Genomic DNA, 144,179 nt, shown 5'->3' on the forward strand with positions numbered 1-144,179 from the left:
GCCTCTTGCTTCTGGCTCGCTCCTCCGGCCAGCATCTCTTCCGTAGAAGCAAACCACACTGTAAGACCAGATTCCTGTACAGGGGTTAAAGGGTGAAGACCGGGGCTCCTCTGGGACCTGCCAGACGAAGTCTGTCCAAGGGAGCCATGTTGAGCCTGCAGCTCATACGTGACACTATTTGGTTAAAAAAATGTCTCTAACCGTGACCTTTTAGGTCTGTTTGAACACACAGCAATGTGCAATATTTTCTGTGGACTTTTTTGGAATTTGATTCTGTTTGGGATAAAACACTTTGGCTAGATCATCACTTTCCTTATTTACTCTACCCAAAGAAAAAGGCAGAAAAATAAGAATATAAAACAATTAATATGGTTTATTGATAGTGTAGGTTTTTGAAAACATTTGCCAATATATCACAATAAAGACATATAAGGGGTTGTCCGGTGATCACATATTGATCGGTGGGATCAGACCACTAGGATCTGCACCGATAGGCAGAAGGGTAAACGGAGCGGCGGTGAACGTGCTCAGCCGCCACTGAATTAGTTCTCTATGGGGCTACCGAAAAAAGCTATTCTGTAAATCATTAAAGGGACTAAAGTCAGCGCAGAATGACTGTTCTTACCAAGCACAGGCGCTCGATGCACCATAGCGGAGTTAATCATTTATATACACCTTCCCACCTGCTTGTTTTCTCTCTATCTCTCCTCCTCCCTCTTTTGATTGAAAGCTCTGGCTTCATAGAACCAGAGAAGGATGGGATAGATGGAAACCGAGTAGGTGGGAAAGGGGCACTGAAACGTTTGGTCACACCAAGGGTGCTCCGAGCACCTGTGCTTGGACAGTCATTCTGTGCTGTCAGTGTCCCTTAAAGTGCACCTTACCACCTACTTGTTTTCCCTCTCTCTTCTTTGATTGACAGCTCTGGCTTTATAGAGCCAAAGAAGGGTAGAGATAGTGGATGTAGTGGAAAGCTGCACTTAAATGTTTGGCCACACCTTGAACAGTCATTCTGTGCTGGCAGAGTCCTTTTAAGCTTTTACCATTTTAAGTTTTTGCTGCCTTGTCAATGGAAGGACCATTTTTAACAATGTTATGTAAAGGAACAATGTATCCAAGCGTTAATCTGTTGTTTTGTTTTTTTTGCACTCTAGTACTTTGTTTGGAAGTTTGAATATCCCAGATCTTGTATCTGCCTTTCATTTGAGAAAATAGTCTTGTCAATCCGAGACATTGGACTGCCAACATTGCTTAGCCAATTTTTCCTGAAATAAAAAAACAAAAAAGATAGTTTGGAAAGTGCTAAAATACATATTGACGGTGGTGCCTGTATTCTTTGTTACTGGAATTTTTACACTTTTCCATTCATGAGTTCATGCACCAAGAATACAAACCTCACTTTGCTTTTTTTTTTTTTTTGCATAAAAATGTTTCTAATGGTGACTATCACGATCCCACTGGGGGTCGATCAGAGGACAACACAACACACACTCAATGGGATGGTAAAGGGGAGAGGAAGGCCCTAACAATAGAGAATAAGGGATGGGACATCTCCTGAGCTCCAACCTGAGCCTTTCCCTGCACTCCCCTAACGTCCTAAGTGGGTCCTTCCCCCCCACCGCCATCACGAACCTCATCCCTCACTGTCACCTCACACTGCCCTGGCTAGAGCACTGGCCGGCAAGGGCGCTAGCATCGCCATTGCAGATGGTACAACACAGGGAGTGCTGACAAACACAAGACAGACAAGGTAAAAACACAAACTTAGCTCCAGGCACTGCTGCCAAGCTACACACCACAGAGGACACAGAAACAGGACCCCGAACTCCAGAAGTAGCTGATACGGCGCTGACACCAGAGAGCTGCACACTCCAGGGCTGGTCTCCATAGAATAACTCTATCACCAACAGTCAGCTGACGCAACAGGTGACTATTTAAAGGATGGTGGGAGTGGTTACCACCCACATCAGCTGACCTAGTAACTCTGCAGCTGCAGTACGTTGCCAGCAAGGGAAACTGACATTTAACCCCTACTGGTCTGAAAGGAAAAAAGCTACATTTAAATTATAGTAAGAAAATAGGGGGGGAAGCCAGCACTGCTTAAGGTTAGAACGCATAAATTGAAGTGCATATGCACATAATATCCAGCTGTATTCAAAAATGAGATATTTGGCAAAAAAATTGATCAATTCAGTTGAGCCACCCCGCCGCGCCAAGGCAATCTCATGTGGGGGGTCCTACTCTACATTTATAATAAATACTGTGCCATTACGGCCTCCTAAGAGCATGACCACATCAAGTGCAATCTGTACCTGAACATTGCTGAATCGCTCCCATGAAGCCAGATGAAACAAGTGCAGATGAAGGTCAACCAGGTCTGAACACAGACATGTCAGGATTGACCTCCACACATTGCCCAACCAGCGAACATAGATGAAGGGCGATATTGGCCCGGACACAGATGCACAATTAAATAAAGCTTGGGGCAGGGCGGGGCTGCCGTGTGTGTGCACAGCAGCTTAGATCCATCATATTGAACACAGAAAAATTCACAGCGGACATAGCCAAGCGTGCACGGCAGCAGTGGTGGTGAGCCACAAACCAACAAGAAAATAGGGGGGGAAGCCAGCACTGCTTAAGGTTAGAACGCATAAATTGAAGTGCATATGCACATAATATCCAGCTGTATTCAAAAATGAGATATTTGGCAAAAAAATTGATCAATTCAATTGAGCCACCCCGCCGCGCCAAGGCAATCTCATGTGGGGGGTCCTACTCTACATTTATAATAAATACTGTGCCATTACGGCCTCCTAAGAGCATAACCACATCAAGTGCAATCTGTACCTGAACATTGCTGAATCGCTCCCATGAAGCCAGATGAAACAAGTGCAGATGAAGGCCAACCAGGTCTGAACACAGACATGTCAGGATTGACCTCCACACATTGCCCAACCAGCGAACATAGATGAAGGGCGATATTGGCCCGGACACAGATGCACAATTAAATAAAGCTTGGGGCAGGGCGGGGCTGCCGTGTGTATGCACAGCAGCCTAGATCCATCATATTGAACACAGAAAAATTCACAGCGGACATAGCCAAGCGTGCACGGCAGCAGTGGTGGTGAGCCACAAACCAACAACAAGAAAATAGGGGGGGAAGCCAGCACTGCTTAAGGTTAGAACGCATAAATTGAAGTGCATATGCACATAATATCCAGCTGTATTCAAAAATGAGATATTTGGCAAAAAAATTGATCAATTCAATTGAGCCACCCCGCCGCGCCAAGGCAATCTCATGTTGGTTTGTGGCTCACCACCACTGCTGCCGTGCACGCTTGGCTATGTCCGCTATAAAATTTTTCTGTGTTCATTATGATGGATCTAGGCTGCTGTGCATACACACGGCAGCCCCGCCCTGCCCCAAGCTTTATTTAATTGTGCACCTGTGTCCGGGCCAATATCGCCCTTCATCTATGTTTCCTGGTTGGGCAATGTGTGGAGGTCAATCTTGATATGTCTGTGTTCAGACCTGGTTGGCCTTCATCTGCACTTGCTTCATCTGGCTTCATGGGAGCGATTCAGCAATGTTCAGGTACAGATTGCACTTGATGTGGTCATGCTCTTAGGAGGCCGTAATGGCACAGTATTTATTATAAATGTAGAGTAGGACCCCCCACATGAGATTGCCTTGGCGCGGCGGGGTGGCTCAATTGAATTGATCAATTTTTTTGCCAAATATCTCATTTTTGAATACAGCTGGATATTATGTGCATATGCACTTCAATTTATGTGTTCTAACCTTAAGCAGTGCTGGCTTCCCCCCCTATTTTCTCCATTTAAATTATAGTGCCACGCATCCAAAAATGGATCATCACAGTAACTTTTTATTTGCGCCTTATTCAGTTTTTAATTTGAACCTCTTTTAACTTTGTTCTTAGCCACTTTTTTTTTTTTTTTTTTTTCTCTGGGTTAGGCTTTATCGGATCAGTTTTGATTATAAAGTTGTTTTCATCATTTTGCTTTTTTTTTTTTTTTAAATGTCAGAAAATGTTTTGCAATTGTAAGGCAGCATGGTGGCTCAGTGGTTAGCACTGTATATGGTGGCTAAGTGGTTAGTACTGTATGGTGACTCAGTGGTTAGCACTGCAACCTTGCAGTGTTGGGGTCCTGGGTTCAAATCCCACCAAGGACAACATTTGCAAGGAGTTTGTATGGTTTTTGTGGGTTTCCTTTGTGTTCTCCGGTTTCCTCCCACACTCCAGAGACATACTGATAGGGGATGTAAATTGAGAGCCCCAGTGGGGACAGTGATGATGATGTCTGTAAAGCGATGCAGAAAAAGATAGCGCTATATAAGCAAAGCTTAATAATAATTTTAAAAATTTGATGTGCAAAATCTGTCTCATTTTTTTCTTTGGTGTAGTTTAAGACTAACGTGCGACTTTGTAATCTAAAAAGGGGCTAGAAAGCTGAAAAGTCCCCAAAATAAGCATCTTCGAAGTTGCATCAATTCTTCAAACATTTTGGTCACATTTTTGTGAATTTGGTGCAATAATCACAAGACAAAATAAAAGATTTACTCATCCTTCTCCTCCACCCATGCAAATGATGACTTGGGGCCTAAAAGTCTGATAGTGACATAATAACAAAGAAAACACGATATTCTGTATTTACTATTAATTGGTTATTATTAACTGGTTGCATACAAATGGCTACAATGGGATCCCATAAACCGTGTACAAGGCTGCACAATATGGGAGGGCAATTAAACCAACAAGAAATGGACAAATTAGTAAAGGGTTCACGTTGTTGTAGCCGTGCAATAATTTATAAAATGTGGCACATAATAATGAAATTAACTGTACTCACATTATATCTACATTTTCCTTTGATCCCTGGACTTGCCCGGTGACTGTTCCATACGGGGTATTTTTCACCCATCCAACTACAGAAACCCGTTTGGCCTGTTCTTCTGTATACTGCAAGTACAAACAGACAGAATAAAGCGGGCTGTGTTCTCATGGAATCTTTCCTATGTTTGCAAATTGATGTGATCCATTAGGATCTGCAATTAAAAGGAGTAAAAAAACCCCATAAAATCAGTGTGAATAGCGTGCTACTCAGAAAACATTAGCATTATGGTACTAATCCTTATAGTCATATGATGATAGTGGAGGACAACACGCAATGCAATCCACACGTGAAAAATGCTGAAGCTCAAGCCTTTTACACAGTGCAATTGTGCTGTTTTGCAAGTTTTATCCCCAAAAAGCATAAGTTTAAGACAGTCCTTCATACTTTTTCTCTCTTTATAATCCACTCTTGCTTGCTCCATGCATCACACCACCAGCATACTTGCACAGAAGCCAGTCCTTCATACTTTTTTCTCTCTTTCTGATCCACTTTTGCTTGCTGCAAGCATCACGCCACCAGCATACTTGTGCAGAAGCCTGTCCTTCATACTTTTTCTCTCTTTATAATCCACTCTTGCTTGCTCCATGCATCACACCACCAGCATACTTGCACAGAAGCCAGTCCTTCATACTTTTTTCTCTCTTTCTGATCCACTTTTGCTTGCTGCAAGCATCACACCACCAGCATACTTGTGCAGAAGCCATTCCTTCATGCTTTTTCTCTTTCTGATCCACTTTTGTTTGCTGCAAGCATCGCACCACTAGCATACTTGTGCAGAAGCCATTCCTTCATGCTTTTTCTCTCTTTCTGATCCACTCTTGCTTGCTCCATGCATCACACCACCAGCATACTTGCACAGAAGCCAGTCCTTCATAATTTTTTCTCTCTTTCTGATCCACTTTTGCTTGCTGCAAGCATCACGCCACCAGCATATTTGTGCAGAAGCCATTCCTTCATGCTTTTTCTCTCTTTCTGATCCACTTTTGTTTGCTGCATGCATCACACCACCAGCATAATTGCTCAGAAGCCTGTCCTTCATACTTTTTCTCTCTTTCTGATCCACTTTTGTTTGGCGCATGCATCATGCCACCAGAATACTTTTGCAGAAACCAATCCTGTATCAGTGAATCTGGCACAGGTGAATTTTGTAAGGGTTAGCAGGGAAAAGGGTGCTCTGTGGTTATTATAATATCGTTAGTGTATTATTTATTCTAGGGGTGCAATGTTTTTATTCTAGGGACACAATGTTTTCTATTATGGGGAGCACAGCAGTAACATTTATTCTAGCGGCACTTTGCATTATAGTATTATAATTATAGGGGCAACTGTATTATTTTTTATTCTTGGGCGCAGTATATTACATTTTTTGTGCATGCACAGAGCATTAGAGGGTATAAGTGTAGATTATTTATTTCAGTGGCGATTTCAGTGTGTAGCAGTGTTATTTTTTAGAAAGCACAGTGGGTGGCAGTATTATTTTTAGGAGGCAAAGCATGTGGCCCTTTTAAGAATTTGGGCTTTTTATATAGGATCAGAGACTGATGCATTTAAGAACTTAAGGTTTCTGGGCAGTAAATCTTGCAGAGGCGAGACATAGCAGGAAGATGTCATCAAGGTCTGAGCCAGATGGAGAAGAAAGGAAGGAAAAAGACTGACGTGAATAGTAAGTCACTGAATGTCATTGTGACTTCTACCTCAGATTGTGTTTCATTAGTACTTTGTTCACCCAGGAAATAACTCTCATCATGTTTTAACATTCTGTAGGTCATAGCTGGAGCTGTAGTTTCACATGGTAGAATGCATTACCCTGACTCTGGGATGAAAATCTGCAGTTAGTCTATGTGACTACAAACTTCTAAATCCTCATGCATCGCATACCGTCAGGATTGTAGAGTGCCAGTGGTGAGAGCCGTTTGCATACTTCCTACTAGACGTGCAGAGACATTAGTGAATTGCGCGTGGTCGTGCACGACTAATTGCTACATTACAGCATATATGCAAATCCCATGCTTATGGTCATCGTGGAGTCCTGATAGCGTGCAGTGTATGCTGTGAGGATTCAGAAGTCTGCAGTCACATAGAGCGACTACAGACTGTTATGTCAAACCTGGAATACCCCTTTAATTGGACAAATATATGATATGCATATAAACTGCAGCTGCTATAGTAAGAACTAATCCCAAGTTTTACTATGCTTCTTGTTGTTCTTGTTATTTCTTCCAGTTCTCTTTGTATTGATTCCAGCAGAGAATTAAAATGTTTCTTTTTCACGTAGTTTCTTTTATCTGCTGAATCCTTACATAAAACGCTTTTGTTTTTGGCTCGGTGGGACGCAGCTTAATGTCGGAATTATGTCGGCATCTCTTGAGCTATTTACTAGGTAACCAGTAATTCTCAGCTGTTTAAAAATAAAGCTGTTTGGTTCTGAAATAAAAGTCACTTTTGTAGCGTAAACTTTCGGGCTCTTTTGTGGTGGATTTTCTTATCCTCTTTATCCAGGCAGCAATGTAAACCATGGAAATTTTCATTCCGGTTGCTGTAGCTGCTATTAACATGTTACACCCCACTACACCCTAGCAACACCCGATTGAAAGACAATCCAAAACACAATCTTAGTCATGATGATTGGCATCAAAAACGTCAGCCTTTAACAGGGTGATACTGGACCAGTACATTTATTTAAGACCTCAGACCAGAACTATTATATTCAGACACCCCCAACTTATCTATTTCACTATGGGGTCCCTGCAGCTGACACTCTCAATAATGGGGGTCCCTTAAACTAAACCGCACTCTTTTAGTCTTAGGGGTGGCACCCGCACAATTTAAGTCACCGATCAGTGTAAAGAAAAGGGCAGTTGTGACCACGCAACCAGCACTGACTGACAGCAGCCCATCACTAGACCTGGCAGTCAGTCAGTGCCAGGGCGCAATTACAGCTGCCACTTTGTTTATACTGATTGGTGACTGAACCTGTGCCCACCCCTATGACTGAAAGCTGCTGGGGGGAATAAAGTTAATTTACTCCTAGCAGTGGGGCTCTCATTTCTGGTGCCACTCTTATGACTGAAAACTGCTGGGGAGGAATAACATTGATTTCCACGTGGCAGTGGGGCTCTCAGTGCCAGCGCCACCCATTTGACTGAAAGCTGCTGAGGAGGAATAAAGTTAATTTCCTCCTGGCAGTAGGGCTCTCAGTGCAGGTGCCAGCCCTATGCCTGAAAGCTTCTAGGGAGGAATAAAGTTCATTTGCTCCTGGCAGTAGGGCTTTTGGTGCCGGTGCCACCCATATGACCGAACGCTGCTGGGGAGAAATAAAGTTAGTTTCCTCCTGGCAGTGGGGATCTCAGTGCCGGCACCACGCCTATGACTGAAAGCTGCTGGGGAGAAATAAAGTTAATTTCCTCCTGGCAGTAGGGCTCTCAGTGCAGGTGCCAGCCCTATGCCTGAAAGCTTCTAGGGAGGAATAAAGTTCATTTGCTCCTGGCAGTAGGGCTTTTGGTGCCGATGCCGGCGCCACCCCTATGACTGAAAGCTGCTGGGGAGAAATAAAGTTAGTTTCCTCCTGGCAGTGGGGATCTCAGTGCCGGCACCAGGCCTATGACTGAAAGCTGCTGGGGAGAAATAAAGCTCATTTCCTCCTGGCTGTGGGGCTTTCAGTGCCAGTACCACCCCTATGACTAAAAGCTGTGCTGGAGAGGAATAAAGTTCATTTCCTCCTGGCTGTGGCTCTCAGTCCTGACACATGGGGTTAATAACATTTTACTGAAATTTGTCATGATGACAGACCCTTTTGGTCAGATATAAAATATGATAGAACAATATCCTCTGAGGAGTGGTAACAATATTATCAGTGAATACGAAATATTGTGCGCTAAATTTAGCACTGGGTGCTCTACAGCTTATTGGCACCAGAAATTGATTGATTGTACAGGGAATCATTATCCCACACCTTTAAAAATGGTTTCAAATGAGAGAAGCATGTTCATATGAAATAACAATGAGCTTTGCACCTATGTGTTTACGCCAATGCAGCTTCTGCAGAGTGATCACTGGTATTAATTAACACAGGAAAGAACTTGTTGTGGTTACTCGCTGGGTGTGAACCATCTCTAGATTATTACACTTTTATTCCTGAGATTTGGGGAACTCCCATGACATTCCCATTCATTTGTTCTATTGTGTAATGACTTGTATATGGACTCCTGTACTGTATTAAGGTGAGATTTTGTGACATTTCATAGTCTTGTGTATGGTCACATCACTAATGTGTTAATTTCTCACTTAGAAACATGAATGCAATAGTCTACTTGGTATATAAATGTGTGGGTATCCAAAACCAGAATTGCTTCATTACCTGACTGCAGGCTTGTGAATGATCACAGCGCGCAGTGTGCACACTGTCAGGATTCTCTGCAAGCGGGTATGTGACCACGATTTGCATATACATACAGTATGCAGTTACGTGCCAACTAGTCGTGCATGGTCTCACTCAATTTAAGTGAATTGAGGCCACACACATCTAGTCGAAATATCACTGTCAGGATTCTCCGATGCAGGGAGCAGGCGGGCAAGTGACCACGATTTGCATATATGAGGTTATGTGCCGACTAGACATGCATGGCCTCGCTCAGTGTAAGTGAACCGAGAGAGGCTGCACACATCTAGTCGGAGTGTCACTGTCAGGATTCCCTGATGCAGGGAACAGGCAGGTGACCACGATTTGCATATATGAGGTTATGTGCCGACTAGATATGCATTGCCTCGCTCAGTGTAAGTGAACCGAGAGAGGCTGCACACATCTAGTCGGAGTGTCACTGTCAGGATTCCCTGATGCAGGGAACAGGCAGGTGACCACGATTTGCATATATGAGGTTATGTGCCGACTAGACGTGCATGGCCTCACTCAATGTAAGTGAATTGAGTTATTAATCATGTGATGTCATAGACCTGATGAAAAAGAGAATAATTATCTGGGTAGAAAAGGAAATGAGCAATTGTAAGTACACAGTGCTATATAATATGATGACTGCAATATATTAACCCCTTTCTGACATGTGACGTACTATCCCGTCCACAGTACCCGGGCCCCTATGACCGGGGACGGGATAGTACGTCATTGCGATCAGCTGTGCCCCCGTGGGGGGGCGCCGCTGATCGCGACCGGTTGTCAGCTGATTATCACAGCTGACACCTGGCACTATGTGTCGGGGCGGTCACGAACCCTCCTCGGCACGTTAACCCCTGATCTGACACAGCGCTGTGTGAAGTGTCAGATCAGCGATCTGACACTTCACAGTAATGTCCCCCCCGAGACAAAGTAATAAAGTTAAAAAAAGTGTAAAAATAATTTTAAAAAAATCACTAAATAAATTTAAAAAAAAATCCCTAATAAATTCATTTTTTGGAAATAAAAAAACAAAAAAAACAATAAAAGTAAACATATTTAGTCCTATAGCCCTATAAAAGTGTCCCACTAGTTAACCCCTTTAGTGACCCCCTTAAAAAATAACAAACAAAGCCAAAAACAATGCTTTATCATCTTTATGCCGAACAAAAAGTGCAATAATGCGCAATCAAAAAGATACATATAAATATCCATGGTACCGCTGAAAACGTCATCTTGTCCCACAAAAAGACGAGCCTTCATACAGCGTCATCAGCGAAAAAATTAAAAAAAGTTATAGCTCGCAGAATAAAGCGATGCAAAAATAATTATTTTTTATATAAAATAGTTTTTATTGCATAAAAGCGCCAAAACATAAAAAAAACATAAATGAGGTATCGCTGTAATCGTACTGACCCAAAGAATAAAAGCGCTTTATCAATTTTACTACATGCAGAACTGTGTAAATGCACCCCCCAAAAGAAATTCATGAAATGCTGGTTTATGTTCATTCTGCGTCACAAAAATCGGAATAAAAAGCGATCAAAAAATGTCACGTGCCCGAAAATGGTACCAATAAAAACGTCAACTCGTCCCGCAAAAAATAAGACCTAACATGACTCAGTGGGTCAAAATATGGAAAAATTATAGCTCTCAAAATGTGGTGATGCAAAAACTATTTTTACAATAAAAAGCGTCTTTTAGCGTAATGACAGCCGCCAAACATAAAAACCGCCATAAATAGTAAATCAAACCCCCCGTTATCACCCCCTTAGTTAGTGAAAAATAATAAAAAATTTTAAAAAAATGAATTTATTTCCATTTTCCCATTAGGGTTAGGGCTGAGATTAGGGTTAGGGGTGTGTTGGGGTTAGGGTTGGAGTTAGAATTGGGGAGTTTCCACTGTTTGGGCACATCAGGTGCTCTCCAAACGCAACATGGCGTCTGATCTCAATTCCAGCCAATTCTGTGTTGAAAAAGTCAAACAGTGGTAATCCCCTCCAAGCTCTGCCATGTACCCAAACAGTGGTTTATCCCCACATAAGGGGTATCAGCCTACTCAGGACAAATTGCACAACAACTTTTGGGGTCCAATTTCTCCTGTTACCCTTGGGAAAATAAAAAATTGGGGGCAAAAATATCTTTTTTGTGGAAGAAAAATATGATTTTTTTTTATTTTTATGGCTCTACGTTATAAACTTCTGTGAAACACTTGGAGGTTCAAAGTGCTCACCACACTTCTAGATAAGTTCCTTGGGGGGGGGTCAAGGCAACATGACACCCGCAGACCATTCCATCAAAGTCTGCATTCCAAAACGTCACTACTTCCCTTCCGAGCCCCGACGTGTGCCCATACAGTAGTTTTCTCCCACATATGGGATATCAGCGTACTCAGGACAAATTGAACAACTTTTTGGGTCCAATTTCTCCTTTTACCCTTGGGAAAATAAAAAAATTGGGGACTAAAAGATCATGTTTGTGGAAAAAATGATTTTTTTATTTTCACGCCCGGGCGTTATAAACTTCTGTGAAGCGCTTGAGGGTTCAAAGTGCTCACCACACATCTAGATAAGTTCCTTCGGGGGTCTAATTTCCCAAATCGTCTCATTTGTTGGTGGTTTCCACTGTTTAGGCACATCAGGGGCTTTCCAAACGCGGCATGGCGTCTAATCTCAATTCCAGCCAAAAAAGTCAAATGGCGCTGCTTCCCTTCTGAGCTCTGCCATGCGCCCAAATAGTGGTTTACCCCCACATGTGGGGTATGAGTGTACTCAGGACAAATTGCACAATAACTTTTGGGGTCCTGTTACCCTTGCGAAAATAAAAATTGGGGGTGAAAAGATCATTTTTTGGAAAAATATGATTTTTTAATTTTACGGCTGTACGTTATAAACTTCTGTGAAGCCCTTGGGGGTTCAAAGTTCTCACCACACATCTAGATGAGTTCCTTGGGGGGGGGGGTCTAGTTTCCAAGATGGTGTAATTTGTGGGGGTTTTCCACTGTTTTGGCATATCAGGGGCTTTCCAAATGCGACATGGTGTCCAATCTCAATTCCAGCCAAAAAAGTCAAATGGCGCTGCTTCCCTCCCGAGCTCTGCCATGCGCCCAAATAGTGATTTACCAACACATGTGGGGTATCAACGTACTCAGGACAAATTGCACAATAACTTTTGGGGTCCTGTTACCCTTGGAAAAATAAAAATTGGGGGTAAAAAGATCATTTTTGTGGAAAAAAATTGTCATGATCCAGGACGGGGTTTCGCTGTGGCCTGTCCTGGTCAGACTGGGGGTTAATTGTTCTTCCCTCTCTCTGGTAGAGGGTGGCTATTTAATGTTCACTGGACCTAGGTCCGGTGTCAGTTATACTCCTGCCCTCGGCTGAGTTAGTTGACCTCTTGTATATGTGTTCCTTGTGCCTGATAACTTGTTGCTTGTTTGGTTGTGATCCGGTTCTGTCCCTGTTACGAGTTCTGCCTGTCCCTCTTGTACCGCACCGCTCTCGTGTATGACCTTTGGCTTTGTCTGATCTCCCGTCTGTTTACCCCTCCTGTACCTCGTTGGCCCGTACTGTGTATGACCTCCGTTTTGCCCGACTCTGAGTTTTCTACCTTCTCTGAAAGCAGGACGCTAAGCCCCGCCCCCTTGCAGTCACATGACCGTAGGTCCTGTGCCGGCTTGCTAAACTTCAGCGTTCAGGTTCTGTGCATCTGTACTTTCTGGCTGTTCTTGTCCCCAGGGGTCCCTACAGTGCGGGTGAGTCCCTGCTCAGCGGAGGCTGTACGCCGGCGCTGTCAGGATCCTGATAAAAATATGATTTTTTTAATTGTACCGCTGTACGTTATAAACTTTTGTGAAGCCCTTGGGGGTTCAAAGTTCTCACCACACATCGAGATAAGTTCCTTGGGGGGCCTAGTTTCCAAACTGGTGTCATTTGTGGGGAGTTTCCACTGTTTTGGCACATCGGGGGGCTCTCCAAACGTGACATGGCGTCCGATCTGAATTCCAGCCAATTTTGCAGTGAAAAAGTCAAACGGCGCTCCTTCCCTTCTGAGCTCTGCCATACACCGAAACAGTGGTTCCCCCCCACATATCAGGTATCAGCGTACTCAGGACAAACTGCACAATAACTTTTGCAGTCCAATTTCTCCTGTTACCCTTGGTAAAATAAAAAAAATTGGACCTGAAGTAATTTTTTTTGTGAAAAAAAGTTAAACGTTCATTTTTTTTAAATATTCAAAAAATTCCTGTGAAGAACCTGAAGGGTTAATAAACTTCTTGAATGCGGTTTTGAGCACCTTGAGGGGTGCAGTTTTTAGAATGGTGTCACTTTTGGGTATTTTCTATCATATAGACCCCTCAAAGTGACTTCAAATGTGATGTGATCCCTAAAAATAAAATGGTGTTGTAAAAATGAGAAATCGCTGGTCAAATTTTAACCCTTATAACTTCCTAACAAAAAAAATGTTGGTTCCCAAATTGTGCTGATGTAAAGTAGACATGTGGGAAATGTTACTTATTAATTTTTTTGTGTGCCACATCTCTGTGATTTAAGGGCATAAAAAGTTGGAAAATTGCGAAATTTTCAAAATTGTCGCCAAATTTCCGTTTTTTTTACACAAATAAACGCAAGTTATATCAATGAAATTTTACCACTAACATGAAGTACAATATGTCACGAGAAAACAATGTCAGAATCACCGGGATCCATGGAAGTGTTCCAGAGTTAATACCTCATAAAGGGACAGTGGTCAGAATTGTAAAAATTGGCCCGGTCATGAACGTGCAAGCCACCCTTGTGGGTAAAGGGGTTAAGAGGATAAAAAGTTTGATTGGAGGAGAGGTTCTTTAAGTGGAATCCTTTGCCAAACATAAAAGATAGAAAAATTGTAAAAATGTAAAAGCCCATGATGATTCAATACTGTCTTCATCCATAAGCTGTTCATGTTTTGTCATCTTGGTGACTTTTTATGCAGAGCGCAGTAGTCGAGATGAGTTTGTCATCAGCTGCTATGCTCTGCATAGGCAGCGATAGAGAAGACAAAGCTCCCTTGGTTATACTGAGCTATGTCATTTCGGTTGTTGCCTATTCAGAGTGCAACAGTTGATGACAAACTAATCTTGTCTGCTGCGCCTGGATGACATCCGAGTGCGGTCCGATTTTCACAAACTGACTGTATGGAGAAGGTGGAGAAACTATTTTTCTCACAAACTCGGAAAAACGGATCCTACCCTGATCAGAGTCCGATTAGCAAAATCAGACCGTTTTTCTTTAATGGAGAGAAAACGTTTGTGTGACCCCAGCCTAACTCCCAGCTGCAGCTTGTAATGTGCAATGTGAGATTTGAGCGGCAGCAATGGAAGGTCACCAAAGATCTGTCAATTAGGTTCGATGGGAGGAGACAGTCAAACTTTTACAAGGGTCACTACAGTCATTTTCACCTGGATTTTCATAGTAAGTACACTAGCTTCATCATCCCAATAATGTATGCTGTTTGTGAAATTTGGAGATCCCCTTTAAGAACACTACAAATCTTTAGAATCAATCTGCTATCATAAAATTTGTAAGTGGCCCTATATAAACTTTCGCCATTTACAGTAAGTCCTAGCTTTTCAGTGTAGCCTCCTGTCTTCACTCATGATTTCCTCAGCATTGTCTCGTTATCTATATAGCGATGTCCTTTTATTATTTGAAACCTAGCAGAGAGCGGTTTTACTCTTCTGCGCTGTTTTTTTTTGGCTAGAATTAGCTTAGTCTTTCTTTCGAAAACTATAGTGAAAAATTTGCACTATGCCATCAAATCTGTAACATGGAAATGGAGTTTGGAAAACCATATTAATACTGGACATACAGACATGGCTGAAAGTGTTGGCACCCTTGAAATTGTTCCAGAAAATTAAGTATTTCTCCCAGAAAATTATTGCAATTACATGTTTTGTTTGGCTTGTGTAAGCTGAAAAATGTGCCAAATTCATTAGGAGGCACACGCTGTTTTACAGACTGTATTGTGCTTCACGTACATGAGGCTGAAGCATGAACCGGTAACATGTCTATGTAGAGTAGCTGTAGGGTGGGTCCTGTACAATCAATTCCTCCTGTGGGCCCTAAGCACTTCAGTCCAACCAAGAATGGAAACAAAGCGCTGGAAAATGCTAAAGTGGCCAGCAAGGAGTCTGGATCTAAATCCCATTGATCACCCGTGGAGAGATCTTAAAATTGCTGTTGGGAGAAGGAGCCTTCAAATATCAGGGACCTGGAGCAGAAGAAAAAGAAGAGTGCTCCAAAATTACAAGCGAGAGGTCTAAGAAGGTTGTTGATTGTTATAGGAGGCGATTGATTGCAGTTATTTATTCCAAAGGGTGTGCGACCAAATATTAAGTTGAGGGTGCCAACAATTTTGTCCGGACCATTTTGGGTTTTGTAAGATATCAAGTACAATTTGCCTTTTTTCCTCTATTTTTCTGTGTTGTTCCAATACACACAAAGGAAATAAAGGTGTGTATAACAAGACATGTGTATTTGTAATATTTTTCTGGGAGAAATATTTCATTTTCTGGAATTATTTCAAGATTGCCCACACTTTCGTCGATGACTGCATAGTGCCGTAATAACCTGTTGTGGAGTTTTGGTGCAAAGCCCAAGCGCAAAATTTGAAACTTTTGAAAGTTTAAAAAGTTGTACAAAAATTCTGTGCATAGTTACATAGGTTGAAAAAAAGACCTAGGTCCATCAAGTTCAACCTTTTTCTATCAATTGTGCCTTGAAAAATTATTCATACCCGCTAATGTGAAAAAATGTAGAAAGGTTAACGAGGTATTAATACTTTTTCAAGGAACTGTACATGATTGTCGGCAGCAGCTATGGACATTAGATCGCTGAGAGATTTGTCATTATGTTCTTGTTCTTCTTGTCTTTTCTTCTGGTTTCCTTTGTACGGATTCCAGGAGAACTAACACAAACCCCATACGTCTGCTCTTGTCTGCACAGTAAAGCATTGTGGAATATGTTTTCTTAACTTAAGAAAAAAAATCTAATAATATTTACGTCTGTGAATATTTCTATGAAATCAGAAAATGATGGTGCTAGATCATGATATTTCCTTCACCTTCCCAAACAAAAGGAAGCACACTGCAAACACAACAATGCGGGAACATGTTCAATCAATATCAAAGCATTTGCACTGTACCTTTCTGAAGAAGACCCCTGGAAGAAATAATAAAACACATGACACATTATGCCTATATTTTACGATTAATGCAACATTTGTGTCTTCTATTGAACAAACGCTAGAAATGAATCACACAACAGAGGTTATCATTTCCTGCTGAACTGTTCCATTTGTTTCAGTTGCGGAATGTGGGCTTAGCCAAGGGGGAAAGATTCAGTTTGTCCTATTGCATATGGGGCAGGGAGACTGCAGCTAGTTGTCTTACAGCCAGACACAAGGCACTGAAGAAGAGAGGAGAAGTTGGCTAGGCTACTGGGACACAGATAACATTTTTTTAATATATATTCCTCAACTATAGCTTGTGATATCAGACAAAATAACATTAAAGATAAAAGTAATAAATAAAAGGGGTTATTTTTTTTTCTTTTACAATGTGCTTAAAAACTAACAGGCAGGGAATTGCTAACAGAGGCAGCTACCTGCCCGATCTACTCGGCGCCGACTCAGATCAGTCATTGATAGTGTTGAGCGATACCATTCAATACCCAAAAATATCGTATCGGATGGTATCGCCCGATACGAAAAAAATATCGGGTATCGCTGATTCCGATACCGGAAGTCCCATTCAAGTCAATGGGACTTCCGGTATCGGAATTTAAAAAAGCCCTTTATTTCCTTGTTGGCTAATTCTACATAATTGAAAACAAATAAGAATCATGTAGAATGTATTGTGGGAGGTGGAGGAGACATTAAAGGCATAGTGGTTTATTCAAATCACATGGCATAGCATTAATTCCATTTTTTTTTCAAGACGTTCGGAGTTAAAAAGATATTGACTATGTTAACCTTTTTTATATTTTGTCAGATATGTATGTTTCACAACTTCCATGCTCTTCATGTTCTTTTGTACTTCTCCCACACTTTCTCCTTCGTGATCCGCAGCAGTAGCATTTTTTTCATCAACTTTTTCTTCACCTTATTCATCTTCTTCTTCTCATTAATTTTTTTTTTCCATTCTTCATATTCTTCTTATTCAGCTATTATTAATTTTCATATGCTATTTCTTCATCTTCTTCCTATTCTTCTTTGTCTTCATTTTCTTATGGTGACAGGCATTCCTGTAGTACTTATCTATAAAAGTTATAAGATTACACCTTATGTTCTGCCTGTCACTAAAGATTTACAACAGGATTTGTCCGCGTTCAGTTTGGCCTGCAGCAGCAGGCATTTTCCAGGGGCACCACGAGGAGGAACGGACTCACCCCATTTACTGCTTAGTCTTCTTCTGCTTATAATTTTGATTTCTTCTATGCTGATTTTTAGTCTTATGCTTAATGTTCTTCTGCTTTCTGTTCTTCTGCTTTTGCTTCTTCTGCTTCTTGTTCTTCTGTCTTTTGTTCTGTATCTTGGTGGTTGTCTTCATGTTCTTTGTCCTCTTGGTCTTATTATTTAGGGTCATATTTCTGGTCTTCTTTGGTGTGGTCTTCAGGGTCGTCGTCATCAGGGTCGTCGTCATGGAGATCAATAAGGATTACCAAAGACAATTTCAAAAAGCTTGATCTTGGAAATGTAGCAGAAGGTACAAGAAGGCTCAGAAACTGGCGAGAACCAGCAGACAGTGCTGGCACCCGGATGGGTAGCAGAAGGAACAAGAGCCAATGGCACTACCGAGGACCAACTGACGGTGCTGGACCACGGTTACTAAGCAGAAGGTACCTGTGCTAAAAAGCACTACCAAGGACCAGCTGACGATGCTGGACCTCGGATACCGAGATGGAGGCACCTAGGCCAAAGGCTGTGGTGAGAACCAGCAGACAGTGCTGGCACCCGGATGGGTAGCAGAAGGAACAAGAGCCAATGGCACTACCGAGGACCAACTGACGGTGCTAGACCATGGTTACTAAGCAGAAGGTACCTGTGCTAAAAAGCACTACCAAGGACCAGCTGACGGTGCTGGACCTCGGATACCGAGATGGAGGCACCTAGGCCAAAGGCTGTGGCGAGAACCAGCAGACAGTGCTGGCACCCGGATGGGTAGCAGAAGGAACAAGAGCCAATGGCACTACCGAGGACCAACTGACGGTGCTGGACCACTGTTACTAAGCAGAAGGTACCTGTGCTAAAAAGCACTACCAAGGACCAGCTGACGGTGCTGGACCTCGGATACCGAGATGGAGGCACCTAGGCCAAAGGCTGTGGCGAGAACCAGCAGACAGTGCTGGCACCCGGATGGGTAGCAGAAGGAACAAGAGCCAATGGCACTACCGAGGACCAACTGACGGTTCTGGACCACGGTTACTAAGCAGAAGGTTCCCGCAGCCCACATAGGAGTCACCTAAACTGCAGGCACCGTAGAGTCGGCTAACCTGGCCGCAAGACGACAGGACAACGGATTGGTGGCATAGTGACCTTGACACTACCCGGAAACAGCAGGCGTGCTGAAAACAGGCTGGGCAACAGGGAGTACCCGTGCCAAAGACACTGCCGAGAACCAGCTGACGGTGCTGGAACCCAGATGGGTAGCAAAAGCTACAAGAGCCAATGGCACTACCGAGGAACAGCTGACGGTGCTGGACCACGGTTACTAGGCAGGAGGTACCTGTGCTAGAAAGCACTACCAAGGACCAGCTGACAGTGCTGGACTTCGGATACCGAGATGGAGGCACCTAGGCCAAAGGCTCTGGCGAGAACCAGCAGACAGTGCTGGAACCCGGGTGGGTAGCAGAAGGTACCCATTCAAAGCAAAGTAGCCATGCCGCAAGCCGGCCGCAGTTACCGAAACCCACAGTCCTACAGGGGGTCCATGTCCCATTGGCACTACGGATCCAGCCTTCAGTGCCAGTTCCCGCAGTCCACATAGGAGTCACCTAAACTGCAGGCACCGTAGAGTCGGCTAACCCGGCCGCAAGACGACAGGACAACGGATTGGTGGCATAGTAACCTTGACACTACCCGGAAACAGCTGGCGTGCTGGAACCAGGCTGGGCAACAGGGAGTACCCGTGCCAAAGACACTGCCGAGCACCAACTGGCGTTGTTGGAGCCCAGAGACAATCATGGTGCAGGCCGAGGCCTACTTGGTGGCAGTTTTTGATTGTTTGTAGGCTACAACAGACTGTCAACGTGCTCCAATTAGGCATCTGTCTCCACTCTGTTTCCAGGATTTCACGTGACCACCAACACCGCCAGTTTATGCGTACAGCAGCCGTCTGCCCAATCCTGGGTTACTGGGGTTCTGTAATGTCGGCAGAGCCCCTGATGTGTGTCTGCCACTGTCTCCTGCTCTGTCCACATTCCCACCGCTTGCAGTGGGAAGGTGGACAGCGCAGGAGACAGTGGCGAACACACATTGGGGGATCTGCTGACGTTACAGAACCCCAGTAACACAGGAACACGTGTGGAATGCGTGGATGGCAACTGTGAGCAGGAACTGGCGGTGTTGGAGGCCAGGGGAAATACTAGAGACAGAGTGGAGACAGAGGCCAAATCAGAGAATGTTTAAATCTGAAATAGTTACAATTTGGAGGCAGCAGCAGTTTGCCCTCCACACAGCAGGGGATCAGCTGACGTTACTGACCCCAACTTTCACATGAACAAGTGTTCTTTTCTGTGTGGACAGCACTTCCGAGCAACAACTGACGATGTTGGAGCCCAGGGATAGTCATTTTGTAGGCTGAGGCCTACTTGGAGGCAGTTTAAGATAAGACGTTGTTTGAATTTGGAGGAAGCAGCAGTTTGCCCTCCACACAGCAGGGGATCAGCTGACGTTACCGAACCCCACTTTCACATGAACGAGTGTGTTTTTCTGTGTGGACAGCACTTCCGAGCACCAACTGGTGTTGTTGGAGCCCAGGGACAATCAGGGTGCAGGCCGAGGCCTACTTGGTGGCAGTTTTTGATTGTTTGTAGGCTACAACAGACTGTCAACGTGCTCCAATTAGGCATCTGTCTCCACTCTGTTTCCAGGATTTCACGTGACCACCAACACCGCCAGTTTATGCGTACAGCAGCCATCTGCCCAATACACACGTGTTCCTGTGTTACTGGGGTTCTGTAATGTCAGCAGATCCCCTGATGTGTGTCTGCCACTGTCTCCTGCTCTGTCCACATTCCCACCGCTTGCAGTGGGAAGGTGGACAGCGCAGGAGACAGTGGCGGACACACATTGGGGGATCTGCTGACGTTACAGAACCCCAGTAATACAGGAACACATGTGGAATGCGCGGACGGCAACTGTGAGCAGGAACTGGCGGTGCTGGAGGTCAGGGGAAATACTAGAGACAGAGTGGAGACAGAGGCCAAATTAGAGAATGTTTAAATCTGAAGTAGTTACAATTTGGAGGCAGCAGCACTTTGCCCTCCACACAGCAGGGGATCAGCTGTCGTTACTGACCCCCACTTTCACATGAACAAGTGTTTTGTCTGTGCGGACAGCACTTCCGAGCACCAACTGGCGTTGTTGGAGCCCAGGGACAATCATGGTGTAGGCTGAAGCCTACTAGGAGCCAGGTCACTTTGCCATACACACAGCAGGGGATCAGCTGACGTTACCGAACCCCACTTACACATGAGCGAGTGTTTTGTCTGTGCGGACAGCACTTCTGAGCACCAACTGGCGGTGTCGGAGCCCAGGGAAAATCAGGTAGTAGGCCGAGGCCTACTTGGTGGCAGTTTGCGATTGTTTCTAGACTACTACTAACTGTCAACGTACTCCAATTAGGCCTCTGTCTTCACTCTGTTTCGAGTATTTCCTCTGGCTTCCAACCATGCCAGTTGCTGCTCTGAAATGCCGTCTGCACAACCCACACTTGTTCCTGTGTTACTGGGGTTCTGTAACAGCAGCTTCTCCCTAGAGGTGAGTCAGGCAATGTCTCCTGCTCTGTCCACATTTCCACTACAAGTAGTGGGAATGTAGACAAAGCAGGAGACATTGCCGTGCTCACCTCTGGAGATGAGCAGATGTTACAGGATCCAGGTAACACAGGAACAAGTGTGGATTGTGCAGACGGCACTTGAGAGCAGAAACAGGCGGTGTTGTAGGCCGGAGGAAATACTCAAAACAGAGTGGAGACAGAGGGCAAATCAGAGAATATATTAAATCAGAGGTAGTCAGAAGTTGTAGGCAGCAGAAGAGTTTGCCGTACACACAGCAGGGGATCAGCTGACGTTAACGAACCCCACTTACACATGAGCGAGTGTTTTGTCTGTGCGGACAGCACTTCTGAGCACCAACTGGCGGTGTCGGAGCCCAGGGAAAATCAGGTAGTAGGCCGAGGCCTACTTGGAGCCAGGTGTAAATCTGAGGTTGTTTGACTGTGGAGGGAGCAGGACACTTTGCCATACACACAGCAGGGGATCAGCTGACGTTACCGAACCCCACTAACACATGAGCGAGTGTTTTGTCTGTGTGGACAGCACTTCTGAGCAACAACGGGCGTTGCTGTAGCCCAGGAAATAAAGTTCAGGTCATAGAAACATGAACACAACAGGAGACCTGGATCCTGTTGCCAGCCAATTATTTATTCTGGAATAGGACTGGCAAATTCAGGTGAGATCCAGGCCTTGTTCATTTTCAGAAAAGTAAGCCGGTCAACATTATCGGCCGATAGTCACGTGCGACGGTCTGTTACCACACCACCTGCAGCACTAAAGACACGTTCCGATAATACACTGGCAGCAGGGCAAGCCAGCACCTCCAATGCATACTGGCTAAGCTCTGGCCATGTATCCAGCTTAGAGACCCAATACTTGAACGGGGAAGAGCCGTCTGGGAGAACACTAACAGGGCAAGACAAGTAGTCTGTCACCATCTGACGGAAACGTTGCCTCCTGCTGACTGGAGCCGTCTGTGATGGTGTAGCCATTTGTGGCGGTCCCACAAAACTTTTCCACATTTGGGCCATACTGGCCTTGCCTTGTCCTGCGGCACTGCCTCTGCTACCTCTTTGTGCAGAGCTTCCTCCACTGCCTCTACCCACATGGCTGCTTTGAAAAGCACTACCAGCAACACTTGCAGGGGGAATGGAGAACATGATGGCCTGCACAAGTGTTTCTTGGTACTCCCGCATTTTTCGCTCCCGGTTCAACTGTGGTATGAGGCTTTGTAAGTTGTCCCGGTAGCGAGGATCTAGGAGGGTGTACACCCAATAATCAGCCGTGTGGAGAATGTTGGCGATGCGGCGGTCATTTAACAAGCACTGCAGCATGAAATCAACCATGTGCTGCAGACTGCCAACTGGACTGGAAACGCTGTCCCCAGCTAGAGGCAGCATCTCTGCCTGCTCAGCATCACCCCACCCTCGCTGTACACACTGACTACTAGAGCCTTGTGTACCTCCCTCCTCTGGAGAGATGTGTTCCTCCTCCTCCATTGACTCCTCGTCATCCTCCTCACTAAGTGTCCCCTGCCTGGGCCTTTGTGTGGAAGCACGTTGCGCAGACTTGCCAGAAGCAGATGGCATTTCTGACTGCTCATCCTCGACCTCTTCAAAAACCTCCTCACTTAGTGCTTGTAAGGTTTTTTGAAGCAGACAGATGAGGGGGACAGTCATGCTGATTAGTGCATCATCTGCACTGGCCATCCGCGTGGAGTCATCGAAGGCACGCAAAACTTGGCAGATGTCCCTCATAGTGGCCCACTCAGTGGTGGTGAAGTGTGTCCGGCGCACAGTGCGACTTGTTTGCGCCTGATGCAGCTGGTACTCCATTACTGCTGCCTGCTGCTCACACAACCGCTCCAACATATGTAACGTTGAATTCCACCTGGTGGGGAGGTCACATATGATGCGATGTTCTGGCAGGCGGAATCGGCGTTGCAGAGATGCAATGCGCGATCTTGCCATGCTGGAACGCCGCAAGTGAGCACACTCTAGGCGAACCTTGTGCAGCAGTGCATCAAGATCCGGATAGTCCCTCAGAAAGCTCTGCATGACCAAATTGAGCACGTGTGCCAGACATGGTATGTGAGTGAGGATGCCTAGGCCCAGAGCTGCCACTAGATTTCGGCCATTGTCACTACCAAACCTGGCTGGAGATTCGCTGGCACAAACCACACATCGCTCTCCTGCTTGATGGCATTCTAGAGCTCCTGTGCTGTGTGGCTCCGATTCCCCAAAGAAATTAATTTAAGGACGGCCTGTTGACGTTTGGCCACACTTGTGCTCATATCTGGCCTAACAGGCTCATGCAGCGCTGATTCCGAGGAACTAGAGTAGGAGGAGGACTCAATATGTACAGACTGCATTCCTGCAATCCTTGGAGTTGGCAGAATACGTACAGAGCCACTCTCCAGATCTGTACCCGGCTCCACAACATTGACCCAATGGGCAGTGAGGGAAAGGTATCGTCCCTGTCCATGGCTACTGGTCCACGCATCGGTGGTCAGGTGGACCTTGCTACTGACGGCGTTTAGTAGCACATTAATTTTTCCCTCCACATGCTTTTGCAGGGCAGGGACGGCTTGCCTGCTGAAATAAAAGCGGCTGGGCACATTGTATTGTGGAACTGCCAATGACATAAAGTTCCGGAAGGTGTCAGTCTCCACCAGCCTGAATGACAGCATCTCAAGGGCCAGTAGTTTGGCAATGCCGGCATTCAGAGCCAGGGATGGTTTGCCGAGTATGGCCGCTTTTTCTCCCATGCCTGTGCTACCGATTGCTGGTGAGTGGCCTGGGAGTGTGCTGATGACTGCGAACGTGGTTCAGTGGGTGGAATTTCACTGGGTCTCTGGACAACAGTGGCAGTGGTTCTTCCATGGCGTTCCAGTGAGGAAGCCGAACCAGCTGTGTGTGAGCTGGAGGAAGAGGCCCCAACACGAGCTGAAGAGGTGGTAGGTGCTGCCGAAGGTTGGCCTACATCTTCAGTGTGTCTGTGTAACTCCACCTTGTGCTTGGTACGCACATGTTTCCACATATTTGTGGTATTGAGGTTGCTCACATTTTTCCCTCGTTTCACTTTCTGATGACACAGCTTGCATTTGACAAAGCAAATGTCATCTGCAACTGTGTCAAAAATAGACCACGCACTGCAAGTCCTGGGAGCGCCCGTTTTGTGTTTTGGAAGAGGATTGCTCCTCACGGGTGCCAAAGTGGAGGCTACAGGCAACCAAGTCTGCCCCCGCCCTCTCCCTCCTCTTTTGGCCGTTTGGGGAATCTCTTCCTCAGAGCTGCTCCCACCACCTTCCTGTGGCTGACGCCATGATGGGTCAAGGACCTCATCATCTCCACTCCCCTCTTCAAGCACCGGCTGGTCCTGGGTTGTCTCGCCAGCACCGTACGCACCAGAAATTGGCAAATGAGTCTCATCATCATCAGATGAGCACTGAGGTGTGCTGACAATAGGCACTGGCCCACCCGCCTCTTCAGATTCAGAGGGACAAAGCAGTTGCGCATCACTGCATACTCCCTCTTCTTCACGCTATAGAATGCTGCTTGGCTGGCCACCTCTTTCCAAGCCAATAGATTCTGAGAACAGAAGTAAAGATTGAGATGGCTCCTGTCCAGGGCTCTCAGACTGCCTGGGCAATTTGGCAGGTGGTGAAGAGACAGATGGTTGCTCTTCAGTGCTCTGGCCTTGGGAGGATGCGGAAGTCATTGAAGTGGATGCGTTAGCTGCCATCCCTCCGACAACGGCTTCAATTTGTTCGTCACGCAGCAGTGGGGTACGGCGAGGTCCTACAAAGCTGCGCATGAAGGACTGTTGCCTGGTAAAAGTGGGGGATGCCGGGTCACTGGTGGCCGCAGCAGACACCGAATCCCCACGTCCTCTCCCTGCTGAATCCCCCCGTCCTCTCCCTGCTGAAACTCCACGGCCACGACCACGTGCCTTACTCCCTGCCTTCTTCATCTTGGTAGACTGATAAAGATAGGCAGAAAAGTAAAAAAAGGGGTGGCTTAGTGTTCTTATTCCTGAACACCTGCTAACCAGTATAAGAAACACTAATTTGGCTAAGAGTGTGTGTACTACACTTTAATGTGATCTAATGTGGCCTAGACAACTGTAAAGTGGAGTGTTTGGTGAACTTTATTTCCTTTTTTTTGGGGGGGGGGGGGGGGGAAGAAAAGGATGTGACCAAAGTTTGAAAGCTATACTATCACAAACTTTTTGGAGCGATTACAATGCAGGAAGCTAACCTACAATGCAATTGATGAGGCTCCAAAAAATAGGGTGATACTAGTCTGGCTGGCCCTGAAGGGCACAAGCCAGCAAAAAGGCTCCTCTATCTAATCCTATATAGTGTTTGCAACCAACCAATGACAATGGATGCGGTTGGAAGCACACTAATATAGGAGCAAAAATCTGGCTAAATTAGCTGCAAAAAAAGGACTATGTATGAGGCAGTGACGCACGCTGAGCGGACTACAGCTAGCGGTGGCTGTAGAACACACTGCACCGTGAGCTGCACTCACACAAAGAGAGACCTATCAGACAGCCAAAAACAGTGCAGAGAAATGGGCTATAGCACTGAAAGGCTGCTGAAAGGCTCCGCTGTCCACTCCTTTATGTTTGCAACCAACGTATATGGATACGTATGGAAGCACACTATAGAGGAGAAAAAAAAAGCAGCAATAAAAGAAAAATGTGTATGAGGCTGAGACACACGCTGGGCGGCCTACAAGCAGACGTGCCTGCAGGACACACTACACAGCGTGGGTCTGCACTCACACAGCCCTTGCAGATAGCTATTAAAACAGCGCTGCTGGGCTACAAAAATGCTACAGGGGTGGATTATGTAGCCTGGGTAGAGCAATAGATATTTTTGATGATCGCTATTTCTATCTGTCCCTCACAGTCTTCAACAGCAGCCTGTCCCTAACTGAATTCACAGCAGAGTGACCAGAAATGGCGGCTGCAGCGGTTTTTATAGTGCATCATGACATCATTTCAGCAGCCAATCACAGCCATGCCAGTAGTTAACATGCCTACATGCCTAACAGGATGTGCCCACACTTCTGAGGATCCCCATTGGCTGAATCAAATCGAGCGGGCTCCTAGCATTATGGGAACTTCCGATTCCGGTATTCGATATGAAAAAAGTATCGGAACTAAGTATCGGGATTCCGATACAGCGAATATCGGCCGATACCCGATACTTGCGGTATCGGAATGCTCAACACTAGTCATTGACCGATCCTGCCGGCGATTCATCTGATCCATGTCAATAGCAGCTCTTCCTCTTCTGATCTCCTCAGCGGTATCATTCTAAAAGATTTCCCACAGTTAGGCAGCCGGCATGATACTGGCAGTCAGTCACGCCCCGGAGCAGAAGAAAAGTCGTCGTCGTGATCTCTGCGCAAGCGGTTGAATAGCCGGCAGGAGCGGTCTGTGACTGCTGTGCGCAAGCAGAGATCGGTGCTAGGCACAACAGTTATTCACCTGTTGGTTTTTAGACCCATAGTAAAAAAAAATTAAATAGAATAATACTGGATAACCTCTTTGAATAATACTGTATAACCTCTTTAATAATGGTGTTCTTATAATTTCTTGTGTATGTTCCTTTAAGTAAAAAAAAGTTTTTTCAATAGTCTTGTAAAACATACCATTTGATCCTCAGCCTCTGTGACAAATTACAGAGCTATTCTTTATATATTTTGTTTATGCAAAGCAGCTTTTTCTATAGGCACTGATAGAACTATATCAATTTGGACTGCACTTAAAGCTCTCAGGTTAAAAGTTTGGACACCCATAGACCATGATAAACGAAGTGACACATTGTAATTATATCTGAGTTCCAAATAAAGCCAATATCAATCTATTTTACAGATGAATTTACATCAATCAGCCCTTCTATTGGGATGTTAGGAGCGCACATTTTATCATGTTTTATTCATTTGTGCGGGCAAAATCAGAGCTTGTATAAAAAGAATGGCAGACAACTGGTCCAAATCTCTATATATAAAACTGAATGTATGTATGTACAGTTGTGGCCAAAAGTATTGACACCCCTGCAATTCTGTCAGATAATACTCAGTTTCTTCCTGAAAATGATTGCAATCACAAATTCTTTGGTGTTATTATCTTCATTTAATTTGTCTTAAATGAAAAAACACAAAAGAGAATGAAGCAAAAAAGCAAAAAGCAAAACATTGATCATTTCACACAAAGCTCCAAAAATGGGCCAGGTCCCTGATATTTGAAGGGTGCCTTCTCCAAACTGACATTTTTAGATCTCTCCACAGGTGTTCTATGGGATTCAGGTCTGGACTCATTGCTGGCCACCTTAGAATTCTCCAGTGCTTTCTCTCAAACCATTTTCTAGTGCTTTTTGAAGTGTGTTTTGGGTCATTGTCCTGCTGGAAGACCCATGACCTCTGAGGGAGACCCAGCTTTCTCACACTGGGCCCTACATTATGCTGCAAAATTTGTTGGTAGTCTTCAGACTTCATAATGCCATGCACACGGTCAAGCAGTCCAGTGCCAGAGGCAGCAAAGCAACCCCAAAACATCAGGGAACCTCCGCCATGTTTGACTGTAGGGACTGTGTTCTGTTCTTTGAGTGCCTCTTTTTTTTCTCCTGTAAACTCTATGTTGATGCCTTTGCCCAAAAAGCTCTACTTTTGTCTCATCTGACCAGAGAACATTCTTCCAAAATGTTTTAGGCTTTTTCAGGTAAGTTTTGGCAAACTCCAGCCTGGCTTTTTTATGTCTCGAGGTAAGAATTGGGGTCTTCCTGGGTCTCCTACCATACAAGTCCCTTTTCATTCAGACGCTGACGGATAGTACGGGTTGACACTGTTGTACCCTCGGACTGCAGGGCAGCTTGAACTTGTTTGGATGTTAGTCGAGGTTCTTTATCCAACATCCGCACAATTTTGCGTTGAAATCTCTTGTCAATTTTTCTTTTCCGTCCACATCTAGGGAGGTTAGCCACAGTGCCATGGGCTTTATGACACTGCGCACGGTAGACACAGGAACATTCAGGTCTTTGGAGATGGACTTGTAGCCTTGAGATTGCTCATGCTTCCTCACAATTTGGTTTCTCAAGTCCTCAGACAGTTCTTTGGTCTTCTTTCTTTTCTCCATGCTCAATGTGGTACACACAAGGACAAAAGACAGAGGTTGAATCAACTTTAACCCCTTCACCCCCAAGGGTGGTTTGCACGTTCATGACCGGGCCAATTTTGACAATTCTGACCACTGTACCTTTATGAGGTCATAACTCTGGAACGCTTCTATGGATCCCGGTGATTCTGACATTGTTTTCTCGTGACATATTGTACTTCATGTTAGTGGTAAAATTTCATTCAAATAACTTGCGTTTATTTGTGAAAAAAATGGAAATTTGGCAAAAATTTTGAAAATTTCGCAATTTTCCAACTTTGAATTTTTATGCCCTTAAATCACAGAGATACGGCACACAAAAAACTTGATAACTAACATTTCCCACATGTTTACTTTACATCAGCACAATTTTGGAACCAAAATTTTTTTTGTTAGGAAGTTAAGGGTTAAAAGTTGACCAGCGATTTCTCATTTTTACAACACCATTTTATTTTTAGGACCACATCACATTTGAAGCCACTTTGAGGGGTCTATATGATAGAAAATACCCAAAAGTGACACCATTCTAAAAACTGCACCCCTTAAGGTGCTCAAAACCACATTCAAGAAGTTTATTAACCCTTTAGGTGCGTCACAGGAATTTTTTTGAATATTTAAAAAAAAAAATGAACATCTAACTTTTTTTCACAAAAAAAATACTTCAGGTTCAATTTTTTTTATTTTACCAAGGGTAACAGGAGAAATTGGACTGCAAAAGTTATTGTGCAATTTGTCCTGAGTACGCTGATACCTGATTTGTGGGGGAGAACGACTGTTTCCGCGCATGGCAGAGCTCAGAATGGAAGGAGCGCAGTTTGACTTTTTCAATGCAAAATTGGCTGGAATTCAGATCGGACGCCATGTCACGTTTGGAGAGTCCCTGATGTACCTAAACAGTGGAAACCCCCTACAAGTGACCCCATTTTGGAAACTAGACCCCTCAAGGAACTTATCTAGATATGTGGTGAGAACTTTGAACCCACAAGGGCTTTACAGAAGTTTATAACGTACAGCGGTACAATTAAAAAAATCATATTTTTTCCACAAAAATGATCTTTTCACCCCAATTTTTAGTTTCCCAAGGGTAACAGGACCCTAAAAGTTATTGTGCAATTTGTCCTGAGTATGCTGATACCCCACATGTGGGGGTAAACCACTATTTGGGCGCATGGCAGAGCTCGGAAGGGAAGCAGCGCCATTTGACGTTTTTGGCTGGAATTGAGATCGGACACCATGTCGCGATTGGAAAACCCCTGATGTACCTAAACAGTGGAAACCCCCCACAAATGACACCATTTTGTAAACTAGACCCCCCAAGGAACTTATCTAGATGTGTGGTGAGCACTTTGAACCCCCCAGTGCTTCACAGAAGTTTATAACGCCCGGGCGTGAAAATAAAAAATTTGTATTTTTTCCACAAACATGATCTTTTAGTCACCATTTTTTTTATTTTCCCAAGGGTAACAGGAGAAATTGGACCCCAAAAGTTGTTGTCCAATTTGTCCTGAGTATGCTGATACCCCATATGTGGGAGAAAACTACTGTATGGGCACACGTCGGGGATCGGAAGGGAAATAGTGACGTTTTGGAATGCAGACATTGATGGAATGGTCTGCGGGTGTCATGTTGCCTTTGGAGAGCCCCTAATGTACCTAAACAGTGGAAACCCCCCACAAATGACCCCATTTTGAAAACTAGACCCCCTAAGGAACTTATCTAGATGTGAGGTGAGCACTTTGAACCCCCAAGGGCTTCACAGAAGTTTATAATGCCAGGGCATGAAAATAAAAAAATCGTATTTTTTCCACAAACATGATCAATTAGTCCCCAATTTTTTCATTTTCCCAAGGGTAACAGGAGAAATTGGACCGCAAAAGTTGTTGTCCAATTTGTCATGAGTACACTGACACCCCATATGTGGGAGAAAACTACTGTATGGACACACGTCGGGGCACGGAAGGGAAGCAGTGCCATTTTGGAATGCAGACATTGATGGAATGGTCTGCGGGTGTCATGTGCGTTTGGAGAGCTCCTGATGTACCTAAACTATTGAAACTCCCAACAAGTGACCCCATTTTGGACACTAGACCCCCCCACGGAACTTATCTAGATGTGTGGTGAGCACTTTGAACCCCCAAGTGCTTCACAGAATTTTATAACGCTCGGACGTGAAAATAAAAAAATCATTTTTTTCCACAAAAATGATATTTTTGCCCCCAATTTTTTATTTTCCTAAGGGTAACAGGAGAAATTGGACCCCAAAAATTGTTTTGCAATTTGTCCTGAGTAGGCTGATACCCTACATGTGGGGGTAAAACACTGTTTGGGCGCATGGCAGAGCTTGGAAGGGAAGGAGCACCATATGACTTTTTCAACTCAGAATTGGCTGGAATTGAGATCAGACGCAATGTTGCATTTGGAGAGCCCCTGATGTGCCCAAACAGTGGAAACCCCCAATTCTAACTCCAACCCGAACCCCAACACACCCCTAACCCTAATCTCAGCCCTAACCCTAGCCCTAACCCAAGCCCTAACCCTAGCCCTAGCCCTAACCCTAGCCCTAATCCTAGCCCTAATGGAAAAATGGAAATAAATACATTTTTTTAATTTTATTATTTTTCCCTAACTAAGGGGGTGATAACGGGGGGTTTGATTTACTATTTATGGCGGTTTTTATTTTTGGCAGCTGTTGCACGCTAAAAGACGCTTTTTATTGTAAAAATAGTTTTTGCATCACCACATATTGAGAGCTATAATTTTTCCGTATTTTGACCCACCGAGTCATGTGAGGTCTTATTTTTTGCGGGACGAGTTGTCGTTTTTATTGGTACCATTTTTGGGCACGTGACATTTTTTGATCACTTTTTATTCCGATTTTTGGGACGCAGAATGAACAAAAACCAGCGTTTCATGAATTTCTTTTGGGGGAGTGCGTTTACACCGTTCCGCGTGCGGTAAAATTGATAAAGCGGTTTTATTCTTCGGGTCAGTACGGTTACAGCGATACCTCATTTAGGTTTTTTTTATGTTTTGTCGGTTTTATGCAATGAAAACTATTTTATATAAAAAATAATTATTTTTGCATCGCTTTATTCTGCGAGCTATAACTTTTTTATTTTTTCGCTGATGATGCTGTGTTGCGGCTCGTTTTTTGCGGGACAAGATGACGTTTTCAGCGGTACCATGGATATTTATATGTGTCTTTTTGATCGCGCGTTATTACACTTTTTGTTTGGCGGTATGATAATAAATCATTATTTTTTGCTTCGTTTTTATTTTTATTTTTTAAGGGGTTCGCTAAAGGGGTTAACTAATGGGACAGTTTTATAGGGCGGGTCGTTACGGACGCGGCGATACCTAATATGTGTACTTTTATTGTTTTGTTTTTTTTTTATTTTCAAAAAATGAATTTATTGGGGAATATTTTTTTTTTTTTTTTTACTAATTTATTTGGCGATTTTTTTAAAATTATTTTTACACTTTTTTTAATTTTTTTTTACTTTATTACATAGTCCCAGGTGGGACATCACTGTCCTGTGACAGATCGCTGATCTGTCACATCACAGATCACTGTGACAGATCAGCAATCTGTCACAGGCATTGAAGAAGACTTCCTCTTGCCTGCGCTTTGCAGGCACTGAGGAAGCCAGCTTCCTCCAGGACCCCGAAGGCCCCCATCGCCATCTTGGATTCGGGGGCCTGGAGGAAAGGAGCCCCCCGCAGCAGCGCTGCACATTGCGCTGCCGTGGGGGGCTCAGGGAAGCACGGAGGGAGCCCCCTCCCTGCCGATGCTTCCCTTTAACTCCCGGTACACCGCGATCATGTTTGATTGCGGTGTGCAAGGGGTTAACGTGTCGGGGGCGGTCCGTGACCACCCCTGACACATAGTGCCGGGTGTCAGCTGTGATAATCAGCTGACACCCGGCCGCGATCAGCGGCGCTCACCACGTGGGCGCCGCTGATCGCGGTAGACGTACTATCCCGTCCATGGGCATAGGGGCCCGGGTCCCATGGACGGGATAGTACGTCGGATGTCAGGAAGGGGTTAATCCATGTCAACTGGCTGCAAGTGTGATTTACTTATTGCCAACACCTGTTAGGTGCCACAGGTAAGTTACAGGTGCTGTTAATTACACAAATTAGAGAAGCATCACATGATTTTTCGAACAGTGCCAATACTTTTGTCCACCCTCTTTTTTATGTTCGGTGTGGAATTATATCCAATTTGGCTTTAGGACAATTCTTTTTGTGTTTTTTCATTTAAGACAAATTAAATGAAGATAATAATACCAAAAGAATTTGTGTTTGCAATCATTTTCAGGAAGAAACTGAGTATTATCTGACAGAATTGCAGGGGTGTCAATACTTTTGGCCACAACTGTATGTGTGTATCACCAACCAATCACGAAGCATCTTTCATTTCACCAGAGCTGTTCAAAGGAAGCTGAGCTGTGATTGGTTGCTATGATCAACAGTTTTCCTTGCAACCAATCACTAAACATCTCTCATTTCACCAGAGCTGGTTAAAAGAAGCTGAGGTGTGTTCGGTTGCTATGAGCAAGTTTTCCCACTTGACAACACCTCAGCAGACACTGACATGGTGGGAGAAATCTAGCATCCCTGGGAACATAAGTTCCCAGCCATTGTCTGCCCCCCAGAAAGGAGCACAGAGCACATCACAGAAATGAATCCTGTTATGAATGGGTCACCGAGGAGGAACAACAAAAAGCTAAGTCCCAGAAAACCAGAGAGGTTGGTCACTATGCAGAATGCAGATCCCTGATCTTAACCACACAACTAATAGTAGCAGTGGAGCGTTTCTACGTTGTTCCTAGACGCCTCGTCACCGCCAGAGGACTACATAAACCTAAAGAAAGAAAAGGGAAAACTAACTGCCCCAGAGCAGACCCCAAAGGATAAGACAGCCCCCACACATGTATTGACGGTGAAGCAAGATGAAAACACATACACAGGCAGGAAAATAGGCTGAGCAAACGATGGGGCCTGACTAACTAGAAAGGACAGGAAAGGAAAGCCACTGTCTGCAATCTGCCAAAAAACCCTACCAAAAATAATGTCCAACACGTCTGATAGCAAAATTAACCCTGAAGTCACTAGACTTCTCCCACTATATCAGCACTCTGAAATATTCTGAAACAGAGCAAAAAGAGGCCAATCTAATAAGGGACAAAAAGGCAAATTAGCAAATACAGATAAATAGGAGTGGCCGTTCAGCATAGCCCCAGCAGGGGCAAGCCGACCACACAAGAAACTGAATTGACCAACAAGCGCAAGTGTGAACATTAGCAAAAAAACAAACTTAACTTTAAGAAGACTGGAAGAAAGCAGAAGTCCAAGACCTGAGAAGCAGACTGAATCACCAGCAGCAGGATAGGGCGTCGGCTGTCTTATATCCAGTCTGATACTCTAGAGATCCTATCGTTATCCTTCTTATCAGGTGGCAGATCACTACCACTTAAACCAACCTCACTACCTCCTGTCACCACCAGAGGGAGAATGGAAGGAGAACTCTCAACTGGAGGAGCAGAAAATGAGCTCATAACAGAATCCCCCTCTCCCGTGGATCATTGGTATGCAAGTTAGGGCAAATCCACTCAGCGTTTTGGTACTGACCCCAGGCCTTTTTTAAAGGGATCCCCGGTATGGAAGTCAGGGCAATTGCCTTCAAATGCTATGGTACTGACCCCAGGCTCTCTTAAAGGGATCTCCTGTACGGAAGTTAGGGCAAATCCCTCAGCGCTCTGATTCTGATCCCAGGCTTTCTTAAAGGGATCCCCGGTATGGAAGTTAGGGCAAATCCACTCAGCGCTCTGGTTCTGACCCAAGGCTCCTCTTAAAGGGTTCCCCGGTATGCAAGTCAGGGCAAATCCACTCAGCACTCTGGTTCTGATTCCAGGCTTTCTTAAAGGGATCTCCGGTATGGAAGTTAGGGTAAATCCCTCAGCGCTGATTCTCACCCCAGGCTTCCTTAAAAGGGATCATTGGTATGGAAGTCAGGGCAAATCCACTCAGCGCTCTGGTTCTGATGCCATGCCTCTCTTAAAGGGATCCCCGGTATGGAAGTTAGGACCGTTCCACTCAGCGCTCTGGTTCTGACCCCAGGCTGACTGGATGATGTGGGATATTAGGGGTAGTAGTCCGATGGCTCTGGCTGACGGGATGATGCGGGATATTAAGGGGAGTAATCTGGTGGCTCTGGCTGACTGGATGATGCGGGATATAAGGGGTAGTTGTCCGGTGGCTCTGGCTGACGGGATGATGTGGGATATTAGGGGTAGTAGTCCGGCGGCTGCGACAGGATGATGTGGGATATTAGTGGTAGTTGTCCGGTGGCTCTGGCTGATGGGATGATGTGGGATATTAGGGGTAGTAGTCCGGTGACGCTGACGGGATGATGTGGGATATTCGGGGTAGTAGTCCGGCGGCTGTGACGGGATGATGTGGGATATTAGTGGTAGTAGTCCAGTGGCTCTGGCTGACGGGATGATGTGGGATATTAGGGGTAGTAGTCAGGTGGCTTTGACGGGATGATGTGGGATATTAGGGGTAGTAGTCCAGTGGCTCTGGGTGACGGGACGATGTGGGATATTAGGGGTAGTAGTCCGGTAGCTCTGGCTGAACGAACGATGAGGGATATTATAGTGAATGTGGCTATGCGGAGTGGGCGGGGCTATACACTCAGCTTTATATATATAGAAATAATCATTATAATTTGTTATACCTAATCGTAGTTAGTTACTATACCCAGGCAGCGCCGGGCTCTTCAGCTAGTATGAAAATAAAGTTTGGTGTGCATTGCTAAGTTAAAAGATATCACTGGAAGTACAATTTAAAGGGATTGTCTCTCTGATTTTTAAAAATACTTCAGCCATTAACGATTTTATGTCTGGGAGATGCCCTTTATTGCGCACTTCTTAATACCATATGCAGCTGCTGTTTTTTTTTTCCCCAGACATAAGACACATACGACAACTGTGCTGTATGTCTGGATTCTTTTCCTACCCCCTACAACAGATGAAAAAGTTAAACTTGAAAAGTCATAGTTACTCACCGGTTAACGGTATTTTTCGGAGTCCATGACAGCACCATCTGAGAGGGGATCCACCCTCCAGGAACAGGAAATCCTACAGATACATAAGGGCGGCACCTCTCCCACGCATCAATTGGTTTACAGAGCACAAGAGGACCACAATGGTTAATAGCATAATTTATATACAATACTCTACATGACTATTAATTACCCGTGTACATATAAGAGGAAGAAGTGCACACCCAAATTAAACTAAAGGGAGGGAATATACAGGTGCTGTCATGGACTCCGAAAAATACCGTTAACCGGTGAGTAACTACGACTTTATTCGGTCGTCCATGACAGCACCACCTGAGAGAATTACAGAGAGTAATAATTACTTTAGGGAGGGACTACAGCCTGCAGAACCCTGACACCAAAGGAGAGGTCTGAGGAAGCACCCAGGTCTAGTCTATAATGGTTGTAGAAGGTGCTCGGAGAGGACCAAGTAGCTGCTTTATATATCTGGTCGATCGAGACCTCCGATGTATCTGCCGAAGAGGTTGCCATGGCCCTGGTGGAATGCACCCTCAGCTTGTCAGGGGCCGGTTTGCCTTTTGAGGTGTATGCTAAAGAAATGGCCTCCCTAATCCATCTCGCTAGCTAACTTTTTGAAGCCCTAAGGCCCTTTCTAGTGCCCTGATAGGAAATAAATAAGGCATTATCTTTTTTCCAGGGGTCGGTAACTGTCAGGTACTCTAGGAGACATCTCCTAACATCTAGAGTGTGTAATTTCCTTACCTTATCGTTTATGGGATTAGGGAGGAAGGATGGAAGAACTATCTCCTGAGTTCTATGGAAACTGGAGGCTACTTTAGGCAGGTATGCTGGATCGGGTGTAAGAATTACCCTGTCATCCCTGAATTGTATGTAAGAAGGAAGTCTAGTTAGCACCTGGATGTCACTCACTCAACGGGCTGATGTCAACGCTACCAGGAGAGCCACTTTAAGGGACAGGTTTTTCGTGGAAGCTGATGAGATAGGTTCAAACGGGGCCTCTGTCATGGCCGTAAGAACTAGGTTTAGATCCCATGGCATAAATTTATTCCTCACTATCGGTCTGGACCTGCCTGTTGCTTTAATAAACCTATTGATCCAATGGTTACTGGCGATGTTGCAGTTGAACAGTGCCCCTAGAGCCGACACCTGTACCTTAAGGGTGCTGGTGGAGAGTCACATGTCCAGACCTTTTTGCAAGAACTCTAAGATCTGTGCTATGGGAGTGGACTGTCCAGCTACTACCCCTGAGCTCTGAAGGAATCTCTTCCAGATCGTCACGTAGATTTTGGTTGTAACCGGCTTTCTGCTTTTAAGCAGGGTGTTAATTAGGGCCGGGGAAAACCTCTCTCTTTTAGCAGTGCCCACTCAAAATCCACGCCGTCAGATGTAGGCCAGCTACCTGAGGATGGTAATCTGGGCCCTCGGACAGGAGGTCTGGGATGTTTGGTAGGACCCAAGGGTTGGATACCGACATGGTCCTGAGGCATGAGAACCATGCCCTCCTGGGCCAAAACGGGGAGATCACTATAATCCTCGCTTTGTCCTTCCTGACTTTCCTCATAACCAGGGGTAGTAGAGCCAGGGGAGGGAAGGCGTATGCTAGGCCAAAGTCCCATTTGATTAGAAGAGCATCTACTGCCAGAGGGTTCTCCCTGGGATTCAGAGAGCAGAACTGAGGCACCTTCCTGTTCTCTCTTGTGGCGAAGAGGTCCACTTCTGGCTGCCCCCATTTTTGTACTATCTGGTTGAAGATGGACGCTTCTAAGGACCATTCCCCTTGCTTTAGAAGGTTGCGGCTTAAGAAGTCTGCTGTGGTGTTTTCCCTTCCTTTTATGTGCAGAGCTGTTAAAGATAGGAGATGTTGCTCTGCCCACTGGAACAGCCGTTCTGCTACCTCCATCAGGGGCCAGGACCGAGTGCCGCCTTGGTAGTTGATGTAAGCCACGGTGACCTGATTGTTGGAGAATATTCAAACATGGCGACCCTGTAGCTACACAAGAAGGTTTTTAACTGCCTGCTCTATGGCTGTTAGCTCTTTCAGGTTGGAGGACATTCCCAACTGATGGCCCTCCCACAGGTCCTGGATCAAGATTTCCCCCATGTGGGCTCCCCAATGTGATCTCAAAGTGTGTTGGGATAGAGTCAACTGGCCTTCTAGATAACCGCCCAGGATCTTTTGATGGCGTAAAACCTCGCCCTGTAGCCCCCTTGTGTGGAACTGGGCCCACCGGACCGTAGGGATGCAGGATGAGAGAGAACCCAGGAGGGACATTGCCTTACTGAGAGACATGGTAGGGTTATTGGAGGTGTTCAAGACCTGCTGATGTAGGCAAACTAATTTTTGGGGTGGAAGACAACATTCCTGATTCTGCGAATCTAGGATTAAGCCCAAGATTTGCTGGACCTTCATGGGCTGTAGACGGGACTTCTTAATGTTTAATAGCCACCCTAACCGTTCCAAAGCCGATTTTAGTTTTTGCAAATGATCCAGACAATGGACTGCTGTTTTGCCTACAATAAGGAAGTCATCCAGGTAGGGGATTACTAGGATGTCTGCCTTCCGTAGATGGGCCATAACTTCCGCTATAACTTTAGTGAACACCTGGGGGGCAACTGCTATACCAAAGGGAAGGGCGACATATTGAAAATGCTGTAACGACCCCTCCAAATGAACTGCCACTCTAAGGAAACGCTGATGGGAAGCATAGATGGGTATATGGTATTAAGCGTCTTTTAAATCCAACACCACCATAAAGCAATTTTCGAACAGCAATTTTATTGTGGAACTGATCATTTCCATTTTGAAAGGCCGAATGACCAGGTACCTGTTGAGTGCTTTCAGATTAATTATGGTCCTGTAGGAATTATCTGGTTTACGGACCAAAAATAGGGGGGAGTAGAAGCCTTCGCCCTTCTCCGCCTCTGGTACCTTTATCAATACTCCCTTCTGACATAGGTCAACAACGTCGGTTTCTAGGGCAGTCTGTTCCGCCAAGGAAGACCTTAGCGGGGTGACCCTAAAACTGTTCTGGGGGACACAGGCAAATTTGAGCTTTAGGCCTGAGCCTACCAACCCCAGGATCCAGTTACTGTTCGAGATCCGCGGCCAGGCTTGGAAGAAGGCCGATAGTCTACCTCCCACCGGGGCCTCTAGTCATTGGGGAGGTTTCTAGGTCTCACGGGATGCTTCTTGGCGTCCCCCTCCAAACATAAAACCGGTACCTTTCCTCTTCTTATCTTCCCATCTGCCCCGGTCCCTGGATGACCTCCTCCGAAAAAATCTCTTCCTAGCAAAGGGACATCTATAGGAAGGGGTGGGCAGGGAAGGGAATTTCTTTTTATCGTCGCCAGCCTTCTCCAGGAGTTCATCTAGGACTGGTTCGAATAGATATTCCCCCTCACATGGAATGGAGCACAGCTGGGATCTGGCCTGGATATCCCCGGGCCAACATTTTAGCCATATAGCCCGTCGGGCTGCATCTGATAGCCCTGCGGCCTTGGCCGCCATTCTTGCGGAATCTGCCGAAGCGTCGGCTAAAAAGGCTGCCGCATCCTGGATAGTGGTATATATTCAGGAGAACAGGAGTGATTGAATCCAAGAGGATTTATTTAATATCAAGCAAATTGCCAATTTATTAGTACAAAAACACATAAAAATATGTAACAATCATAGCACAGTTGCACATAGTATATGACGTCAAAAGCCAGGAGGAATATGTGGGGATAATCAACAAGGCACCATCATGCTGAAGCTCACTGTGAGGGTATGGCCCCTGAATATAAACCCGCTATCTCTATAGAGTATTATCAAGATCTATGATGGTCTGGCTGGACCAGCTAGAAACGCAGTTAGAGGGCAGAGCCTCGAGGGAATCTATCTTGAAAATCCTACCCACTATCCAGGATTAGTACAACAGAATAGCCCAATACCTTACAGAGAATAAATGGCAGTATCTTATATTGATAATCTGCCATAATATATGGTTCCACTCCATACATACATATATATTCAGGAGAACAGGAGTGATTGAATTCAAGAGGATTAATTTAATATCAAGCAAATTGCCAATTTATTAGTACAAAAACACATAAAAATATGTAACAATCATAGCACAGTTGCACATAGTATATGACGTCAAAAGCCAGGAGGAATATGTGGGGATGATCAACAAGGCACCATCATGCTGAAGCTCACTGTGAGGGTATGGCCCCTGAATATAAACCCGCTATCTCTATAGAGTATTATCAAGATCATAGTAAGTCAGTAGTAGCGGTAGGGCCTCACACAAAAGCTCAGTACGCATAGAAGATGGTAACAGTGTAACACGTTCCACAGTACGTCATTATACCCAAATGGAGAGGTAGCCAAAAGACAGGAACGTTTACCTAATGGTGCACAAGTCCCCCAGGTGGTGACACGAATGCTCCGACGCACGTTTCGCGCTTCCCAATAGCGCTTTATCAAGGAGCTGTCCCTTGATAAAGCGCTATTGGGAAGCGCGAAACGCGCGTCGGAGCGTCATATACTATGTGCAACTGTGCTATGATTGTTACATATTTTTATGTGTTTTTGTACTAATAAATTGGCAATTTGCTTGATATTAAATAAATCCTCTTGGATTCAATCACAACTGTTCTCCTGAATATATATGTATGTATGGAGTGGAACCATATATTATGGCAGATTATCAATATAAGATACTGCCATTTATTCTCTGTAAGGTATTGGGCTATTCTGTTGTACTAATCCTGGATAGTGGGTAGGATTTTCAAGATAGATTCCCTCGAGGCTCTGCCCTCTAACTGCATTTCTAGCTGGTCCAGCCAGACCATCATAGATCTGGCCGTGCAGGTACCTGCGACCGCCGGTCTCAGGGCGCCAGCCGACATCTCCCATGTGCCTTTCAAGTAGGAGTCCGCCTTTTTATCCAGCGGATTCTTTAACGAGACCATGTCATCAAAGGGGATAGCGGATTTTTTGGATGCCTTAGCCACTGCTGCATCCAATTTCCGGGCTTTATCCCATTTATTCACCACAGAGTCCTCAAAGGGATATCGCCGTTTAAAGGCTGGTGGTAGGGAGCCTTTTCTTTCAGGTTTCCTCCATTCCCTGTTAATCAAATTTTGGACCTTGTCGTTTAACGGGAACGACTTACGTTTCCTGGGGTCTAAACCCCCGAACATTAGGTCCTGTGCAGACCGTTCAGGTTTGGTGTCTGTTACCCCCATGGTAGCCCTCACTGCCTTGACTACTTGTCCACTTGTTCCAGACCTAGGCAGAAACGACTGGCGTCTTCCTCTGAAGAGGACGCAGACGTAGAGGTGGAGGGCTCTGAGGAGTCTTCATTCCCTCTAGGGTCAGCTGAAGAGCCTGACCCTGAGAAACTCGCCCTCTTTCTCTTCCTAGACAACTTCCCCTGGGTTACGGATTTTAGGGCTTTAACCTCCGTCTTGATTATTTCCCTTAGACTTGTAGCGAAGTCAGGGGTTTCTTCCGCCACCTACAGGAGGGGGACACAGTAAGGAAGTATGCCTGTAATTTTTTTTTGGGACTACGCCCCTTCTTTTTTTTTTTACCGCCTGCCGTATGCATGACTGGCACAGCCTCTTAGGGTAGGCATCTGGCAAGGGGCATTTGCAAAGGGCGCATTCCCTGTTTTTTGCCTTGTCAGTGCATTTCTTTCCCTATAGGAGGAAAACATAAGGGTAACACTGCGTCAGGGTACATTCACGAAAATCTCTTACCCTGAGCAGAAGGCGTAGGTACCGGATCACAGGGGGGAGCGAGCTGGATCCTTCGGCCTGGAGGATCTTCTATGTCCGGATTGTCCAGTTCGTTTCTTCTTTTGCTGGGAGCTGGTTTGGGACCTCTCTGAGGTACGCTCCTGCTCTTTGTCCAGCTGGGGCATGGGAGCTTCCTGCTCGTCCATCCTGCATCTGAGCTGAAGCAGCTCGTCAGTGCCTCTGTGCCCTTTTTCCCCCCGGTAATCCGGGTTCACAGGTGACGTGGCCAGGGGATGATTTTTGCCCCCCTCCCCCATTTTCCCCGACGTCCCTCCCTCTGTGTGCCGCGACCCCGCCCCCACCGCTCTGCCGGCGCCCGCACCGCCGCGACCGGCGACGCACGAGGAGAAAACCGCCGGCACCCGACTTCCGGTCCAGTGCCGCTGGCCCCGCCCCCACCGCGTCACTACCGGTCCGGGCGCGCGCGAGGACGCGCAGGCCACCAGCGTCACCGGCCCCGCCCCCTGCCGCATCACTTCTGGTACGGGCGCGCGCAAGGACGCGCACACCACCAGCGCTACCGGCCCCGCGCCGCATCCTTTCCGGTACAGGCACGCGTGAGGACGCGCAGGCCACCAGCGCCATGGCGGCGCCCGACACACAGCGCCCCCCCGGACGCCACCGAGGCGCAGCCGCATGCCCCTGACCGCGATTCAGGCTGAGGGGGACTGCACCGGCCAGAACAAGGACCAGGATCAGGGGAGGAGAGGCCATACTTACCTGCCGGTGCCGGCCCAGGAGACGGGCATCCGCCGGACCCTGCTCCCACCTGCCCCGCACACTGACGTGGAACCCTGCGCGGGCCACCGTGGCGCTTCCAGGGGACTCCGCACTGCCGGAGGTAGGAGACCCCCCCCGCTACCTGAGTCGGACAGCCGGCCTGGGGATTCTTCATCCATGATTGCATGATCTGTAGGGAATCCTGTCCTGCAGGAACAGGAAACCAACTGATGCGTGGGAGAGGTGCCGCCCTTATGTATCTGTAGGATTTCCTGTTCCTGGAGGACAGATCCCCTCTCAGGTGGTGCTGTCATGGACGACCGAATAAATAATGGACACGCACTTTTATTATTAAAGACTACAAATTTTTAGCAAATTTCCACTTGAGCAGGTTCTAACTTTGTTTATTTTTTTATGCTATGAAGGTGATAATTTCCAAGTGGTTATTTAATCCTACCAATAGTGCCTAATACTATAAAACAACAAAAGTATTAATACTTACCAGTCCGCTGTCACTACATTACCAGTGCTTCCCTGTTGTTCTGTCCATCTGTTTTCACAGGTCTATTGATTTCTATCAAAAAAACTTGACCGCTGCAGCAAATCACTGTTATGAGTGAGTCACCGTAGGAGGCAAAAACAGAAATAATAGCTATGTCCAGAAAACCAGAGAAGTTGGCAGCTATCAGATTGCAGACCCCTGAACCTATCAACAACAACTAGCAGTAGCCGTGGGGGGTTCCTATGGTGCCCTAGAGCCCTCGATCACAGCTGGGGCGCTAAATAGGCTAAAGACAGAAAGGGAAATCTAAACTGCCCCAGAGCAGACCCCAAAGTAATAGGCAGCCCCCAACATATAATGACAGTGAAGCAAGATGAAAAAACACTCACACAGACAGAAAGATAGGTTGAGCAAATGATGGGGCCCAAGCTAACTAAATAGGACAGGATAGAACAGTGGCTGTCTGCAATCTGCCAAAACCCTATCAAAAACAGAGCCAACAGACTGATATGGAAAAAGGACCTGAAGACGCTAGGCTTCAAAAAGACTATATCAGTACTCAGGTATTTTCTGAAGACAGAGCAAAAAGGAATTCAGTTCACCCCAGCAGGGAATGGCAGAAATCCAGAAAAACAAAGCAAAACAAAACAAAACACAAATGCAAAAAACAGAGAAGAAAACAGCTTTTGAGGAGCAGGAATCAGACTGGTCTCCAAGAATCCCTCAGAGAAATCACCCGCAAGGCAGAAGGGCGTAGGCAGCCTTATATCCAGTCCGTAACTCCAGACACCCAGTCATCATCATTCAGCTCAGGTGTTTGGTAATCAGCCTCACTACCTTCCTTAACCAGAAGAGGGAGTTCATCAGACCTCAATGGCGAAGGGGAAAATGAACTCACAACAATCACCTTATGCAGTGGTGACCTTAGTGTTGTTGTTGACTGCAATGGTCAAATGTCATCACTGGAGAAGGGTAATCAACAGGTGGGGGATGGACTTGGGACCACTGCATCCAAGCACTGGCTTTAGCGGAGATGTTACCCTTGAACTGCAGCCAGTAATGGGCCTTAAAGGTCAGACACTGCCTTGACACTTCAATGGTGGTCCTAGGTGAACTGGGACTGGGGAGGTTCTCCAGTGTGAACTGTTTGTTAAAAAAAAACCTAACACCTGTCCTAGCACTCACTGAGCAAACAGACATGAAAAGAAAACTTTGTCTTCTTTACTGTACGTCATCCATTTTGAAAGATCAGATCAGCGCTCATGCAAGAATATACCAACGATGGTTAAAAGAGAATGCCAGATGATGTGGTGCTCAACTGTGCAGCAATACAATCTTGAAAAATTATGAGACAAGAAGAAAAATAAGTGACACTCACCATCAGCGCATTATTTTGTGCTTTTTTATTCCAAGATCACATGGGAATACAGAGAAGAGACACTCAGACTGGGCTATGGCTGTTTCACATCTAATTACGCTTCATCTGGTCCTGAAAATGAAGAGCCAGATGAAGCACAATTAGACGCGAAACATCTGTAGTCAATTCTCTGTTTCTTCACTCTATATTCCCATGTGATCTTGGCATACAAAAGCACAAATAATGAGCTAGTGGTGTCATTTATTTTTCTTTTCTTCTTATAACTTCTTTACTGTGCCACTGTAAAAAATTGTATGCAGGAGCTAATAATTAAGATCGCCTTCACTTGATTAAATACAGAGTATTTATCACAAGATGTAAACCGTCAGTGAGGTCCATTTTGCATATTCGACTTTCACATTCCAAGAATAAACCACGATGTTCTGACTGACTGTGGGTCTCTTGACCCAAACTCAACAGCCGTCATATACCGTATGTGCTTACAATCAATCATATATGAGGCTGGTGAGTTCAGGTCAGGAGATCTAGGACCGGTCTCAACATCAGTGTGAAACCGGTATAAGCCTCAAAAAGATTATTCACAGATAAAAAAGAATCAACTTGCATCAGAAAGAAGTTAAAAAGTATGAAGATGGGAAGGGTCTGCTTATGATTTCAAGCACATCACATCATCTGTCAAGCTAAGTGAATGTAGGACTATGCAGTAAGCATATATGGCCGCCAATGGAACGGGTTCACTTCTATATTGTATTTATTGGTGATGAAATTGCTATTAAAGGAGGTAGAATTAACATTCATTTTTTAACAAAAGAAGAAGATGGATAGGGGATAACTCACTGACTGCCGAGGGTCAAACCCCCATCAATCCTGAGAACAGGGCTCTGGATCCCAGAGAATGTGGCTTTGCAGCCAGATATTGACTGGAGCGGAGCCTCTGCTCCATTCCTTGTCAATGAGACTGCCGGAGAAAGCGAAGTACAACTCTCAGCTTTCTCCCGAAGTCCCACAAACAATGAGTAGAGGTCAAGCATCCATACTTCTATACCACGTAGCCCTGTTTTCAGAATTGGCGTAGGTCCCAGAGATAAGACCCTCAGTGATCACCATATATCCACCATTTTATGGCAAGGGAATAACCTTTTTGTTGGAGGGGATTATACCTTTAACTCTGGTAATGGAACTATATTATTTGCTCAAATCCTTTGAAACCTTTTGAACAGTGCAAACAGACAACAATTCAAAACGGAGCGTGAAACCAAGCAACCCAAGACTTGTCCAAGACAAAAAGTCATTTGTTCTGGAAAACAGAAGATCCTGGCAAAGAATGACTAGAGGGGAAAACCAGCAATAAGTGCATGTGTACACGAGGGATATATATATATATATTGTATATATATAGAGATATATATAGATATATATATACACATACAGTATATATACAAACACACAGGATGGGCCATTTATATGGATACACCTAAATAAAATGGGAATGGTTGGTGATATCAGCTTCCTGTTTGTGGCACATTAATATATGGGAGGGGGGAACTTTTTAAGATTGGTGGTGATGAGATGTGCAGAATCTGAAACAACGGATACTGGAAGCCTGTGCAGGCATTTCTTCAGCGGTGTTTCTATCAGTGTGTCAAGAGTGGGAGAAGAAGGTTGCATTGACAATCCAACACAATGGGCAGCACTTTGAACACATTTTATAAGTGGTCATAAACTTGTAAATAACTCATGAAATCATAAATTTACATTAAAACCAAGCACACCACTGTTTTTCTTGTGGAATTCTCAATAAGTTTGATGTGTCACATGACCCTCTTCTCATTGGAAAAATAGGGATTTTTGTGTACTCACCGTAAAATCCTTTTCTCCGAGCCAATCATTGGGGGACACAGAGACAATGGGTGTTATGCTGCTGCCACTAGGAGGACACTAAGTAAACCAGAAAAAAAAGTTAGCTCCTCCCCTGCAGTATACACCCTCTCGCTGGCTGGGATTTCTCCAGTTCGGTGAAAAAAGCAGTAGGAGCATAAACAGTCAACAATAACCATAACTAAGTCAAAGCCTAAGAATGCTACAGTGAGCAAATAGGCTAAACAGGGTGGGTGCTGTGTCCCCCAATGATTGGCTCGGAGAAAAGGAATTTACGGTGAGTACACAAAAATCCCTATTTCTCCTATGCCTCATTGGGGGACACAGAGACAGTGGGACGTCCTAAAGCAGTTCCTGGGTGGGGAGCATACATCTGCTAATACTCCATGTACCACTGAGGTACTGCCTCCGCAGAGGCCTGAGAATGAATTAGGCATTGTTTGTAAAGGTATGCAGGCTGGACCAAGTCGCAGCCTTGTGGACAGGCCTGAGAATGAATTTGGTAATGTTTTGGTAATGTTTTGTAAAAAGTATGCAGACTGGACCAAGTCGCAGCCTTGCAGACCTGTTCTGTCGAGGCCTGGTGCCGAATGGCCGAAGAGGCGCCCACTGACCGGGTAGAGTGCGCCTTAATCCCTGCTGGGACAGGCGCGTTCCTGACACAGTAGGATTCATGAATCGCTAAGCAAATCCACTTGGCTAGTGTGCTTTTGACGCGGCTAGACCCTTCCTATGCCCCCCTGGAAGCATGAACAGGGCATCTGACTTATGGAAGGGAGCTGTCCGCGAGATATACCGTCTCAGCGCCCTAACCACATCCAGGGTGTGGAGGGCCTTCTGAATGAGATGGACTGGCGCCGGACAAAAAAGAAGGCAAAACAATTTCCTCGTTGAGATGGAAAGAGGAGATGACCTTGGGCAGGAAGGACGGGGACGTCCTGAGAACTACCTTTTCCTGATGAAAATTCAGGAATGGAGAACGGCAGGACAGGGCTGCCAATTCCGAAACTCGTCTGATTGACGTAATTGCCAGTAGAAGACCACCTTCCAAGAGAGGACGGACAGTGACACGTCCAGCAGCGGTTCGAAAGGAGCCTCCTGTAATGCCCCAAGAACCAGGTTAAGGTCCCATGATCCCAATGGCCTTCTATAAGGAGGCGCCACATGGGAAATTCCCAGAATGAACGTCTTGACCTGAAGTTTGGTGCAATTATGCTTTGGAAAAGTACTGACAAGGCCGAAATTTGGCCCTTGAGCGAGCTAAGCGCGAGGCTTGATTTTAATTCAGATTTAAGGAATTCCAATATGGCCGGAATGAAAAAAACACCAGAGGAGATCGACCATGATCCTTGCACCGTGAAAAGAAGGTTTTGCCAGGTCCGGTGATAGATGCGCATGGACACAGGCTTCCTAGCACTAATCATGGTGGAAATCACGTCGTGAGAGAACTGAGCCTGTGGTAAAAAACAGGATTCAACGGCCACGCCGTCAAAGACAGGACCTCGGAGTTCTGGTGGAAACTCGGGCCTGCGAAAGTAGATCCATGCGATCTGGAAGTCGCCAGGAGACGTCGGCGACCAGTTGTATTAGTTCTGCATACTATGCTCGGCACGGCCAATCTGGCGCGACTAGGATCACTGGTACTCCCTCCGCTCTGATCTTCTTGATGACCCTCGGAAGCAAGGAAAGAGGGGGGAAGATGTACGGGAACCGGAACCAGTGCCATGGCAGAACTAGGACGTCTGCTCCGATGGCGCATGGATCGTGCGATCGGGCAATGAACCGAGGAACCTTGTTGTTTAGTCTTGAGGCCATGAGATCCACATCCGGAGTCCCCCAACAATGACAAATCTGCTGAAAGACTTCCGGATGAAGAGACCACACTCCCGAGGCGATGCCTTGGCGAATGAGAAAATCTGCCATCCAATTTTCTACTCGGCCCAATGGAGGATGTGACTCACTTCATGCATGGCCATCCTGCTACGGATACCTCTCTGGCGGTTGATATACGCTACAGCTGTGGCGTTGTTGGTTTGGATCCTTATGGGGTGATCTGTGAGGAGATGGTGGAAACTCCATAGAGCTAATCTCATCGCTCGTATTTCCAAAATGTTGATGGGGAGACGTGACTCTCGGGTCAACCAGCGACCCTCGTGCCATGTGGTGACAAGAGACCGCACCCCAATCGAGAAGATTTGCGTCGGTGGTTACTACCATTTTACTGGGAGAAAAGACTTCCCCTGATTCAGGGAGGACCTCAGTGTCCACCACCTGAGGGCTTGCCTGACCCGCAGGGACAGAAGGATCCGACGATCCAGGGAGAACGGGTTCTTGTTCCAAGCTAAGAGCAACGCATGTTGTAAGGAATGGAGGTGAAACTGTGCCAGTGGAACTGCTTCCATCGCTGCCACCATTTTTCCGAGAACACCCATGCTGAAATGAAAAGAGTGAGAAACCGGTGGTTAAAGAGTCCGCTCTGCCTTTAGTAAGGCTTGGGGCCTTTCTGGAGGGAGAATGACCAACTCGCAGGAAGTGTCCAAGATCATTCCTAAAAAGGACATCTGCTGAGCCGGTTTTGGGAAAGACTTTTCGAAATTTATGTTCCAGCCCAGGTGAGAAAGTGTATTACTGTTATGTCCACGCATTCCTCGCAGGCTGGAAGGGAAGGGCCCTTGATGAGCAGGTCGTCCAGATACGGTAACACCGCCACTCCCCGCGAGTGGAGAATGGCCATGACAGCCGCCATGACCTTAGTAAAGACCCTGGGGGCGTTGGCGAGTCCGACAGGCAAGGCAACGAACTGGAAGTGTTGCTCGTGAATTGCAAAAAACGCAGGAACTGCTGGTGAGATGGGCAGATCCGGAATGTGAAAGTAAGCGTCCTTGATTTCGATGGATGCTAGGAACTTTTCCTTTTTCCATGGAAGTGACAACTGACCGGAGGGATTCCATTCGGAGTCGCCGTACTTTGACAAACTGATTTAACAGTTTGGGATTCAGAATGAGTCGGATCGTCCCGTCCTTTTTGGGAACCACAAAAAAAGGTTTGAATAAAACCCCCTGAACCACTCGTGATGAGGGCCTGGAATGATGACTCCGTCCCTTATCAGAGCCTGTACACAGCCTGAAGGAAGGCTCTTGTCTTTTCCTTGTGGGATAGGAAAGGAAAAACCGAGTTGGAGGAGAGAAAATTCTATCTTGTATCCGGAGGACACCAGCTACCTGACCTACTTGTCGTGGGCAACTGTGAGGCAAGTGTGGCTAAAGGAAAGTAGGCAGCCGCCAACTTTGTCGGTGCCTGCCGGAAACCGCAACAAGTCATTGGGTAGATCTATGAGATCTGGCTCCCCTAGATCCAGAAGCCCTAGACCTGGGTTTCCAAGAGCGGTTAGGTCTGAATGAGACCTGGGAGCCTCTGTCTCCTCGCGGGGACCGACCTGATCTGGAAGAGAAGGTAGAGGAGGACCAACTAGAATTGCTGCGAGAAGATTGAAGACGCGTTGGTTGCAAAACGGCCGAACAGCCCTTGTGTTGAGGAAGGCATTTACTTTTCCCTCCGATAGTATCAGAAAAGAGCTAGTCCAGTTTCTCCCCAAAAGGACAACCCGTTTGAAAGGGGAGAGAAGACAATGGTCTTTTAGATGTGGCATCCGCCAGCCAGCCGCTGAGCCATAGGGCTCTTGTAACGGAGGTCGCATTAGCGGCAGTTTGAGCCGCGCAGTTGGTTGCATCACCAGAAGCGTCTACTACAAAGTCCGCTGCGTGAATTATCTGCCTGGCGACAGTGGTTGCCTCCGGAGGAAGAATGGTGCCCTGGAGGGAAGTAATTAAGGCTTCTGACCAAGCGGCCATTGCCTTAGAGACCCAAATTGCCGCGAAAGAAGGCAAGATAGTCAATTTGACGATCGGAGGAGTTTCTGACTGAGGAACCCTCAGAAACAGATAGGAGCGTTTTAAAAGCAAGACGCGATACCTAAGAGTTCACCGGAGGGGACTGTAACCAATCCTTCATTAGGTCTGTATCAATAGGGTATTTAGCCTGAGTAGACTGTTGCCCTGAGAACCATTTATGTGGCCGGTCCCTATGTTTCTGGACGGCTGGTAAACAACCTACGCACACGCTTGGTTTTCTTAAATGAGATAGCGTGTGCTGGAGCAGGAATATCTTCCTCATCCAACTTCAGAATCCTGTTGACTGATTTTATAAGAGAATCAAGCGACTCCTGATCAGATGGGGGATTCTGAGGGGCTGACGAGTCAGATTCGAACTCAGAGTCGTGCTCGCTGTGAATCTTAGAAAAAGGCGAGTGAGACACCAGGCGCCGATGCTGAGGCGCGAACGTGACTGGGGGACGCGTCATGGGTCAGCTTTCCAGAGACCTGACCATCCCTTGAACGAGGATGGCCCCTGCTGGTGGTTCTGACTTAAAGAGTCCTCCCAGAGGGAGAATATAGCCTGGGTCAGAGACTTCACCGACCGTGAGAGGGACGCGGCCCCCTCAGGGGTACTAAATGCAGGAGGCCCATCAGCAGCGCAGCGAGGGGCGTTGGAGCGCAGGTTGGGGCGCAGGCTGGGTCACAGTCCATGTAGAACGGATTAGTCTGTCCACTGGGTAATGCAGACTTGCAAATAGTACACACGGTATAAAAACGCAGTGTGCTTATTAACCGCCTGTTTAGCCTCCTTAGATTGAGGCATAGTGCTCCTGAAAGGGTTAACGGCAGTCTGTCTGCAGCTGCAGAGAATGTGCCGGGAAGGGGTTAAGCTTTAATCTGAGGGCAGATGCAGCTTACCCATGGTCCTGTGCTGTGTCCCCCGGGAGGAATAGCGGTGGTCCTGTGGCGGTATCCGGCTGTCCAGAGCAGGCCTAGCGCTCCTGAAGGGGTTAACGGCCGCTGATTGAAAAGGACATGGCTCCCGAGATTAGAATTGCGCGTCTCCTAAGAGGTGAGAGGGGCCAAGAGGAGGCGGCAGCGACATTAGCGCGGGCGGCGCTAGTCAAATTGCGGCCTAGTAGGCCAGAAAAGCCGGGGACTAAATTTTTGGCCTACCCATGGTAGGCGTCGGGGGCGGGGAGAGGGCGGCGCTACTGGACGGCGCCATTCAAATTGCGGCCTAGTAGGCCGGAAAAGCCGGGGGCTAAATTTCTGGCCTACCCGAGCGCTGAGAGCGGGGGGGGCCGCGATGGGGCGCCGGTGCACCGCCGCTGACGCCAAGTCAGCGCTTCTCCCGGGGGTAAGGACCCGACCCCATACCTCCACTCCTGAGCTCAGGCAGGTCGCGCTCCGCGTTCTTCCAGCTGCAGGGTCTCATCCGATGCAGCAGAGCTGGAGGAGGTCTTAAAGGGGTACTGCTCAATCAATCCACCCTGTGGTAGGGGGATGGAGAGCTGTGGGGCTGATTCATAGCATCGGAAAGCGCTGCTCAAGTCTCCATGCACTCCTGTGCCTCGTTCCTTTTGCGCTAGCCCTCGTATCCGTGGAGTACCGACCGTAAGGGAACCATCGTCAGAGGAATGAGCCCCATTCGTCACAGGAAAGTGTACGTGAAGGGTTACTCCACGTGCTTGCCTGTTGTTGGTTCAGGGGAGAGCGGGCCGTAGAAAGGAACCATCGCCCCCCTTCACTCCGTTAATTAAAAAATAAAAATTTACAGAAAATTCAAAAATAAAATAAAAATGGTGGGGTCTGAAACCAGACCCAAGTGCCTCCTACAGACACTAAGCAAAGAACTGGAGAAATCCCAGCCAGCGAGAGGGTGTATACTGCAGGGGAGGAGCTAACTTTGTTTCTGGTTTACTTAGTGTCCTCCTAGTGGCAGCAGCATAACACCCACGGTCTCTGTGTCCCCCAATGTGGCGTAGGAGAAAATAAAGTTGGATCCAAAATGGCCGACTTCAAAATGGCAACCATGGTCACCACACATCTTGAAAAGTTTCTCCGCTCCCATATACTAATGTGCCACAAACAGGAAGCTGATATCACCAACCATTCCCATTTTATTTAGGTGTATCCATATAAATGGCCCACCCTGTATATATAGTCGGAGCAGATTTACTGTCTGGATGGAATATCCACTGCTTATTAGTAGAAATTTTGTGAATGGGATTTTAAGAAATGGGTTCCAGTCTCCAGGCAGAAAAATATTAAGATTTGAGAGTCCTCAGTGGTTGATGCCTTTTAATGGCGAACTAAAAAGATGGTAAAGAATCGAAAGCTTTTGAGATTACTCAGGTCTCTTCATCAGGTGTGTAGTCTCAAAAGCTTGCAATGTGTTACCGTCTTTTCAGTTAGCCATTAAAAGGTATCAACCACTGAGGACTCTCAAATATTAATATTATTCTATCTACTGGCTACCACGGTACAAATATATATATTTTTCCAGACTCCAGGCAGTCATTAACTTAGGATTTGCAACCCAATATGAAAAGTTACAATTTAATTTATGATTGTTAGTTTCTACACTTAATCTCTACAATTGAGTGGGAGGGAATGTGTGAAGGGATCTAATTCCTACAGCTGCAGTGATGGAGAGCTAAAGTAACCACAATGTGGTCTATGTCCAAATATTTATGGACCTGCCTGGGATCGCTGATGGTTATTGCTCATAAAACACATTTTATAGTCCAGCTTTAGTGGCCCTTTATTAAATGCAACTGTGTTTAAATGTCGAGTCTGCAACAGATGGAATCCGTCATCTGCACACAGAATACAAATACAGCGCGTTCAGGCCGTGTTCAGACTTCCAGATATATTTTACAATTTAAACATTTGCTTTTATTTTGGAATTAAAAGAAAAACAAAAAAAAATTATTTCAAATGTCAATCTATGTTCTTACCCTGCACATCTCCATAAACTTCATAGTCGACAGACCACGGCCCTGTAGAAGTCATAGTGCAGATCATCTACAGCTGCAACCATTAGGAGTTTATTGCTCAGTTGTGTCCCCGGCCAAAAATGAGTTGCCTGTTACTAAATTCAGTACAGAGCACTTGCCACACAGAAATAGCACCCAGCAGCGCTGCCCTATTACAGAGCAGGTGCAAGGACAGAATTTAAAGGAACACTAAATTCTCATTTTAAGGGTTCGTGCACATGGCCGTATTTTCGGTCCGAGTGCGATCTGACAAAATGTTGGATCACACTCGGATCAATGTTATTCAATGGGGCAAGGCACATCTCCAATTTGTTCCTCGGACTTGCTGCACGCCCGAGTTTGGTCTGAGATTTGGATCGCAAATGGCCACGCAAGTCAATGAGTCCGTGGAAATGAACAGACTGCACGTGACATATGCGGACGAGCACATAGAGCCAGTCATGTTCCCAATTTATGGTCATGATTTTATATGAACCCCACAAATATGATCCCCACTTGCCACAGCTACAGGGCAAGTGTGGCAGATCTAATAGATGTGTAAGGGAACGCACGCCTTTTTTTAAATTTTTTTATTTATAACACAGCTCTTACTGTTAACAGTTGTAACATAGTAACACAGTTGAACATATCTCTGTGTGTCATCCATGTGTCATCAGTGTGCACGACGTTCTGTGGCCCCGTGCTTCTGTTAAAAAACAAAAACAAACATGTTAGTGTATTTTGCCCACAGATAAACAGTCTGAGGAAACACACTCACATTCGAACAGACCCATTCACTTAAATTGGTCTATGTGTGTAAGTGTCTCCGGTATGTGTGAAAACTGTCACCACACACTGACCTCTGAAAGAGCCCTAATGTAGAGACAAAGATCCTGATTTCAGTGAGGTGTCACTTACTGGGTTGTTGCTGTAGTTTTGATAAAATCACATTTTTATCAACACATTATCTGCCTCCATATTCATGAGATCTGTATAATCATCACTATTGCCCCCCCCCCCACTGATTGGCATCTTTCTACATATCCCATATATACAGATGTATATTACATTCCCTGTGCTTTATTGGGGAGCAATAGTGATGGGCGAGCACTAAAATGCTCGGCTGATCGTTGCTCGGGTCGAGCAAATTGGAATACTTGAGTACTTGGGACAGAACAGCTAGCCCAATGTAAGTCTATTGGAGACCCGAGCATTTTTACTACAATCCCCATTTAAAGGTCTAAAAACGTCTGAAAATTGTGGAAACACTGCTCAAATGACACGGGGGCATCATGGGGATCGCCCCTGGAAGCATTCCTGACTCCTAGTTCACAGCTTTAAACAATTTTTTCAGAGTTTCATGCCATTTTTACCGGCGCACCAAAAAACATACCAAAACGAAACCAAAACGGATTTTGCTGGGAAATATGTTAAGGTACATCCTTTCCAGGTTAATGACTTGTATATAAGGCAAAATAAATAACCCCAGACCAAAATGTTCCTCCACCACTTGGGCTATGTTCAGACGCAGAGTTTTTGAAGCGTTTTTCAACTTTAACATTGCTTTCAACCAATACAAATGCATTCACTGGGAAATGTCATTGTAACATTTAACAACCCTAGCTGGCCATGTGGTGTGTGACACATAAGCAGACATATCTTGTTTCATTTATGAGGGAGGGACTCTTAAAATCACAGAGCCTATTTTTACAGGGGCATCAGGCCGCATTAATCTGCTTAAAGGGCCACTATTAAACAGTGGGTCTCCTAAACTGTTATAGCCTATGCAGTGAGTGGATGGGCTGCCAAGAATTACGACGCACCTCAATACCCCTTTCACGAGATGTCCAGGATGGCTTCCATAAAAAATGTTGCATTGAATGCAAGGCCTTCCCTGCTACCAAGTCTTATGCATCCCAATAAGCCTTTCAACCCACATACTCGATGGGCCCAGGAAAATCCACTTCACATTATTCATTTTGTACTCCCATTCTGTTTTCATATGCATTGACTGCAAGGCCTGCCCTGCTACCAAGTCATATACACCCCAATAACCCCCTTGGAAGAAACATGGAGGAGGGCCTCTTAACAAAAAATGTCCCATTAAAAAGGAGCGTGTCTCCTAGACTTGTAATGCCCATACATTATGGGGTACACCTCACCTTTTCCATAACAAGTATTTTACGCCGAGCAAAACCACCCAACCTTGTTCGTGTGACGACTCCTGGAATGGACCCTCTGGGCCCTGATACCAACCCACCCCGGGTGAGCTGACCTAGTGAGGACCACCCAGGGAATAAAGTACCACGACTGCTGGAACCAGGTGGCCGGCTCGAAGGAGGCACGAGAGACCATGTTTAGCAGGGTGAAGACGGGGGCACGCAGGGTACAGGAATATGTAAAGCATGTACTCGGGGCACACTGGGTACGGAAGTGCGTACAGTGTGTACTCGGGGGCACGCAGGGTACAGGATGGTGCAGGACGTGTACTGGGAACACGCCTGGGTACAAGACAGAGCAGAGCGCATGCTGGGAAGCACGCCAGAGAACAAGATAGTGGACCTGAGTACATAGAGCCACCATGCAGACACCAAGAAGGCCTAGCAAGGAAGCAAAAGTGACAATCAGGCGCCGCCTACAGGAAGAGGCGTCCTGATATAGGGAATGTGTGCCCGGACTTCCGGGTCAGGTCCTCCAGGACCATAGAGATGTCAGAGTCAGTGCGGGCACAGTCAGAGCTGCGGGTTGTGCACAAGCGCACCGGATGGGACCTGGTACTGGTTGCGCAGCCGCAGAGTCAATAGCGCGCGGCATGCGCGTGCACCCTACGGTACCTCAGCGCCGGACGCGAGACCGGAAGTGAAGAAGTCAGGCGGCGTGCAGCAGCTGCGGAGGTACGTGGTGATAGCGGCGTAACAGTTCGGAATTCGACAGCAGCACGGAACTCGTTAACCCTGTTCAACTTGTGGGGGTGGATGATGATACATGGAGGAAGGCCTGATTTAAAACTATGCCCAATTTAAAGGAGCCGGTCTCCTAGACTTGGAATGCCCATATATACAAGTGTATGGACTGGCAAACATTTCCCCCTGAGGGTAGATATCAACATAGTGTGGCCTTTTTTTGGGGGGGAATCATAAACACCTTGCAAAACTGTAGCATGGTTTCAAACACAGTTAATATCAAAAAATATCAACAAACATGAACCTAGCACTCAACTTAAAGGTATTTGTAAGGCGGTTTATTGTAGTACACGAAAAAAGACGTTTCGGTCAATGTCCGTATATAGGAGAGGGGCAAACGTGCCTCCAGATGCGGTGGACACCGCATCTGGAGGCACGTTTGCCCCTCTCCTATATACTAACAAGCTCATTACCTTAGAGAGATCATTCTCCTCAATGCCTAAAGCACCATCGTCCTTTCTGATAGATGCCTATAAGCCCTACACAATCTATATACCACGCGTAACTGAAGAAGGTCACATTGACCGAAACGTCTTTTTTCGTGTACTACAATAAACCGCCTTACAAATACCTTTAAGTTGAGTGCTAGGTTCATATTTGTTGCTTTAATGGTTTGGGAACCTAACCTTAGCACCATCTTGAGTTGTGCTCACGGTGTTCTTTCTTTATTGAAAATATGGCGGACGAATCGTTGGATGAAGTACCGGTAATCTGGAAAAGGGGCATGGTGATGACAGGAATATGAAAGTACATGATTAATAACAGCAGTGGCTATGGGAGGTATGACATCCAGGATACAGCCAACAATGATTCGTCTTTTAGCCACCATCAATTACCAGAATCGGTTTCATGCCCGTCAGAAGATCGGTGTACCAGATGCGCGTGTGAGACTCGCCCTAAGAAATGCCCGTCCCAAGAATGTTGCCAAACACGCACATGTCTGTATAAAGGGCAAAGTGTAACATGTTCGTGAGATGCTGAATTATATAAAGCAGATCAGTGTCGGAGGAAAACAAAAACTGATGGATGCTCGTGAAAAACTAAGTTTAAAGCATAGAGCACCGTCCGTAACTATAAACACACCCATGGCAGAAGCTTCTTCATTTTCACCAATACATATTACCAATAATATCCAAATGTCACAGTTTAAAATTAATTGTCCGAGTGTAACCAACATTGTTAAAGGAATGCCACAAAACATACATAACCCTGACCCTTTGAAAAACCTGATTTCCTCTTTACAACATATGGACAATGAGGGTATTAATGACAACCTAGAAAATCTCCACATCCACACCAATAAGATGAAGATCACAGCTGCAAAAAATGTTAAAAAAAGGCAGTGAATGTCTGGAAAATCATTTTCTATAAGGCAAAGTTTACCTCTTACAAAAGTGGTACCGAAAGAGGCATACACAGCTCTCAGGTGTACTCAGCGTGAGATGCTTGAAAGATGATGCATTCTGATTTGTTCATGTCCACTTTTTGAAAGCGAGCAGAAAAGAAGGATAATTAGGCGGGAAGACATGTGATTTTGGTCAGTAAGGAGGTGATATTAGGTACAGATAGGTAGTTCTGAGTGTCATCGGCGTAGTGATGATATTGCAAACCGTGCCATTACATCATCTGGCCCAGGCCGAAGGTGTAGATGGAGAAGTGCAGGAGTCTTAGAACAGAGCCTTGGGGAACAATGAAAGACAAGTGTCGAGGTGAGGAGGTGGTGTGGTAGAGGGAGACAATGAATGTCCCCTTACCAGTCTTCTTGTTTTTTAAAGACTCTGCCGATAACCCCAAAAAGGACATTTGCTCCACCGGCCATGGCCGCATCAGCAGGGATAGTAAAACTACCATCCTTACCACCACCAGCATGATCAGGCACAAGGTAGCAAAGCAACAGACTTTGCTGGTTGAACACCAGGCTCCATGAACAGTGTTTGCGGGTGATACCACTGCTTCTTCCGCTGTTGTGCGTGCAAGCCAATCCCCTGTCCAGAGTGCATGCAAAGATGCCTCCTTCCCTGCACCTGCCGTTGACCACAGTCAAATAGCACCACCACCAAGCACATCCACGTCCTTGTCCCAGCGCAGCCTTCAGTTGTCCATACCCCAGTCATTGGACCATAAGCGGAAAGACACAGCCAATGCCCCAGAGGCATTGAATTAACAAATTTCTCGTCTGCTTGCGCTTGAAATGTTGCATTTTAGGCTCGTTGGAAATGTACTCTTTCCGCAACCTGATGGCGGTGACCGTAACAAGGTACTCGGTCCCCACCCGACACTATTTCTCCCGGTCTGCCATCACGACATTAGACAAGCAAGCACGTGGCCCACAACATTACCTGGGCCATCAACAATGCTGGTGCAGGGAAAGTGCACCTAACCAAGGACCCGTGGACAAGTGCTTGTGGGCACGGACTGTACATCTCGCTGATGGCACACTGAGTTTGCGTAGAAGAAGTCATGAGCCAGTCAGACATTGGGAGACCATGTCACAGATGTATGGAGGAGACAGGTTGTGGAAGGCTTTGTATGTCATATTTAGGGTTTTGAACTGTAGCATATGGGCAATAGGAAGGCAGTGAAGTGCATGGCAGAGAGAGGCTGGGGAATAACGGAGGGACAGTTGGATTACTCTGGCAGCAGAGTTTTGGATAGATTTGAGTGGGGCAAGAGTGCTAGAGTGGAGGCTAGAGAGTATAAGGTTGCAATAGTCGAGGAGGGAGATCATGAGGGCGCGCACAAACATTTTAGAATTTTCTTGTAATGTACGGATCCAAGAAATGTTTTTGAGTTGTAATGGCAGGAGGAGGCAAGGGCTTGGATCTTAGCTTGAAAGAGAGGGCAGAGTCGAGTATTACCCCGAGGGCACGAACATGCGGGAATATTTGTCCCGGTGTGCCATCCCGGCATTACACAGGCATGTGTACCACAACATTACCCGTGCCCTCCATAAAGCTGTTACTTGGAAAGTCCACCTAACCACAAACACGTGGACAAGTGCTTGTGGTCAGGGACGGTACATCTCACTGAGGGCACAATGGGTTAACATAGTGGAAGCCGGGACCCACTCCAACCTTGGTATGATACACGTCCTCCAAAACCCGAGTATTGCGGGCCCTATATCAATCTTGGTTGCTCCCACAGTCTACAGCTCCTGCACCTCCTCCTCCTCCTTCGCCTCCCCTTCAGACTCCAGCTAGAGAAGGTAGCACATCAGTCACAAGCTGGAAGCACTGCAGCACTGCCAAATGAAAGCGGGAACAGGCTGGGCTGAAGCTAATATGCTTCTGTGACCAACCCCAAAATGCTGAAGAGTTTTGGACAGCGCTGAAAGAGCAGACAGATTGGTGGCAGAGACGGATGTACCCACAGCCAGGCATGGTTGTGTGTGACAATGGCTGGAACCTGGTGGCTGCTCTGTGGCGAGGCGAGCTCACACACATGCCATGCCTGGCTTATGTGCTTAACCAAATTGGTCAACGGTTTTGGAAAAGCGACATGGAGCTGGAAGATCTGCTTGGAAAAGTGCAACGCTCGAAATACCCATTTTAGAAAGTCAGCTACAGCTTCATCCGCCTTTGCTGTGATTCAGCAGCGCTTCCAGCTTATGGCTTAACGACTGGTGTGTGATGCCCCCAGCCCTTGGAACGCTACACTGCAGACGTTGGAAAGGATGTGTGAGCAGAAGAGGGCAGTTGGTAAATAGTCTACCATTATCAACAAGTTTGCAAGTATTCAGTTCTGTCTTCTCACATAACATGTGAGGAGTGGACATGGATGTCTGACATATATCTAACATCCTCCAAAACTTTCACGAATCCACAAAGAGGGTGAGCGTCAATGACACCATAATTATTGTCTCCATCCTGCTTATCTGTGTTCTAATCTGAAGATTGAGAGTTATTATAGAGCAACACATATTTACAGTTTAACAGTTTCAAACACAACAGTCCTAAGTAATAACGATAACAATAATCCAAAAATTAAACCAAAACTACCCTGCTCGTGACAGCTTACAATCTACACTAAGTAACAACAATAATTAAAACAAAACAAAACAATCCTGCTCGTGACAACTTACAATCTAAAATGAGGTGGGTGAGATAAAAAATGCAGGGGTGTATTTACAATAAGGTATTTACAATGATGTTTGTACAATGATATTACTGAGGGTAGTTCTAAGTGTTGGAGTCCTGAGGACAAGGAGGAGAGCATGGTCAGTTGTCCTCTTGGTTAGGACATGGAATTACTGACTGTTAGCAGTTTTGTGCGCATGGTTGAGTTTGTTACGCTGCCTTTCCATTCACCCTCGCGTTATCAAAATTTGGGGTGACGGGCAATACTGATTGGTGACACTTCTAGACCCACGCTACAAGAAGAACTTTATATTTCTTAATCCAGAGGCAGACAGGTGTACTAAAATGTTGGAGGAACCAGAGGGCCCTTCTTACGGAATGATTAAAAAAATTCACATCTGAAAACGTTGGCAGCAGAGGTCAAAGTTTGTTGGCCAAGCAAGGAGTATAGGTGAGAGAGACACAACTCCAAGCCAGCAAAGGCAGTGGAACACTAGCAAACTTTGGGAAGAGTTTTCTCAGACTCTCCCATCGCCCTGTCCCTGAGGCGCAGGAGACTCTCACATGGAGTGCAAGTTTTTGAAAATGCTGAGGGAGTACCTTGCTGACCGTACCAACATCCTCTGTCATTCCTCTGTGCCTTCAAATTATTGGTTATCCATGCTGAACATGTGGCATCAACTGGCTCTCTCTACTGCGCACATGCGCTGTACCCACGGTCAAGGAGCGCACGGCGCCTCACTCTCTGGCGGTTACTGGCCAAACGGCGCCTTGTTAAATGGCAGTACCGCTTTTAGTGGCGGGAGACAATGGGAACTGTCCTTTGCAGTGCCACTGCTCTAAGGAACGGAGCACGCTACTCAGTCTCCTATGCGCTGGTTGTCCACAACAAAAATATTTGATGTCTTACCCGATTTCTCTTAAGCTGGACCCATGAGACAGGTGAACCCACAGCCAGGCATGTTTGTATATGACAATGGGTCGAACCTGGTGGCTGCTCTTTGGCGACGCAGGCTCACACAGGTGCCAAGCCTGGCTCATGCGCTTAACCAAATTGGAAAATGTTTTGTGACAAGTGACACGGAGCTGGCAGATCTGCTGGTAAAAATACAACGCTCTAAATACCTATTTTAGAAAGTCAGCTACAGCTTCATCTGCCCTTGCCATGATTCAGCAGCGCTTGCTGCTTCTGGCTCACCGACTGGTGTGTGATGTCCCCAGGCCTTGGAACTCTACACTGCAGATGTAGGAAAGGATTTGTGAGCAGAAGAGGGCAATTGGTGACTAATCTACCAGCATCAACAAGGTTGTCGGTATTGGGTTTCGGTTCTGTCTTCACACATAACATCTGAGGTGTGGAAATGGATGTCTAACATGTGTACCATCCTCCAAAACTTTGAGGAATCCACCAAGCGGTTGAGCGTCAATGACACCATAATTATCGTCTCCATCCTGCTTATCTGAGTTCTAATTTTAATATTCAAATTTATTATAGTGCGAAAACATATTTACAGTTTAACAGTTTCAAACACAACAGTCCTAAATAACAATGATAACAATTATCCAATAATGAAACCCAAATGAAACTACCCTGCTCGTGACAGCTTACAATGTACACAACGATAACAATAATTTAACCCAAACAAAACAATCCTGCTCGTGACAACTTACAATCTAAAATGAGGTGGGGGAGCTTAAAATACAGGGGTGTATTTAAAAGAAGGTATTTACAATGATGTTTGTACTATGATCTTACTGAGGTTCGTTGTAAGTGTTGTAGGCCTAAGGACAAAGAGGAAGAGGACAGCATGGTCAGTCGTCCCCTTGTTGACGACACGGAAGTGTTGCCTGTTAGCAGTCTGGGACGCATTGGGCTGACTTTATGTTGCGCTGTGTTTCCCGTGACCCTTGCATTATCAAAATTTTCGGTGACACTCATTTTTGGTTGGTGACACTTCTAGACCCACGCTACAAGGAGAACTTTCAATCTCTTCTTCCAGAGGGAGAGAGGTGTACAAAAATGTTGCTGCACCAGAGGGCCCTTGGAGCGGAATTACTGAAAAAATTCCCATGTGAGAATGCTGGCAGCAGACGTCAGAGTTTGTTGTACAACCAAGGAGTCCAAGCGAGAGAGACAGAAGTACAATCCAGCTCAGGCAGGGGAACAATGGACAATTACTGGGACAGTTTTCTCAGACCCTCATATTGTGCCGGCACAAGAAGTGCGATGTTTGGAAACATGCTGACGGAGTACCTTGCAGATCGTACAAACGTCCTCCGGGATTCCTCTGTGCCTTTTAAATGTTGGGTATCCAAGCTGGACACGTGGCATGAACGGTCTCTCTACGCCTTGGAGGTCCTGGCCTGCCCTGCTGATAGCGTTCTGTCAGAGCGGGTTTTTAGTGCCGCTGGTGGAATTATAACAGATAAGCGCATCCGCCTGTCAACTGACAATGTTGACAGGCTGACTCTTATAAAAATGAATAAGGGCTGGATTGGGCAAGACTTCTGTGCACCACCGAATGAAAACAGCGAAACATAACCTCAAATACATTGTCTTTTTTTGTGGAGGTATATTCTCATGCACTTTTTCACAACCACACATGGGTATCTGCTTCCTGATTTGGTCAGTTTGGTGTTATCCTCCTCCTTATCCTCATCCTCCACAACCAGTAGAACACCAGGGTGAACGTATTCCGTGATGCAAAAGTCACTCAATATTTGTGCAAGGTTGTTTTTATGATGCCCATTACTAATTTGAAACAAAAAAAAAGTTCCTTCCCCCAGTGGGAACTGTCATAAAAATGAGATGTACGTATATTCTTCCCATTTATTGCTATATTTTCCAGTTGTACTATCTCTGGACCATCCTCTTAGGACCTAGTGTATACCTCTACAATAGAAAAATATTGAAATACTATTATATTATACAGTATTTGTATTTATATCCCTGTCTCTGAGCTGTTGCTATGGAAAAACATATTTCGTTGGACACATTCTGGCTTCATATCTATGAACCTGTGTTCGCCCCTTCCTTTTGTTATTTTCTTCATAGGTGGATTCCCCTTCTTTTTATTTATTTGTTTCATTCCAGTATGATTTATCATTATGTCTCCTCATTCTCCGACAATAAATCAACAGGGTTAACGTGTTCTGCGCTGCTACAGGCAGTCCAATTTTGGCAAGGGTGTCTATGATGCCCATAGTATATTTTTTAAAAATTTACACCCCCCACGGGGAAATGTTTGTCAGCCCATGCACTGCGTGTATGGGCATTACAAGTCTAGGAGACCCGCTCCTTTACATTGGGCCTAGTTTTTAATGAGGCCTTCATCAATGTCTCCTCATTCTCTGCCACTAGATCACCAGGGTTAGCATGTTCTGTGCTGCTACAGGCAGTCCAATTTTTGGCAAGGGCGACTATGATGCCCATAGTATATTTTAAAAAAATTTACCCCCCCATGGGGAAATGTTTGTCAGCTCAGGCACTGCGTGTATATAACGTGAGTGACAGACTGCCCAAAAGAGGGAATTTTGGCCTAAGATGCCTCAATTTTTGGCACACGGATGTATGAGGCGTGTCAGAGATAGACCCCACTGTAAAATGTGGCCTTTTTTTAAAAATAATGCAACATAGTGCTGTATATAACTTGAGTACCAGACAGGCAAACAATGGAGTACCGGCCTAAAATCCACAAATTTTTATCACACGGACGTATGAGGCGTGTCACAGTAAAATCTTGGAGGTTTTTCTAAGAGATACTATACTGGAGTATCTTAGGAAGAATAACCTCATGACCCAATATCAACATGGATTTACAAGGGACCGTTCCTGTCAGACTAATCTGATAAGCTTCTATGAAGAGGTAAGTTCCGGACTGGACCAAGGAAATGCAGTTGGACGTGGTGTACATGGACTTTTCAAAAGATTTTGATACGGTGCCACACAAAAGGTTGATACATAAAATGAGAACAATTGGGATAGGGGAAAATATGTGTAAGTGGGTTAAGAGCTGGCTCAGGGTTAGGAAACAAAGGGTGGTTCTTAATTGAGCACACTCGGACTGGGTCATGGTTAGCATTGGTGTACCACAGGGGTCAGTATTGGGCTCGCTTCTTTTTAACATTTATTAATGACCTTGTAGGGGGCATAGAGAGTAGAATTTTAATATTCTAAGATGACACTAAACTATGCAAGGTTATTAATGGAGCACACTCGGACTGGGTCACGGTTAGCATTGGTGTACCACAGGGGTCAGTATTGGGCTCGCTTCTTTTTAACATTTATTAATGACCTTGTAGGGGGCATATAGAGTAGAATTTTAATATTCTCAGATGACACTAAACTCTGCAGGGTAATCAATACAGAGGAGGACAATTTTATATTACAGGAGGATTTATGTAAACTAGAAGCTTGGGCTGATAAATGGCAAATGAGCTTTAATGGGGATAAATGTAAGGTCATGCACTTGGGTAGGACAAACAAGATGTATAATTATGTGTGTAATTGTAAAACACTGGGCAAAACTGTCACTGAAAAGACCTGGGTGTATGGGTGGACGACAAACTTACATTTAGTGGCCAGTGTCAGGCAGCTGCTGCAAAGGCAATTAAAATAATGGGATGCATTAAAAGATGCATAGATGCTCATGAAGAGAATTTTACCTCTATATAAGTCACTAGTGCGACCACACTTAGAATACTGTGTACAGTTCTGGTCTCCGGTGTATACGAAAGACATAGCTGACCTAGAGTGGGTGCAGAGAAGAGTGACCAAGTTTATTAGGGAACTTTATTAGACAAGCCTACAACTTGCAGTAACCACTGATCCACCAAACCGCTGCACGACCAGCTCTACCCTCGCCTACTGTATCCTCACCCATCCCGTTGTAGATTGTGAGCCCTCACGTGCAGGGTCCTCTCTCATCCTGTACCAGTCGTGACTTGTATTGTTTAAGATTACTGTACTTGTATGTACTATGTATACCCCTCCTCACATGTAAAGCGCCATGGAATAAATGGCGCTATAATAATAATAAATAATAATAATAATAATAAAACTGGGGGGTCTGCATTACCAAGACAGGTTATTACACTTGGGGTTATTTAGTTTGGAGAATCGAAGGCTTAGAGGTGATCTTATTACAATGTATAAATATATGAGGGGACAGTCAAAGACCTTTCTAATGATCTTTTTACTTTTAGACCTGTGACGGGGACAAGGGGGCACCCTCTACGTCTGGAGGAAAGAAGGTTTAAGCATACTCACAGACGCAGATTATTTATGTAAGAGCAGTGAGACTATGGAACTCTCTGCCATATGATGATGCAATGAGTGACTCCCTACTAAAATTTAAGAAGGGACTGGAAGCCTTTCTTGAAAAGTATAATATTACAGGGTATATACACTAGTTTCCTTAATATTGCGTTGATCCAGGGAGCTAGTCTGTTTGCCGTATGTGGAGTCGGGAAGAATTTTTTTCCCCAATGTGAAGCTTACTGTTTGCCACATAGGTTTTTTTTTGCCTTCCTCTGGATCAACATGTTAGGGCAGGTTAGGATAGGATATGGGTTGAACTATATGGACTTAAAGTCTTCCTTCAACCTTAATAACTATGTTACTATGTTACAGATATGCCACATTGTAAAATATGTTTCTTTGTTTTTTGGTGGATGAAAAAGATTGTGTCACGGCCCCCGGTCTTGCCATCATGGCCCACGATCCCCCTGTCACGCTCCCAGGCCGGCGTCCCCGTGCGCGCAGCTATACTTACCTCGCCCGGCAGCCGCGCTCCCTCCAGCCCCGCCGTCGGCGTCTCTCTCCGTCCGGCCCGCGGCTGGTGACGTCACAGCGGGCCTCGCGCATGCGCTGTAGGCCGCGGCCGGCTCTTCACAGCTGAGCTGGTCTCCGGCGGTGCCCTGCCCCGATTGCGCCGCCGGACCAATGAGAGCACAGCGGCAGCCATATCAGGCCGCCCTCCCCTAGTGGAGGCGCCTGACCGTGGTTGTTTCTTGCAGCACCTTAGGCCTTGTGTTCTCGCCTGGTATCAGGCTCCCTGCCTAATCTCTGTGTTTGCTTCCAGCCCTGTTCCCAATCCTGTGTCCGTGCCTGCTCCAAGTCCGGTGTCTGTACCTGCTCCAAGTCCGGTGTCTGTACCTGCTCCAAGTCCGGTGTCCGTACCTGCTCCAAGTCCTGTGTCCGTACCTGCTCCCAATCCTGTGTCCGTGCCTGCTCCAAGTCCTGTGTCCGTAACTGCTCCAAGTCTTGTGTCCGTACCTGCTCCAAGTCCTGTGTCCGTACCTGCTCCAAGTCCTGTGTCCGTACCTGCTCCAGTCCTGTGTCCGTACCTGCTCCAGTCCCGTATCCGTGCCAGTTCCAGTCCTGTCTCCGTACCTGTTCCAGCTCTGCCTACCCGAGTCCGTACCTGCCGTCAGCCTCAAGCCCTGCCTGCACGGGCCTCAACCTGCTGTCCTGTTCTATTCTAGGCTACCGGTGTCTGTTCCAGCTGTCCTTACGCAGTCCTTCTTCCCGTCTACCGCTCTGTGATCCATTCCGAGCCGCCCCTCTTGGTTCCGGCTGCCGTGGCATTCGAGTCTCTGGACTTGCGCCAAACAGTCCCTGTATAGGGGTCGGTCACACCTGGTTGCTCGTCCAGGGCCCCTCGGTGCCACGGCCCAGAGGGTCCACTCCAGGGAATTCCGCCTTGCCGTGTGCTGTGCTAACAGATTGCTGGATATAACGAGAGTGACAGACTGCCCATAAAAGGGAATTTAGGCCTAAAATGCCTCAGTTTTTGGCACACGGATGTATGAGGTGTGTCAAAGATAGACCCCAATGTAAAATGTGGCCCTGTTTTTATTTTAAAAATGCAACATAGTGCTGTATATAAGTACAGTTTCACCAAGGAAAAAAAAAAGAAAACCGCCGTAAACTGGCAAGACTTTGAGCACACACAGATATGAGCTGGCATGGAGATACCACTACGACAAATGTGTGCCCTGTTTTTTTAATTTTTGGGCTAACTAGTGCTGTATTTAACCAAAAGTGACAGCCAGGCAAAAAAAAGAAAACAGACGTAAACTGGCCAAACTTTGAGCATGCACAGATATGAGCTACCACGGAGATACCACACCAAAACATGTGTGGCCTGTATTCCAATTACACCTGGGGCTACCTATATACGGCTAATATATCCCACAAGTATCAGCAGCACCAGAACACAGGAAGGGAATGGACCCTCTTGATGTATGCAATGATCTATATACACACATACAGTGCCTGCTGGCCTTGCACTGACGCTGGGGGGGCAGTTGAACCTCAAAAAAATACAAACTGGAACCGAAAAAAAGGGCCAAAAATGGCTCTGTGAAGGACCATGTCGGTATTGGAGTCTATTGTACTCTAATAAAAATTTTATTTTTTACGAGAATATTGGCCTTCTGATCATCTTTTTTTCTTGATGTGTCTATCCTAGTGGAGGCCAATGGTGGAACCTTAATACCAGACCTGACCCAAAATTTGTCAGATCGAGGTGCTGGATGAGATCCGCTCCCAAGCTGGGAGGAAGTGCACCTGAGAAGGCCTGTCACTGGAAGGGTTTTTTGGTGTCTTTGGAGGGCTTGCTAAAGTAGAAGTCTCTCCCACCTTTGGATCGCTAGTCAGAGTTGTTTCTGTCTTGATCCTTATATTGCCATCTCTTGGATTTCCGGCCCTTTCAACAGGAGCGCCGAAAAAAGCCTGACATGGCTGCTTTCTGGGAAAATTCTTTTTTGTTGTCGGTTTTTCCTAATACGTCATCCAATGTCTGACCAAAACAGGAAATTTTTGTCACACAGTAAAGCGCAGTTATATCTTTGTCTGTATGTCCCCCGGCCAGCATTTAAGCCATCCTGCACGGCGTCCTATATTAGCCAAAGCTGCGAATTTGCTGTATAGCCTTGCTGAATCCTGCTGAAGTCTCAACTAGGAATACTGCCGCTGCTCTTATGGCCGGTATTGCCTCTAGAATAGTCTCCCTGGGGGCTCTTTGCTCTAGCTGATCCTCCCGGTTATTAACCCATATCTTAAGGAATCTAACCACACCAGTGGCAGCGATGGCCGGCCTAAAGGTACTGTCACACTTAGCGATGCACCAGCGATCCCGACCAGCGATATGACGCGGTCAGGATTGCTGGTGCATCGCTAAGTGGTCGCTAGTGAGCTGCCACACAGGCAGATCTCACCAGCGACATAGCAGCGGTCGGGGTCGTTACTTAGCTGTCAGACGAGGCGATCCTGACGTCCTCCCGCCCGCGTCCACGCATCGCTCGTCGGCGCCACAGGAAGCCCAGCAGGAAGCTGACCATGAGAAACAGTCCAGGACGTTCTCGCACGATCAGCGATAACCAGCGGGGGAGCGGTCGGAGGTAAGTATCACACATAGCGATATCGCTAGCAATATCGCTGCTACGTCACAAAAACCAGTGACCCAGGATGAGGATGTTTCTTCCTCAAGCGGATATTTCCTTTTCAGGGAATTGATTCTCTGGGACTACCTCTCTGGTTTTTCCCATTCCCTTTTAATGAGTCCTTGCCACTGTTAGTAAAGAGGGAAGGCTCTACATTTTCCTTATAACAAGCTGTCGAACATAAGTTATGTGATTTTCGTATCTACCAGCCCCATGGTAGGCCGGACTGCTTTAATAAGCTTGTCCGTACTGTATCTTCTACTAGGAACGCTACTTTCTCAGTAACAAGATTTAGCTGAGTCCTCCTCTGATCCCTATGAAGTCCTGACTGGAACAGGGATCTCTGGCTCTCAGCAAAAAGGGTGTCTTCTCCGCTACTGTATTATCAATACAGGCCTGACACCACCTCTTATTTCTAAGGGACTTTTTTGTATAAGGAATATTCCTAGCTTTAGATTTACCCCTTTTTTAGGGACCTTCAATGCTCTACCACACCAATGTATGTAAAAAGAGGGGAGAGAGGAGACAAGAGAGAGAGAAAGAAAACAGACATTATCGTACTGGACTTTCTCGAAGCTCACTCACCAGTCGGACGCTTCACAGGACGGGTACCGGATCTGGAGGCTGACTGGTCTGTACACATGTCTCCCATTGGAACTGTAGACCCTCCTTTTTAACATCATGCTGATCCTCCCGTACGCTGTCCGAGCGGTTTCCACTATATGGCGTGTCTGGCTCCTCTCATCTGAGCGAGACTGCCACTCCTGCACCTCCTGGCGCGCCTGTAAGTGCTCTGGCGAAAAAGCTCTCAATCTTAACAAGTTAGCTGCTGCCGCTTTCAGATGAGAACAGTCACATTCAACCTAGAATGGTTGGTGACCCCTGTCAGCACTTTTTTTTTTTGAATGCATGACCCGTGACCTGCGATTGCGGGCTGGTCTCCCATTTGGGTGCCGGCCTAGGCTCAAGCTGCTTAGCGTCCGCCACCTGATGAATGCACTAACACTCTGGCTAGAATGGCCGGAGGCCTGCTTGCGCTTCCTGGATGTACCCCTATGCATGTGCACTGGTCTATGCGTGCACCCGGCAACCACATCCGGTGCGTGCTGTATTATCTAGCGCCAGTAGTGCCATGTATTCGAACACTTTAGCATGTGCTTTAAGGTTAGCCTCTCATTCCGCTAAGCCACAGTAGACACCCCATAATATTACCCGGCCTGGGGATATTTGCGCGCACCCCCGGCACTTGCTGCCGACATACTGTCCTGAGGCTGCTGCACTTCTGCTTCTGGAGCACCTTCAGTGCGCGTTCCTTATGCCAGCTTGAAAATTGTGCCTGCGTGCACCCGGACTGTGTCCGATGCGCGCTCACTGTCATGTGGCCGTACCGCGCTTGTTCATGTGCGCGCTCCCAGCTGCTGCTTCCCGGGTGTCGCAAACTCTACTTCCAGGTTGCGCCTCACCTCCGGTGCGCGCTCCCGGCCTCTCCGTAGGTTCCCCGGGAGAACGCGCCGCTGCGTGTTCAATTCTCTACTCCGTCCCACAGCACCTCCTCCCCCTCCTCTCATTTCTGCTGAAGACTTTGCCTCCTTCTTTAAGCAGAAGATTGACACGATCAGACAAAACTTTGGCCCGCAGCCCCCAATGCCCCTCTTAGCCGCTCAGCCCTGTTCTGCAAAAGCCAGCTTCTCTACCATGACAGAAGATCAGCTCTCCACCCTTCTGTCAAGATCACACCTCACCACTTGTGCCCTCGACCCACTCCCGTCTCACCTCATCCCCAACTTGGCCACAGTCCTCATCCCATCTCTAACACACCTTTTCAACCTTTCACTTACAAATGGTGTCTTTCCCTCATCCTTCAAACATGCCTCAATCACACCCATCCTCAAAAAGCCCTCCCTTGACCCATCCTCTGTGTCTAACTATCGCCCGATATCTCTTCTTCCTTACGCCTCAAAACTACTGGAACAGCATGTACAGTGGGGCAAAAAAGTATTTAGTCAGTCAGCAATAGTGCAAGTTCCACCACTTAAAAAGATGAGAGGCGTCTGTAATTTACATCATAGGTAGACCTCAACTATGGGAGACAAACTGAGAAAAAAAAATCCAGAAAATCACATTGTCTGGTTTTTTTTCATTTTATTTGCATATTATGGTGGAAAATAAGTATTTGGTCAGAAACAAGCAAACAAGATTTCTGGCTCTCACAGACCTGTAACTTCTTCTTTAAGAGTCTCCTCTTTCCTCCACTCATTACCTGTAGTAATGGCACCTGTTTAAACTTGTTATCAGTATAAAAAGACACCTGTGCACACCCTCAAACAGTCTGACTCCAAACTCCACTATGGTGAAGACCAAAGAGCTGTCAAAGGACACCAGAAACAAAATTGTAGTCCTGCACCAGGCTGGGAAGACTGAATCTGCAATAGCCAACCAGCTTGGAGTGAAGAAATCAACTGTGGGAGCAATAATTAGAAAATGGAAGACATACAAGACCACTGATAATCTCCCTCGATCTGGTGCTCCACGCAAAATCCCACCCCGTGGGGTCAGAATGATCACAAGAACGGTGAGCAAAAATCCCAGAACCACGCGGGGGGACCAAGTGAATGAACTGCAGAGAGCTGGGACCAATGTAACAAGGCCTACCATAAGTAACACACTACGCCACCATGGACTCAGATCCTGCAGTGCCAGACGTGTCCCACTGCTTAAGCCTGTACATGTCCGGGCCCGTCTGAAGTTTGCTAGAGAGCATTTGGATGATCCAGAGGAGTTTTGGGAGAATGTCCTATGGTCTGATGAAACCAAACTGGAACTGTTTGGTAGAAACACAACTTGTCGTGTTTGGAGGAAAAAGAATACTGAGTTGCATCCATCAAACACCATACCTACTGTAAAGCATGGTGGTGGAAACATCATGCTTTGGGGCTGTTTCTCTGCAAAGGGGCCAGGACGACTGATCCGGGTACATGAAAGAATGAATGGGGCCATGTATCGTGAGATTTTGAGTGCAAACCTCCTTCCATCAGCAAGGGCATTGCAGATGAAACGTGGCTGGGTCTTTCAACATGACAATGATCCAAAGCACACCGCCAGGGCAACGACGGAGTGGCTTCGTAAGAAGCATTTCAAGGTCCTGGAGTGGCCTAGCCAGTCCCCAGATCTCAACCCTATAGAAAACCTTTGGAGGGAGTTGAAAGTCCGTGTTGCCAAGCGAAAAGCCAAAAACATCACTGCTCTAGAGGAGATCTGCATGTAGGAATGGGCCAACATACCAACAACAGTGTGTGGCAACCTTGTGAAGACTTACAGAAAACGTTTGACCTCTGTCATTGCCAACAAAGGATATATCACAAAGTATTGAGATGAAATTTTGTTTCTGACCAAATACTTATTTTCCACCATAATATGCAAATAAAATGAAAAAAAACAGACAATGTGATTTTCTGGATTTTTTTTTCTCAGTTTGTCTCCCATAGTTGAGGTCTACCTATGATGTAAATTACAGACGCCTCTCATCTTTTTAAGTGGTGGAACTTGCACTATTGCTGACTGACTAAATACTTTTTTGCCCCACTGTATATCTTGAACTGTCCTCCCACCTCTTCTCCTGTTCCCTCTTTGACCGGTTACATTCTGGCTTCCGACCACGTCACTCAACTGAAACTGCCCTAACTAAAGTCACTAACGACTTACTAACCGCCAAGAGCAAGCGACACTACTCTGTCCTCCTTCTCCTGGACCTGTCCTCTGCCTTCGACACCGTAGACCATTCCCTCCTGCTACAGACTCTCTCATCTCTTGGCATCACAGACCTGGCCCTATCCTGGATCTCATCATACCTAACAGACCGAACATTTAGTGTCTCCCTCTCACACACCACCTCCTCACCTCACCCCCTGTCTGTCGGTGTTCCCCAAGGCTCTGTCCTAGGACCCCTACTATTCTCCATCTATACCTTCGGCTTGGGACAGCTATAGAATCCCACGGTTTGCAGTATCACCTCTATGCCGATGACACGCAGATCTACCTATCTGGACCTGACCTCGCCTCCTTACTGACTGAAATGCCACAATGTCTGTCTGCTATCTCAGCCTTCTTCTCTGCTCGCTTTCTCAAACTGAACATGGACAAAACAGAATTCATCATCTTTCCCCCATCTCACTCTACCCCTCCACCAGACCTATCCATCAATGTCAACGGCTGCTCTCTTTCCCCAGTCCCGCACGCTCGGTGCCTCGGGGTTATCCTCGACTCTGCGCTCTCTTTCAAACCACATATCCAAGCCCTCGTCTCCTCCTGCCGCCTCAAACTCAAAAATATTTCCCAGATCCGCTCATTCCTCAACCACGAAACCACAAAAACACTAGTGCATGCTCTTATCTCCTGCCTCGACTACTGCAACCTCCTACTCTCTGGCCTTCCCTCTAGCACACTGGCTGCGCTCCAGTCCATCCTACACTCTGCTGCCCAACTAATCCACCTGTCTCCCTGCTATTTCCCAGCCTCCCCCCTACGCCAGGCCCTTCACTGATTTCATATTGCCCAGAGGCTCCAATTCAAAACCCTAACCATGACATACAAAGCCATCCACAACCTGTCTCCTCCATACATCTGTGACATGGTCTCTAGGTACCTACCCGCACGCAACCTTCGATCATTTCAAGATCTCCTTCTCTACTCCCCCCTTATCTCTTCTTCCCACAACCGCATACAAGACTTCTCCCATGCTTCCCCCATACTCTGGAACTCCCTGCCGCAACACATCAGACTCTCACAATCAACGAAAACCTTCAAGAAGAACCTGAAGACCCACCTGTTCCGACAAGCCTACAGCCTGCAATGATCCTCGGTCTGCTGAACCATCGCACGACCTGCTCTACCCTCTCCTACTGTATCCTCACCCATCCCTGAAGACTGTGAGCCCTCGCGAGCAGGGTCCCCTCTCCTTATGTACTAGTGTGTCCCTTGTCTTACACAAGTTTATACTTGTCTATATTTCCCCTTTTCACATGTAAAGCGCCATGGAATAAATGGCGCTATATAAATGCATAATAATAATAATAATAATAATAAACACAGATCCCATATAAACAGGTGTATATTGTATTCCCTGAGCTTGAAAGGTGGGGAATGAACATAATATACAGTGGGGCAAAAAAGTATTTAGTCAGTCAGCAATAGTGCAAGTTCCACCACTTAAAAAGATGAGAGGCGTCTGTAATTTACATCATAGGTAGACCTCAACTATGGGAGACAAACTGAGAAAAAAAAATCCAGAAAATCACATTGTCTGTTTTTTTTTTCATTTTATTTGCATATTATGGTGGAAAATAAGTATTTGGTCAGAAACAAAATTTCATCTCAATACTTTGTGATATATCCTTTGTTGGCAATGACAGAGGTCAAACGTTTTCTGTAAGTCTTCACAAGGTTGCCACACACTGTTGTTGGTATGTTGGCCCATTCCTCCATGCAGATCTCCTCTAGAGCAGTGATGTTTTTGGCTTTTCGCTTGGCAACACGGACTTTCAACTTCCTCCAAAGGTTTTCTATAGGGTTGAGATCTGGAGACTGGCTAGGCCACTCCAGGACCTTGAAATGCTTCTTACGAAGCCACTCCTTCATTGCCTCACGATACATGGCCCCATTCATTCTTTCATGTACCCGGATCAGTCGTCCTGGCCCCTTTGCAGAGAAACAGCCCCAAAGCATGATGTTTCCACCACCATGCTTTACAGTAGGTATGGTGTTTGATGGATGCAACTCAGTATTCTTTTTCCTCCAAACACGACAAGTTGTGTTTCTACCAAACAGTTCCAGTTTGGTTTCATCAGACCATAGGACATTCTCCCAAAACTCCTCTGGATCATCCAAATGCTCTCTAGCAAACTTCAGACGGGCCCGGACATGTACAGGCTTAAGCAGTGGGACACATCTGGCACTGCAGGATCTGAGTCCATGGTGGCGTAGTGTGTTACTTATGGTAGGCCTTGTTACATTGGTCCCAGCTCTCTGCAGTTCATTCACTAGGTCCCCCCGCGTGGTTTTGGGATTTTTGCTCACCGTTCTTGTGATCATTCTGACCCCACGGGGTGGGATTTTGCGTGGAGCACCAGATCGAGGGAGATTATCAGTGGTCTTGTATGTCTTCCATTTTCTAATTATTGCTCCCACAGTTGATTTCTTCACTCCAAGCTGGTTGGCTATTGCAGATTCAGTCTTCCCAGCCTGGTGCAGGGCTACAATTTTGTTTCTGGTGTCCTTTGACAGCTCTTTGGTCTTCACCATAGTGGAGTTTGGAGTCAGACTGTTTAAGGGTGTGCACAGGTGTCTTTTTATACTGATAACAAGTTTAAACAGGTGCCATTACTACAGGTAATGAGTGGAGGAAAGAGGAGACTCTTAAAGAAGAAGTTACAGGTCTGTGAGAGCCAGAAATCTTGATTGCTTGTTTCTGACCAAATAGTTATTTTCCACCATAATATGCAAATAAAATGAAAAAAAAAACAGACAATGTGATTTTCTGGATTTTTTTTCTCAGTTTGTCTCCCATAGTTGAGGTCTACCTATGATGTAAATTACAGACGCCTCTCATCTTTTTAAGTGGTGGAACTTGCACTATTGCTGACTGACTAAATACTTTTTTGCCCCACTGTATATAGATAATAGAGCAGGGGCGGGACTACCCTTGTCGTGGACCGTGGAGCTGCAGATGCTCATTGGCTGTGCAGCTCCATTCTTTGATTGGCTGCTCTGTGCGCACAGGATCTGTGATGAGGTCACAGAAGGGGAGGAGTCAGGGGTCACATGATCAGGGGCCTCTGTCTCTGTCGCAAACGCTATGCGGGCTTTCATATGTCTTGCACTGAGGAGAGGCTTCTGTCGGGCCACTCTGATATAAAGGCCTGACTGGAGGACGGCTGCAGTGATAGTTCACTTTGTGGAAGTTTCTCCCATCTCCCTACTGCATCTGTGGTGCTCAGCCACAGTAATCTTGGGGTTCTTCTTTACCTCTCTCCCCAAGGCTCTTCTCCCACGATTGCTCAGTTTGGCTTGGCGGCCAGGTCTAGGAAGACTTCTGCTGGTCCCAAACTTCTTCCATTTAAGGATTATGGAGGCCACGGTGCTCTTAGGAACCTTGAGTACTGCAGAAATTCTTTTGTAACCTTGGCCAGATCTGTGCCTTGCCACAATTCTGTCTCTGAGCTCATTGGCCCATTCCTTTGACCTCATGATTCTCATTTGGTCTGACATGCACTGTGAGCTCTTATATAGACAGGTGTGTCCCTTTATAAATCAAGTCACATCAGTTTAATTAAACACAGCTGGACTCCAATGAAGGCGTAGAACCATCTCAAGGAGGATCACAAGGAAATGGACCGCATGTGACTTAAACATGAGTGTCTGAGCAAAGGGTCTGAATACTTATGACATTGACCACCTATTTTTTGCAAAAGTATCTCATTATCAAGATCAAAAAAAAAATAATTTGAAGTGACACTTATATCTAATATATAAAGCTCAATGTGGGTGTGTATGTATGTACAGTATGTGTGTATGTATGTATGTGTGTGTGTATGTCCGGGATTGGCATCCGCACCGTCGCAGCTACAGCCACAAAATTTGGCACAGTCACACGTCTGGACCCCGAGAGTGTCCTAGGCCACATTGTGAGGCGAAATTTTAACCCCGCGCGTTCCAATTCATCAAACAATTTTGCCCCTATCTACATAATGGGGAAAAAGTGTGTATCAAGCCCCGCCCCTCATTATGATGTCATAATGGTTGCCATGGCGACGCTGATGTCATCATAGGTTGCAAGCCCCGCCGCTCATTATGATGTCATAATGGTTGACTATGGGATGGAGGATGTGTGATGGGTATATGGGCACTGGACTATGGGATGGAGGATATGTATGACGGGTATATGGGCACGGGACTATGGGATGGAGGATATGTGATGGGTATATGGGCACTGGACTATGGGATGGTGGATATGTATGACGGGTATATGGGCACGGGACTATGGGATGGCGGATATGTATGATGGGTATATGGGCACGGAAGTATGGGATGAAGGATATGTATGATGGGTATATGGGCATGGGACTATGAGATGAAGGATGTGTGATGGGTATATGGGCACGGGACGGCGAATATGTATGATGGGTATATGGGCATGGGACTATGGGATGGAGGATGTGTGATGGGTATATGGGCATGGGACTATGGGATGGAGGATGTATGATGGGTATATGGGCACTCGACTATGGGATGGAGGATATGTATGATGGGTATATGGGCACGGGCCTATGGGATCGTGGATATGTATGATGGGTATATGGGCACGGGACTATGGGATGGAGGATGATTATAATTTGCTATAACTAACCACAGTTAGTTACTATGCCCGGGCAGCGCCGGGCTCTTCAGCTAGTATTAGATATATATATATATATATATATATATATATATATATATATATATACTAGCTGAAGAGCCCAGAGCTGCCTGGGCATAGTAACTAACTGTGGTTAGTTATAGCAAATTATAATTATCCTCCATCCCATAGTCCCGTGCCCATATACCCATCATACATATCCACGATCCCATAGTCGAGTGCCCATATACCCATCACACATCCTCCATCCCATAGTCCCGTGCCCATATACCCATCATACATATCCGCCATCCCATAGTCCCGTGCCCGTATACCCGTCATACATATCCTCCATCCCATAGTCCAGTGCCCATACACCCATCACACATCCTCCATCCCATAGTCATAGGCGGGGCTTGCAACATATGACGACATCAGCGTCGCCATGGCAACCATTGTGACATCATAATGAGGGGCGGGGCTTGATACACACACTTTTTCCCCATTATGTAGTTAGGGGCAAAATTGTTTGGTGAATTGGAACGCGCGGGGTTAGAATTTCGCCTCACAACATAGCCTAGGACACTCTCGGGGTCCAGACGTGTGACTGTGCCAAATTTTGTGGCTGTAGCTGCAACCGTGTGGATGCCAATCCCGGACATACACACATACATACATACATACACACACTTGAGCTTTATATATTAGATATATATTAATTACTGTACTTGTTAAAATAAAATATTTTTCTAAGAAATCTTTTTTACAGGAAAAGGTACTGAAAACAGAAGTTTTTATGGGTTCTCAAATGATCATGGGATTAACACAATAACTAAATTTGTATAATCACATAGTGGAATAGCCAAATATAGATTACAAAGTGCAAATATGATATAATTATTATCAGAAACATTCTCATAACAAAATTAAGTGCCAAGTGCTATATAGATTTCATCAGAGAAAAGATTTCCAAATGAAATTATTAACTGTACTTTGCTGTAAATCCATAAGGTGGCAATATTACTCCACATATACAGTAAAACATCTAAAGGAAATGTGAAATCCACTTTTAAGCAGCTCAGCAAAGGGAATTTTAGCATCTCACTTTATATACGTGTTAACCACAACACTTTTTCTCTATTGAATACACCCAATGTCAATCAATTATACAATAGCCATTATTTCCTGAGGTGTTGGGCATAAAATACATAGATTTATCTAAAGAAACACGAGTGTGCCATATAGATTTTTTACCTTTGGCCTGATATTGGGAATATGAGGTGCCGCTGTCAAGAGACCCGCTCACTTCCTTTCCCTGACGCGCGCGTTTCGCCCAGGTTCTTCCGGGGGAGTGTCCTGCATTGATTTGAGTGTATGTATAAATACTAAACTCAACCAATAAGAAAATTTCCTGCCATGACGTTAATATTTGCTAAGTATAGTTGCGCACGCGTAAAAAGAAGAAATATTCCTCATCCAATAGGATAATTCAGGACCACTGACGTCAGCCGTCACTAAGTGATATGACGCTGGCACAGACAGCACTGTGTGTTCTCCGCGTCCATAGCTGTAATTGCACATGCGTCAGAAAAAAGGAAAATAAATTGTCTAATCGGAGGTTTTTTAGGCCAATGACGTCTGCTATCTCAAAATTCCATCACGCATGCTCAAACCGCAATGTGCATTTTCTATAATATAGCCCAGCGTCCATATTCTAGTCCACCTGTGTTACTCTACTATTTGCCAAACCCAAATTTATTCAGTGACATATTGCAAGTGCTAAGCAGAAGTGCTAAGTATAAGGGTACTGTCACACTTAGCGATGTACCAGCGATCCCGACCAGCGATATGACGCGGTCAGGATCGCTGGTACATCGCTAAGTGGTCGCTAGTGAGCTGCCACATAGGCAGCTGGGGACGGGGGTCGCTACTTACCTGTCACACCAGGCGATCCTGCGTCCTCCCGCCCGGCTCCACGCGTCGCTCGTCGTCACAGCAGGAAGCGCCGCAGGAAGCTGACGAGGAGAAACAGTCCTGGACGTTCTCGCGCGATCAGCGATAACCAGCGGGGGAGCGGTCGGAGGTAAGTATCAGACACAGCGATATCGCTAGCAATATTGCTATAACGTCACAAGTTATAGCGATATTGCTAGCGATATCTCTTAGTGTGACAGGCCCTTCAGTGTAATTGCACAAATTTAATAGAATTAACATAATTAACGAATTCTCTGAGTGAATTACCTCGGCCATCTCCAGACATAACGGCGCATGCCCGAACTGAGGAAGCCATCTCTTGTAATACAGCCTGGCGCCCGCGATCCCACACAGCAGCATCACACCGCCATTCTCCCTATTGGCAGGGAAGAATACCGAGTGCATTTTGATCAGCGGTTGTCAGTGCTGTGTGTCCCACAGTCTGGAGGCGCGCACTAACTGGATGGCTTTTTCCATACACTCAGAGAATTAACAAAAATATAAATAAGTGTAAACTTAATAATGCCCGTGGAGAGCTATACCATCTCTGCTGCCGTACCACCATTCCAGAGGACGTGCCTTGCGGCGTCGGCTACCCTAGCCGAGTACCACGGGTGGCGTCATGAGTCCCCTTTCCCTATCATTTTATCCTACCATCTTCCCCCTCATTGAACTTCCATCTTCACTGGACACCCAGGGCCACGGACCGGGTCATTACCTCCACCGTGACACATCCCCCTTTAAAGAGCCTGAGCGGCCCGATACCGAGTATCCCTGGCCCTGCGGGGCGCTCCAGAAGCAGTGAAGTGTTTTGTTTTTCTGTAATAACGTGTGTAGATTCAAGGCAGCCAATCAGGACACAGAAACCATCCACAACGCCATGAGACAAGGTCTTCTGTGATTGGCTGCCAATGTCACATGTCCCTGTTCAAATATAAACGGACATCTTGTGTTCCTGGCTCCATGTTCCCAGTGTAACAGCGCAGAGAGGCCGCTCCTGCTGCTGAAAGAGAACTTGTCATTTCCCAGATAGGATCCTGTCCTGTGTGAAATCTCTCAGCCTGAACTAGAAAACAATTATGACCCACAGCAGGGGAGATTCCCCTCAGCTCCATTTTGTATATGAGCAGACTCCGCTCTGTCACAGGCTGAGACCTGCACTGCCTGTGTAGATATCACTCCTGACAGCTCCCCCTCCTTCCTGACTCATCTACCTGAGAGGAAGCCCCCTCACCTGACACAGCCCCTCCAGCTCATCCTACAGGCTGCTGGACTCCTGGCTGCATTTTCTGCATCTTATAACATTTTACTGATATTGCTTAAAAGGCCAAAGACCTTTTCCTCAACCCCTTAACGTCCAGTAATGGAGATAGGTCCTTCATGGCTGGGTGTCAGTTCTGACTGACCGATCACAGCATGAAATATCAACACCTCCTGCCCGATCAGTGCAGCAGCTCAGCGCTGCCAGTGGCCGCCCCTGGCTCTAAACCCCCTAAATGCTGCTATCAAGTGTGTTCGCAACATTCAGGAGGAAAGCAAAGTGATGGGAGCTCCCTCTCCTTCAGATTGGTGCCCCTGCGACCCCATCACGGGGCCTTGATCGTTGTCATGGTGATTAGGGGTGATAATGACGACCCCCGGGACACCAAGCTACGGAATGCTTCTAAAGGTACTGTCACACTAAGCGATATCGCTAGCAATATCACTATAACTTGTGACGTTATAGCGATATTGCTAGCGATATCGCTGTGTCTGATACTTACCTCCGACCGCTCCCCCGCTGGTTATCGCTGATCGCGCGAGAACGTCCAGGACTGCTTCTCGTCGTCAGCTTCCTGCGGCACTTCCTGTGGAGAGACGAGCGTGGAGCCGGGCGGGAGGACGCAGGATCGCCTGGTGTGACAGGTAAGTAGCGACCCCGGTCCCCAGCGCTGTCGCTGGTGAGATCTGCCTGTGTGGCAGCTCACTAGCGACCACTTAGCGATGTACCAGCGATCCTGACTGCGTCATATCACTGGTCGGGATCGCTGGTACATCGCTAAGTGTGACCGTACCTTAAGACCACGCTCACAGCTTGGTGTCAGAAGCTTTCAGTATAGGTGTAATGCACTGCAATGCTGGTGTACTGCCATGTGTTATCCCTGCAATCAAAGTAAAAAAGTGAAAGTCCCATAAAGGGACTAAGTAAAAAAGTAAGAAAACAGTTAAAAAAAGGAAAAATAAGCAAAAAAAAAATTACAAAATAATAATAATAATATTACACAAATACACATTTTTACGTAGAAAAAAATTAAATAATAAAGTTTATGTTTGGTATCGCCGTGTCCAGAAGAACCCAATCTATAAAAGTGTCACACTAGTTAATCCCTTCAATGAACGCCATAAAAAAAACAAACAAAAAAAAATTAGAAAACTATGCATTATCATCATACTGCTTGGAAAAAGTGGAATAAACATCAATGAAAAAAAAACAAATATAAATAAAATTGGTACCAATGAAAACGTGATCTTATCCCACAAAAAACAAGCTGTCATACGGCTACATCAGCAGAAAATAAAAAAGTTATAGCTCTCAGAATAAAAAACATTTTTCTTTTCTATAAAAGTTTTTGTGTAACATCGCCAAAACATAAAAAATTATATAAATGGGGTATTGCTGTAATTGTACTAACCTGAAGAATATAGCTGTCTTATCAATTTTACCACACCCAGAATGGGGGGGTGGACAATTCCTGAATTGATGGTTTTTGTTCATTCTGTCGCTACAAAAATCGGAATAGAAAGCGATCAAAAAAGTCATGTGATTAAAAATGGTACCAATAAAAACGTCAACTAGTCCGCAAAAAAACAAGCTGTCACATAACTCTGTGGGCTGAAATATGGAAAAATGATAGCTCTCAAAATATGGGGATTATTATTATTATTTAAACTGTTGCATTAAACCCTTCTCTCGTCCTCATCACTTTTTGCATTTTTGGTAACTATAATAATTTGAAGGCGGCCATCGTATGAATGCTACGAAAGTGAAGTCTTATAATGTCACGAGATTCCAGCCTGGAATAATTGTCATTCTCACAAGTGACCCATAGAATAGGATTTTATGTTGAACTTTTACCTAAGTTTATAAGGCCAGATCTACGGTCATCCATTTTAAAGGCAGCTTGCACATAAGAAACCTCCTGGAAAAAGGTCAATAAAGCAAACATTTTGCCGGGGTATGTAAACTTTTGAGCACAACTGTAGTATAATAAGCAAACACACACTGTATATTTTTGCCTAGCGGCATTAGATCAATGTATAATCTTTGGAGGTGCTGTCCATTCTCTTTTTCAGCACAATTATACAACTAAAACTCGGATCAAGCTCTGATCCGAGTGTCGGCAAAGTGTGGTCCGATACTCTAGGATGAGAGAATCCGAGAACACTGAGGAAAAAATGGATAACAAGATCTTCCCCACTGTCATCAGAGTGCAGTCTGATGTTTTCCACGCACTCATTGAATTGCCTGACCGAATGTGATCGGAATAATAGATCAAACTTGGACATGCAGCAATGGTTTCCTCAGACTGGCCTCATCTGTCTGAGGAAAATATTTAACATATGCAGGGCTCCATACATTAACATTGGTCCGAGTGAAATCCAATGGTTTTTTCTTACGGATCGAACTCGGACCGATAATACAGCATCAGCACAAGCCCTAAGGGTGCGTGCACACGTTGCGGATTCTGCTGCGGAATTATCAGCGCGGATTTTGCAAAATCCGCAGGTCAAAAGACCTGCGGTTTATTTGCGGATTAGCCTGCGGTTTTCCCCTGCGGTTTGACCATACCTCACAACTTTTGAAGAAGGGAAAGAGGGACAGAGGTTGAGGCGCGCCGTGGCAAATTTTAGGCCACGCCCCGATCACACTCATTTCACTAGTCACACCCATGTCCATGCCCCAACCACTCCCAGATAAAGAAAGAGGGGAAAGAGAGAAAGAAAGAAAGAAAGAACAGAAAGAGAAAAAGAAAGAACAGAGAGAAAAAGAAAGAACAGAGAGAACAAGAAAGAACAGAGAGAACAAGAAAGAACAGAGAGAACAAGAAAGAACAGAGAATAAGAGGGGAAAGAAAGAACAGAGCGAAAGAAAGAACAGAGAGAGAGAAAAAGAAGAAAAAGAAAGAAAGAACAGAGAGAGAGAGAAAGATTCTATAAAGATACTATAGCAGCCCGGCTCCCATTGTAATGCCCAACTGAGCCTCCCGGTTCAGGACATATCATGATCCGCTCACATGGCCGGCATCTCCGATTCCAAGGCGATCCCACTGTCCGCGCTGTCGGAGGAGGACACGGTGATGGATCTGAATCATTCCCTGAAGTGCCTCCATGGTTCCGTCACAATCTCCTCTCGAAATTACCTAATTTCCGTTCAGCTTCTAGCACGTCACTTCTGGTGGAACGTCACGTGCGAATTTTAAAGTGCTCCTCGGGGCTCCGCCATGTACTCCTGTGTCTGCAGGAAAAGTAAGCTCCTGGCCGGGAAAGACTCTCTCTCAAAATCGGGACTGTCCAGCTGGATCCGGGACGGTTGAGAGGTATGAATGCTCCCCACCATACACCTTGTACACGCATGGCTCCGCTTTGTATGTCTCGTACACACACGTCTCCGCTCCGTACACCTCGCACACACACAGTTCCACTCAGTTCACACATCACATGGCTCCACTCCGTAAACCTCGTACACATGCGGCCACGCTCTGTACACCTTGTACACACATGGCTCCACTCCGTAAACCTTGTACACATGCGGCTTTGCTCCATACACCTCGTACACACGTGGCTCCACCCCGTACACACATGGCTCTGCTCCGTAAACACACGGCTCAGCTCCATACACCTTGTACACACAGCGCTTCGTTCCATACACCTTGGACACAAACAGCTCCGCTCACACACGGCTCCGCTCTGTACACCTCATACACACGCGGCTCCGCTCCGTACACCTCGTACACACACGCGGCTCCGCTCCGTACACCTCGTACACACACGCGGCTCTGCTCCGTACACCTCGTACACACACACGGCTCCGCTCCGTACACCTCGTACACACACGCGGCTCCGCTCCGTACACCTCGTACACACACGCGGCTCCGCTCCGTACACCTCGTACACACACGCGGCTCCGCTCCGTACACCTCGTACACACACGCGGCTCCGCTCCGTACACCTCGTACACACACGTGGCTCCGCTCCGTACACCTCGTACACACATGTGGCTCCGCACACCTCGTACACACACGCGGCTCCGCTCCGTACACCTCGTACACACACGTGGCTCCGCTCCGTATACCTCTACACACACGTGGCTCCGCTCCGTACACCTCGTACACACACACGGCTCAGCTCCGTACACCTCGTACACACACGCGGCTCAGCTCCGTACACGTCATACACACGTGACTCCGCTCCGTATACCTCATACACACACATGGCTCCGCTCCGTATACTACACACATGTGGCTACACTCCGTATACCTCTACACACGTGGCTCTGCTCCGTACACACGTGGCTCCGCTCCGTATACCTCGAACACACACGTGGCTCCGCTCCGTATACCTGGTACACATTCGTGGCTCCGCTCCGTCTACCTCTACACACACTTGACTCTGCTCCGTACACCTCGAACACACACGGCTCAGCTCCGTACACACGTGGCTCCACTCCGTATACCTCGTACACACACGTGGCTCCGCTCTGTATACCTCTATACACATGGCTTCGCTCCGTATAGCTCTATACACACGTGGCTCCGCTCCATACACACGTGGCTCTGCTCCGCACACCTCGTACACACACAGCTCTGCTCTATACACCTCGTACACACACGGCTCTGCTCCATACACATCGTACACACACACGGCTCCGCTCCGTATACCTCGTACACACACGTGACTCCGCTCTGTATACCTCTATACACACGTGACTCCGCTCTGTATACCTCTACACACACACATGGCTCCACTCCATACACATGTGGCTCCGCTCCGTACACCTCGTACACATACACGGCTCCGCTCTATACACCTCGTACACACACACGGCTACTCTCCGTACACCTCATACACACGTGGCTCTGCTCCGTATACCTCGTACACACACGGCTCTGTTCCATACACACGTGGCTCCGCTCCGTACACCTCGTACATACATACGGCTCTGCTCCATACACCTCGTACACACACACGTGGCTCCGTTCCATAACCTCATACACATGTGGCTCCGCTCCGTATACCTTGCACACACACGTGGCTCCACTCCGTATACCTCGTACACACACGTGGCTCCGCTCTGTATACCTCTACACACACACATGGCCCCGCTCTGTATACCTCTACACACACACGTGGCTCCGCTCCGTACACACATGTGGCTCAGCTCCGTATACCTCGTACACACACGTGGCTCCACTCCATATACCTCTACACACGTGGCTCTGCTCCGTATACCTCGTACACACACGTGGCTCCACTCCATATACCTCTACACACGTGGCTCTGCTCCGTACACCTCATACACACACGGCTCCGCTCTATACACCTCGTACACACACACGGCTCCGCACACCTCATACACACGTAGCTCCGCTCCATATACCTCGCACACACAGGTGGCTCTGCTCCGTATACCTCGTACACACATGTGGCTCCGCTCCATGTACCTCTACACGTATGTGGCTCCGCTCTGTATACCTCTACACACACGTGGCTCCGCTCTGTATACCTCTACACACACGTGGCTCTGCTCTGTATACCGCTACACACACGTGGCTCTGCTCTGTATACCGCTACACACACGTGCCTCCGCTCTGTAAACCTCGTACACACACGTGGCTCCGCTCTGTATACCTCGTACACACACGTGGCTCCGCTCTGTATACCTCGTACACACGTGGCTTCGCCCCGTATAGCTCTATACACACGTGGCTCCACTCCATACACACGTGGCTCTGCTCTGTACACCTCGTACACACATGGCTCTGCTCCATACACCTCGTACACACGGCTCCGCTCCGTATACCTCGTACACACACGTGGCACAGCTCAGTATACCTCCACACACACGTGGCTCCGCTCTGTATACCTCGTACACACACGTGGCTCTGCTCTGTATACCTCATACACACACGTGGCTGCGCTCTGTATACCTCTACACACACATGGCTCCGCTCCGTACACCTCGTACACACACATGGCTCCTCTCTGTACACCTCATACACATGTGGCTCCGCTCCGTATACCTCGTACACACACAAGGCTCCGCTCCGTACACACACATGGCTCCTCTCTGTACACCTCATACACACGTGCTTCAGCTCCGTGTACCTCGTACACACACGTGGCTCCGCTCCGTACACATTCTATACACAAGGCTCCGCTCTGTACACTCGTGGCTCACACACACGTGGCTCCGCTCCATACACCTCGTACACACGTGGCTCCGCTTCGTATACCTCTACACACATGGCTCCACTCCATACACATGTGGCTCCGCTCCGTACACCTTGTGCACACACGTGGCTCCACTCCGCACACCTCGTACAAACGTGGCTCAGCTCCGTACACCTCGTACACACGTGGCTCAGCTCAGTACACCTCGTACACACACGTGGCTCAGCTTCGTACACACACGTGGCTCAGCTCCGTACACCTCGTACACACATGTGGCTCAGCTCCGTACACTTCGTACACACACGTGGCTCAGCTCTGTACACCTTGTACACATGTGGCTCCGTTCCGTATACCTCTACACACACATGGCTCAGCTCCATTCACATGTGGCTCCGCTCCGTACACCTTGTACACACACGGCTCCTCTCTGTACCTCGTACACACACATGGCTCCTCTCTGTACACCTCATACACACGTGGCTCCACTCTGTATACCTCTACACACACATGGCTCCGCTCCATACACACGTGGCTCCGCTCTGTATACCTCATACACACGTGGCTCCGCTCTGTATACCTCTACACACACATGGCCTTGCTCCATAAACCTCGTACACACACATGGCTCCGCTCCGTACACCTCATACACACATGGCTCCGCTCCGTACACATTCTACACACAAGGCTCCGCTCCGTACACCTCGTACACACACATGGCTCCTCTCTGTACACCTCATACACACGTGGCTACGCTCCGTGTACCTCGTACACACACGTGGCTCCGCTCCGTACACATTCTACACACAAGGCTCCGCTCCGTACACCTTTTACACACACACGTGGCTCCGCATCATACACCTGTGGCTCCGCTCCATACACCTCGTACGTGGCTCCGCTTCGTATACCTCTACACACATGGCTCCACTCCATACACCTCGTACACACACACGTGGCTCCGCTCCATACACGTGGCTCCGCTCCGTACACATCGTACACACACGTGGCTGCGCTCCGTATACCTTGTACACACGTGGCTGCGCTCCGTATACCTCGTACACACACGTGGCTCCGCTCCGTACACATTCTACACACAAGGCTCTGCTCCGTACACCTCGTACACACACACAGCTCCGCTCCATACACGTGGCTCTGCTCCGTACACACGTGGTTCCGCTCCGTACACATTATACACATGGCTCCGCTCCGTACACATCGTACACACACGTGGCTCCGCTCCGTACACATCGTACACACACGTGGCTCCGCTCCGTACACATCGTACACACACGTGGCTCCGCTCCGTATACCTCGTACACACGTGGCTTCGCCCCGTATACCTCGTACACACGTGGCTTCGCCCCGTATAGCTCTATACACACGTGGCTCTACTCCATACACACGTGGCTCTGCTCTGTACACCTCGTACACACATGGCTCTGCTCCGTACACCTCGTACACACACACAGCTCCGCTCCATACACGTGGCTCTGCTCCGTACACACGTGGTTCCGCTCCGTACACATTATACACATGGCTCCGCTCCGTACACATCGTACACACACGTGGCTCCGCTCCGTACACATCGTACACACACGTGGCTCCGCTCCGTATACCTCGTACACACGTGGCTTCGCCCCGTATACCTCGTACACACGTGGCTTCGCCCCGTATAGCTCTATACACACGTGGCTCTACTCCATACACACGTGGCTCTGCTCTGTACACCTCGTACACACATGGCTCTGCTCCATACACCTCGTACACGGCTCCGCTCCGTATACCTCGTACACACACGTGGCTCCGCTCAGTATACCTCTACACACATGGCTCCACTCCATACACACGTGGCTCAGCTCCGTATACCTCTACACACGTGGCTCCGCTCCGTATACTTCGTACACACACGTGGCTCCGCTCCGTATAACTCTACACACACGTGGCTCCGCTCAGTATACCTCGTACACGCACGTGGCACAGCTCAGTATACCTCTACATACATGTGGCTCCGCTCTGTATACCTCGTACACACACGTGGCTCCGCTCTGTATACCTCTACACACACATGGCTCCGCTCCGTACACCTCGTACACACACATGGCTCCTCTCTGTACACTTCATACACACGTGGCTCCGCTCCGTATACCTCGTACACACACAAGGCTCTGCTCTGTACACCTCGTACACACACATGGCTCCTCTCCATACACCTCATACACACGTGGTTCAGCTCCGTGTACCTCGTACACACACGTGGCTCCGCTCCGTACACATTCTATACACAAGGCTCCGCTCCGTACACCTTTTACACACACACGTGGCTCCGCTCCATACACCTCGTACACATGTGGCTCCGCTTCGTATACCTCTACACACATGGCTCCACTCCATACACACGTGGCTCCGCTCCGTACACCTTGTGCACACACGTGGCTCCACTCCGTACACCTCGTACAAACGTGGCTCAGCTCCGTACACCTCGTACACACGTGGCTCAGCTCCGTACACCTCGTACACATACGTAGCTCAGCTCCGTACACCTCGTACACACACGTGGCTCAGCTCCGTATACCTTGTACACACATGTGGCTCCGCTCCGTATACCTCTACACACACATGGCTCAGCTCCATTCACATGTGGCTCCGCTCCGTACACCTTGTACACACACGGCTCCTCTCTGTACACCTCGTACACACACGGCTCCTCTCTGTACACCTCATACACACGTGGCTCCACTCTGTATACCTCTACACACACATGGCTCCGCTCCATACACACGTGGCTCCGCTCTGTATACCTCATACACACGTGGCTCCACTCTGTATACCTCTACACACACATGGCCTCGCTCCATAAACCTCGTACACACACATGGCTCCGCTCCGTACACATTCTACACACAAGGCTCCGCTCCATACACCTCGCACACACACATGGCTCCTCTCTGTACACCTCATACACACGTGGCTCCACTCCGTGTACCTCGTACACACACGTGGCTCCGCTCCGTACACATTCTACACACAAGGCTCCGCTCCGTACACCTTTTACACACACACGTGGCTCCGCATCATACACCTGTGGCTCCGCTCCATACACCTCGTACGTGGCTCCGCTTCGTATACCTCTACACACATGGCTCCACTCCATACACCTCGTACACACACACGTGGCTCCGCTCCATACACGTGGCTCCGCTCCGTACACATCGTACACACACGTGGCTCCGCTCCGTATACCTCGTACACACGTGGCTGCGCTCCGTATACCTCGTACACACACGTGGCTCCGCTCCGTACACATTCTACACACAAGGCTCTGCTCCGTACACTTCCTACACACACACAGCTCCGCTCCATACACCTCGTACACACATACGTGGCTCTGCTCCGTACACACGTGGTTCCGCTCCGTACACATCGTACACACACGTGGCTCCGCTCCGTACACATCGTACACACACGTGTCTCCGCTACGTACACATCGTGTACACACGTGGCTCCGCTCCGTACAATCGTACACACACGTGGCTCCGCTCCGTACACATCGTATACACACGTGGCTCCGCTCCGTATACCTCTACACACACTTGGCTCCGCTCCGTACACACACATGGCTCCTCTCTGTACACCTCGTACACACACATGGCTCCTCTCTGTACACCTCGTACACACACGGCTCCACTCTGTGTACCTCTACATACACATGGCTCCGCTCCATACACACGTGGCTCCGCTCTGTACACCTCGTACACACACATGGCTCCTCTCTGTACACCTCATACACACGTGGCTCCGCTCCGTATACCTTGTACACACACATGGCTCCACTCCATACACACGTGGCTCCGCTCCATACACATCGTACACACACTTGGCTGCGCTCCGTATACCTTGTACACACGTGGCTGCGCTCCGTATACCTCGTACACACACGTGGCTCCGCTCCGTACACATTCTACACACAAGGCTCTGCTCCGTACACCTCGTACACACACACAGCTCCGCTCCATACACGTGGCTCTGCTCCGTACACACGTGGTTCCGCTCCGTACACATACACATGTGGCTCCGCTCCGTACACATCGTACACACACATGGCTCCGCTCCGTACACATCGTACACACACGTGGCTCCGCTCCGTATACCTCGTACACACGTGGCTTCGCCCCGTATAGCTCTATACACACGTGGCTTCGCCCCGTATAGCTCTATACACACGTGGCTCTACTCCATACACACGTGGCTCTGCTCTGTACACCTCGTACACACATGGCTCTGCTCCATACACCTCGTACACGGCTCCGCTCCGTATACCTCGTACACACACGTGGCTCCGCTCAGTATACCTCTACACACATGGCTCCACTCCATACACACGTGGCTCAGCTCCGTATACCTCTACACACGTGGCTCCGCTCCGTATACTTCGTACACACACGTGGCTCCGCTCCGTATAACTCTACACACACGTGGCTCCGCTCAGTATACCTCGTACACGCACATGGCACAGCTCAGTATACCTCTACATACATGTGGCTCAGCTCTGTATACCTCGTACACACACGTGGCTCCGCTCTGTATACCTCTACACACACATGGCTCCGCTCCGTACACCTCGTACACACACATGGCTCCTCTCTGTACACTTCATACACACGTGGCTCCGCTCCGTATACCTCGTACACACACAAGGCTCTGCTCCGTACACCTCGTACACACACATGGCTCCTCTCTGTACACCTCATACACACGTGGTTCAGCTCCGTGTACCTCGTACACACACGTGGCTCCGCTCCGTACACATTCTATACACAAGGCTCCGCTCCGTACACCTTTTACACACACACGTGGCTCCGCTCCATACACCTCGTACACATGTGGCTCCGCTTCGTATACCTCTACACACATGGCTCCACTCCATACACACGTGGCTCCGCTCCGTACACCTTGTGCACACACGTGGCTCCACTCCGTACACCTCGTACAAACGTGGCTCAGCTCCGTACACCTCGTACACACACGTGGCTCAGCTCCGTACACCTCGTACACATACGTAGCTCAGCTCCGTACACCTCGTACACATACGTAGCTCAGCTCCGTACACCTCGTACACACACGTGGCTCAGCTCCGTATACCTTGTACACACATGTGGCTCCGCTCCTTATACCTCTACACACACATGGCTCAGCTCCATTCACATGTGGCTCCGCTCCGTACACCTTGTACACACACAGTTCCTCTCTGTACACCTCGTACACACACGGCTCCTCTCTGTACACCTCATACACACGTGGCTCCACTCTGTATACCTCTACACACACATGGCTCCGCTCCATACACACGTGGCTCCGCTCTGTATACCTCATACACACGTGGCTCCACTCTTTATACCTCTACACACATGGCCTCGCTCCATAAACCTCGTACACACACATGGCTCCGCTCCGTACACCTCGTACACACACATGGCTCCTCTCTGTACACCTCATACACACGTGGCTACGCTCCGTATACCTCGTACACACACATGGCTCCGCTCCGTACACATTCTACACACAAGGCTCCGCTCCATACACCTCGCACACACACATGGCTCCTCTCTGTACACCTCATACACACGTGGCTCCACTCCGTGTACCTCGTACACACACGTGGCTCCGCTCCGTACACATTCTACACACAAGGCTCCGCTCCGTACACCTTTTACACACACACGTGGCTCCGCATCATACACCTGTGGCTCCGCTCCATACACCTCGTACGTGGCTCCGCTTCGTATACCTCTACACACATGGCTCCACTCCATACACCTCGTACACACACGTGGCTCCGCTCCATACACGTGGCTCCGCTCCGTACACATCGTACACACACGTGGCTCCGCTCCGTATACCTCGTACACACGTGGCTGCGCTCCGTATACCTCGTACACACACGTGGCTCCGCTCCGTACACATTCTACACACAAGGCTCTGCTCCGTACACTTCCTACACACACACAGCTCCGCTCCATACACCTCGTACACACATACGTGGCTCTGCTCCGTACACACGTGGTTCCGCTCCGTACACATCGTACACACACGTGGCTCCGCTCCGTACACATCGTACACACACGTGTCTCCGCTACGTACACATCGTGTACACACGTGGCTCCGCTCCGTACAATCGTACACACACGTGGCTCCGCTCCGTACACATCGTATACACACGTGGCTCCGCTCCGTATACCTCTACACACACTTGGCTCCGCTCCGTACACACACATGGCTCCTCTCTGTACACCTCGTACACACACATGGCTCCTCTCTGTACACCTCGTACACACACGGCTCCACTCTGTGTACCTCTACATACACATGGCTCCGCTCCATACACACGTGGCTCCGCTCTGTACACCTCGTACACACACATGGCTCCTCTCTGTACACCTCATACACACGTGGCTCCGCTCCGTATACCTTGTACACACACATGGCTCCACTCCATACACACGTGGCTCCACTCCGTACACATTCTACACACAAGGCTCCGCTCCATACACCTCATACTCACACGCAGCTCCGCTCCGTACACATCGTACACACACGTGGCTCCGCTCCGTACACCTCGTACACACACGTGGCTCCGCTCCGTATACCTCTACACACACGTGGCTCCACTCCGTATACCTCTACACACACGTGGCTCCGCTCCATTCATACGTGGCTCCGCTTCGTACACCTCGTACACACGTGGCTCCGCTCCGTATACCTCTACACACACTGCTCCGCTCCGTATACCTCGTACACACATGTGGCTCCGCTCCGTATACCTCGTACACACATGTGGCTCAGCTCCGTATACCTCGTACACACACGTGGCTCCGCGCCATTCACACGTGGCTCCGCTCCGTACACCTCGTACACACGTGACTCCGATCCGTATACCTCTACACACACTGCTCCGCTCCATTCACACGTGGCTCCGTTCCGTACACCTCGTACACACACGTGGCTCCGCTCCGTATACCTCTACACACACTGCTCCGCTCCATTCACACGTGGCTTCGCTCCGTACACATCGTACACACACGTGACTCCGCTCCGTATACCTCGTACACACACGTGGCTCCGCTCCATTCACACGTGGCTCCGCTCCGTACACCTCGTACACACACGTGACTCCACTCCGTATACCTCTACACACACTGCTCCGCTCCATTCACACGTGGCTCCGCTCCGTACACCTCGTACACACACGTGGCTCCGCTCCGTATACCTCTACACACACTGCTCCGCTCCATTCACACGTGGCTTTGCTCCGTACACATCGTACACACACGTGACTCCGCTCCGTATACCTCGTACAGACACGTGGCTCCGCTCCATTCACACGTGGCTCCGCTCCGTACACCTCGTACACACACGTGGCTCCGCTCCGTACACCTCGTACACACACGTGGCTCCGCTCCGTATACCTCTACACACTGCTCCGCTCCATTCACACGTGGCTCCGCTCCGTACACATCGTACACACACGTGGCTCCGCTCCGTACACCTCGTACACACAAGTGGCTCCGCTCCGAACACCTCGTACACACACGTGGCTCCGCTCCGTATACCTCGTACACACACGTGGATCCGCTCCGTATACCTCTACACATTGCTCCGCTCCATTCACACGTGGCTCCGCTCCGTACACATCGTACACACACGTGGCTCCGCTCCGTACACCTCGTACACACAAGTGGCTCCGCTCCGTACACCTCGTACACACAAGTGGCTCCGCTCCGTACACCTCGTACACACACGTGGCTCCGCTGCGTATACCTCTACACACACTGCTCCGCTCCATTCACACGTGGCTCCGCTCCGTACACCTCGTACACACAAGTGGCTCTGCTCCGTACACCTCGTACACACACGTGGCTCCGCTCCGTATACCTCTACACACTGCTCCGCTCCATTCACACGTGGCTCCGCTCCGTACACATCGTACACACACGTGGCTCCGCTCCGTACACCTCGTACACACAAGTGGCTCCGCTCCGTACACCTCGTACACACACGTGGCTCCGCTCCGTATACCTCGTACACACACGTGGATCCGCTCCGTATACCTCTACACACTGCTCCGCTCCATTCACACGTGGCTCCGCTCCGTACACATCGTACACACACGTGGCTCCGCTCCGTACACCTCGTACACACAAGTGGCTCCGCTCCGTACACCTCGTACACACAAGTGGCTCCGCTCCGTACACCTCGTACACACACGTGGCTCCGCTCCGTACACCTCGTACACACACGTGGCTCCGCTCCGTATACCTCTACACACTGCTCCGCTCCATTCACACGTGGCTCCGCTCCGTACACCTCGTACACACACGTGGCTCCGCTCCGTACACCTCGTACACACACGTGGCTCCGCTCCGTACACCTCGTACACACACGTGGCTCCGCTCCGTATACCTCTACACACACTGCTCCGCTCCATTCACACGTGGCTCCGCTCCGTACACCTCGTACACACACGTGGCTCCACTCCATTCACACGTGGCTCCGCTCCGTACACCTCGTACACACAAGTGGCTCCGCTCCGTACACCTCGTACACACAAGTGGCTCCGCTCCGTACACCTCGTACACACAAGTGGCTCCGCTCCGTACACCTCTACACACACTGCTCCGCTCCATTCACACGTGGCTCCGCTCCGTACACATCGTACACACACGTGGCTCCGCTCCGTACACCTCGTACACACAAGTGGCTCCGCTCCGTACACCTCGCACACACACGTGGCTCCGCTCCGTACACCTCGTACACACACGTGGCTCCGCTCCGTATACCTCTACACACACTGCTCCGCTCCATTCACACGTGGCTCCGCTCCGTACACCTCGTACACACAAGTGGCTCCGCTCCGTACACCTCGTACACACACGTGGCTCCGCTCCGTATACCTCTACACACTGCTCCGCTCCATTCACACGTGGCTCCGCTCCGTACACATCGTACACACACGTGGCTCCGCTCCGTACACCTCGTACACACAAGTGGCTCCGCTCCGTACACCTCGTACACACACGTGGCTCCGCTCCGTATACCTCGTACACACACGTGGATCCGCTCCGTATACCTCTACACACTGCTCCGCTCCATTCACACGTGGCTCCGCTCCGTACACATCGTACACACACGTGGCTCCGCTCCGTACACCTCGTACACACAAGTGGCTCCGCTCCGTACACCTCGTACACACAAGTGGCTCCGCTCCGTACACCTCGTACACACACGTGGCTCCGCTCCGTACACCTCGTACACACACGTGGCTCCGCATACCTCTACACACTGCTCCGCTCCATTCACACGTGGCTCCGCTCCGTACACATCGTACACACACGTGGCTCCGCTCCGTACACCTCGTACACACACGTGGCTCCGCTCCGTACACCTCGTACACACACGTGGCTCCGCTCCGTACACCTCGTACACACACGTGGCTCCGCTCCGTATACCTCTACACACACTGCTCCGCTCCATTCACACGTGGCTCCGCTCCGTACACCTCGTACACACACGTGGCTCCACTCCATTCACACGTGGCTCCGCTCCGTACACCTCGTACACACAAGTGGCTCCGCTCCGTACACCTCGTACACACAAGTGGCTCCGCTCCGTACACCTCGTACACACAAGTGGCTCCGCTCCGTACACCTCTACACACACTGCTCCGCTCCATTCACACGTGGCTCCGCTCCGTACACATCGTACACACACGTGGCTCCGCTCCGTACACCTCGTACACACACGTGGCTCCGCTCCGTACACCTCGCACACACACGTGGCTCCGCTCCGTACACCTCGTACACACACGTGGCTCCGCTCCGTATACCTCTACACACACTGCTCCGCTCCATTCACACGTGGCTCCGCTCCGTACACCTCGTACACACACGTGGCTCCGCTCCGTACACCTCACACACACACAGGGCTCCGCTGTGCATACCCCATACACACACTTGTCTGCTACATCCACCCTGTAAACCCCTCCTGACCCCACACATAAACTTCCCCTCACCAGTATCATGACACCCAGCACAGCTGAGCAGAGTCCAGCAGCCCCGATCCTCTGATCATGTGACTCCTGACTCCTCCCCTCCTGTGACCTCATCACAGGTCCTGTGATGACAGAAGCAACAGCCTTGCAAGTCATCGCAGGCTGTGGGGGGGCGCTGCGTGGGGTGGGCGGCTCAGTGCAGTGCGGGGGATAAAAAAAGAGTCCCGCTCGGGACAGGCAGTCAAAAAGGGACTGTCCAGCCATATCCGGGACGCCACCTACGAGTCTGGTCACATGGGCCTGACGTCATGGAAGGTCCTGTAGTACACGGTGAAATATCTTTCAATTCATCCTCCCACCACCAGGTGTCGCTGAATATCTATGGGGTGACGCTCTGTCCACTGTTGGTATAAAAGGAGCGATGTGATGGCGTCGGCGCCATTTTCACCACACAGTGCGCTATAGTGAGGCCTCAGAGACGGGCAGTTGAACTGTCTGAGGGCAGGAAACCTGTCTGTGACGCCATTACACAGCAAAGCCAGCAGATAGCACTCCTTGCTGTAAATGGCGTTAGGGAGAATATGTTTTAGGGATGCCATGAGGTAAAATTACCTCACAGAAGATGACTCCTGTGAAGAGAATCGGTGAGCGCAGTGTCTGAGAGCTGTATACAGACACTACATTGTTAGGCGTTGAGTTCCCATCACTGCACGGGGAATCTCAAGCCATGTCCCCTGCGGTGTGTGTGGTGTGTGCACGTATGAATGTCTTTGGTGACTGACTCATTATGAAACCCCTATCCTTGGTACGCATGTGTTGTTCGGCCTTTCCAATTGGTGCCTAGGCTGATATTGCAGGTAGGAGGCAAAGCCAGGGACGCCACTGAACACTTTGCACTCCACAGTAGCCAGCGTTTATTAGGCAACGTTGCAAGCTCCGTTTGGCAATCTTTGAGGATGTTGACGGACACCAACATTGTGGCGGATCCTCACAAAAACGGATGCAACGGACGGCAATCCGTCAAGATCCGCCAATAATGAAAGTCAATGGGGGAAAAAACGGATCCGCAAAGAAAAAAGGCGGATCCGTTTTTTTTCCAAATTGGCGTATCTTGACTGTCAAAAACGGAAGTGTGAAAGAACCCTAAGCTCCACCCCCTGCCACTTAGCTCCGCCTATGGGCACATGACGCTGCATGCGACCTGTGACCCCTATCTTTATCACTGGGGACGCAGGCCGTGCGCAGTATGCATTTGGCGGCGCATGCGTCCTTTTGACGGTGCGCCGAGCTCACCAAAATGCAACAGGTTGCGTTTGGCGCTGTTCGGTGCACCGTCAAAAGGACGCATGCGCCGGCAAACGCATACCTGTGCACAGCCTGCATCCCCAGTGCTAAAGATAGAGGACGCAGGTCGCATGCAGCATCATGCGTCCATAGGCGGAGCTAACTGGCAGGGGGCGGAGCTTAGCGGCGGACGTGTGCAGCCTGACGCAGGTCTGAAACGCCAATGTGAAACCAACCTTAGTGGTGTTCGCAGGTGCGACACCGCGTGCTTAGTGGGTCTAGAGGGACTCTCAGGCTAGCTTCACGCTAGCGTTTTGGGCTGCAGCGCACGGCCGCCGATAAGCCCTGCCCCCTCCGGTCATCTCTGCCTAGTATCGCACACAGCTGCATGCGATCTGCACACCCTATCTTTAGCATAGGGTGCGCAGACTGTGCGCTAGTAGGATTTTGCGTGAGCTGCGCCCTTTTGACGGTGCGCTGAACGCACCATGTTGCATTTTGGTGCGCTCGGAGCACCGTCAAAAGGGCGCAGCTCACGCAACATTCTAGCGCACGGTCTGCGCACCCTATGCTAAAGATAGGGTGTGCAGATCGCATGCATCCGTGTGCGATACTAGGCGGAGATGACCGGAGGGGGCAGGGCTTAGCGGCGGCCGTGCGCTGCGGCCCAAAATGCTAGTGTGAAGCTAGCCTAAGGCCGGTTTCACATTAGCGCTTTTTCAGCGCGCGCACGGCCGGGGGTAGCTCCGCCCCCGAGCCGGCTCTCTGCCCGGCGTGCCCGCCCCTTGCTTGTAGTGCCGCCTACTAGCGGACAGCGGCGCCTGCGATCGGCGCACCCTATCTTTAGCATAGGGTGCGCAGGCCGTGCGCTAGTTGCGCTTTGACCTGCGCTGTGCACTTTTGATGGTGCGCCGTGCGCGCCAAAATCAAACTTTTCGGATTTTGGCGCGCACGGCGCACCGTCAAAAGTGCGCAGGTCAAAGCGGAACTTGCGCACGATCTGCGCACCCTATGCTAAAGATAGGGTGCGCCGATCGCAGGCGCCGCTGTCCGCTAGTAGGCGGCGCTACAAGCAAGGGGCGGGCACGCCGGGCAGAGAGCCGGCTCGGGGGCGGAGCTACCCCCGGCCGTGCGCGCGCTGAAAAAGCGCTAATGTGAAACCGGCCTAACCCTGTGTCTTTGGGGCAGAGTTCTGTGACTGTACACTAGCGCTAACTGCCGAGCTCTGTGAGCTTAACAGGCTACGGCATTCATATTCTGCGGTATTGCGGTTCTGTGTAGCAACAGAGTCCGCCTCTGTATCCACCGGGTGACGGTAACCCGCGTGTGTTCTAGTATACCGCCATATAGCGTCCAGCAGGTAACATCTCTGCACGGTGGACCCCGGGCTTTGAACGCACCTTATTACTACTTTCTTATTATTTGGTGCGTTCCGCCAGCCCTAACATACAGAGATCCTTCAAGAGTAAAGGCGGCAATGAGAGAAAATAACTGAGCGCAAAAGATAGAAAATAGGCAAACATCAGCACATTATGTGTAAATTTCATCATAAAAATACTGAAAGAAAGGACGAAAAATTTTAAACCTCAATCATAAGTTTATAAATGACAAATAATGGGGATACGAGAAAAAAACGCCAAGCAGTGCTTCATAAAGTATCTGAAAATCACCTTCAGTATAAATAAGATCGAACTAAAACATACGAGTCAGAAAAATTATCTTATAGCGCCATAATGCAAAACATAAAGTAAGAAAAACAATGTAATACGGACCACAGAAAGAGGAGGAAAATATTCACATTTTTAAGCACAAAAAGAAAATAAACTAAATTTATTCTGATGCGCACTTTGCCTTCTCCAAGAAGCTAAGAGCTAAAAACATTACAGAATATAAAAGGGAAAAAATTAAACTGAATACAAATACTTGTGAAGCGTACTTATGTCTCAAGGCAAATTGTACAAGAGCAGTCCATGTTTATACATCCCGTATATTTACCCAATGTTTATTATCAGGCATTACTACTTACACCTAAGGCCTCCTTCACGTGTCAGTTTTTCTCATACGGATGTATATGGTTTTTGCGGATATCGCTTGAACCCATAGGGCTGTGTGCACACGTTGCAGGTTTGGTGCGTTTTTGCCGCATTTTTTCTGCCCGGATATGTGACAAAACCTGATGCCAGAAAAGTGAATGAGAAACCTGACGTGTCATGCACATTTTGAGTTTTATTGCAACTTTGGTGCAGAAAATAATCTGCATGCCAATTCTCTGCGGTTTTTCCCTATGTTTTCGCCATTGACTTCACTCAAATCAGGCAAAAATGAACTAAAATCACGCATTTTTGCAGCTACCTCTTTCCAGCCAAAAAATACAGAAATGATGCAGAATTTTTTTTTCTGGGTCCCCCATTTTAATAACTAGTAAAGTGTATAGATACAACTTTGTAGTATTAATAGTCCATGAAACTCCATGTGTATTACACATTTCACAGACTTTAATCTTCAGCCCACAGTTGTACACTTTCCCGCTGATGCTTTTTAGTGTTGTGTGTGTGATTTACTGATTAGAACAACAAATAAACCAAATGAGATGAGGCCTATAGTAAACACAAATCATATTATAGATTTGTATGCCAAGAACAAAAAAGGCATATTATTTTCATACACCAAACTAATGATGATTTATAGCAACATAAAAAGGAAAAAAAAAAAACTATAATGTGAAGTGGGGGAACTGGGCCTGGACTGAGTGTTGAAAGAGGTGAAGGTGCAGAAACTCGAGTTGACACATAGGGGGTAACTTACAGAAAGGGACTAAATAAAGGGTGGGAAAATTCCATGGTCTAGAGTCTCTGGTTGAAAATGTATTTTAGAACCCAAAACACCAGCCTGATGGTGCGATTCTGGGGTATGAGGTTGTTGTGTAAACATCTTCAAACCAAAAGCCTCATTGGAAAAAGCACATCTGTCTTGTTTGGGCCCACATTCCATCCTGGAAAATAAAATATTCATCCCACAGTTGTACACTTTCCCACTGATGCTTTTTAGTGTTGTGTGTGTGATTTACTGATCAGAACTAGAGATGAGCGAAACGGGTCTGTCAAATTCAAAAGTCGCCGGCTATCGCTAAAGTCAAGTTTCACCGATCGAAACCCGACCATAGTGTGAGGTCGGCCATGAGGTCGCCGACTCGAGCGCCAAAGTCGCGTTTCAAATAATGCTTCCAGCGCCTTTTCTCAGCCAATGATCAAGGACGCACACTGTGGGCAACGCGATGACATGGGGAGCGGCCACCACCATCTTAGAGAAGGGCATTGCAGTGATTGGCTGGCTTTGTGTGGCGTCACAGTGGCTAAATTTAACAGGGACCTTTACAGCACTTAGTAGATGTAGATATGTATAAAATCAAACCTTTAATGAAGCCTAAATCGTAGACATTACAACCACACAGTAAAAAATACAACCGTGTCACCTATTATGCCCTACAATAGGGTCCTGATATCAAAGCTGCCTAACAACGGAGGTTGGCACCCTAAACATAATCGAGATTGGCGCCCCCGTTCCACGATGGCTGGACCCTAAAACTCCTGAATAACCCTAAGCATGTGCCACAGATGATCAATCAATTACTCAGGAAAGGAGTGTATAGGGGTTGCCAAATAGGTAGCTGAATAGGCAACAATAGAAAAAGTGCAAAAATAGTGCATAAAGACAAGACAAAAAAGTGACAAGTGCATTTAGAGTATCTCACTATCTGTCCCCTGTATCTGTACACCTTCCTGTCAGCGGAGGTTGGCACCCTACTGGTCAGCGGAATGGCGCCCCCGCTCCACGACGGCTCACCCTAGAAATGCCCTGATAAGGCCTTAGACCCAATGCCGGGTGGCATACCAATATAAATGGAAGGCAGAAAAAAGGAAAAGATGGTCCTAATTAGATCAATAAATAAACATTGTTGATAACAAATAGAGGGATACTCAAATTTTGATGCAGGATAGGCGAAAAACCTCAACGCGTTTCTCCCAACAGGATCATCAGGAGGTAGATAGATGGATGCTATGTGGTGAAGGAATGAACAAACACCCAACCCCCTGTATATATAACCTAAATGGCCAATAGACGCCCACTTCCTGTATGCTCTAGAGGTCACAGGAGCTAATTACCATGATGAGACATGAAAGGGAATTTAGATTGTGAGCCCCATTGGGGACAGTGATGATAATGTGCGCAAACTGTAAAGCGCTGCGGAATATGTTAGCGCTATATAAAAATAAAGATTATTTATTTATTTATTTATTTATGAGTTGGAAACAATATGTTCAAAACAGACCTCATACTTCAAGATGGACACCGGTTTGTGCTCTATCACCAAAAACTGACCCCTAGATAGATGGATGCTATGTGGTGAAGGAATGAACAAACATCCCCTGTATATATAGCCTAAATGGCCAATAGACGCCCACTTACTGTATGCTCTAGAGGTCACAGGAGCTAATTACCATGAGGAGTTGGAAACAATATGTTCAAAACAGACCTCATACTTCAAGATGGACCCCGGTTTGTGCTCTATCACCAAAAACTGACCCCTATTAGGTAGCCAGCTGATCCATCAGTCAGTTCATAGTAGTGGCACCGTCACTCAGCATCGAACCTGCGCTCCAACTCGCACCCACACACCTGTGCATTAGCTAAAAATATTTTCATGGTATACTGAATCATGGCATACTGAATCATTAGCGCACCTGTGTACACTCTGATGTACTCCAGAGCCATAACGGTAAATCAGTGTGCGTTCCATAGACCACGCTGTGCTGAATGAATGTGCATTCCACAGGGCTTGCCACTACTTCCGGTTTGAGACGACGCATGCTCAGTGTGGGGGAGAAGACAGCGCAAGTCGCTGTATTAGAGAGACGTGCATTCCAACTGGCTTGCCGCTACTTCCTGTCCTGGGCAGCGCATGCTCAGTGCAGAAGGGGAGAAGGTCCACGCTCTAATTGAACATGAGTTGTCATGACAGCGCCAAAACGCCCAACCTCTGCTACACTGCGCATGCCCCAGTGACATCACATAGTGGGCGTTGTGATTTTATTCTCTTGTGATTGAATTCTTCCCCCTCTCACAAAGCCACATAGAGTGGCCGATAAAGTGAAGAGCGCTATGTGTGCAGCACAGGACGGCAAATACATCTCACTGCCCAAGTGTTCAAAGCCACATATGGCTATATCTGCACAACCCGGATGCTGTATATATCAAATGAACATATACCAAATAATTATATCCATCATACTGTAATACCATAGATAACTTTATAATCACAAATGGAAAGGGAAGACAAGAGTAAGGGGGTAATTGAAACATTATTACATTAAAGGTATAAATTAACACTCAAAACAATATTTTTATATATATATAAATCTCGCACAATAATTTGTGCATCCCATGGCAGCGGGAAATATTTGGTCTAGCACGACATAGCCCACCGACACAATGACGCCTATAGAATGTATTGCCGCTTATAAAAAACAGGCATAGGATAACCCCTCATTTAGGCCATTTGGTGCCATAGACTCCAGACAATGAATCCAGGCACATTCTCTCTGTAACAGTAACTTGTCGAAGTTTCCTCCCCTAGGGTTCCTTTTTACTACTTCGATAACACTAAATCGGACCTCCTTCACTTTACCCCCATGTGTCTCATGCATATGTTTCGCCAGAGGGGTATCACGATTGTGCCTGATGTCCCCAGCATGCTCACCCACTCTGCGTAGAAATTCCCTCCAAGTTTTCCCCACATAGTCAAGCGGGCAACTACACGTGGCCAAATAGTATACACCAGGGTTTTACAATTAGAGAAATCCCTGTGGTAAACTTTTTTCCCATTTTGGGAGCTACTGAAAAATTTACATGATTTCACAAGTTTACAATTTACGCAGTCTCCACATTTGAAAAAACCACAGGTTTTACGATCCAGCCACGTACCAGTGGGTGCTGATCTCCTAAACAAACTATGTACCAAACTGTCTCTAATAGAGTGCCCCTTTCTGAATGTAATCATTGGGTGTTGGCCAACTATCTCCTTAAGATCCGGATCAGATGTTAGGATATCCCAGTGCTTATTGAGAATACCCCTTACTCTCTTATTCTGACAGTCAAAGGTCCCTATAATTCTAGTTATATCTGGGACCCCCCTGGAACGATTGACTCCACTCTGTAACAGAGAGTTTCTGTCTTTTGAGAGTGCGTGTTGATAGGATTTTTCAACAATGGCCTTGGGATACCCCTTATCCAAAAACCTCCTTTTCATGTCAGCTGACTGATATCTAAAAGTCTCCATATCTGAACAATTTCTCCTCAGCCTTAAGAACTGGCCTTTAGGAATGCCACGTTTTAAAGCTTCTGGGTGATGACTGTCCCATCAAAGCAGGCTATTTGTACTTGTCGGTTTGCGATATATCTGGGATTTAAGAGATCCATCCACCTCTTTCTTAATCAATACATCAAGGAATGGTAGCGTGTAGAGTTGAGCGAAACGGGTCAAAAAATTTCAAAAGTCGCCGACCCTAGGATGAGGTCGGCCACGAGGTCGGCGACTTACGCGCCAAAGTCGCGTTTCAAAAGTTTGTTTTGCGCTCTTTTTCAGCCAATCAGGATCTACGGACACTGTGGGCAACGTGATGACATAGGCAGGGGTCACCACCATCTTTCAGAAGGGCATGCAAGTGATTGGCTCGCTTTGGTGGGCGTCACAGGGGTTATAAAAGGGCGTGCACGCCGACCGCCATCTTACTTCTGCCGATCTTAGCATAGGGAGAGGTTGCTGCTGCTGATTCTGTAGGGAGAGCGTTAGGCAGGGAAGAAGAAAAAAAAACTGCTTCTGCTGCTAGCGATTTTGCCTGTACAACACACCAGTCACTGTGTGTGCAGTGCAAGGGGAGGCTATATTGTGGTGGATAAGCGGTGTTGGTTGTTAGGCTGCCTTCTAAGGCTTCCTGACAGCTGCATTGCTGTTTACCCACTGCTCTGCAAACTGCTTTTTTAAAAGCAATCCCAATTTCTTTTTTTGTCCTGCTGAGGTACTGAGCGTGCATTTTTTCACACCATACAGCGGTGTACGCTCCTCACACAGTACCGTGTAACGGCTGTTATCACAGCCACAGTGAAGCTATCTGTGTGTCACTCTGTGAGAATAAGTCGAGGACATGTTCCGTTCTTACAGACCTGCACCTACTAGTTTTGTCTAGCTTTCAAACAGTTAAATATATTTGCTGTTTGATCACATTCAAAACTATAGAGAGACAGCGTGTGTCAGTCCGTATACTTAAAAAACACGGAGCTTGACAATTTTACGTACACCGGACAGCCGTGTACGTGCACGCTCCTCTCAGTACCGTGTAACGGCTGTTATCACGGCCACAGTGAAGCTATCTGTGTGTCACTCTGTGAGAATAAGTAGAGGACATGTTCCGTTCTTACAGACCTGCACCTACTAGTTTTGTCTAGCTTTCAAACAGTTAAATATATTTGCTGTTTGATCACATTCAAAACTATAGAGAGACAGCGTGTGTCAGTCCGTATACTTAAAAAACACGGAGCTTGACAATTTTACGTACACCGGACAGCCGTGTACGTGCACGCTCCTCTCAGTACCGTGTAACGGCTGTTATCACGGCCACAGTGAAGCTATCTGTGTGTCACTGTGGAAGGATAAGTGGAGGACTTGTTCCGTTCTTACAGACCTACACTCTAGGGAGATTCCTATTCTGCCCAATTCTACATACACCTTGTAGTTTGTGATACACTAGCCAATTTCTGCCTGTGACATAGCGCTCTGATATTCAGTGTGCCTCACACAATCCAAAAGTGTCCAGTGTCCACTAGTGTGTGCAGAAATTCAAAATCTCCCTTATCCTGTAGTCACTTTTTTCACACCTGTGCCATCGAGCCTGTGACGTAGCGCTCTGATATTCAGTGGGCCTCACACAATCCAAAAGTGTCCAGTGTCCACTAGTGTGTGCAGAAATTCAAAATGTCCCTTATCCTGTAGTCACTTTTTTCACACCTGTGCCATCGAGCCTGTGACATAGCGCTCTGATATTCAGTGGGCCTCACACAATCCAAAAGTGTCCACTAGTGTGTGCAGAAATTCAAAATCTCTGTGATCCTGTAGTCACTTTTTTCACACCTGTGCCATCGAGCCTGTGACATAGCGCTCTGATATTCAGTGGGCCTCACACAATCCAAAAGTGTCCAGTGTCCACTAGTGTGTGCAGAAATTCAAAATCTCCCTTATCCTGTAGTCACTTTTTTCACACCTGTGCCATCGAGCCTGTGACATAGCGCTCTGATATTCAGTGGGCCTCACACAATCCAAAAGTGTCTAGTGTCCACTAGTGTATGCAGAAATTTAAAATCTCCCTTATCCTGTAGTCACTTTTTTCACACCTGTGCCATCGAGCCTGTCACATAGCGCTGTGATATTCAGTAGGCCTCACACAATCCATAAGTGTCCAGTGTCCACAAGTGTGTGCAGAAATTCAAAATCTCCCCTGTCCTATAGACACCTTGTACCTTGTTTTCCATTACTATATAGTTTGTTGGATTTTGTCTACATTTCTACAAAAAATGAGGAAGGCTGGTGGAAGAGGCCGTGGAATTGGGCGGGGGTTGGCAGCTGGTAATGATGGTGTTGGTGGTGGATCTGATGGTAGTGGCAAGAGCAAAATAGGACCGAATGCAGGAGGTGTTGAGCCTGCATCATCGTCTGGCTCCATAAGGCTTCGAAGGCTTAGTTTTCTAGAAGTTGGCAAACCGCTTTTAAAGCCAGAGCATCAGGAAAAAGTTTTGTCTTACATTGCTGACTCAGCCTCCAGCTCTATCGCCTCCTCTTCTTCAGTTGTAAAAAGTAAAAGCACTGAGTCGTCATTGGAGGCTCAGTTCATGAACCACACCTTTCCTTGTGTCCTTCACCCCAACCAAGATTGAAGGATGACGCAGGCCATACTACTGATTACTCCATGGAGCTGTTTTCACATACCATGCCTGGATTATCAAGTGAAATGGTGAATTACCCAGGCCAAGATGAATCTGACATGGAGTGCACTGATGCACAGCCGCTGATAGATGATTCTGCTGGTACATTCACTCAGAGCACTACATTGTCCTCGCAGTGTACAGAGCCAGATTCTGACCCTGATGAGACTCAGGTGCCCCTTCCCGCACACTATACCACCATACACGGTGACACAGAGGAAGGTGCACATGACATTGAAGAGGAGGTGATGGATGACCCAGTTGTTGACCCAGATTGGCATCCATTGGGGGAAGAGGGTGCTGCTTCCAATAGCTCAGATGAGGAGGAGCATCCACAGCAGACATCGACATCGCAACAGCTGTTATCTGGCAGGCCCGGAGCACTCCAAAGACAGGTTCCAAAAATCAAAAGAGTTGCTGGACAGCTTGTCCAGAGGGTCAAAAGATCACAGCGTGCTAGGCCGCAAAATGTCTGCCAAAGTAGGAAGAGTGCAGTGTGGCACTTTTTTGAACAAAATCCTCATGATCAGGCCAAGGTTATCTGTAAGAAGTGCGCAAAGACCTTTAGCCGAGGGAAAAATCTGAAAAATTTGAATACCAGTTGCATGCTTAGACATTTAACCACCATGCACTTGCAAGCGGGGACACAACACCAAACCTCAAGTGCCACATGTGCAACTGATCACAAAGAAGGTAGTCAGCAACGCTACATTGTTTCCCCCACTGTAAGCCCACCGGTTAGCACAGCAGCAAATGTTGAGGTGTCGTTGCAAGGCCACAGCAGTCAGGGAATCCCACTGTTATATCAACGAAATACTGAATCTAGGCCATCAGAAAGAACACCAACTCCATCACCATCATCAACCCTCTCTCAGTCCGCCCTGTCCACCGCTACTTCCACCATATGCAGCTCTCAAGTCCAGCTCACCCTCCCAGACACTATGAGTAGGTCAAGAAAGTACTCAGTCTCTCATCCGCGTACACTGGGTTTGAACAATCCTTATTGAAAAAATGACTAAGTATGGAATGGACAAGGCAACTGTTAGGTGGATTCACAACTGGCTTAGTGATCGGACCCAAAGAGTGGTCGTAAATGGCTGCACATCCAGTTGGAAGAATGTTTCAAGTGGGGTACCACAGGGCTCTGTCCTGTGCCCTGTATTGTTCAACATCTTTATCAACGATTTAGATGAAGGAATTGAGGGTAAACTAATTAAATTTGCTGATGACACAAAGCTAGGAGGGATAGCTAATACTAGAGAAGAGAGAGAGAGGATTCAAAAAGATTTAAATAAACTGGAGAAGTGGGCAGCAACTAACAGAATGGTTTTTAACAGGGAGAAATGCAAAGTACTACATCTGGGCAATAAAAATGAAAAAAGCATATACAGAATGGGAGGAATAGGGCTAAGTGACAGCACATGTGAAAAAGACTTGGGTATACTAATAGATCACAGACTGAATATGAGTCAACAGTGTGATGCAGCAGCAAAAAAGGCAAATGCAATTCTAGGATGTATTAACAGAAGCATACAGTCTAGATCACGTGAAGTAATTATTTCCCTCTACTCCTCTTTTGTCAGACCTCATCTGGAATATTGTGTCCAGTTTTGGGCACCACATTTTAAAAAAGACATCAACAAACTGGAGCAAGTTCAGAAAAGAGCAACCAGAATGGTGACCGGTCTGCAAACCCTGTCTTATGAGGAAAGGTTGCAGGATTTGGGAATGTTTAGTTTGCAAAAGAGAAGACTGAGAGGAGACTTAATAGCTGTCTACAAATATCTAAAGGGCTGTCACATTGTAGAAGGATCAACTTTATTCTCATTTGCACAAGGAAAGACTAGAAGCAATGGGATGAAACTGAATGGGAGGAGACACAGATTAGATATTAGAAAAAACTTTTTGACAGTTAGAGTGATCAATGAGTGGAACAGGCTGCCACGAGAAGTGGTGAGTTCTTCAATGGAAGTCTTCAAACAGAGGCTGGACAGACATCTGACTGGGATGATTTAGGGAATCCTGCTTTGAGCAGGGGGTTGGACCAGATGGCCCAGGAGGTCCCTTCCAACTCTACAATTCTATGATTCTATGAACGCCCACATTGCCAAACTAATCTCGTTTGAGATGATGCCCTATCGGTTGGTGGAAAGCGCAGCTTTCCGCGAACTCATGGCCTATGCAGTACCACGCTATGACCTACCCAGTCGCCACTTCTTCTCTCGCAAAGCCATCCCAGCCCCCCACCATCATGTAAAAGACCGCATTGTCCATGCACTCAAGCAGTCAGTGAGTGGAAAGGTGCACCTCACAACTGATGCATGGTCCAGTCGGCATGGCCAGGGCCGTTACGTGTCCATCACTGCGCACTGGGTTAATGTGGTGGATGCAGGGTCCACATGGGACAGCGGTGGTGGGACAGTGCTGCCTAGCCCACGGTATAGGAAACAGTTGGCTGTAGGCGTTCGACCCTCCTCCTCCTCCTCCAGAAGCGAAAGCTCGTCCACAGAGTGCAGTTGTACGAGCACTCCATCTGCAGCTGCCACTGTTGCACACGAGGTGTCCCTCTATCGAGCAGCTAGTGGAAAGCGTCAGCAGGCTGTGTTGCAGATGATGTGTTTTGGCGACAGACACACCGCCAAGGTGCTGGCCGAGTACTTGAAGCGACAAACTGAGTCATGGCTGGGCAGTGTACATCTTGAGGCAGGCAAGGTAGTTAGTGATAACGGCCGTAATTTTGTGGCAGCCATAGCCCTTTCAAAACTCAGCCACATACCTTGCTTGGCTCACACCTTGAACCTGGTGGTGCAGTGCTTCCTCAAAAATTATCCGGAGTTAACAGCCCTGCTCCAGAAGGTGCGAAGACTGTGCGCGCACATCCGCCGGTCGCCTGTACACTCCGTTCGTATGCAGAAGCTGCAGCGATTGCTCCACCTTCCCAACCACCGCCTCATTATCGACATTGCAACAAGGTGGAACTCCACCCTGCACATGGTGGAGCGGCTGTGCGAGCAGAGGCAGGCCATAATGCATTTGTGGGAGGATACACGGCCAGGCACTTTGAGAGCAGACATGGAGTTGACAGGTGTGCAATGGTCGAATCTGAAAGACCACTGTAAAGTCCTTCAGTGTTTTGAGGAATGCACACGGCTGGTAAGCGCAGACGACGCCATCCTAAGCATGAGGCATCCCACTTATGCGTCTGCTCATGCAAACTTTGACGCACCTTAAGGAGCAGGCGTCTGCAGCCAATGTTGATGAGGAGGAAGAGGAGGAGGGAATCCTTGATGACATTCAGCCATTGTCTGCTCAGGGACCTCTCCTGGACGAGGTGGAGGAAGAAGAGGAGGAGGAGGATGATGATGGGGATGATTACTTAGGGGAGGAGGATGCATCTCGTGGGGCAAGTGAAAATGTTGGCGTGGCAAGGTCTGGTACAGGGTTTGTGCGTGACTGGAGGGATGTGGATTTGCCAGAAAGTGCTCCTCCAATCAGCACTCGCAGTGCATCATTGACACCGGGAACATTGGCCCACATGTCAGATTATGCCTTGCAGATCCTAAAAAGGGACCCCCCGCATTGCCAAAATGATGAACGATGACGACTACTGGTTGGCCAGCATCCTGGATCCACGCTATAAAGGCAAATTACAAAACATCATGCCACAGGAGAACCTTGACCTAATATTGGCTAATAAACAAGCAAATCTGATAAATCGGTTGCTTGAGGCATTCCCAGCACACAGCAGCGGTGATGGTTCTCACACGAGCCGTACGGGCCGGGGGCAGCTTGGCAGAGGTGTTCGTGGTGCACACAGCAGAAGTGGCGTTGGAGACAGGGGTTTCATGACAATGTTGTGGACTGATTTTTCAAGTACCGCTCACACAACTGGTAATACTGCATCGATGGAAAGTGACAGGAGACAGCAGTTGTCAACTATGGTTACAAACTACTTTTCCTCCCATATCGATGTTCTCCCACACAGGTCATTCCCCTTTGACTATTGGGCCGCTAAACTGGACACCTGGCCTGAATTGGCACAATATGCCTTACAGGAGCTCGCTTGCCCAGCTGCAAGTGTGCTATCGGAAAGAGTCTTCAGTGCAGCTGGATCAATCCTGACAGAAAAAAAGACCCGTCTGTCAACTCAAAATGTGGATGATCTAACCTTCATTAAAATGAACCATGCATGGGTTTCCAAGGATTTTGTCCCACCTTCCCCTGATGACACATAGGGTGACAGAAAAATGGCTTGCTTTGGTCCACCTCTTCCTGGGACTTGACCTATTTCGCCTTTTGCATCAGCTGAATGTCCAACATCAACATATGCCACTTTCTAAAACTCCCTAACTGTGCTGCCTCCCCCCCCCATGGCCGGGGTCACCACCTAGCGCACGACACCGTGCGAGTGCCGTTGCCCTGGACAGGTGGGTAGGCCGACTCTTGGGTGCGGGGACTGGCACAGGGTCCCTCATAGTGCAATCAAGTGTCTCTGACGGTGGTGGTGCACACCCGCCGTCAGACACACCGCCGTACTATGAGGGGCCCAGTGCAAGTACCGACGCCCACGAGTGGGCCCCCCTTGCTTGGGCAGGGCCCCAGCATTTGCAATCTTTACCTCTCCCTGCTCCTCCGCTGTGTAGTCTGGGCCGTCAAATCCATACTGTGCTTGACACCGTCTGAGCCTGCCTCCTGATGTATAGACATATATTTTGAATGTGTACGCTATCCATACATGTTATCCGGGGATACGGTACCCTTTCTCACCTTTGTGCAATCACGTGCAAGCCATACTGGGCCTAACACCGTCTGAGCCTGCCTCCTGATGTATAGACATATATTTTGAATGTGTATGCTATCCATACATGTTATCCGGGGATACGGTACCCTTTCTCACCTTTGTGCAATCACGTGCAAGCCATACTGGGCCTAACACCGTCTAAGCCTGCCTCCTGATGTATAGACATATATTTTGAATGTGTACGCTATCCATACATGTTATCCGGGGATACGGTACCCTTTCTCACCTTTGTGCAATCACGTGCAAGCCATACTGGGCCTAACACCGTCTGAGCCTGCCTCCTGATGTATAGACATATATTTTGAATGTGTACGCTATCCATACATGTTATCCGGGGATACGGTACCCTTTCTCACCTTTGTGCAATCACGTGCAAGCCATACTGGGCCTAACACCGTCTGAGCCTGCCTCCTGATGTATTGACATATATTTTGAATGTGTACGCTATCCATACATGTTATCCGGGGATACGGTACCCTTTCTCACCTTTGTGCAATCACGTGCAAGCCATACTGGGCCTAACACCGTCTAAGCCTGCCTCCTGATGTATAGACATATATTTTGAATGTGTACGCTATCCATACATGTTATCCGGGGATACGGTACCCTTTCTCACCTTTGTGCAATCACGTGCAAGCCATACTGGGCCTAACACCGTCTGAGCCTGCCTCCTGATGTATAGACATATATTTTGAATGTGTACGCTATCCATACATGTTATCCGGGGATACGGTACCCTTTCTCACCTTTGTGCAATCACGTGCAAGCCATACTGGGCCTAACACCGTCTGAGCCTGCCTCCTGATGTATTGACATATATTTTGAATGTGTACGCTATCCATACATGTTATCCGGGGATACGGTACCCTTTCTCACCTTTGTGCAATAACGTGTAATCCATTCTGGGCGTGAGAACGGCTGGCGAGCTGTTAAGCAAGCTACAGCACCTGTGGTTTGCACATGTAAGTTTTTCATTTTTTCAGGAATGACGGTTAGGCCTAATTCCGGAACTGCGGTTGACCTGCACTTACTGGGAAATCATCGTTCGCGGGTAATAATTGTAATCGGTGATCCCCATCACTAACGTTGTTCAGCGGGTTATCTGCACCTGTAAGCGACAAACGCTGGCCTTTTCAGTGCAGCGCACATGCAGCCACGGACATGTAAGGGCATGACACACCAGTTATTGGCCAATCTCATGTGCCAGAGCCTCACGTGTCCCTCTAGTAAGCCGGACTCGGACCGCGGGGCATGACGGAGTCTCGTTCGTTAACGGAATTAAGCTTGCAATGTGTGCATCTTTTCTGTAGCTGGCATGGTTGTGGTTTCTCAGGTGGAGTCGAATTTAACCGTAGGCTCCACTCCTGGTGGTGCCCTTCTGGACATTCCTTTAAGGTTCAGCTTTGCAACCATACTGCCCACGTAAAACAAACACTTTGCCTTCATGAACGCTGTTTGGAGGGTCATGACTCGTGGGAATAACGCCGCCCAATCAGTTAACATGCTAGAGAGATCCTTCGTTGCTCCCAAGCATGACATCACACTCCCTAGAAGGAAGGTAATGCCACTGTGGCGACTGTACTCCTGGGGGCGACACAAGTGCACTGATGCCCAGCCACTGCTCGATGAATCTGCTGGTACATTGACCCAGACCACTACATTCCCCTCGCACGCTACACGGCCTGAATCTGACCCTGATGAAACTCAGGTTACCCTTCCCATATACAGTTCCATCTTACACGGTGACAAAGAGGAAGCTGCAGATGAAAGTGCAGGTTCGGCCCACCCGCCATCAGACACACCACCGTACTATCAGGGGCCCTGTGCCAGTGCCGTCGCCAACGAGTGGGCCCCCCCTGCTTGCTCAGGATCACAGCACTTGCAAGGTTGAAATACTGTGCAGTGAGATGGAAGATGGGGACGACGAGGAGTCCAGACTAGTACAGGGATTCCCTAGCGAGGAGACTTATTCGATTGTTTTCAATGTTGGGACAGCAATTTTTGGGGAGCACTATACTCTGGAGAATGATAGATGGGGCCCACCATACACTGGAACATTCCAAAGGTGGACATCAGACACTGGAGCAGCATTTACAGGGCCCATTATACACTAGAGCATTAGAAATGGGGCCCATTATGTTTGGAGCATTATTTGGACCCATAAGACAGTGGAGCTTCTTCCATGGGAACCAACAGATACTGTAGCATTATGTGGAGCTCATCATATACTATTTCAAACATTATATGGGACCAATGATTCTGTATGGAGAAATAGATGGGCCTCGTCATGAGATGTAAAAAGTGAAGTATTTTTCATTGTACTATACCGCTATTTCTCTGCCGTATCGGAGCATGATGAGTTGTGGTATGTGTTAAAGGGGCGCTCTTTCGCCCAGGGCACATGAAAACCTGGAGCCAGCCCTACTCCCCCACAACTTTAGCCAAATAACCCCCATTTTTCAGTGCGTAACTTGTATTATGAAGTTAATTAAGGTTGACAAGCTTAATTAAGAAGAATTGATGCTTTTGGCATTCAAATGGGCACTGTAGGTGTGTTTCCTGTCCTCCTCACTGCCGACTTTTATTCCCCATTGACTTACATTGGGTTTCGTGTTTCGGCACGACCCCGACTTTTCCCTATAATCGGCCGATCTTGCTCGACCCGACTTTTGGAAAAGTCGGGTTTCACGAAACGAAACTCGACCCTAAAAAAACAAAAGTCGCTCAACTCTAGTAGAGTGGTCTTATCAATTTCATACGTAAATCTCATCCCAATATTATTATCATTTAGCTCATTCACGAACTGGATAAAGTTATTTTCTGTCCCCTGCCAAATGACAAATACATCGTTGATAAATCTATGCCAAGTTCCTATGTGTTCTTGCCACCATTTTGGTTCATCAGAGAACACTATGGTTTCCTCCCACCAGCCCAGGAACAACCCAGCGTAAGTTGGCGCACAGGGGCTGCCCATAGCGGTGCCCCTGAGCTGGTGGAAGTACTTCCTGTTGAAGAGAAAAAATTTGTTTGTAAGGGTAAAACGCAATATATCCAATAGGAATTGATTATGTGCCCTATAACGGATTGCCTTTGTTTTAAGGAAATGATCAACTGCCTTAATACCCAGTTCATGTGATATACTGCTATACAGTGCCTCCACATCTGTGGAGGCCAAAAAGGAACTTTCAGTGACATGAATACCTTCTAGTTTTAAAAGGAGGTCTAAGGTATCCCTTATATAAGAGGGAAGGGCCAAGACAAAAGGACGGAGTATCTGATCGATGTAGATGTCAGAGTTCTGTATCAAAGAGTCTGATCCCAATACATTCGGACGTCCCTTCAAGGGATCCAGCCCTTTGTGTATCTTTGGTAAGGTATAAAATGTAGCTACCAATGGTTGAGCTGGATACAAAAAATCAAACTCATTTTTTGAAATCAGATCATCATTTCTGGCTTTAGTGAGTATGTCTTTCAACTCAGCTTTATAATTCAGAGAGGGAGCAAAGCACATCACTTCATAGGTTTGTGCATTAGTGAGGATATTAAGACACATCTTGAGGTAATCATCCTCCGCCATGATCACAAGGTTACCACCCTTATCGGAGGGCTTTATTATCAAATTACTTTGATCCATCAACCTAATCCGAGCCTCCTGCGCATCTCTAGAGAGATTCACATCAGAAGGATTAGATGGAATCCTTCTGAGATCTCTCTCCACAAGTCTCAAAAAAATGTCAATACTAGAGATGTCCGTTTGGGGAGGCATCCTAGTACTACTATTTCTAAGGTTGGTGAAGGGGCCAGATCCCTCTCTGATGTCATTTTCGTCCAATAACCCCACTAGTGCTCTGAACCCCTCAAGCTCATCCTTTTGTAGGCCTAATCGTTCACACTCTTTTTGGTCATTATGGGCAAAGAATTTTTTCCATTTCAACTTATGACAAAATAAATTAATGTCCTTAGTCCAAGTAAAGCAATCAAATTTGTTTGTAGGGATATAATTAAGCCCCTTTCTTAAGACACTATAATCCTCCCTAGAGAGAGTATAGTTGGACAAGTTTATGATTTGACTCTGATTAAGACCTACTTGGGTATTAGATAATAACCTGTCTTGGCATTCCTCTCTAAAAAAGAAGAGGAGGACGAGGGAGTAGACAAAGAGGGTCCGTTTGCAATATTCTATCCTCTCGGATTCACATATGCCATTCCACCTCTCTGTGCTCCTCTTGGGAAAAATTTTCCTCTGTTTCTCCATGATCTATAACGTCTGCCTCCTCTAGGGGAAATACTAATGCTGTTTCATTCGGTGTCAGATGTCTCAATGTCAGAGGAGGAAATATCTGAGACGTTATTTTGATGGAAACTATAAGCCTGATTATCACTAAAGGCTTTTAAATTCCTTTGGAACTGATTGTTTCCTCTCCTTGATAAACGATTGATATTTCTCGACTGAGGTTTGTAAAAGACCTTCCCTATGAGAAAAGTCTGGGTCTGCCTTCAACTTCAAAATATTGTCAATCGATTTTTTTCAACTGTTTTGTGGAAGAGTCAAAGAGCTTTCTTTCCTCCTCCTCCAGAAGTAATTGCATAAACCTGATGGAGGAATCTATGGACTCCTTCAACCACTTATTCAATAATTCAGCGGATGCAGTTCTGGGGGATGGATTGAAATTTATTCTGAGTCCTCTTGGGGCGCTCTATTAGAGACAGATTGGTGCATAGTTTCTTTAGGAGATCGGCACCCACTGGTACGTGGCTGGATCGTAAAACCTGTGTTTTTTTCAAATGTGGAGACTGCGTAAATTGTAAACTTGTGAAATCATGTAAATTTTTCAGTAGCTCCCACAATGGGAAAAAATTTTACCACAGGGATTTCTCTAATTGTAAAACCCCTGGTGTAATCTATTTGGCCACGTGTAGTTGCCCGCTTGACTATGTGGGGAAAACATGGAGGGAATTTCTACGCAGAGTGGGTGAGCATGCTGGGGACATCAGGCACAATCGTGATACCCCTCTGGCGAAACATATGCATGAGACACATGGGGGTAAAGTGGAGGAGGTCCGATTTTGTGTTATCGAAGTAGTAAAAAGGAACGCTAGGGGAGGAAACTTCGACAAGTTACTGTTACAGAGAGAATGTGCCTGGATTCATCGTCTGGAGTCTATGGCACCAAATGGCCTAAATGAGGGGTTATCCTATGCCTGTTTTTTATAAGCAGCAATACATTCTATAGGCGTCATTGTGTCGGTGGGCTATGTCGTGCTGAACCAAATATTTCCCGCTGCCATGGGATGCACAAATTATTGTGCGAGATTTATATATATATAAAAATATTGTTTTGAGTGTTAATTTATACCTTTAATGTAATAATGTTTCAATTACCCCCTTACTCTTGTCTTCCCTTTCCATTTGTGATTATAAGGTTATCTATGGTATTACAGTATGATGGATATAATTATTTGGTATATGTTTATTTGATATATACAATATCCGGGTTATGCAGATATAGCCATATGTGGCTTTGAACACTTGGGCAGTGAGATGTATTTGCTGTCCTGTGCTGCACACATAGCGCTCTTCACTTTATCGGCCACTCTATGTGACTTTGTGAGAGGGGGAAGAATTCAATCACAAGAGGATAAAATCACAACGCCCACTATGTGATGTCACTGGGGGCATGCGCAGTGTAGCAGAGGTTGGGAGTTTTGGCGCTGTCATGACAACTCATGTTCAATTAGAGCGTGGACCTTCTCCCCTTCTGCACCGAGCATGCGCCGCCCAGGACAGGAAGTAACGGCAATCCAGTTGGAATGCACGTCTCTCTAATACAGCGACTTGCGCTGTTTTCTCCCCCACACTGAGCATGCGTCGTCTCAAACCGGAAGTAGTGGCAAGCCCTGTGGAACGCACATTCATTCAGCACAGCGTGGTCTATGGAACGCACACTGATTTACCGTTATGGCTGTGGAGTACATCAAAGTGTACACAGGTGCGCTTATGATTCAGTATGCCATGATTCAGTATACCATGAAAATATTTTTAGCTAATGCACAGGTGTGTGGGTGCGAGTTGGAGCGCAGGTTCGATGCTGAGTGACGGTGCCACTACTATGAACTGACTGATGGATCAGCTGGCTACCTAATAGGGGTCAGTTTTTGGTGATAGAGCACAAACCGGTGTCCATCTTGAAGTATGAGGTCTGTTTTGAACATATTGTTTCCAACTCATAAATAAATAAATAATCTTTATTTTTATATAGCGCTAACATATTCCGCAGCGCTTTACAGTTTGCACACATTATCATCACTGTCCCCAATGGGGCTCACAATCTAAATTCCCTTTTAGTATGTCTCATCATGGTAATTAGCTCCTGTGACCTCTAGAGCATACAGGAAGTGGGAGTCTATTGGCCATTTAGGCTATATATAGGGGGTTGGGTGTTTGTTCATTCCTTCACCACATAGCATCCATCTATCTACCTCCTGACGATCCTGTTGGGAGAAACGCGTTGAGGTTTTTCGCCTATCCTGCATCAAAATTTGAGTATCCCTCTATTTGTTATCAACAATGTTTATTTATTGATGTAATTAGGACCATCTTTTCCTTTTTTCTGCCTTCCATTTATATTGTTATGCCACCCGGCATTGGGTCTAAGGCCTTATCAGGGCATTTCTAGGGTGAGCCGTCGTGGAGCGGGGGCACCATTCCGCTGACCATGAGGGTGCCAACCTCTGCTGACAGGAAAGTGTACAGATACAGGGGACAGATAGTGAGATACTCTAAATGCACTTGTCACTTTTTTGTCTTGTCTTTATGCACTATTTTTGCACTTTTTCTATTGTTGCCTATTCAGCTACCTATTTGGCAACCCCTATACACTCCTTTCCTGAGTAATTGATTGATCATCTGTGGCACATGCTTAGGGTTATTCAGGAGCTTTAGGGTACGGCCGTCGTGGAACGGGGGCGCCAATCTCGATTATGTTTAGGGTGCCAACCTCCGTTGTTAGGCAGCTTTGATATCAGTACCCTATTGTAGGGCATAATAGGTGACACGGTTGTGTGTTTTTTATTGTGTGGTTGTATTGTCTACGATTTAGGCTTCATTAAAGGTTTGATTTTATACATATCTACATCTACTAAGTGCTGTAAGGGTCCCTGTTATATTTAAGTTACTGCAAGTTGTTTGACCTTACCAATGTTAATTATTATTATTATTATTGTCTTGAGAATTTGCGTCACAGTGGCTATAAAAGCCAAGAACGCCAACCGCCATCTTACTTCTGCCGATCTTAGCATAGGGACTGAGCTTCTGCTGATAGCGATTTTCACTGTACAACACTTAGTGTGCAGTGACAGTGGAGGATATTTTTGTGTGCAGCAGCTCTTGTGGTTGATAGGCTGCCTTATAATGCTACCTGATAGCTGCATTGCTGTTTGCACACTGCTGTGCAGACTGCTTTTTTCAAAGCAAAAATCATTTTATTCCTTTTGTCTGCACAGTTACCGAGCGTTCATTTTTTCACACTTTTGTGTGCAGCAGCGCTAGTGGTTATTAGGCTGCCTTATAAGGCTACCTGATAGCTGCACAGCTGTGTGCACACTGCTGTGCAGACTGCTTTTTTCAAAGCAAAACAACTTGTATTCCTTTTGTCTGCACAGTTAGTGAGCGTTCATTTTTTCACACACCTTATAGAGGTGTACGCTCCTCACACACTAACGTGTACCGGCTGGTATCACGGACAAATACAGGTGTGTGACTCCGTAAAAAGATAGACGCAGAGATTTTCATTTTTCCATACATACACCGTATAGAGCTGTCCGCTTATCAAACAAGTATCGTATATCTGCTGTTTGTATACAGAGACAGCGTGTGTGTGTGAGACTCTGTAAATACATATACGGAAATTTCAATTTTTACATACACCGTATAGAGCTGTCCACTTGTCAAACAGTATCCTATATCTGCTGTTTGATTACGGTCCAATCTATACAGAGACAGCATCTGGGTGTGACTGCGTAAAAAAAAAAGCCGTAGATTTTAATTTTTCCATACCTACACCGTATAGAGCTGTACGCTCCTCACACACTACTGTGTACCGGCTGGTATCACGGACAAATACATGCTATCTGTGTGTGACTCCTTAAAAAGATAGACGGAGAATTTCATTTTCCCATACATACCCCGTATAGAGCTGTTCGCTTGTCAAACAATATCGTATATCTGCTGTTTGATTACGGTCAAATATATACATAGACAGCGTGTGTGTGTGACTCCGTTAAAAAATAGACGGAGAATTAAAATTTTCCATACATACACCGTATCGAGCTGTCTGCTTGTCAAGCAGTATCCTATATCTGCAGTTTGATTACAGTCAAATCTATACAGAGACAGCATCTGTGTGTGACTACGTAAACAAATAGACGTAGATTTTCATTTTTCCATACCTACACCGTATAGAGCTGTGCGCTCCTCACACACTACTGTGTACCGGCTGGTATCACAGACAAATACATGCTATCTGTGTTTGACTCCGTAAAAAAATAGACGGAGATTTAAAATTGTCCATACATACACCATATACACCATATACAGCTGTCTGCTTCTCAAACAGTATCGTATATCTGCTGTTTGGATTACAGTCCAATCTATACAGAGAGAGCACGTGTGTGTGAGTCCGTAAATACATAGATGGACATTTCCTTTTTTGCATACATCATACAGAGCTGTCCGTCCACTTCTGTAACAGTATTGTATATCTGTTGTTCGCTTTAGGGTTACATCCATCTATACAGAGTCATCGTGTGTGTGTGAAACTCCGTAAATACATATAGGGACATTTCCATTTCTCCATACACCGTATTGAGCTGTCCGCTTCTCAAACAGTATCGTATATCTGCTGTTCGCTTTACGGTCACATCTATACAGAGTCATCGTGTGTGTGAGACTCCGTAAATACATATACGGACATTTCCATTTCTCCATACACCGTATTGAGCTGTCCGCTTCTCAAACAGTATCATATATCTGCTGGTTGGATTACGGTCAAATACATACTGGGAGAGTGTCTGTGAGTAACAAAATATATACGGAGATTTAAATTTTTACATACAGCTTACACAGCTGTGCGCTCCTCATACAGTACCATATCTCTGCTGGCATTTTTGGTACATTTTCACAAACTTGAGGAGGTATGGTGGAAGAGGCCGCGTACGTGGGCGTGGGGGCGCAGCTGGTACTGATGGTGGTGGTGGATCTGCTGGTTTTGGCAAAAGCACAATAGCAGCTAAGGCAGGAGGTGTTGAGCCTGCGTCATCGTCTGGCACAAGAAGGCCTTTAAGATTCCCTTTTCTGGGAGTAGGTAAACCGCTTTTAAAGCCAGAGCATCAGGAACAGGTTTTGGCTTACATTGCCGAAACAGCCTCCAGCTCTATTGCCTCCTCTTCTGAAGTTACAAATACTGCAAGCACAGAGTCGTCAGTGCAGGCTTCTAGTCAGGAAAAACACCTTTCCTTGTGTCCTTCACCCACACCAAAAGTGAAAGATGCCGCAGCACACACTTCAGATTACTCCATGGAGCTCTTTTCACATACCATGCCTGGGTTAGCAAGTCAAATCCTGAATTCCCCAGTCCAAGATGAATCTGACATGGAGTGCACTGATGCACAGCCACTGCTAGATGATTCTGCTGTTACATTCACCCACAGCACTACATTCCCCTCGCACTCTGCAGAGCCAGAATCTGACTCTGATGAAACTCAGGTGCCCCTTCCCGCATACTCTACCACGTTACACGGTGACACAGAAGAAGGTGCAGATGAAATTGAAGAGGAGGTGATGGATGACCGAGTTGTTGACCCGGATTGGCATCCATTGGGGGAAGAGGGTGCCGCTGGCAGTAGCTCAGAAGAGGAGAAGGAGCCGCAGCAGGCATCTACATCGCAGCAGCAGGTATCTGGCAGGGCCGTAGCTGTACCAAACAAGTTAAAAAAGAGTTGCAGGACAGCTTGGCCAGACGGTCAAATTTGCACACCGTGCAAGCCCTGAAAATTTATACCATAGTAGGAAGAGTGCAGTGTGGCACTTTTTTGACCAAAATCCTATTGATGAGGCAAAGGTTATCTGTAAGGCTGGTTTCACATTAGCGCTTTTGTGCGCAGCGCATCGTGCGCACCCGTGCACCTATGTTTAACATGACGTGCGCATGGTCTTGCGCACACTTGCGTTTTCGTGCGCATGCGTTTTTTTGTCTTTCGCGCCAGACGCATGCATTTTTTGGTGCGCCCTGTCTCGGCAAAAAAACGCATGCGCACGCTTGCGCACGGAATGCGCAAAAACAACACATTGAAGTCTATAGGAATGCATGCCTGCGCATGGTCTTGCGCACGCTTGCGGTTTTTTGCGCATGCGTTTTTGAGGTAAACAAGTCTGGAATGTGGTCTAGACAATGGAAAAAATGTCACACCTAAAAACGCATGCGCATAAAAAACGCAAACGCATGTAAAACGCAAGCAACGCTGCATTTTTTTGATGCATCAGCGTACGCATGACGCTAAAAAAAGAGTTTGTTTTGCGTTTTTCTTTGCGTTTTTTTGCGCACGATGCGCAGCGCAAAAAACCGCTAATGTGAAACTAGCCTAAGAAGTGCGGAAGGACCTTCAGTCGAGGTAAAAATCTCCGAAATTTAAACACCAGTTGCATGCTTAGACATTTAACCACCATGCACTTGCAAGCGTGGACGGACTACAAAACCTCAGGTAGCACATGTGGACCTGCTCCAACTGAAGGTAGCCAGCCACGCTCCATTGCTTCCCCCACTGAAAGGCCACCGCTAAGCACCCCACCAGCAAGAAATGTTGAGGTGTCGTCGCAAGGCCAAAGCAGTCAGGGAATCACAATGTTTTTGCAAAAAACACTGAATCTAGTCCATCACCCTCACCACCATCACAAACACCCTCTCAGTCCTTAATGTCCACCGCTAGTTCACCCCTATGCAGCTCTCAAGTCCAGCTCACCCTACAAGACACTGTAGGACAAGAAAGTACTCATCCTCTCATCCGCGTACACTGGCTTTGAACGGCTACATAGCCAAACTGATCTCATTAGAGATGATACCCTTACGTTTGGTTGAAAGCGAAGTGTTAAGAGAGCTCATGGCATACGCTGTCCCATGCTATGACCTACCCAGTTGCCACTTCTTTTCTCGAAAAACCATCCCTGCCCTCCACCTGCATGTGAAAGACCGCATTGTCCATGCACTCAAACAATCAGTGAGTGGAAAGGTGCACCTCACGACAGATGCATGGGCCAGTAGGCATGGCCAGGGCCGTTACGTGTCCATCACTGCGCACTGGGTTAATGTGGTGGATGCTGTCTCCACAGGGGACAACGGCGGTGGAACAGTGTTGCCTAGCCCACGGTATAGGAAACAGTTGGCTGTAGGCTTTCAATGCTCCTCCTCCTCCAGAAGCGAAAGCTCCTCGACAGAGCGCAGTTGCACGAGCACTCCATCCACAGCTGACAGTGTTGCACACTCGGTGTCCCACTGTCGAACAGCGAGTGGTAAGCGGCAGCAGGCTGTTTTAAAGATGATGTGTTTGGGCGACAAAAGACACACTGCGGAGGTACTGGCCGACTACTTGCAGCGACAAACTGAGTCATGGCTGATCAGTCTACATCTTGAGCCAAAAGAAATACTCATAAACATAATCAAACTTAGAGAACATATACCAGGCATAATATATATTACACCTGGATGTCTCCGTTTGTTAAATGGGACCTAAATATACAGTGTGGAAAAAAAGTATTTAGTCAGTCAGCAATAGTGCAAGTTCCACCACTTAAAAAGATGAGAGGCGTCTGTAATTTACATCATAGGTAGACCTCAACTATGGGAGACAAACTGAGAAAAAAAAATCCAGAAAATCACATTGTCTGTTTTTTTTTTCATTTTATTTGCATATTATGGTGGAAAATAAGTATTTGGTCAGAAACAAAATTTCATCTCAATACTTTGTGATATATCCTTTGTTGGCAATGACAGAGGTCAAACTTTTTCTGTAAGTCTTCACAAGGTTGCCACACACTGTTGTTGGTATGTTGGCCCATTCCTCCATGCAGATCTCCTCTAGAGCAGTGATGTTTTTGGCTTTTCGCTTGGCAACACGGACTTTTAACTCCCTCCAAAGGTTTTCTATAGGGTTGAGATCTGGAGACTGGCTAGGCCACTCCAGGACCTTGAAATGCTTCTTACGAAGCCACTCCTTCGTTGCCCTGGCGGTGTGCTTTGGATCATTGTCATGTTGAAAGACCCAGCCACGTTTCATCTTCAATGCCCTTGCTGATGGAAGGAGGTTTGCACTCAAAATCTCACGATACATGGCCCCATTCATTCTTTCATGTACCCGGATCAGTCGTCCTGGCCCCTTTGCAGAGAAACAGCCCCAAAGCATGATGTTTCCACCACCATGCTTTACAGTAGGTATGGTGTTTGATGGATGCAACTCAGTATTCTTTTTCCTCCAAACACGACAAGTTGTGTTTCTACCAAACAGTTCCAGTTTGGTTTCATCAGACCATAGGACATTCTCCCAAAACTCCTCTGGATCATCCAAATGCTCTCTAGCAAACTTCAGACGGGCCCGGACATGTACAGGCTTAAGCAGTGGGACACGTCTGGCACTGCAGGATCTGAGTCCATGGTGGCGTAGTGTGTTACTTATGGTAGGCCTTGTTACATTGGTCCCAGCTCTCTGCAGTTCATTCACTAGGTCCCCCCGCATGGTTCTGGGATTTTTGCTCACCGTTCTTGTGATCATTCTGACCCCACGGGGTGGGATTTTGCGTGGAGCACCAGATCAAGGGAGATTATCAGTGGTCTTGTATGTCTTCCATTTTCTAATTATTGCTCCCACAGTTGATTTCTTAACTCCTAGCTGGTTGGCTATTGCAGATTCAGTCTTCCCAGCCTGGTGCAGGGCTACAATTTTGTTTCTGGTGTCCTTTGACAGCTCTTTGGTCTTCACCATAGTGGAGTTTGGAGTCAGACTGTTTGAGGGTGTGCACAGGTGTCTTTTTATACTGATAACAAGTTTAAACAGGTGCCATTACTACAGGTTATGAGTGGAGGAAAGAGGAGACTCTTAAAGAAGAAGTTACAGGTCTGTGAGAGCCAGAAATCTTGATTGCTTGTTTCTGACCAAATACTTATTTTCCACCATAATATGCAAATAAAATGAAAAAAAAACAGACAGTGTGATTTTCTGGATTTTTTTTTCTCAGTTTGTCTCCCATAGTTGAGGTCTACCTATGATGTAAATTACAGACGCCTCTCATCTTTTTAAGTGGTGGAACTTGCACTATTGCTGACTGACTAAATACTTTTTTTCCCCACTGTAGATCCATCGCTAAAACACTATGAAAAGGGGTGGAAAAAACCACTAGCATGCGACTACAGATCCAATATAAAAAGAGAATATCTTTATTAAGACAAGTATACAGAACAGGACAAAAACAGTGTTGAATGGTGCATATAGAACAACTCACGCAGTATGGAATGCGTAGCAGACCCACCTCAGGAACTCATAGTATTATGTTCCAAATCAGATCAAATATACAGTATATATATGGAAAATACATCTGTAGACACCAAAATACCTTCATGCATCATGTAAATCTTAATTTATTATATCTATCTATAGTCAGACCAACCCTAACGGCATATCACAGCATCAATATGAGCCTATAGATCACTACCTCATAAATATAAAATAAATGCCATACGAGAGAAAGTTTGAATATATAGGGTATAGGTGCCAACACCGTCTCACCATACCGAGATAAACATAATATAACTCTGGCCATAGTGCCAGTCCCCATCCTGCTTTACTCAGATTCCCGCTCATTCAATATATGGGACCATGTTTACCCGAGAGGGCAGCATAACACCTAGGATCCATAGCGGTAAAATCTCACTCTCCCCTCAGGACTCCTCCACCTACCGACTTATTTTGGTGAGATTTTACCGCTATGGATCCTAGGTGTTATGCTGCCCTCTGTTTTTGTCCTGTTCTGTATACTTGTCTTAATAAAGATATTCTCTTTTTATATTGGATCTGTAGTCGCATGCTAGTGGTTTTTTCCACCCCTTTTCATACATCTTGAGCCAGGCAAGGTAGTCAGTGATAACGGCAGGAATTTTGTGGCAGCCATAGCCCTTGCAAAACTCAGACACATACCTTGCCTGGCTCACACCTTGAACCTGGTGGTGCAGTGCTTCCTAAATAATTATCCGGAGTTAACAGCCCTGCTCAATAAGGTGCGACGACTGTGCTCGCACGTCCGTTGCTCACCCATACACTCCAGTCGTATGCAGAAGCTGCAGTGATCGCTCCACCTCCCCAAGCACCGCCTAATTCCACCATGCACATGGTTGAGAGGCTGTGCGAACAGAGGCAGGCTTTAATGCATTTGTGGGAGGATACACGGGCAGGCAGTTTGCGGGAAGACATGGAATTGTCGGGTATGCAGTGGTCAAAGCTGAAAGACCTGTAAAGTCCTTCAGTGTTTTGAGGAATGCACACGGCTGGTAAGCGCAGACGACGCCATCCTAAGCATGAGCATCCCACTTATGCGTCTGCTCATGCAAACTTTGACGCACATTAAGGATCAGGTGTCTGCAGTGGAAGAGGAGGAGGGAAGCCTTGATGACAGTCAGCCATTGTCAGCGAGGGCAATTGACCTAGACGAGGTGGAGGAAGAAGAGGAGGATGAGGGGGATGATTTTTTTAGGGAGGAGGATGCTTCTCAGGGGGGCAAGAGATAATGTTGACGTGCCAAGGTCAGGTCCAGGGTTTGTGCGTGACTGGAGGGATGTGGATTTCCAAGAAAGTGCTCCTCCACCCACCACTGGCAGTGCATCATTGACACATGGAACATTGGCCCACATGTGTGATTATGCCTTGCGGATCCTAAAAAGGGACCCCCGCATTGCCAAAATGATGAAGGATGACAACTACTGGTTGGCCAGCATCCTGGACCCACGCTATAAAGGCAAATTACAGAACATCATGCCACAGGAGAACCTAGAGATAATATTAGCTAACAAACAAGCAACTCTGGTAAACCATTTGTTGGAGGCATTCCCAGCACACAGCAGCGGTGCTGGTTCTCCCACGAGCCGTAGAGGTCAAAATGGAAGAGGTGTTCGTGGTGCACACAGCCGAAGTGGCGTTGAAGACAGGGGTTTCATGACCATGTTGTGGACTGATTTTTCAAGTACCGCTCACACGACTGCTAATACAGAATCGATTGCAAGTGACAGGAGACAGCAGTTGTCAACTATGATTACAAACTAATTCTCCCATATCGATGTTCTCCCTCACAGGTCATTTCCCTTTGACTATTGGGCATGTAAACTGGACACCTGGCCTGAATTGGCACAATATGCCTTACAGGAGCTCGCTTGCCCTGCTGCTAGTGTGTTATGTGAGTCTTCAGTGCTGCTGGATCAATCCTCACAGAAAAAAGGACCCGTCTGTCGACCCAAAATGTTGATGATAAAAAACCATGCATGGGTTTCAAAGGATTTTGTCCCACTTTCCTCTGATGACACATAGGTGGCAATAAAAATGTCTCGCTTTTGTCCTCTTCCTCGTACTTCTCCACTTCCTCCATTTGCAGCGACTGAATGTACAGCCTACACATCAACATATGCCATTTTTTCAACCACCATAACTGGGCTGACCCACCCCACCCATGGCCATGGTCACCCCCTGGCGCACCCGGGGAAGTGCCGCTCCACCGCTGTGTAATCTGGCCAGTTAAATCCTTCACAGGGATGGGCACTACAGCTTTGCTGAATTTATCGATGATGGTTAAAACGTATCTATGACCAGTCCTGCTGGGCTCTACCTTCATATGACGAATGGCTAACATTTGTAATGGATGTCGACTCCCAATCGGATGCAGGGGTGCTTTATAATCTGCTTTCACAGTTTTCCTAGTCACAGACGTGTGACATTCCTGCCACCGTTTTTCAATGTCTCCTCTCATGGCAATCCAATAGAATCGCCAACGGCCTGTGGCTTTTGTCTTTTGCACTCCAAAGTGACCAGACAGATCATGATAGGCAGTGAGGACCATGTGTACATCTCTCACTGTCATCACAATTTGATGGAGACAAGTAACGGTGATGGGATCCATGCTACTGCGATACAGCAACCCTTTGTTCACAAAGAACCGTTTTCGTAGTCTCCACAGACAAATTCATTGAGGGTCAGCATCGCCTCTGCAAATTCTCCCAAGAGGTTTTCCCGTGATTAGTAATTTCCAAAGTTTCAGCAATCATTCAACTTTGCTTCTGGACTTTTATCCATCTAGTTTCCTGTAGTGGAGAGTCTGGACTGGCTTACTGACACTGAAATATATACGAATATTTAAAAGTACCACAACACTGTATAATGTTGTACGCTTTGAATACATTTCCCTTTTTCTAATTTTTAGATTCTGCTGTATTCCGTACTGAGCCTGTGGCAGTTTGTGTCAGACTCTGCAAAACTATAAGGAGATTTAAAATGACACCAACACTGTATGCAGCTGTACGCTTGTAATATATTACCCTTTTTGGACATGTTATATTCTTGTCTAATCCATACTTTTCAAATAATTTTATTGGTTTTCAGTAATTAAACTGGATAAGGGAAGGAAGCTAGAGAACCCACAAATAGGCTTTAAATAGCATATAGCGAACAACAACATAAAAGGAAAAGAAAATCGCCAATCCTTATTATGGGGTAACATTCTTGGAAGGAGATACATCCCGGTACTACAACGGCCATGTTTAGGCCTCAAAATATAATACCTCTTAATAGGTGGGAGTGTATTTTTCTGACTCCGGAAATATAGACGGGTATTTCCAATTACCCCTGGACTGGATACACCTTGTATCTGCTGATACAGTACCTTTTTTCAACTTGTTTGAGTGCGTTTAAATCCATACTGACTGAGTGAGTGGGTGTGGTTGACTCATGAAATCTGGTGTTTGGAAAAAAGAATGGAAACACATGTAAACATCAACCAAACTTAGGTTAATATGGTGTAGGTTCACCTTTTGCAGCAATTACAGCCTCGATTTTCCGAGGTATGGATTCATACAAGGTGTGAATTGTTTACAAAGGAATTGTAGCCCATTCTTCAGTTAAAACACCAAACAGTTCTTTGAGCGACAATGGTGGCGTAAATCGACATATAACTTGAATCTAAAAAATCTGCCATAAATGATCAATAATGTGGAGGTCTGGGGATTGTGGGGGACATATGAGATGCTCAACTTCATTACAGTGTTACTCATGCCATGCTTTAGCGATTCTAGCTGTATGAATTGGCGCATTATCATCCTGAAAGATGGCGGTCCCCTCCGGGAACAGTGCTTGATCCACAGGATGCACTTGGTTGCCCTAAATAATCGTGGCTGTTACTTCTACAATTAAGGGATATCATTGGCCCGGCGTATGTCCACGAAATATCACCCCAGATCATCACAGAACATCTGCCATGTTTTGCGGTTGCAAGAAGGCCGTCTGGATTGAATTTTTCTTTAGGCTGTCTACAAACGTACACTCGGCTGGAGGTCGTAAATAGGGTAAACGATGATTCGTCTGAGAATATAAAATGTTTTCACAGCTCAATAGTCATTTTCTGTAGGTTTCTACACCACTCTAAACGCATGGAAACATTTGTCATTGAGAGAAGCGTTTTTACAATTGCAGCGATTATGTGGAATCCAGATTTGTGCAGCTCGCGACAAACTTTTTTCGTGGAAACTGTGTTCTGTAGATGTTCCTTGAGCTCCGCCTTTTTTTTCCGAGCAGTGGTCTTGCGATCCTCTATCCAAATTTGCTTTACAGTCCGACAGTAACTCTCTCAGTCTACTTTGACTTTCGGCCGGACCTGTGCTTTGCTACGGATGTTTTTCCTTCTCTTTCAACCGCACTCATTAATTTGGAGACAGTACCACTTGACACGCCAAGCATACGGTCACTTTCTGTTACACTAGCGCCTGCCATACCAGCTTCAACAATTTGGGCTCTTTGAAAATCAGAGAGGTCTGCAATTGGTATAAGTTTTTCCTCAATGTTCTTAGAATTATGCAAAACAAATATTTAATTCACATACACATATCACATGACACATATAATCAACTATAAAACATTAACATATGGCATGGTTTGCATGTTTATAACATGTTTGAAGATTATGCTGACAACACGTTAGGTGTTTGGTCCAACCTCTGTATATACGGAGTGTGTATAAAAGCACTCACCACCGACCGCCATTTTACTTCTGCCCATCTTTACAGTAGGGAGAGGTTGCTGACGCTGTTTATGATTTGGGAGACACTTAGGCCTGTAAACAGAAGTTGTTATGTGCTTGCGCTGAACGCAATTGTCGTGTTCTGTTTGTGTGCAGTGACAGGGGAGGATTTCTGGTGTGCTGCAGCGCTAGGCATTAGGCTGTCTGCCGGTGACAGGGACCATTTTCTTGTGTGCAGCAGCGCTGATTATTAGACTGCCTTATTGCAGTGTTGCTGTGTGGACACTGCTGTGCAGACTGCTTTTTACACAGCACTCCTACTTTTACTCTGTTTTCCTGCAGTGAACGAACGTTCATTATTTCACACACCATGTAGAGCTGTACGCTTCTCACACACTACCGTGTACTGGATGGTATCACATATAAATACATGCTGATTATCTTTATGAGACTACGGAAATATATAGGGAGATTATCATTTTCTTTTACACTATATACGCCTGGTATTTGATGATACAGTATCTTTGTTCTTAATTTTTGCTTACGGTATAATACATACTGAGTGAGCGTGTGTGGTTTACTCATTCAATATATACGGAGAAAAAGATTTTACCCTATACTCTATACACCTATCTTGTGATACAGTATCTTTGTTTGACATTTTGTATTACGGTGAAATCCATACTGGGTGACTGTCAGAGGGTGACTACGGAAATATATACGGAGATTTAAATTGTACCCTACAATACATATACTTGCTATCGTGTTATCCAGTACCTTTTTTAAACATTTTCTATTATGGTTTAATCCAGACTGAGTGAGCGTCTGAGGGTGACTCCGGAAATATATACAGAGATTTAGATTTAGCCAAACACTGAATCCAGCTGTATGCTTTTGATACAGTATCCTTTTTTGGAATTAACCACTACACTGTATACAGCTTTACGCTTCTGACCCATTACCCTTTTATTGCTTTTAAATTGTTGGGGTTTAAGCCATAATGAGCTTTAGAGCGTCTGTGTCTGACTCCTGAAATGTATACGTAGATTTAGAATGTTAAAGCTATACCATATATATACCTGGTATCTGTTGTTACTTTACCCTTTCTCAACTTTCTATATTCTTGTTAAATACATACTGGGCGTGAAAGCGTCTGTGTCTGCCTCCTTGTCTGCCTCCTTGTCTGCCTCCTGAAATGTATACAGAGATTTAGAATGTTTAAACTATACTATATATACTTGGGATATGTTTATACTGTGCCCTTTTTTCAACCTTGTATATTATTGCCTAATCCATACTGAGCTTGAACGCGTCTGTATCTGCCTCGTGAAAGACATACTGAAAATTTTTCTATTTAAACTATACTATATATACCTGCTATCTGTTGATACAGTACCCTTTGTGCCAGAAAGTCCTCCTCCACCCACCAGTCTAAGTGTCTCATTGACAATGTGAACATTGGCCCACATGTGTGATTATTTCTTGCGGATCTTCTTTTTATATTATGGAGTTATCCATACTGAGTGTGTGAGAGTCTGTGTGTTACTCCTGAAATATATATGTAGATTTAAAAATTATCCCAACACTGCATACAGCTGTAAGCTTGTGATACATTACCCATTTACTGCAGTTTATATTCCGGTCTAATGCATACAGAGCCTGTGAGAATCTGTTTATGACTATGGAAATATATATAGAGATTTACAATGACCCCTACACTGTCTACAGTTGTACGCTTCAGATCCATTACCCTTTTACTGCTTTTTACATTGTGGTGTAATCCTTAATGAGCCAGAGAGTGTCTGTGTGTCTGCCTCCTGAAATATAGACGTACATGTATAATGTTTAAACTATACATATCTGGTATCACTGTACCCTGTAAGGCGTCAGGTTCCTGCAGCAGCTCAGCAGGAATCCAGAGCCTCACATTCTGCGGTCTCCCATTATTTATCGACCGCAGAGGAGATTGCTCAGCAGTTCCAGCGTCGCAGATGCTCTGCTCAGACCTGATCTATGGGTCTGGCTGTTGCTGCCACCTTTGGGTCAGCAGCAAATCGCTCCAGTGGCTAAGTCCCTCCGCCACTCTACTGAGCATGCTCACAAGACGATCTCCCATTGGAGATCGGGAGTCACGTGCTCAGGTCCTTCTCCTGATCTCATTGGTCCATCTCAGAGATTTGGAAGGTCCCGCACGACTATAAAAGGTCCGCATGGCCGCTCGGCCATGCGCTAGTATAGCTTATACTTGCTACTGTGTGAATGATGATGGATGCATGTACCTGCGAATGACTCATTAAGATCCCCTCCCTCTGATATTACGAGTGTGTATAGGGACTTAGAATTAGAGTCTGTGCCAGCCAGTGACACGCTTCAGGCCACATTGCTCATCTCCACAGTCCTAGCGTCCGACAGTGCGCCTGCTTCTGGGCACTGTCGATCAGCGGCAGTGTCTGTTGCCGTGCTGCAGTCTGCAGCTCTGTTTGGCGTCCGCAGTAGCGACGCACGGTAGGTCTAGACGGACGCTGACCCTCTGCCTAGGGTCTAGCTCCTGTGACCATATACCGCCCGTGCACTTATATGAGACCTGTGACGCTAACAGGCTCAGCCTTTTGTGTTTATTATACTTAAGCGTCGCTGTGACTAAAAGGTGATCGCTCAGCGCACCTGGGTGACGTTCAACCCACGTGGGTAATACCGCCATATTGTACATCCGCCATTATCTAGCAGCAGTGTTAACACCTTCTGCACGGTGGACCCCGGGCGGGGAACGCACTTTACGTTATTTTATATTTAGTGCGTTCTGCGGTCCCTAACATTATACTAGTGCCAGAGTCTGTCTAGCAATGGCGGACCAGCAGCAGCTTCTGCAGTACATTCGGCAGCTGGAGGGCAGGTTGGCCACTCTTGAGAGTGCCACCACAGCTGCGAAGTTTACTGAGGCTGCTGCTCAGGCAGTCGCAGAGGCTGTCTCACGTGTGTCCACGTCCACGCCTGCACCGAGAGTTTCCCGCCTCCCATTGCCCGAAAAAATTTTCTGGCGACAGCGCCTCCTGCAGGGGTTTTGTGAGCCAGTGCTCTATCCAGCTTGAATTACTGGCCGCGCGATTCCGTACAGAACGGGCCAAGGTGGGGTTTCTTGTTTCCCTTCTGTCGGGCAGGGCGTTGGAGTGGGCCACGCCAGTGTGGGAGCGTGGTGACCCTGAGGTTCGGACCGCTGCTCAGTTCCTCACATCCCTAAAGCAGGTCTTTTTGGGGCCACGGGTCACCCACGACTCAGCTCTCCAGCTACTAGAGTTAACACAGGGATCCCTCTCGGTCAGCCAGTACGCCGTCTGTTTTCGGACACTGGCTTCCAAGTTGGAGTGGCCTGACAAAACCCTCATCCCTGTGTTCTGGAGAGGTTTGGCAGAGCATGTTAAGGATGCTCTATCTACCAGGGAGGTTCCCGTAAATCTGGAAGAGTTGATCACCATTTCCACCCGCATTGATCTACGTTTTTCTGAGCGCGGGCTGGAGCGTGCTCAATCCAGACGGAAGGTTAGCTTACCTTCCAACCTCTTTGAGCCTGTAGAACCTCTCAAGCCAGAGAGTTCTCCTCTTGAGCCCATGGAGGTGTCCCGCGCCGGTTCCAAGCCGTGCCCGGCACAAAGCTCTGCATGCTGTTACCTGTGTCTACAGTCTGGTCACCTGGCTAACAGTTGTCCGCAGCAATCGAAAAAACGGTCACGTCCTGTAGTAGTTGGTGGGGGTCTCTCTAATATGAAAACTTTTTCCCCCAAACCGGTATTCCGAGGGACGTTAGATAGCGTTGCCTCTACCTGGGAGGTAGAGGTCACGGTGGACTCCGGGGCAGAAGGAAACTTTGTCCTCGGCCTTCGCCCAAGAACCCGCTATTCCGCTGGTGCCTCTTCCTCACCCCGTGACCATCAGGGTGGTCAACGGTGCGACCTTGCCATCCCAGATTACCCACCCCTAAGGCTCTCAATGTCCCTGTCTCATCACGAGACGTTGTCCCTGCTGATTATGCCAAAGGGCATCGATCAGGTGCTTCTCGAACTTCCCTGGCTCCGTTGTCACTCCCCTCATATTGAGTGGTCCTCGTGGAGTATACTGGGATGGAGAAAAGACTGTGTAGGAAGGTGCACGGGGGAAGTGTCCAGGTAGCCTCTGCGGGGGTGCCTACCGATCTTTTTGCGCCCCCTACTGGGAATCTGAAGACCGTGGCTCCGGTTGCCCTCGAGTCAGTACCGCCGGGCAAGACCTTTGTCCCGCCTCATCTGCGGTCCAAGATTCTCGCGTGGGCACACGCGTCCAGGGTGGGTGGTCACTTTGGCTACAAGCAGACCACAAAACTCCTGGAAAGGTCTTATTGGTGGCCGCACAGGGCCCGGGACACTAAAAAATATATTTAGGCATGCGCCTCTTGTGCTCAGCGCAGCTCCTCTAAACAAAGGCTGGCTGGGTTACTGTATCTCTTGCCGGTGCCAGACCGGGCAATGGAGGTTCGCGACAGCCTGGGTCGCACCCCGCATGTCACTCAAGCCTCTAAAGTGAGAATGAAGACGCCCGCCGATACACATCGGCGCTCCGCTCCAACTTCTGCCCCTGGCGACTTAGCCATCCCTGACGCCTTCCACGTGTCCCTTCTCAAACCTGTTCACATGTCCCGGTTTTCCGAGTCATCTGCCGGGACATCACACTTGTCTTCGGACGAGCCTGTGGCCTATGCCTCTGTGGGACACAAGGTGGTACGTGGCAAAAAACTTTATTTGGTGGATTGGAAGGCTCAGGAGGGGGGGCCCTGGGGGGGGGGGGTAATGTTGGGCGTCGGGTTCTTGGGGCAGCTCAGCAGGAATCCAGAGCCTCACATTTTGCGGTCTCCCATTATTTATCGACCGCAGAGAAGATTGCTCAGCAGTTCCAGCATAGCAGACTCTCTGCCCAAACCTGCTCTATGGGTCTGGCTTTTGCTGCCACCTTTGGGTCAGCAATAGCCATGCAGGCTGCTCAGCAGCAAATCGCTCCAGAGGCTAAGTCCCTCACGAGACGATCTCCCATTGGAGATCGGAAGTCACGTGCTCAGGTCCTTCTCCTGATCTCATTGGTCTATCGCAGAGATCTGGAAGGTCCCGCACAACTATAAAAGGTCCGCATGGCCACTCGGCCATGCGCTAGTATAGTTTATACTTGCTACTGTGTGAATGATGATGGATGCATGTACCTGCGAATGACTCATTAAGATCCCCTCCCTCTGATATTACGAGTGTGTATAGGGACTTAGAATTAGAGTCTGTGCCAGCCAGTGGCACGCTTCAGGCCACATTGCTCATCTCCACAGTCCTAGCGTCCGACAGTGCGCCTGCTATCGGGCACTGTCGGTCAGCGGCAGTGTCTATTGCCGTGCTGCAGTCTGCAGCTCTGTTTGGCGTCCACAGTAGCGACGCCGCACGCACAGTAGGTCTAGACGGACTCTGACCCTCTGCCTAGGTCCCAGCTCCTGTGACCATATACCGCCCGTGCACTTATCTGAGACCTATGACGCTAACAGGCTCAGCCTTTTGTGTTTATTATACTTAAGCTTCTCTGTGACTAAACGTTGATCGCTCAGCGCACCTGGGTGACGTTCAACCCGCGTGCTTAATACCGTCATATTGTACGTCCGCCATTAGCTAGCAGCAGTGTTAACACCTTCTGCATGGTGGACCCCGGGCGGCGAACGCACTTTACGTTATTTTATATTTAGTGCGTTCCGCCGTCCCTAACAGTACCCTTTCTCAACTATTTATATTACTGTGTAATCCATAATGAGGCTGTGAGCGTCTGTGTCTGACCCCTGTAATATATACGTAGATTTACAATTATCCCTAGACTGTATACTTCTGTACGCAACTCATACAGTACCATATATGTGGTATATTTTGGTTTTGGAACTATGGTGGAAGAGGCCGCGGACATGGGCGTGGGGGCCAGCTGGTACTGATGGTAGTGGTGGTGCATCTGCTGGTACGGCCAAAAGCACAATAGCAGCTAAGGTAGGAGGTGTTGAGACTGCGCCATGGTCTGGCTCAGGAAGACCTGGAAGGCTAGCTTTTCATGGATTGCGTAAACCGCTTTGATTTCCAAAATTTTGTTATAACATTTAAAAATTTAAGAGGAAATTTAAGGAAATAAAGGGAAGGGTTAGGATTAGTAATGAAAACCCCCTGTGAAGACAGGGAGCCCCCCAGATGGTGGATAGACAGTTGGACATACAAAGGAATTACATAATTACATAAACGATAATGTTGCACTTTTTAAATTCAGTACATTAAGTTCCCTAAGATTGTTTTTGTCCACTGCTTAGTACCATCTTCTATAAATAAACAACCTGTCTCAGGAGCGTGTTTGACATCCAAATACAAAGATCACAAAGCATAAAATTTCCGCCGCTTAAAACCATCAGCTATAAAGAAACAAACTGTCACCTAAGCTTTATATTGTATATAGGACCTTAGAAAGCATAGCGCACGTATTCATTACCTATCCAAAAACTAAAAAAACAAAATATTCCCTAAAAATGTATGATTCCCCGTCCTGTCCGTGAACACCGTTGGTGGTTCTAGGACTGATGTGGAGGCAAAAGAAAAAATTGTGCATTCAAACACTACAAAAGTGAAATAATCTTCTTTAATTCTACATAAATATAATACTAATGAAGTGAATTATATAGTTTAGACAAAATTAGTTAACTCCTGAAGAAAGAAAAATAAATAAAGCCGCCATTAATGTCAGAATCCTTACAATCTTAATAGTCCATGAGCCAAGAGCCAATTTTGACGATATCGGTACCACCCGGAGTGACTAACTCTCTTTGGTGTTTTTAGGTAGATGCATGTCTGTAGTTTATGTTTTGATATGATAGCCCTTGCACATCAGTAGCTTAACCCCTTCAGGCCTATTTGTACCCAAATGCCTAGGCCATTTTTTGTAAATCTGACCTGTCACTTCATGCGGTAATAACTTTGGGACGCTATCACCTACCCACGCCATTCTGAGACTGTTTTCTCGTGACATATTGTACTTCATGGTAGTGCTAATTGTCAGTCAATAGATTTTACCTTTCTGCATAAAAAATTACAAAATACACGAAAATTTGGGAAAAATTCGCTATTTTTGAACTTTGAAATTCTCTACTTTTTACAAAAATGCTGATACCCCCCATAACAGTTATTAGTTTACATTCTCCACATGTCTAATTCACATTGGCATCATTTTGGAAATGAAATTTTATATTTTTCGGATGTGATAAGGCTCATAGTTTTATACGCAATTTTTAAAGTTTACGACTAAATTTCCAAAACCCATTTTTCCAAGGACCAAGTCAGTTCGGACGTCACTTTATGGGTCTTGTATAACAGAACCCACCCATACATTACCCCATTTTGCAAACTACACCCCTCAAGGTGTCCAAAACGGATTTTCAAAACTTTGTTAACCCCTTAGGTGTTGCACAGGAATTCAAGCAAAATGACAGTGAAATATCAAAATTTCAATTTTTTGGCAGATATTCCATTGTAATCCAATTTTACCTGCAACCCAGCAAGGGTTAACAGCAAACCCAAACCCAAAATTGGTTACCCCAATTCCGCAGTTTATAGAAACACCCCACATGTTCACGTAAACTAAATTATGGGCGCGCAAGAGGGCTCAGCACAGAAGGAGAGCTAGGCGGTTTTTGGGATAATAGATTACACTGGAAGAAATCCAGTGGGCCATGTCGTATTGGAGAGACCCTGAGGTACCCCCAGAGTGGAAACCCCCAAAAGGTTACCGCATTTTGGAAACTACACCCCCTAAGGAATGTTTTAGGGGGTATAGTAACCACTTTGACCCAACAAGCGCTCCATTGGAGTTTCATGCACTTGGTTGAGGAAATTGAAAAGTACGTTTTTTTTACCGGAAAAAGTCGCTTTAGTCCCAGATTTTTCATTTTGAAAAGGGGGACCAGGAAAAAGTACACCCCACTTTTTATTCCCTGCACCTCCCATGCACATAACACCTGCAGAATCTTATTCCACCTCCTTGTTCCATGGCCATCCACTGGGAGGATGGAAGAGAAGACCACCTGCGCTCCCAGTTCTTTCACTTTCTTGCCTAAGTCTTCAAAGTCTCTGCAGATGGTTTCCAGGTCGTTTCTTGCAGTGTCATTTGTCCCCACATGTAGTAGCAGGAATGGGTAGTCATCTGTAGGTCTGAAGAGTCCTGATATCCTGTCAGACACATCTTTAATTTTTGCACCTGGAAGACAGCACATTTCTCTTGAAGTTATATCCGGTCTGCAGATAGCGGCCTCTGTTCCTCTCAACAGGGAATCCCCCATGACCACCACTCTCCGTTTCTTCTTCACAACATTTTTCTTTCTCCATCCAGGAGGACTCTGAAGGCGTACAAGGTTGCTGTTTGTGGGCAAAGTCTTATCCTGATGTATTTCTTCATTGGTTTCCTGCGTGAGAGCCTGGTACTGGTTCCTGAGGAGTATGAGTGCTGACTGCCTCCTGATCCTCCTGCTTCTCTGGGTCACATGTCTCCATTCCTCTGTTTCTTCAGGTGCACTTCGAATTTCTTCTCTTTCTGTAACATGAAGAGATAATTCTGCTCTGTCTAAGAACTATTCGCCTTCCTTAATGATCTTCAACGTAGCTAACCTCTCTTCGAGACTTTGCAACTTTTCCTCCAACAGGGACACAAGCTTGCATTTGTGGCATGTGAAGTTTGGCTTTTCCACTGGTAAGTCTGTGAACATGTAGCAAGAAATGCAGCTCACCAAATGGCTCCTGGCCTCTTCCATATTGAGATTTCTTAAAAACGATGAAAGATGAGTCAAAATTTGCGCGCCGGTTTTCCGATTTCCGCTTTTCAGCTGCAACAGCCAAAACCCAGTGATCGTTGAGCTCGCGGAGACTCTTCACTTATCCCAGAAGGCACTGGGAATATGCAAATGATCTCCTCAAGACTCTTCCTCTGGTTTTCCGATTTCCTCTTTTCAGCTGCAACAGCCAAAACCCAGTGATCGTTGAGCTCACGGAGACTCTTCACTTATCCCAGAAGGCACTGGGAATATGCAAATGATCTCCTCAAGACTCTTCCCCTGGTTTTCCGATTTCCTCTTTTCAGCAGGATGCACCCTCTCTTGCAGCAGGATGCGCCCTCTCTTTCAGCAGGATGCACCCTCTCTTGCAGCAGGAAGGGAATGTTTTGTCCTGCGCCATTTCGTCTTTGAAATTTTTAGATTGGCAGAACTGACATCGTAATGTCAGTTCGCCAGCATAGTGTTCTTCCATCCGTGTCTCATCAATTTGATTAAGAAGCCCTCTAGCGGCAAATGTAACTTGCCATCGGCGAGTGGCTCTTGCATTTTGGACACATCTTCTATCTTATTCTTGTCTTTGTGAAATTTGTGTATCACTTTGTGCATTGCGCGTTGCTCGTTGTCGTGCAACATTAAATGTTCTACGTGATTCAGTTACTTCATTCGTTTCTCTTGCTCTGGCCGCCCTCTGCCGGGCTGCATCAGCAGTTCTTTGACAATTTTGTTAGTCTTCTATTTCATTAAGACGCAGGTTATGCATCTGTCTGCGATTCGCTTCTCTACAGGCAGCAGCGCGATCAATTTGATCCATCTTTGCAATGTTGCCTCACACTGTTGCCTGAGTGTTGCCTCCCAATGTTGCCTCACAGTGTTGCCTCCCAATGTTGCCTCACAGTGTTACCTCACAGGCGAACGTTCAAAAAAGGTTTATGCCTTAACTCGTCAACAGGGAGAGCTCCTCTCCTTATTAGATATGTCACTTAACTCCTATACAGGACCTTACAGTACTTAGGTATGCATGGTTACACCCACGCATATAGTCAGTTATCTGCTAGTGGTAGTAACTATGGATACCTAAGTTATTGTTGAGCTGTGGATGAGTCATTGCACCCAGACAGTTGGGCTGTGGATGACTCATTGTGCACAGACACACGGACATGTCCAAATTAGGTATATGGATATATAAAAGATAAAAAAACTTCAAAACCAATAGAACATCTATGTGACAGACTATTATAAAGTGTGCTCAACAAAATCAATTAAATTAATTAAAATTGGAGGGGATTTCACTAATCTTTCCGGAGATCACACTTGGAAGGCAGCATAGGATGGGTAGAGTAGCTCAGTCCCTGATATCCCCTGTTGTGCCCAAATACAGGACTCCCGCCCTAAGAAGGGCAGTATCCAAGTATGGCCCTGTAGTAGGGAATTCCAACCATTCACCCCCCCAAAAAAGTGTCTTGTGGACAGATGAGACCAAGATAGAGCGTTTTGGTAAAGCACATCATCTACTGCTTACTGAAAACAGAATGATGCCTATAAAGAAAAGAATATAGTACCTAAAGTCAAATATGGAGGAGGTTCAAAGTTGTTTTGAGGTTGTTTTCCTGCCTCTGGCACTGGGTGCCTTGACTGTATGCAATGCATCATGAAATCTAAAGATTGTGACCCAAAATTCATTTTTAACCTCTTTCTGCCATAAGACGTACTATCCGTCCATGTTCCCTTGGACTTTATTCTCAAGGACGGGATAGTGCATCATAGCCGATCAGCGGCCCTCATGGGGGGAGCGCCGCTGATTGCGGCCTTGTGTCAGCTGTTTATCACAGCTGACACCCGGCACTATGTGCCAGGAGCGGTCACGGACCGCTCCCGGCACATTAACCCCGGCACACTGCGATCAAACATGATCGCAGTGTTCCAGGAGCATAGGGAAGAATTGTGCAGGGAGGGAGCTCCCTGCGTGCTTCCGTGAGACCTTCGGAACAGCGCGATGTGCTCGCGTTGCTACGAGGGCCTCCTCCCTGCAGGTCCCCAGCTCCAAAATGGTGGCAAGGACATTCCGGGTCCTGCAGGGAGGTGGCTTTCTCAGCGCCTGCTGAGAGGAGGTGCTGAGAAGCCGCCTGCAGTGCCTGTCAGATCGCCGATCTGACACAGTGCAGTGCAAAGTGTCAGATCAGCAATCTGACGCTATATAGTAATCTCCCCATTTGGGACAAGGTAAAAAAAAACGTGTAAAAATAATTTTTAATAAATTCCTAAATTAAAATAAATATTCCCTAATAAATTTTTTTTTTGTAAATAAAAAAATAACAGTAAGCATATTTAGTATCGCCGCGTCCATAGCGACCTGCCCTATAAAACTGTCCCACTAGTTAACCCCTTTAGTGAACCCCTTCAAAAAAAAAAAACAAGGCAAAAAACAATGCTTTATCATCATACCGGCGAACAAAAAGTGGAATAACACGCGATCAAAAAGACAGATATAAATAAACATGGTACTGCTGAAAACATCATCTTGTCCCGCAAAAAATGAGCCCACCATATAGTGTCATCAGTGAAAAAAAATAAAAAAGTTATAGCTCTCAGAATAAAGCAATGCAAAAACAATTATTTTTTATATAAAATTGTTTTTATTGTATAAAAGCACCAAAACATAAAAAAAATTATAAATGAGGTATCACTGTAATCATACTGGCCCAAAGAATAAAACTGGTTTATCAATTTTACCACACGCGGAATGGTGTAAATTCCCCCCCAAAAAGAAATTCATGAAATGCTGATTTTTATTCATTCTGTGTCTCAAAAATCGGAATAAAAAGCGATCAAAAAATGTCATGTGCCCGAAAATGGTAAGAAGCTCACATGACTCTGTGGGTCAAACTATAGAAAAATTATAGCTCTCAAAATGTGGTGATGCAAAAACTATTTTTTGCAATAAAAAGCATCTTTTAGCTTGTGGCAGCTGCCAAGCATAAAAACCCGCTATAAATAGTAAATCAAACTCCCCCCTTTATCACCCCCTTAGTTAGGAAAAATTAATAAAATTAAATAAAATGTCTTTATTTCCATTTTCCCATTAGGATTAGGGTTGGGATTAGGGTTAGGGGTGTGTTGGGGTTCGGGTTGGAGTTAGAATTGGGTGGTTTCCACTGTTTGGGCACATCAGGGGCTCTCCAAGCGCGACATGGCGTCTGATCTCAATTCCAGCCAATTCTGCGTTGAAGTCAAACCGTGCTCTTTCACTTCCAAGCTCTGCCATGCGCCCAAACAGTGGTTTACCCCCCACATATGGGGTATTAGCCTACTCAGGACAAATTGCACAAATCAACTTTTGGGGTCCAATGGTTACCCTTGGGAAAATAAAAATTGGGGGCAAAAAGATCTTTTTTGTGGAAAAAATAAGAGTTTTTTATTTTTATGGCTGTACGTTATAAACTTCTGTGAAGCACTTGGGGGCTCAAAGTGCTCACCACACATCTAGATAAGTTCCTTGAGGGGTCTGGTTTCCAAAACGGGGTCACTTGTGGGGGGTTTCCACTGTTTAGGCACATCAGGGGCCCGCAGACCATTCCATCAAAGTCGACATTTCAAAACATGACTGCTTCCTTTCCGAGACCCGACGTGTGCCCTAACAGTGGCTCCCCCCCACATATGGGCTACCAGCGTACTCAGAACAAACTGTACAACAACTTTTGGGGTCTAAGTTCTCCTGTTACCCTTGTGAAAATAAAAATTGCGGGCTAAAAAAATCATTTTTTGAGGAAAAAAAATATTTCTATTTTCAAGGCTCTGCGTTATACACTTCTTTGAAGCACCTGGGGGTTCAAAGTGCTCACTATGCATCTAGAAAAATTCCTTAGAGGGTTTAGTTTCCAAAATGGGGTCATTTGTGGGGGAGCTCCAAAATTTAGACACACAGGGGCTCTCCAAACACGACATGGTGTCCGCTAACGGTTTGAGTTAATTTTCCATTCAAAAAGTGAAATGGCGCTCCTTCCCTTCTGAGCCCTGCCGTGCGCCCAAACAGTGGTTCCCCCCACATATGGGGTACCAGCGTACTCAGGACGATCTGGACAACAACTTTAGGGGTCCAATTTATCCTGTTACTCTTGGGAAAATAAAAAATAGCTGGCTAAAAAATCATTTTCACGGCTGTGCGTTTATAAACTTCTGTGAATCACTTGGGATTTCAAAGTGCTCACTACACATCTAGATAAGCTCCTTGGGGGGGTCTACTTTCCAAAATGGGGTCATTTGTGGGGTGTTTCTACTGTTTAAGCACATCAGGGGCTCTGCAAACGCAACATGACTCCCGCAGAACATTCCAAAAAGTCTGCATTTTAAAATGGCGCTCCTTCCCTTCTGACCTCTCCCATGCGCCTAAACAGTGGTGCCCCCCACATATGGGGTATCGGTGTACTCAGGACAAATTGTACAACAACTTTTGTGGTCCAATTTCTCCTGTTAGCCTTGTGAAAATAAAAAAAAGGCTAAAAAAGCCTTTTTGAGGAAAAAAATGATTTTTTATTTTTATGGCTCTGCGTTATAAACTTCAGTGAAGCACTTGGGGGTTCAAAGTGCTCACCACACATCTAGATAAGTTCCTTGGGGTGGTTTAGTTTCCAGAATGGGGTCACTTGTGGGGGAGCTCCAATGTTTAGGTACACAGGGGCTCTCCAAACGCGACATGTTGTACTCTAACGATTGGAACTAATTTTCCATTCAAAAAGTCAAATGGTGCTCTTTCCCTTCCGGGCCCTGCCGTGCGCCCACACAGTGGTTTATGACCTCGTATGAGGTATCGATGTACTCAGGAGAAATTGCCCAACAAATTTTAGGATCCATGTTATCCTGTTGCCCATGTGAAAATGTAAAAACTGAGGCTAAATGAAAATTTGTGTGAAAAAAAGTCCTTTTTTTTACGGATCAATTTGTGAAGCACCTGGGGGTTTAAAGTGCTCACTATGCATCTAGGTAAGTTCCTTGGGGGGTCTAGTTTATAAAATGGAGTCACTTGTGGGGGAGCTCCAATGTTTAGGCACACAGGGGCTCTCCAAACTCGACATGACAACTGCTAAATGTTCCAGCATATTTTCCATTCAAAAAGTCAAATGGCGCTCCCTCCCTTCTGAGCCCTGCCGTGTGCCCAAACAGTAGTTTATGACCACATTTGAGGTATCGGTGTACTCAGGAGAAATTGCTTAACAAATTTTAGGATCCATTTTATCCTGTTACCCATGTGAAAATGAAAAAATTGATGATAAAAGAAAAATTGGAAAAATTAAAATGTCCATTTTTTTCCTTCCACGTTCCTTTAGTTCCTGTGAAGCACCTGAAGGATTAATAAACGTCTTGAATGTGGTTTTGAGTAGCTTGAGGGGTGCAGTTTTTAGAATGGTGTCACTTTTGGGTATTTTCTGCTATATAGACACTTCAAAGTGACTTCAAATGTGAGGTGGTCCCTAAAAAAAATGGTTTTGTAAATTTTGTTGTAAAAATGAGAAATCGCTGGTCAACTTTTAACCCTTATAACTTCCTAACAAAAAAAATTTTGTTTCCAAAATTGTGCTGATGTAAAGTAGACATGTGAGAAATGTTATTTATTAACTATTTTGTGTCACATAACTATGGTTTAACAGAATAAAAATAAACAATTTGAAAATTCCAAAATTTTCGCCAAATTTCTGTTTTCTTCCCCACAAACAAAAATTGTCGACCTAAATTTACCACTAACATGAAGCCCAATATGTCATGAAAAAACATTCTCAGAATCTCTAGGATGCGTTGAAGCGTTCCTGAGTTATTACCTCATAAAGGGACACTGGTCAGAATTGCAAAAATGGCCAGGTCATTAAGG

At 46.8% G+C, this 144,179-nt stretch overlaps 1 protein-coding gene and 1 long non-coding RNA gene across 4 annotated transcripts; both read right to left on the minus strand.

Moving 5' to 3' along the window:
• Nucleotides 1–353: 353 nt before the first annotated feature.
• On the minus strand, nucleotides 354–96,335 carry LOC141058427 (acylphosphatase-2-like). Of its 3 annotated transcripts, none has more exons than XM_073554679.1 (4): nucleotides 64,422–70,223; nucleotides 53,330–53,423; nucleotides 4,873–4,982; nucleotides 354–1,265 (listed from the first exon to the last, which is right to left on the minus strand). In XM_073554679.1, exons 2-4 carry the CDS (start codon nucleotides 53,378–53,380, stop codon nucleotides 1,151–1,153), a joined length of 276 nt encoding a protein of 91 aa, XP_073410780.1. In that variant the 5' UTR covers nucleotides 53,381–53,423; nucleotides 64,422–70,223; the 3' UTR covers nucleotides 354–1,150. The 3 variants fall into 3 exon arrangements, with proteins under 3 accessions (XP_073410780.1, XP_073410781.1, XP_073410779.1); XM_073554680.1 differs by lacking the exons at nucleotides 53,330–53,423; nucleotides 64,422–70,223 and adding exons at nucleotides 16,490–16,506; nucleotides 52,700–52,795; XM_073554678.1 differs by lacking the exons at nucleotides 53,330–53,423; nucleotides 64,422–70,223 and adding an exon at nucleotides 96,062–96,335.
• LOC141058428 (uncharacterized) lies at nucleotides 77,298–96,051 on the minus strand. The gene is made up of 3 exons (XR_012222166.1): nucleotides 82,968–96,051; nucleotides 81,240–81,329; nucleotides 77,298–77,949 (listed from the first exon to the last, which is right to left on the minus strand). It is a non-coding gene; the product is annotated as an uncharacterized lncRNA (long non-coding RNA).
• Nucleotides 96,336–144,179: the final 47,844 nt, after the last annotated feature.

The sequence above is a fragment of the Dendrobates tinctorius genome, unplaced genomic scaffold (genome assembly GCF_039654945.1).
Source record: "Dendrobates tinctorius isolate UK_male_01 unplaced genomic scaffold, ASM3965494v1 ptg000211l, whole genome shotgun sequence".
NCBI lineage: Eukaryota > Metazoa > Chordata > Amphibia > Anura > Dendrobatidae > Dendrobates > Dendrobates tinctorius.

Coding starts and splice junctions, on each gene's coding strand:
- LOC141058427 (XM_073554678.1), bottom strand. CDS start 96,304: ATGGCTGGACAGTCCCTTTTTGACTGCCTGTCCCGAGCGGGACTCTTT. Junction 4,983..96,061: donor TGCTGGGTGTCATGATACTG/GTGAGGGGAAGT, acceptor TTGTACTTGCAG/TATACAGAAGAACAGGCCAA. Junction 1,266..4,872: donor AAGGAAAATGTAGATATAAT/GTGAGTACAGTT, acceptor TTTTTATTTCAG/GAAAAATTGGCTAAGCAATG.